At 40.1% G+C, this 144,179-nt stretch overlaps 6 protein-coding genes across 7 annotated transcripts; 5 read left to right on the plus strand and 1 right to left on the minus strand.

The window, feature by feature from the left end:
* The first annotated feature begins 7,169 nt into the window (after positions 1-7,169).
* LOC112971350 (serpin B10-like) lies at positions 7,170-13,583 on the plus strand. The gene is made up of 7 exons (XM_026076711.1): positions 7,170-7,337; positions 8,631-8,744; positions 10,391-10,525; positions 10,934-11,051; positions 11,436-11,578; positions 12,150-12,305; positions 13,179-13,583. The coding sequence occupies exons 1-7, from the start codon at positions 7,170-7,172 to the stop codon at positions 13,581-13,583; spliced, it is 1,239 nt and encodes a 412-aa protein (XP_025932496.1).
* Positions 13,584-15,445: 1,862 nt separating this feature from the next.
* On the plus strand, positions 15,446-25,049 carry LOC112971349 (heterochromatin-associated protein MENT-like). Its single transcript, XM_026076710.1, has 8 exons — positions 15,446-15,540; positions 16,936-17,112; positions 18,348-18,431; positions 18,821-18,958; positions 19,480-19,597; positions 20,335-20,477; positions 21,645-21,812; positions 23,446-25,049. Exons 2-8 carry the CDS (start codon positions 16,945-16,947, stop codon positions 23,854-23,856), a joined length of 1,230 nt encoding a protein of 409 aa, XP_025932495.1. The 5' UTR covers positions 15,446-15,540; positions 16,936-16,944; the 3' UTR covers positions 23,857-25,049.
* A 7,565-nt stretch (positions 25,050-32,614) lies between these two features.
* LOC112971348 (heterochromatin-associated protein MENT-like) lies at positions 32,615-39,578 on the plus strand. The gene is given in 8 exon segments (XM_026076709.1): positions 32,615-32,665; positions 33,151-33,253; positions 33,425-33,601; positions 34,098-34,184; positions 36,074-36,211; positions 38,214-38,331; positions 38,897-39,039; positions 39,457-39,578. Coding segments are annotated over 6 exon segments (666 nt in total). The 5' UTR covers positions 32,615-32,665; positions 33,151-33,253; positions 33,425-33,433; the 3' UTR covers positions 39,469-39,578.
* A 2,287-nt stretch (positions 39,579-41,865) lies between these two features.
* Positions 41,866-53,441, plus strand: LOC112971347 (serpin B6-like). Of its 2 annotated transcripts, none has more exons than XM_026076706.1 (8): positions 41,866-41,970; positions 44,456-44,568; positions 45,026-45,203; positions 48,271-48,408; positions 48,637-48,754; positions 48,949-49,091; positions 51,009-51,176; positions 52,093-53,441. In XM_026076706.1, the coding sequence occupies exons 3-8, from the start codon at positions 45,036-45,038 to the stop codon at positions 52,495-52,497; spliced, it is 1,140 nt and encodes a 379-aa protein (XP_025932491.1). In that variant the 5' UTR covers positions 41,866-41,970; positions 44,456-44,568; positions 45,026-45,035; the 3' UTR covers positions 52,498-53,441. The 2 variants fall into 2 exon arrangements, with proteins under 2 accessions (XP_025932491.1, XP_025932492.1); XM_026076707.1 differs by having other exon boundaries at positions 41,867-41,970; positions 44,459-44,568; positions 52,093-52,520.
* A 1,069-nt stretch (positions 53,442-54,510) lies between these two features.
* Positions 54,511-65,014, plus strand: LOC112971356 (leukocyte elastase inhibitor-like). The gene is made up of 7 exons (XM_026076716.1): positions 54,511-54,544; positions 57,080-57,255; positions 59,552-59,689; positions 60,624-60,741; positions 61,446-61,588; positions 62,416-62,583; positions 63,315-65,014. Exons 2-7 carry the CDS (start codon positions 57,088-57,090, stop codon positions 63,714-63,716), a joined length of 1,137 nt encoding a protein of 378 aa, XP_025932501.1. The 5' UTR covers positions 54,511-54,544; positions 57,080-57,087; the 3' UTR covers positions 63,717-65,014.
* Positions 65,015-73,981: 8,967 nt separating this feature from the next.
* WRNIP1 (Werner helicase interacting protein 1) lies at positions 73,982-101,817 on the minus strand. Its single transcript, XM_026076714.1, has 7 exons — positions 101,309-101,817; positions 91,115-91,306; positions 89,798-90,042; positions 82,611-82,822; positions 75,931-76,086; positions 75,243-75,322; positions 73,982-74,749 (listed from the first exon to the last, which is right to left on the minus strand). The coding sequence occupies exons 1-7, from the start codon at positions 101,813-101,815 to the stop codon at positions 74,474-74,476; spliced, it is 1,668 nt and encodes a 555-aa protein (XP_025932499.1). The 5' UTR covers positions 101,816-101,817; the 3' UTR covers positions 73,982-74,473.
* Between the last annotated feature and the right edge of the window lie 42,362 nt (positions 101,818-144,179).

Genomic DNA, 144,179 nt, shown 5'->3' on the forward strand with positions numbered 1-144,179 from the left:
TAACTCTTTCCCCAAGCCAATACCAATCTCCACCCTCACCATATCYTCCACTTTCCTCCCCTCCCTCCAGCAATCTCCATCTACTTCTTGGGACAGTGGGGAAAGAGGGCAGGACTGGGGCCAAGTCCTGCTTCAAGGAGGAGAAATGGTAGGGAAAGGAAGGTTTGGGACTAAGGAAGGAAGCAGGAGGAGAGTGCTGGGGAGGAAAAGCTTTCTGCTCCTCCTACTGCCTAAGGGAGTCAGTCACCCACCACACAACAAGGCTGTGTGTTGCTCAACTAAAGAGCTCAAGCTGTATCTCAGCTGCGTCATCAGGAGAAGGGGTGAGGGCAGATGAACACCAGTGCCCCAGTCACAGAGTGATTGCTCTGCCTTTCCTTACACTCGGTCTGCTAACTTTCCTTAGGCCTCATGCTGCCTCTGTACCACTGAGTTCAAGTTAAACAGGTTTGGTCTATGTTTCCAAACAAGGAATAAGCAGCCCCAGAAGCAAGGGATATTGAGAAAGCCTCTGAAGATAAAGCCAAAGCTCTAGAAAATGGAGATAGACCAAAAAGAAATAAGAGTCAAAAGCAGCTGAAGGGGACAATCATGCTAGTTTCAAACCACACAGAGTGTTATGCTTTTGACTTTGAAAAAGTTAAAAAAGCACATGATACCAGTCCAAAAGATAATGCAGCCATCAAAGTTTGTATGACGATGAATCTCAACTGGAAAGAGCAGCTGCAAAGAGGTTGAAAATGCTTTGGTAAAGATCTGCAATGTACAAATGTCTCTAATGAAACACCCTGCAAGTTCACACTGCTGCAGGACAAAGAGCAGGGAGATGCAACTTTTACTCACAAAGGCTTTGCAGGAACAAAATCAGAACTTTCCATCTCATTGTGCCTGAGAGCAGAAGGGAACATGAGATCATCYTATCTGGCTTGGTGTGTATCAGATGTCATTAATTTCCACTCGGTTTCTGCTACGCAGAGCATACTAACTTGAGCCATGTTAAAGCACCAAAGGTCTCAAGAGATTAAGCTGCTTTGTGCAACAGGCCTAGAGAACATGAGAGATGGAAAGAGAGAAGGATCTTGCAATGGCAAAGGCATAACTGGGAGGTGTTCAAAGGATGCTAACAAATTATATACCCTCCAGTTCGCCCAAGGTCCTTGTCAGTCTGAGGGGGAAACTGCCTTCCAAGCCCCCTTTGTGGGGTTACAGTATTCCAGCAAAAGGCTTACTGCATTTGTATATGCATTTAACCAGGTAGTTCAGATCAGTCCCAATAATAGCCTAAAGAATGTGAAAATACAAAAGGCCACCGGTTGCCAAGTAGATCAGTAAACAGCAAAGGTTTCCAATAAACTTTCACAGGTGAATGTCTGGGAAATTTTCCCTCTGAAACTTTTGCAGGAAAATGCCAGCTGTCTGATGAAAACCTTGTCATTCCGAAAGGCAAGAATATTCGCTGTTAAGCAGTATGAAGAAATAGCAAATGCTTAAATCAGTTTCTTAAAAAGAGCCCTTCTTCCATACCCTGTTCGCACACATCAGCACATGGCTCCTCTTTTGGATGCCCCCTTGTTTAGAAAAGTGTTTTGAAGATGCATTAACTTGATATGCACATTCTTCATCCCACAACACACTTCATCTTGCGCTACAGCACTGCAACTTGGGAAACTCTCCCATTACCATAAAATAGGTATCACCTTTCTGATTCAGCAGTTGGGCAGCTGACGTACAGCTACACCCTTTCAAAGATTTGGAAAAAATGATAAGTTTCTGCTTAAGTCGATACAATCCGTATACATGTCATTACTCATAGTGTAGTACTTTGTATTGTGATTGAGAAATTCAGGCTACTCTTCATATTTTTGACATTAACTGCTACCTGGAATACTTCAAAAATGCTCACCAGCTGATTCATTCATGGGAAAACTGCACCCTTGTATACGTGAAAAGTGTGCCTATTCATTAGCAGATAAACTAGCTCTTTGCAGATACTGARATCAGCCCTTCCTCAGAAGTGTTGCACTTGTTTACAAAGCTGAATTCCTCAGGACAAACAATACCTTTATTAATTACAGTGTCTAACCCAAAGCACATAGAAGTGATAGTGAAGTATGATGAATTGTGCCAATAATGTCAAATTGCACCACACCTTTGGTTTTTGCAGGTGTGGAGCAATATGCCTCAGTAATATTTATACAGGAACCTCACCACACCCTCTAGCAACTCAAAACGTTTTAAGTACTGTTAGATTATGTCAGCCAGAGTTGCTTGGCAAGGGAATGCTTGCAAATGTAGTGGTAGGATGTACATAATAGATAGCTATCTAATCTGTTTCAAAATAAAGACACGTGTGTTCTCAACCAAACCTTTAAAGAGAAAAGAAATCCAAAGGACTATTCTCTTATGAACTTAAAAACTAATTGATGGTGCAATATTTCAGGATAGTGCAAATTTACCCCACATAAAAATCTGTTATAACATAAACCAAAATCTATTATAAGCATTCTAGGTGAAGCACACAAAATACTATTTTCTGTTAGTTGCCAAGGAAGGTTAGAAAAAGCTCACAAGGTGCTCTCAATTACCGTATGACAGAAGCATCACCCAGAATAGAGTTCTCCATAACACAGAATATTTTCAGTAACTACTCACTCAGCACTCTCTGTTCCCTCTGTGTCCCTGCCCTCCATTCAGTTTTGGCCCCTCTCAATAACAGGACTGTTAAGAAACAACATTAAAATTTTAACCTTAAATCACACAGAGGTTAAAAAAGAAGGTATGTCAGACCTCCAAAGAGATTCCAGTATCCTCAGATTTCAAAACTCTTCCCTCCACCCCTTTTTTTTCTCCTGAAGTCTTTATAAAGGTTTGGGAATATTTAAAATCCTTGCATGTTTAAAATCTACTGGCCTGTTCTGACTGAGCCAAAAACATGAATAGAGTGCTCTGCTGGCTGAACTAGAAATCCTTCTCCCCCAAGTATTAACAGTGCTTATGCTGGTAAAAAAATATTTGAGATGTCAGGGAAACTGAACAGCTCTTTCTTTCAAACATCCTTTTTCTTTTGATCTACCTGAAATCTAGAATGTTTTTGAATTAAATCAGATTTCCAAGATGTAATAAATGTGTTTTGTTTTTATAAAGTCAAGAACTATACAGAGTTGATAGCTAAAATAAGTTACTGATTAACATGAAAACCAGTCATGGAAAGTTGTATGCTAAAATATTGTATGAAAGCAGAAGGTACTGTTTTTCTATGAGAAAAAACCTTTCTCTCAAGATCCTCAAAGAGTCTTTGAAGAACACTTTATAAATGTTCTGTATAGAAAGCAAGAATTTCACCTGCTCCTGAATCCCAGTTCTAATAAATAGATCAATCAACAGTGTAGAAAAGCCACAATGACTTATACTAAGTTACACTGAAAGTGGAGGGAAACAGAATGCATTTATATATAGCTGGGGTTTGGCCAAGACACTGATGTCCTTAATATTTATTCTGCCCAATGGAAACATGAATGACTACAGTGAACAAGACCACAAGTTTACCTCCCACAGGAAGGATACTAACACAAATACAAGTTTTTTGGTGTGCTGGTGTGTTAACTCAGTATAGAGTGGGAATGACAGTACCACTGCTACTGAGTCAGCAGTAGCACCTCCTATGGAACTGTGTCCCCTCTGAGGGTGATAACCCAACAGGATATTGAAAAATGTTATCACTCCATCTCACTGATTTAGCATATGTTGTCCTTGAGGCAAGTATAATTCTAGTTACTTTGTATGCTTTCTAGCTAATGCTATGCCATGCCAGAGAAGTTTAAAAAGGCAGCCTTAAAACCTTGTCCAAACACACAAGCCTCTCATTCAGTCTAATCCAGGACTTCTGTGTATGCAGAACACCCCAGCCATTTCTTATGTAGCAACAAGCAGTATTACAAGTTAGCAGATTAAATTTGTCCCTGCTTTAAAACCAGCAAATCCACAGTAATTGCTCAAAGGGATGAAGTCAACCTGGTCTATCTATCAGTTGTTCAGCTACAGGGCTAAACTTGCAAAGATGACTCAAATCATCATTTAGGCTTTGGAAATCATTTACAGGCCAATATAAACAGATTATAACTTTCCCAGGCTCAATGGAAGCAATTAGTTTCTGCAGTGAACACCTCTCCTACACTATGGTGCTCTGTGGAAAACTTAAGATTTGCATCTAATTACAGCTTTCACTGAAACATGCTTTTTTGTGTAGCTACAATTTCAAAAGACCTGGGAGGCAGGAAAACACCATCCTATTAAAGTTATGTGGTTCCTCACAAGTAGGAAAGCAACTTTAGGAAAGCTTTCWGTCCCTAAGCTATATTGCTGCAGAAGGTACACCATTGGTAAGGGGTCCCATGCAGCTTCCCCCACCACATGCTACATCGAATTTTGTGAGTACTCCCAGGGTTCCTTTCTCAGCATAGGAGCCTTTGTGCCAGACACTGCCCTACAACATCAGCCCATGTTAAAGGTGTGTTCATAAACAGCAGGGCAGAAGAAAGGTCTCAGGAGGCAGTTCATATGGAGGATACAGAGACCTTGGAAGTAGTCTTGCTCAGCATCCAGGAGGCAGTACAGGAGAAACAAGCAGCTGCTATCCTGGTGTTCAAGATTATATTATCAGCACAGCAGGGAGGTAAAGAATCAAATCAAGGACAAGGATAAGATTACACAGGCTTTGTAGTCAGAGGTGAGTGAAGATAGACAGCAAGAAGAGGGACAATAGAGAAAGGGAGATCATGGCTGTGAGGAGGATCTAGGAAGGGGATGTTTCCTTAGCCAAGGCAAGAGGAAAAAGAGGATTTGTGATAGTATCAATTTCTGGAATGGCAAATAAGGAATATATCTCTGAGGTGTTACATAGGTCAAATAGCATCTCTCAGATCAGGGAGGGAAAAGAGAGGCAAGAGAAAAAATAAGTCTAATCTAAGACCCCTACCAGGTTTTAGTGAGGTTGCCAGTGATGATAAAAGCAAAAGTCTGATGCCTGTTTCTCAACTTTCACCATCTAGTAGTGACAAAATTTTCCTGGTTGTACTTTTCTTAGAATCATCCAAGATTAATAAAATCCATTTTGCTGAAACAGAAACCTACCAGGAGTGAGAAATACTTTCTCAGTAGAAACCAAACAATAGAAAAGACACATATAAGAAGTCACTATCCTTTCTCTCATTGTCTGGTCCTCAGAAATCATTTCCATTAGAGGAATCATAAAAGAAGTAGATCAACCACTACATTTTTTTTTTAATCCTCCAAATACCAAGACAAATGTTATTTCAGGTAGTGTTGGCTCAAATTGTTGCTAGCCTGTTGCCACAGAAATGTTTATAGAAATATTTCTGCAGTCAGTTTTGTAAGGTTCTTGTGTGGTATCATTCTCACCATCACTTCACATCCTACTCCTATAAGATGATTCAGCTCTTCCATAGGGATGTTACCTTCAGGGTAAAATAAATTGCACAGTCATGAGTCATAAGAATCTATGCAGAACTGGTCASACACACTATAAATTCAGCCTACACTTCATGTAAACTGCAGAATCCTTGGAGACACACAGAGGAGCTGTTACTTCCCACACAAAACAAGGTACTGTAAYTATTTCTGGAGAATATTTATTTCATATACTCTTGGATTACGTTGCTTCATTGATAAATGATTAAAAAAAGGCAGCAGGGATCTGAATTGAAAACAACAAAGGAYTGGGAATGTATTTTACTAAGATGATCACAGAATGATCTAGAAGTGGGAGATCTTAAAAATATACAGGGAAAACAATTTATTGTACAGAGTTCTATAATTTCTAGAACTCACTGGCCTGCATGTATATCATAGCAGAGTAGGAACCACTGTGTTTGCTTAAGTTAGGTAATTTGTTCCTGTGTTCTTTAGTTCTTATATCAATCAGGTCGGTTCCTGCTTTCCAAGCTACTCAGGGCAAAAAAATCTCTTTATTCTGTGGCCATCCTATACTGACCATAAGAGCTCCTAAGCCATGCCTAGGGCTCTCAGCTACCCCTGCAATGCGAAGGAAAATGGCAGCACTTGTAGTCTACTGAATATGGAAAATTGTCCTGCAGACAAGCTGGGAAGCAGCCTGCAAACTGCAGACGATCTGGGCTAGCACCATAGGACAGGGTTTCAAGAAGTTTTTGAAAGCCAAAAAGGGAATCTAGGACACTTGGCATACAATAGTTGGAGCAATGTTTACCCAGTGCATCAGAAAGTGTGTTTTCTCCTGTCCTAAAGGAGTAGTTTGACTGTGTTTGTTCTCAGTGTATTTGCTCACTGCAATTATGAGCATTAAGAGGCTCCTGCACAAACTGGAGCATAAAAGTTGTCATAAAAGACTGTATCTGAGTATTCTCTAGTGCAGGCATCAGTGTCTAACATTATCAACTGTCACTCCAAGATGCTGTAAAGGATGGTGTCTGGTGAACAAATACAAGAAAGGTTGGAGGGAGCTTTTTCCCTAACCCAGATGATAGCTAGTGTCATCAGTGAACCAGGAGAGGCTACCTTTTAGGAGACTTTATAATACATGTCTATATGAAGAATGAGGAAGATTAGCTATGTTCTTTCCAGACTTAAGTTCTTTTTGACTCCATTACATTGTTTACATAGAATTTCACTGGACAGTTATGAATTACATGTTTTCTTTATTTAGTACAACAATGTCACCATCCTGTTTCAATGAATTTTCATTTGTTCCTCCTGGTTGTCCCTTGCGCAGGTATCTGTCTTCCTAGGTGAACTTCTGCTCAGCCTACAAATATTCACACACTATGAATAACAAACACAGCTGGCAGGAATGAACAGTCTGCAGGCACTGACAAGTCAGAACACTTTTACTTAGTTCCTTGAGATCAGACAAGAACCAAAGAAAATACTTGACACAGTCCAGATTTTGCCTTTGGACTACCTTGCATACATTATCAGCAAGTCTCAGTCATACAGAGGATTACTGTGCTCCACCGTCAACCTTCTGAAAGATGGAAGTTTTGAAAATACTTTTAGAAAGCCTCTAAATCATGAAAGAAACTTCAGAAACTGAGAGAAACTTGGACACACATAGCAATCACTATTAGTTGTTAGCTTACAGTATCTATTCTTCCTTTCTGTGCAGGTTTAGAACAATGGAAGCTGTGAATACAGCAAACACGAGCTTTGCTCTCGACTTTTTCAAACATGAGTGTCAGGAAAATGATGACAAGAATATTTTGTTCTCCCCATTGAGTATTTCATCTGCCCTGGCTACTGTGTATTTGGGAGCCAAAGGTAACACTGCAGATCAGATGGCAAAGGTGAGTCTGAGCTCCAAAATGTGGTTTTCTAAAAGGTCGATCTCTTGGATTAACATCCTCTATGCAATAAATTTGCTATGATGGATCAAAGAAAAACCGTAAGAAGGCAAATTAATCTAACCCAAACCCTACACTCACACAGGGGAGACTAATTCATCTTACCTATCGGAAGATATAGCCTATCACAGTCTACCATAGCTTCTGCAGAGGCTCCCAACAAAGAGGAGAGGTGGCAGTGGTGGCATTGCCTCCTTTTAAATTACACCAGAAGAAATAAGGGATATTTATACCAGAGCTCAGTAACTTGAGCATTCACCAGGGAATAGGAGACCAGGATTCTCCTTCTACCGTGTCACAGACAATTCTAATTTCCTTGGAGATGACCCAATGCAAAAACACTCCCCCCTGCAGCTCTTGCAGATGTTGCACTTGGCTAACATAAGTCAACATCCACAAGGTCAGAGTAGAAACACTGTTGGGGTGAAATTACAATTCCTTCTTTGGGGGTGTGTATTTTAAAGGAAAAATCACCTATTGAAATGCCTAAACTAAACCAAACCCTACTTGTGTAAATGTCATAGCTTCAATAGGTGGCAGAGAGAACAGCTCCAATGCATAATGACCTAGCTCCTGTCCTAGGAGGTGAGGCTTGTGAGCTGGCATCTGCTGTGACAGAAAAAGTTCCCCATGCTAAGGCAGTGATCTATCTACTGAGCTATAGGATTAAAGAGGGCCAGCAGAGTTGCAAAGGACGGAAAGATCTTCTGTTAAGAAGAAGGAAAAACAAAGAAAAATAAGGCATAGGTCTTTTGAAGAATTTTCCAAGTTTTGAAGTCTATACTGAAGGACATATCCCTTTGTAGCCTGGGTAAGGTGCACATGCCCAGAAGAAGGGATTTAGGGTACACAGCTGTCCCCAGTGTTTTCCTGCTGGCTGACGTATAGTAGCTCTCCATTTATACTGCTGTTTTGATGGCTTCCACCTGGAGATAACTGGCTCTTCTCACGTTTTACCTGGTCAGCCAAAGGGCTAACTCAAAGCAGACTAATTCCTCTAGAAAGGCCAGGCACCTAAGAGTTTTGCCCAGCAACCCTCAACTTAGCATGCTCAAGCCATGTTGTGCACATGGGCCTAAAAGCCTAACCTAAGATCCCATGTTCAATCAGGAAGGCACGCAAGAATAAAATTTGAGCCTGACTATCCTCTTCACCAGTCCCATGACACCATTGCAACATTTTACTGAAAGAGCACATTTTCTATCATCGTATTTATTATCACAATTTCCACTATAGGTACTTCACTTTAACAAAGCTGAAGGAGCCAGGAATGTCACTACAACCATAAAGGTGCAAGTCTATTCCAGAACAGAAGAGCGTCTATCAAATCAATGTGCCTGTTTCCAGAAGGTATTTCACCAAGTCTAGTGACCAAGCTAAGGGAACCATCACTTCCTCTCTTGCTTTTATTTTCCTTCCACATTTGCATTTGACCAGGTTTACCTTCCTCAAAAGTAGTGTACACAATTAATTGGTACAGCATCCCGAGAGACTTCCTGTAATATCTTCACCTAATGCAATACTTAAGACATGTTTCCCCTTTTTAGGCAGAATTGCAAAATTTAATCTCAAATTTGCAGAATTTAAAATTTAATGTGGCCACTCTCTGTCACTGAGTCTCTTGATCTTTTTCCTTTAGCTTTGAGGAGGGATCTCTTTTTTCATTATTACTGTTCAATAAAAAGCTATTTAACAACATATTCTTTGAACAGTCATCATCCCTATCTCAAAGAGCTAATCACAAGACCAGAGCTGCCTCCCACACATTTAGTTGCAGTATCAAGACTACAAAAACCAGAACATTAACTTGTGCAAGCTACTTATGCTTGATACATTTCAGAAATTAGTTTCCTTTTCAGTGAAAAAATTAACAAAATAAACTGACATATTGGAATTTCCTGAGGTAGACCAGTTTCTTGCAGTAACTGAGAAAAATGAAAATTATTATATTCACGAGGTATTTCTTTAACAGACTTTGACAGATATCTTTTATTAAAGTATACATAATTTAACATAGCAGAAAAGTCTGGAAAAGCAAACTGCATTCCTCTGAGTCAATAAAGGCATTTTTTTCTCGTTGACAGTCCAACTAAGATGGTGTGAAGCTCTTCTCCCTCCTCTTTACTGCCATTCTTATTTTTATGGGAGTGAGCCATTCCCCTGCAGTCTGCCCACAGAACCCCAGTGGCAGGGAGTTCTGACAAATGGGAATTTGGCTCTGCATCCCACCACCAAATACCACAATGGAAAAACTCATTTGGGAGGGGCTATGTCAACAAACCATTTACACTGCACAAATGTTCTTCATAAGTAATGCTTGTCTGAATCCTAAGAATTACAGAGCTCTGCCGGTTGAACAAAGGGACCATTCTAACTGTTTAGAAATTTCAAATCTCTGTCCATGCCTCTGATTCTGAAGTAATGATGAGATTAATACAGCACAGGTCTAAATTTTTAGTTTGCTAATTCACAGCTTGATTTCCTTGATTTGGTTTGAGAGTTCGAGTCTACATTCATTTAATCCTGTTACTTCCTCTGCAATATAAAGAATCTTCAAAATCAGAAAATAAAATTAAGAGTAAGATTTAGACATTTAGGGGCAAACTTTCAATGTAACATATTCAACTTTCATAAATGTTACGAGGAGTCACACAGCTAAGTCTTCATGTATTGTGCAACAATTACATTCTCTTGCTCTCTGGATATACTTAGTTTGGCAGTCGCCCTTTAGAAACCCTTAACTGTCTTACAAAGTTCAGGCTCTTACCACTTGTGTACTGAGGCTCATAGAGAGCCTATGCTATGTCTGCAAATTTTAATATTTTCAAATGATACTTTTAATAGCTCTCAGGTTTAGAACAGCTCTTGTGTTGCTATGTATGTAACAGATCACCTGAATATCAATACTTTACAAGGAGCTGAATGAGGGAAAAAATTAGAAATTCTGAACTATTTTACACAGCAGATGAATAACATTTTTTCCCCTTTTCTTCAAGACAGAAAATGACAAATCAAGTTATATCCATACTGGATTTAAAGCACTTAACTTTGAAATCAACCAACCAACTAAAAATTACCTGCTTAGAAGTGTCAACCAGTTATACGGAGAAAAAACACTGGCTTTCAGTACGGTAGGTAGGCCATTTACCCAGGTAACACAATGCCATTCAAATTTTATGATCTATGACAACATACCATAAAAGGTATGCATTTAAAAATTGTCATTACACATGCAAATTGTGTTGTTATTCTTAACATAAATATTTTCTGTGAGACTCTTCCTGAGTCTTCAGACACTAAAATTTTATTTTTATGGGGTRTGTATCTAATTTCAGTGTGATTTCTAAGTTTGCAGATATAGTTAACTGAAAACACTTAAGTATTTCCCACTGAAAAAATACTTTGTTCCTTTAACAAAATGCTGTGCTTGTAGTCTATATCATATTAATGATGGATTCTCTTTACTTGGCTATAGTTATTTATTGGCATTCATATTGGCAGGCAACAAACATAAGGCAGGTGTCTCTCTTGCCCTGCAGGAATACTTACAGTTAGCTAAGAAATACTACAATGCAGAGCCAGAATCAGTTGACTTTCTGGGAACAGCAAATGAAATCAGAAGAGAGATCAACTCCAAGGTTGAACACCAGACTGAAGGTAAGCTTTGGTCTGTCCTTTTCCAATTCAAAAAGATGCCATGTTAGCATTGAAAAAAAGTTTCTATATAGGTGCCCAAGGCAGGCAAATAATCCACTTCAGAAAGGTACATTAAAGCAATTTTCCTGAAGTATTCATCTACTGACAAGCCCTCATTAAAACTAGTGTCTTCAATTTAAACACGGGAAGAATATGGCTTATTCCTCTTTATCAGTCAAGGTTACTCCAGAATCCAGCCCATGTGTTTGTGGATAATTTCAAGCTAGAGGCATGCTATACCAACACTTACAATTTCCCTGGCTTATATCCGCAGAAACTAGGCCAACATTTACTCTAAAACAGTAAAGCTGCACAAATATGTAAATGTCATTCTGTTTTCTATAGGTAAAATCCGAAATCTGCTGCCTCCTGGATCCATTGACTCACTCACCAGGCTAGTCCTGGTAAACGCACTCTACTTCAAAGGAAATTGGGCAACAAAGTTTCAGGCTGAAGCTACCAGGCAAAGGCCTTTCAGAATAAATATGGTATGGGAATATACTGCCATATATCCTAGACTGGAGATGGCAAAAATAGTGAATAAGATGGGGGAGAGAAAGTCCTGTCAATCTTTAGACCTCCATAGCATGAAAGTTATTTCCTTTAAAGAATACGGTATATTTTCCTCACCATATCTTCAGTACAAAGACTGCATACACATACTAGCACTGCAGCCATAAGTAAAATTGTCAGAAACTGACTCAAACAAACGTCTAGTCTTCTCTCAAGGTGAGAAAAACAAAGATGTGAACAAAACTGTATGAAGTAGTTCTGTACATTTTCATTTTTAACCATAAGACAAATCAGAGTAGAACACAGCTTCCTATAAATAGGTATCAGTTTAGACAGCATAGATATACTAGCCTCCAACTGCCTTTCCAGAAGACTGGGGGTCCTCTATAGATCCTGTGTCCCACCTCTTAGAGCCATGAGGGTGTCTCAGACACACTGGACAACTTATGTAGTAAACAGAGTAAACCTCTACTGTGCTATTTTAACTCAGTTCTTTACTGTTCAGTCAGAGTACAAATGGCAAACATTTCATTTTATTTGTTGCAGAATACAACTAAACCAGTGCCAATGATGTTCCTGAGTGATAAATTTAATTGGTGCTATGTTGAATCAGTCCAGGCTAACATTCTCGAACTTCCATATGTCCATAATGATCTCAGCATGTTCATCCTGCTACCAAGTGACATCACCGGCCTACAAAAGGTAAAGCAACTGAAAACTCAGATCATGTGAAAAACAAGAATGTCGTTATTTACTTATTTTTTGCACATCCGAAGTAAAAGACCAGGCTGCAGTCTTGTTTCTAGGAAGGAGGGTACTGATCAAGCTCAAGGAAAAGGAAATCCCGAACTCAGTCCAACATTTTGTGAACTTGAACCTCTTGAAATTTCGACTAGACTTTTAACTCTAGCAGCTGGCACTTTTGCATTTCCTAATGTTGATCAGTCCTGGAAACAGGTACCCCAGGACCCACAAATAGCTCTTCTTCCAGCCAAACAAAAATAAGGATGTGGTGGCAAGTGTGAAAGAAAGCCAGCCCTGGTGAGATTCACTGTATCTATTGACAGACAATTTCATTCTAAAAGAAAAGCGCAAATTGGATAGCCTCCATGACTTTCCAGGATGTCCAGACCTAATGTATATGGACTCTGCCATCTTCTGTGGGACTGATCCTACAAACTTTAATAAATCATGTAACTCATCTACATTAATAGATGTTCTGTAGAAAAAAGCTCTGTTCAGTCAATGCTAAGATGTAGGGAAGACAGAAGTGTCAACAGCAAATCAGCCAGAGTACTGCTATATGACACTGCTGTTATTGTACTACAAATATTTAGCCCTGAAAATACAGCTATATTCCCTGAAAATTACTGGGAAGAGTTCAAATACTGTGTTTACCACTGTGGAGCAGTATACTCCTTTCTGGTAGAAATGATCTCCAAAGTTGTCTTTCACTGCTGTTTTTTGTATTTTTAGAGCAGCTGAAAAGTTCTCTATTTAGGAAAAGAAATAGCCCTTAGGGCACAGGTTTTTGTATACTCTATAATTTTCTGATTCTGTTTTTACTAACTGCAGCTGGAAGGAGAACTGACTTTTGAAAACTTGTCTGGATGGACCAGCCCAGAATTAATGGAGAAAACAAAAATGGAGGTTTATCTGCCCAGGTTCACGTTGGAAGAGAAATATGACCTCAAATCTACTTTGAGCAGGATGGGGATACAAGATGCCTTCATTGAAGGCCAAGCTGATTTCACACGGATGTCAGAGAACAGTGATCTCGTTTTGTCACAGGTTTTTCACAAGTGTTATGTGGAGGTCAACGAAGAAGGCACAGAAGCAGCAGCTGCCAGTTCAGGAGTTTTGGCATCACGAAGTCTTGGTGCTACTGTTATTTTTGCAGCAGATCACCCTTTCCTTTTCTTTATCAGGCACAACAAGACCAAGTGTATCCTCTTCTTGGGAAGGTTCTGCTCCCCCTAGAAACTCAGCTATTACTAAACAAGCCCTTGCAACAACAATAACAAACAAAATACACATCACAAAGAGTATCTAAATAGTTTGGACTGTTTTTCTTCATTTTTCTGCACCTTTGATACATTTCTGTATGTTAGAAGAGAGCACATATTAAAAATAGCCTAGAATTCAAGTCTCTGGCTTATTTTCCTGGCCAAAGAACCTGAAAATGGTAATACTACACTATAAACACCAAACTATGCACTGAAGGACATTGATGCCTCTTTGCAGAGCTTTCAGAACCAGAACTGCCACAATGAAGGAAGACTAGGCTTAGTTCCCAAACTTAAAACAACACACTTGCTTTGGCCCACAAGAAGTTATGAAACAGGAATAATTCCTTCCTACAGAACAYTGCTACATCTGCATTGGTTTCAACCCATCAACCTGGTCATCTGGCCATCTCACCCATACTCTTGTCAGATTTACACCAACTTCATAGACAGGCACAGCCAGTAATGAAATAACTTGTAAATTCCTGTGCGTTCCTGATTCTGTTGCTTCTTCCACCCTTGGAAGTTTTCAAGACTCAGCTAAACAAAGCTGCAACTGACCTTATCTACTGATGGTCCTGCTTCAAGCAGGAGGTTGGCCTCTGGAGGTCCCTTTTAACCAACAAGTCTACGATTCTCTTTCTTGTTCCTCTGTTGTCAAATACAACACCCATTCTGCCTTTCCACCTCCCCTTTTCACCCTCTGTAGCATCCTTGCATCTCAACTAGCAAATAAATTTAGCTCGCTTGCTCTCAACATACTTCTTTGGGACTTGGAGTCTCTCTGGTTTCTGTTTTACCACTGCCTAACCATCCAGCAGACCTTTCTCCTACCCTGCTTTCTTGATGACTCCACTCATCTTACTAAAACCACTGCTTGTTCAATTTCTGGCATTTCTTCATTGCCTTACACAACACTGATTTCTGCCACTTTTCAGAATACTTGACCCATTCTGTTCCTGTAATCAGGTTTGCAGCGAGGTCCTTAGCACATAGCACAGCATATACTTCCCTTCTTCCATCCCCCCTCCCCTGACCCCAGGTTCTTACAACTTTTGCTACTGCCTCCTCCTTCTCCTGTTACCCAACTGCAGCCCCCCTCTCTTCTCTTCTGGGATAGTACCAGTGACAAGCATTGGGCTATGTTTCTCCCTTGGTTGTATTATTTCACTCTATCTTTGCTTGAGCCCTCCCAGTGAGGTTGTTTTAGTCCTTGCCCTCCCTCACCACATGCAAGTACTGTGCACCAACTCAGTGTTTGGCATTATTTCTCTAAGTATTTCCCACCATGGTTGCAATGAGATTTCTTCACCAGCAGATTGGGTGTCCAGCCATTATCCTGAATGCTCCCTCCTGACCTTGCTTCTGCTCATGCTTCTAGCAGTCTTCAGTTTTAAGCTGGACTTGAATTCAGTCACTGGGCTCTTCCTGTTTCACACTCATGTGCCTCATTCAGAACTAAGGAGTCACAGCCATGCAAAGCTGGAGAATCAGGCCTACATTATTTGCTTATGTCTAGAAACCAAAATCATGTGTCCTAGTTCTGTGACTTTTTCATTAGATTCATGTATTTTTAACAACAGACTAGTTGTCTCCACAATACCAAAAGACCTTTGGAATGGATGAATCCTACCCAAGAAGTGGACTACTGTGGTGTTACAATAGAACTGAGATTATAATTCATATTGTCCTTTTGAAATGTCTAAGACTAAAAAGTGACCATCATGTCAACAGGGAGGGCAAACTTGCATAAGATCTTTTGGGGATTTAGTAGAGATGAGCTTCGGGTAGGCGGGAACAGCCTGGATATAGGGGAGAAGGAAAGGGAGGTGCAAGCTGTACTATATTTCTAAATTTATTCATTGCTTAACGCACAGACAGAGGACCTGACTAAGGACAAGAGTTAAGTCTTCTCTCTCACAGGATCAGAGGTAAATATTTAAATCAATTTAAGTAAGTTTTCTGATGCTTTTGTAAAAGTGATCTGTGGCTATATGACTGCATAGATACATTATAATATATCAATGTTATAGTGCAATTGCTGTTCTTGTCTCATGTTTTTCTGGATGTCAACCCTTAGAGAAAATGAACCTGTGAGACTACAGAAAACTGCTAGTTCAGGGCAGAATTAATCACAGGAAGAAACATTTTTTTTTAGGGCAGTAACTGCCACACTAATTAAAATCTTAATTTGATAAAGGAGTCCTATACTCCAGGTGAAGCAAGGCTCTTTTCATTCTGCAAAGGCATAGCACTGCACATTATCAAGTCTGGAACTCAGAGGGTTATTCATTGGGGGGAAAACAGAGAGATTTCCATCATGATGTTCTTTTAGTCATATTCTCCAAAGAAAGGAATCAAATATGTGGTACAGATTTGGGTACTCATTGACAGCACACTGTCAGAAAAACTGTAGTGATTTTGGCAACCAAACATGCCATAAATACACATAGACTTTCAGAGATCCCCCAGCAATTTCCACAACTCCATTACATAGATATCAATCTTTGTTTACATAATAATAATAATAATAATAATAATAAATATTTTCTGGTCTCCATAGCAGAGAAGACTGAGAATCAACATCAGGCAGATCCTACTGAGCAGATATCTTAAAGAAATCTGGAATACTCACAACCTCAAGGAATCTGCCAGTTTCTGAGAAAAATAAAATTGCCAGAACATAAAGAAGAGGTTGTAGCTAGACACCACTAATAAAACTCTAGCTCTCTAAAAGCAAATAGCATCTTTGCTATACACAGTATTAGATGGAATGGCCAGGGAAAATAAAAGAGCCTGAGAAATATGTTATATTTTGTTATGTTATATATATGTTATATTTTAAATAATTATATTTTTAGAATTGGTGCACAATTCTATACAGATCCAAAATGAGGTAGTAGGAAATTCAGATATTCTGCAGTGCCATGTWCTAAAATTGCAGAGATATTTAAATTCCCCTGGGAACATTATTTTGAGAAATCATTGGTTAAGGAAGAAATAGAAGAAAATATGCAGTTTAGGAATCTGCATGTTTTTGAAAACCAAAGGCAGAAAGAAACCCAAAGAAAACTGCAGCTGCACACAAGAGAATCCATCTAGAATTATAAGGACATATTAGGTAGACAACAAAAACTTAAAAGAAACTGCTGATCCTAACAGGTGGCAAACAGTATCTCTCTGGAAGAGAAAACATACAGCTAGGCTATTAGCTTTAGTGGATGCCCAGGCAGCATATTGTACATGCAACATTTTTCACTGGTATGCACTGCATCCACCATTTTTAACACTCAAGTTGTAGAATTTTGTTTGTTGCCTCTTTCCAGGCTGTAGCAATGGAGCTGCTCTCAGCATCAGTTGGCAACTTTACAGTTGATCTTTTCAACAAGTTGAATGAGACCAATAAAGGCAAAAACATTTTCTTTTCTCCTTGGAGCATCTCAACTGCTCTGGCCTTGATGTACCTGGGTGCAAAAGGTAACACAGCAACGGAGATGGCAGAGGTAGGTTGCTCTGTAAAGCATGTACCCTGATACAATGCCTGGTTCCTGTATTGGCTGCAAAATCTACYGTGTTAAATAGAAAAAAACTTGCCACCACAGTGACAGGGAAAAAAGGCAGACGAGAGAACATAACAAGTGAACAGCAAGTTTTATTTATTTCATAGCAGGTCCCACCTTCCTTCAGTAGGAGAAAGCATCCTGTGGTTATCACACACTCTGAGCACATTGAGCTTCTCTGAACCTGACTTTTTAAAAATTATTCTACATCTTCTAATTTATCCTATGATCCTGCCACAGATGGGATGTTTCCTTTGAGAAAGGGGCTCTCAGGTAGCAAACAGCTGGTGTCAGCAGCTCCTGACTCAATTAGCAAGAGGCTTGCAGATCCCAGCACTATCTCCTGCACCCTCCCTCGCTCCCCTGGCAAGAATGCATCTTTCTATCTTGACTTACACTTTCCTAAACATCTCCCTGACAAACCAGAAGGAAAACAAGAATGGCATACCTCCCAAGGGCTCTGGTGTCTCCACGTTTCTCGACCCAGTCCCTACTCTAATGCTGCACTGCCACAGACACATTGCAGGAAGATGCAAAGTGAAGGAACCAAGGCTTCAGCTGGGAGATCTCAAGATTAGAAGTGCACRTGACTACATAACCGACATCTAGACAGTTAACTACCAAGAAGCACTTTCCCCAGCTCGCTGGACTCTTGTGCTTCCCATCAGGAAAAAGCCGAGGTGGCACATTTCAACTGCCAGCAAGCAACCAGTGGCCCCTAATCAGCTGAGGAAGTACTTGTCAACCCAAACCTTCCCACCAGACAGCTTCAGGCAGTGTATCTGCCTCTAGCCTTGGAAAGAAAAGCACATTGCAGCAGGTGAAAGCATCCAGACAAAAGTAGCTGTGGTGCTCAGCACTGCCCAGCACTCCCCTCTGGGTCACCACACTCCTGTTCAGAAGCCTTTATACATTTGCCCTGGGGAGAACCATTTGGGTTTGCACACATGCATTGCTATTACTGAGAGCAACAGCTATGGAAGGGAGTTCGGCCTTGCAGCATGTAGACTGGAGTGCTGCGTTGAATTAGCCACTTAAGCAACAACTAGCACAATGAGTTATCACAAGGAGCAAAACAAGACAGGGACAACACTAAAGGCCCACTTGATCCCCATTTGGTTTTAAAGCATACAAGTTCTTTTATGCCTGTTTCTTACCTTTGGAAAATCTGCTTGCAGGTTCTTCATTTCACTCAAGCTGCAGGTGCTGAAGGCTCTTCTGTGGCCAGACCTTCTCGGGGAAGACCAAAGAGAAGAAAAATGGTATCTGTTAGAATTAAAATCCCAAGAGAAAGAATCTTTGGGAACAAAATGCTCAGACACAGCTTTAGGAGTCCAGTATTTCTTGTCTGCATCACTCTATATATTTGAAGTAAAAAATCCAAAATCACAGCAAGTTCAGGTTCAGTTCCCTTCACACACTCAAACCCAAAGGACATGTTAATGGGATAGTTTGGAAGGTTTGCTATATGGCRAATCAGTTAATCCAGTGATAAACAGAGCCCTGCAAACTGCAGTGATGGTAGACTTGGAAAATTGAAAAGTAAGGGAGAGGAATCCAACTCCCTCCTCATCTGCATCACTTAGCATGTTTTGAAAACTTCATGCAAAAATGCAATTGCTAAATATATGGAATGGTGTCTCTTTCCAAGGATCCTGAGTACAAGCAAGCTGAAGACATCCACTCTGGCTTCAAAGAGCTCCTGGCTGACATCAACAAACCCAGAAATACCTACTCACTGAAAAGCGCTAACCAAATCTTCGTGGAAAAAACCTACCCATTAGCGCCTGTAAGTTGAATAGTTTTATCACAGAGAGGAGCAAAAAAGTTTTAAAACATATTTCTCATTTTAATTGCTTGTCATTAATAGAAGCTCTCCTTGAATACAGTTTTCCCCTGCAAATGAAGAGCTCTGGATTCCAGTGATAAAGTTCACTGGAAAATACCAGTTGGTCTGCCCACAGTATTTAAGGATGTGTTCCCCTTTAACTGCAATGTAGGAATTCCTTTTAATGCAATTTAGCTTTACTATTGGAACCCTCAAGATACACAGTTGTAAATGAGACATGAAAATAAGCACATCCATTGGATGTGCACAGTCTTCTTCCCTTTTCCAAATAAATGTTGGAACAAGGGCAGGGAATTTTCTGTTATTGTGTTATTTCTTAACTATCAGCTCAGCCCAGTGCAGAGTGAAATGTTAAATCCTGCAGTTTTCCATGCTATGGGAGGCTCAGGAGCTAAGAACTTCCCTTTCGGACTGAAAAATACAGTATAGTACAGAACTTTCTTTTGTATGACATTTTTCAGAGGTACTTACAGTTCAGTAAGAACTACTACAATGCAGAGCCACAGAAGGTTAACTTTAGGACAGCATCAGAACAAGCCAAAAAGGAAATCAACACCTGGGTTGAAAAACAAACTGAGGGTAAGCTGAGCTCAACCCCAACATCTTTTCTCTCTTATTAACTCAGTCTGCTGTTTCTTTTGGGCAGGTGGCCTTGTTTCCACAAGTGTTAATGCAGCAGCCAGGTCCTGAAGGACCTGATGGTGGAAACTGGGGAGATGGGCAGCAGGAGGAGGGAGAAAGAGCAGCACTTGGACAGCTTCAAATACCTGATCCAGAACTCAGTGAGTTCCCTGGGAAAATTCCCATCAACTCTACTGAGCTCTGCATCAGCTGCCCCTCAAACAGGACTGCCACCCTGGTACTGCAYCCACATACCACAGGCATAGCAGAGAGAGGGGAGAAACACCTCAAGCTATCATCTTGGGTGCTCACACTCCAAGGCGGGTGGGAATGCCTACCTAACTGTACCATCCTACATAGGCCAGAGGTGCAGACCTCTTTTCACCTGGCATAACCAGCTGGCAGGGGAACTATCTAGCTTTCTTCTTCCAACTGGTTGCCATGAAGGTGTGACATTTTTTCACAAAGTAGTCAATTCCTGTCAGCCAGCCAGAAGAACTGGACAGGAAACAGCTTTAGAAACAGTAAACAGACCAATTCATTTGTGCCAGGGAAGCAATTCAGGGAGTTATGTACTGAAGCATGGATCTTTTTACTAGGGAGTTGAATTGAGGGAAAGCCCAGCTGAAACATGCCATGCACTGACATATATATACATATACTAAGATAAAACCTGACTCTTCTGATTCCAAAAGGCAAAATCAAGAATTTGGTGAATTCACGAGATGTGACAAGCTCCACCATGTTGGTCCTGATAAATGCTATTTACTTCAAGGCAGAGTGGGAAGAGAAATTTCAGGCAGAAAACACAGATCTGCAACCCTTCCGACTGAGCAAGGTAAGCTTCTCTGACATCCTTCTACAGTGAACAGCCTGGTGACAGCAGCCACTGCTGAAATCTTTCCATTTCATAAGTATTTTAGTTATCCCTGTGGTAACTAGACTCTCTGTGAAAAGCTAGTTACTATAAAGTGTGTCAGTGGTCAGCTCACCAATAACATTTATGCAACTATATGATAGCATGACTTGTGACTGCTGGTCACTAAACACTCATAAATTTTAGAAAAAAACATTAAGATGCTGCTCAGGTAAATGTTAACCAGCTCCAGCTAACAGCTACAGTTTCCAAAAGCACTAGAGTGACTTCAGACCTTTTTTGTAAAATGGTGCTAGAGGGATAGATTGTAAAAATATGATTTGGGGAGTCCATGCTCCATGGACAATCAAAAATACTTCAGGAACAACATGCCATGTCATAGTTGAGTACAGTACTCAGACTTCTGTACTGCCCAGTCTGACTAAGCATGAACGTACCATCTCAGAAGAGATGTAAATGTACCATCCAGAAGAGATGTAAATGAATTTACACCATAAGAGCTCTGTACAATTTCCACCCAACTGAAACTTCTGCCTTCTGAATAGCACTTATACATTGGCTGTTACCTGAATGAAGGGAAGGATATACTAAGAGATGTTACATACTCCTGCAGAGGTGACTACCTACCAGAAATTCCCCTCATTGTCCCTTTGCAGACATTAGTGTTATCTTCTGCCAAGAACTGTGAGGTACAGAGCCATCAGCCAGTTGCTTTTTATTGCCAGAGAGAGAGGATCACAGAAAAACTGTGCAAAATGCTCTCATGTTCTTAAACCATAGCTGGTTTTCTGCCATAGTGTTGAAAGTTCATATCCCATACCCACTCCATCCTCCAAATCCTTGCAGACTTTTCTAACTCTCTTCTTCCCTCCTCTGTGGGTTGCTATGCATGCTCTGGGAAGAAAAGAAAATCAGGCTGTTCAGGCCATAACAAATTGGTCTGGGACAAACACTCAGATAAGCAATATTTTCTGCTCAAGAAAAGCTCTGGAAAAAAAATGACAAACTACTATTATAAAAGCTGCTTCCAAAAGTTTCCTCTCTTTCTACTGCCCTGAGTCGTCTTCATCCTTCATTTCAAGGAATAATTTCTTACTGCTTCTAAGTCAATAAATAAATAATTCACAGAACAAGACCAAGCCTGTGAAGATGATGTTTATGAGACATACATTTCCAATTCTCATCATGGAAACAATGAGTTTCAAAATGATTGAGTTGCCATATTTGAAACGCGAACTCAGTATGTTCATCCTCCTTCCCGATGACATCAAAGACAGTACTACAGGTCTCGAACAGGTAAAAATATATATATAACTTTCTCTTTGCTACATCCAAGACAAATTCCATATTTCTTTAAATGATGTATTYCCACACACAACATTGTAAATACCTAAACTGAAAGGTGCATCTTCAGCATATATATACCTTCTGGTGAGTAGTATGAGGACTAGCAAAGTTGACTTATTTTCCCAGCCAAACCACAAATGGTACAGTGTTATAGGGTTAGCACCAGCACCACCTTTTGCTCACATATTAACAGTGTCCAAAACTGAAATTTATTCCCACAGCCAATAGGAGAACTGTGTTCAAAATTTCATGAAATTTTTTGTCCAATGCCAGCTGTGTCCTAAGAACAGAGAAACAGAATATAAGGGGGCGAGATGAGGGAGAAAAATCCTTGCAGGAGTAATATGGGTGGTTTGACTACAGATATATCCTCTTGGCTTGATGAAATTTTGACAATATTAAAAGAATGAGTCATCAGGAGGAGACTGAGAGAAAGGAATTTACTGTCACATGGAACTGTAGAGTTGGCTGTTTTTTGACAGTTCCCCTGGACAGATAATCTACTTGCAAATGAATGGTCTGAGGCAAATTTGTTCATTTTGTATTGCTACCTAGTCACTAAAAAAAAAAAGAAATAAAGAAATGAGAGACTGGAGATCATATCTCCTCCTCTTGGCTGTGGGTTTTAATCTCCTCCACTAGCTGAATTAATTCCCTTTAAAACCTACCTAATTTTGTTCCTGACATCCTAAGAAGGTTTGTCCATATTGCATACCCTTAGTTTGGTAAGAATGGAACACACTCAGCACTGTGCATAATCAGATGCTTAGCTCTGCAACAGCCCAATGCTTGTCACCCAATCCTACATGAACTGCAAGAGATAAATGTCCCTTCTCTGCACATTCAGGAGGGACAATACTGCACAAGTAGTCAAAGCCTCTTCCTGAGATAATGTGTGTGGAACGGATACCTCTTCTCTCTGACCTGGAATTTTGTTCACCCTCTCGTTCTGATACTGTTGGCTTCCAAACACATACATCTATCGTCTCAAAAACTAGAATTTGGTGAGACTGCAGTTGCTACAATAGTAGGATCTGCCATTGTAGTTACTAAAATTGCAAGGTTGCTAAATTCTTGGATCTGTCGTGTCAAGCATACCATTCATTGCTCTCCTCCATTTGATATGAGTTGAACCCTGGTGGCACAGTGCCCAGGAAGGAGAGTTGCAGTGACAGATCTTGCTGGAAGCAGCTTCTTTTAAAATTTCCAAGGAAATATGTGAAATAGCTGGTTCTATGGAACTGGACCAAACCATCTGCCAGACACCCAGGAATCTCCCAGCAATTTTGTTCACATTGAGAGAAAAGAAACATTCCCGCTCAAGACTGAATCAAAAGAGAGGAAAGAACTACTTCAGGGGCTGGCAGCTAAGGGCAGTTAAGTGCCCTGTCTTTCTTTTGCAATGAATGTAGCAGAGGTGCTACTCAAAACCTTGCAGCAGTAAGTCTCACGCTTGTTGCAAACCAAGCTTTTGATCATCAGTAATACCAATTTATATTTCATGCTTTCAGTTAAGTGTTAAATTCATCTTTTAACTTTTTTCTTTGTAATTATTAAATCCCTCCTCTTTCTTAAACTGTAGCTGGAAAGAGAACTGACATATGAGAAGCTGTCTGAATGGTCTGATTCCAAGAAGATGACAGAAACTGTTGTGGATCTGTACCTGCCTAAGTTCAAAGTGGAGGAGAAATATGACCTCAGAGATACTCTGAGCAACATGGGAATGAAAAGTGCCTTCAGCAGTAACGCTGATTTCAGTGGAATTGCTGAGAAGGGTGGTTTGGTGATCTCCAATGTTTTACACAAGTCTTTTGTTGCAGTTGATGAGAAAGGCACTGAGGCAGCAGCTGCTACGGCTATATTTGTAGAACTAAGTTCACCTCTCACGGAGGCTCTGAAATTTAAGGTTGACCACCCTTTCCACTTCTTCATCAGACACAACAAATCCAAGAGCATCCTCTTTTTTGGCAGAGTCTGCTCCCCCCTAGAATGAGTTATTCCTTACTCCCAGACAGCACCCAAAGTTCTTTGTTCTATGGGAGAATGTAAACTGCAGCCTTAAAAGCTCAGCCTTAAATCATGTAGCCATAGGTACTGAAAATATATATCCTTATGTCTTTGCCCCCCATGTATGGCATCACACAGAGATGACCCCATGTCTCAAAAGCCGTCACTGTACTGCCCCTTTCCACTGTTCTGATGAGATGGTCCGTCACAGAAGCAGAGAGCAGAATTTTGCTCTCCTGCATCAAATCTGCTCTTCTGGCTTGTTATTTGAGAGTGAGGTGGAGGCATAAAGACTCTCTGCACACAAGCCATCAGCTAGCCCCAGGTCTGCAACTGAATTAAGGGAAGTGCAGTCCATCCTCTTAAATCTCCCAGAGAGGAAAAAATCCCAGAAAGGAAAAAACTTATCAAAATCCATATGCTCTCTTCCTCAATGGGAAAACTATATTTGAACTGCAATTGTTTCCTTATGTTCCTTTCAAATTTAAAGTCTTTTGGAAATTACCAAACTTTAATATAAATTCAGAATCATCTCAAAATGCCACTTATCTCCCTCTGACTCCCCTATATACACAGACACATGGCATTCATTCTCTGCTGCCCTTGCAGCTTCATACAAAATTGAGGCAGCAAGGGGAAAATGATCCAGCCCATGATGTTCACTTGCTGACTTCTGATCACCTTGAAAGATTCAGTATACTGGTATGACCTCACAACTAATGGTTCATCTCTGTCTGATGCACAGCCACTTGTCATCATGAGCTGCTAAGAATTTTTTTTTTTGGAGAGGTGGTACAGACCCTTCACACCCATTTTGTCCTCATTTCCCTAATCTGTATAGGTTAAGACTGCTAAAAGTTAAGTGAGCAAAATTGCTAGGAAATCTACCAGCAAAATGCTTTCTTGCTGACCCTTATAGATATTCAATCCAAAATCTCAGTATACAAATCTGCTGCTTCTTTTTAATTTGACCTAATTATACCTGTTTCCTGGCTAGTATCTGCACATTTTCCTTGCTACCTGTATCACTGTTCACAGTAAGATTTGTAATTTAGGAGTGCATCTCAGCAAAGATAGTCATAGTGTTGACAGGAACACCCATGGGATTTGGACAGATGCTTTACTTCATAATTTTGCTGTGATCTGCATTCAATCCAATAAATGAAATTTGAAGTTGTGTTTGTGCTATTCAAGACACCTGGTTCTCTTAGGGCATCCTGTAAGCTGCATGGCTGATGCAGGTTTCCATTCCTGCCATTCCAAATCAAGAGCCACATCACACCAACTGACAAGGAGCCAAGGCACTCTAACACACCAGTGTCTTGTTTCCATCAGACTCCAAACAGCATATGCTGTCTTAGACATTTACTAAACATACCAATTAAATTATACTCTGTGATGAGCAAGTTTTTGCTCACTGAGTTGAGGCATTTGAACTTTTCTTTCCATTTAAGCATTCAATATGCCATTTTGAACCAGTGCTTACTGCACTGCTGGCCTCCCTAGGAGCTACTGAGAAGGCTTACTTTCCTGTCACAACACATTAGAAATACAAAGTCTGACTAGAGCCTGCAGTCCAGAAGAGTGGCTTCCAACAAAGCCTTTTCCCCCTGCACAATAATGAACAAGAAATGCTGTATTGGCAACATCAGTCCTTTGACTTTTCCACTGACTTAAGTTCCTGATACAGGTGACAGAGGAGCCAATGAGAAGAGGTGCTCTGCTGGATCTTGTACTTAGAAACAAGGAAGGGCTGGTTGGAGACATGAAGGTTGGGGGCAATCTTGGCTGCAGTGACCATGAGATGGTGGAGTTCAGGATCCTGAGAGGAGGGAGCAGGGCAAAGAGCAGGATCACAACCGAGGACTTCAGAAGAGCAGACTTTGGCCTCTTCAAGGACCTGCTTGGAAGAATCTCATGGGATAGGGTCCTAGAAGGAATAGGGGTCCAAGAGAGCTGGTTGATATTTAAGGATCACTTCCTTCAAGCTCAAGAACGATACATCCCAATGAGCAAGAAGTCAAGCAAAGGGGGCAGGAGACTGGCATGGGTGAACAAGGAGCTCCTGGCAAAACTCAAACAGAAGAAGAAAGTGTACAGAAAGTGGAAGCAGGGACAGGCCACTTGGAAGGAATATAGGGATGTTGTCTGAGTATGCAGGGACGGGACTAGGAAGGCCAAGGCCTATCTGGAGTTTAATCTAGTGAGGGATATCAAGGACAAAAAGAAGGGCTTCTCTAAATACATCAGTAACAAAAGGAAGACTAGGGGAAATATGGTCCGGCTGCTGAATGGGGCGCAGGGGCCCTGGTGACAAAAGATACAGAGAAGGCAGAGATACTGACTGCCTTCTTTGTTTCAGTCTTTACTGTTAAGACCAGCCCTCTGGAATCCCAGGCCCTGGAGACCAGGCAGAAAGTCTGGAGAAAGGAAGACTTTACCTTGCAGGAGGAAGATCAGGTTAGGGATCACTTAAGCAAACTGGACATACACTAGTCATGGGCCCTGATGGGATACACCCATGAGTGCTGAGGGAGCTGTCTGATGTCATTTCAAGGCCAATCTCAATCATCTTTGAGAGATCACGGTGATCACGAGAGGTGCCTGAGGAGGGGAAGAAGGTTAATGTCACTCCAATTTCAAAAAGGGCAAGAAGGAGGACCCAGGAAACTACAGGCCAGTCAGCCTCACCTCCATCCCTGGAAAGGYGATGGAGCAGTTCATCCTGGATGCCCATTCTAAGCATGTGAAGGATAAGAAGGTGATCAAGAGTAGTCAGCGTGGATTCACAAAGAGAAAATCATGCTTAACCAATCTGATAGCCTTCTCTGATGGAATGACTGGCTGGGTAGATGAGGGGAGAGCAGTGGATGTTGTCTACCTTGACTTCCGCAAGGCTTTTGACACTGTCTCCCATAACTCTCATAGGCTAGCTCAGGAAGCGCAGGCTAGATGAGTGGATGGTGAGGTGGATTGAGAACTGGCTGAACGGCAGAGCTCAGAAGGTTGTGATCAGTGGCAAAAAGCRTAGTTGGAGGCCTGTAGCTAGCGGTCCCCCAGGGGTCAACACTGGGTCCAGTATTGTTCAACTTATTCATCAGTGACATGGATGAAGGGACAGAGTGCACCCTCAGCAAGTTTGCTCATTGATATAAAACTGGGAGGAGTGGCGGATACACCAGAGGGCTGTGCTGCCATTCAGAGGGACATTGATAGGCTGGAGAGATGGGCAGAGGGGAACCTCATGAAGTTCAATTAAAGCAAGAGCAGAGTCCTTCACCTAGGGGGAAAGAACCCCATGCACCAGTACAGGCTGGGGGCTGACTTGCTGGAAAGCAGCTCTGCGGAGAAGGACCTGGGAGTCCTGGGAGACAAGCTGACCATCAGGCAGCAATGTGCCCTTGTGGCCAAGMAGGYCAATGGTATCCTGGGCTGCATTAGGAAGAACATTGCCAGCAGGTCGAGGGAAGTGATCCTCCCCCTTTACTCAGCCCTGGTGAGGTCACATCTGGAGTGCAGTGTCCACTTCTGGGCTCCCCAGTACAAGAGAGACATGAAGCTACTGGAGAGAGTCCAGCAAAGGGTCACCAAGATGATGAAGGGACTGGAGCATCTCTTATAGGAGGAAAGGCTGAGAGAGCTGGCTGGGACTGTTCAGCCTGGAGAAGAGAAGCCTGAGGGGGGGTTCTTATCGGTGTGTATAAATATCTGAAGGGAGGGTGTAAAAAGATGGGGCCAGACTCTTCTCAGTGGTGCCCAGAGATAGGACAAGAGGCAACAGGCATAAACTGAAACACAGSAAGTTCTGTCTGAACACAAAGAAAAACTTCTTTACTGTGATGGTGACTGAGCACTGGAACAGGTTTCCCAGAGAGGTTGTGGAGTCTCCATCCTTGGAGATATTCAAAAGCCACCTGGACAGGATCCTGGGCAACATGCTCTTGGTGACCCTGCTTGAGCAAGGGGGATTAGACTAGATGATCTCTAAAGGTCCCTTCCAATCTCAGCCATTCTGAGGTGCTCTTTTGYGCCCATAAGGAATGGCACAAAGTTTTGTAGCCACTGTGGTACTCAGCAACCACATGTGAGAGAACATTATCTTAGGCAACAAGATTTGAATGCAGGAGAAAAATAGTGTAAAAACATTTACTCTGCACAAAATTCCATCTAAAGTTATAGTTCACTGTCCACCTCAACCAAAGGTATCCCATYTGGAAATATAGCTCCACCCAACAAAGTATACCCGCCTCTTGCTCCCTATACAAAGTGCTGCTTCTAAAATCAGTGCCCTCTCTTGCGTGTAATTTTCAGCTCAGCATTCAGCCGTCTGTCATCCAGAACCCAGATGGCGCAGTGCAGCTGCATGCTATTGACTTAGCTTTATTAAGAAAATTGTTGTTAAGATGTGGGAAAGCACACAAGATAAGGCTATGCAAAATAAGAAAAGTAAAAACAAAACCAGAATTTTTTGTCAGGACGGAATAGTCAGAATAGCAAGGATTCAAGGGGAAAAATACTCAAGCAAGAAGATAGATATAAAACCCTAATTAAAAAAACAAAATCAAGACTTGGAAGGCAGCAACAAGCAACACTGAGGCTCGGCCTGTTCCAGGGAGCAACAAAGACTTCTCCACTTGAGTGGTCTGCCTGGCCAGCAAAGACTCATCAGGGTTGTGAGCATATTAATTCTCAGCCTTGTTACATGTTAGTCCTAGCTCTCTGCTGTATGTATTAGCCAGCAACTACAGAAAACTCTGTGTACAAGTGTGTATACCTTGTTTGCAGAGTCACTTTGTGTAACAGTTGCCCAATGGAATGCAAAGAGTTCCATGCAAAACCAAATGAAAGTTCTTCCTATGCTAATTTCACGCAACCCCTCAGTCATACCATGCTACTGCATGCTACAAAGTAATACCTCTCAGGCTATCTGAGGAACTACAGCACAGCACCAGCCAGTTGGTGAAGTGCAAGGGGTCAAACTGTCTGGCCCTGGTATTGAGCTGGTCCTGGTCTCAGTTGTGCTTGGGAGATGCCACAAAAGAACACACTTTCCAATAGTAAGACATATTAAGGATGTGGGGACAATGGGGTCAGGAGGAGGAAGTGAAAAGAGCCAGTTTAAGAGAACGCTCTCTAGAGCTCATCTACTGTCAACACCACTGGAAGCTGCTTCATTTCTGTCTCCCTGTACTATTTTCACGGAAATCAGGATCAGGGTCTCAACTCAGGCTAACCCTTACCTCCACTTCCCACACTTGTCAATGGCCTTTGAGATCTGAAGGGTGTATCTGCCAGTGCTGGAAGATAAGTTATAAGCCCTTCAGTTTCCATTATTTCAGAATGATTTAATCCTGCTGGTTTGGGATGCCACACTGGATACAGCAAGGGAGGCAGTCCTGGGAATGTGAATTCCCAGTTCAGCATGCTCACCATGCTTGCTATGGTTTTTGCAGGAGGTCTGTATGCTCCTGGAGGTGACAGGCTGGCCAACTACAGGCTTGGATGGGGGAAGGGAAGAGGAGACAAGTCTGGGGCAGGGCAGCTCCTACAACATGCACAGGTCCTGGTGTTCCAATGCTCTTCTCAGCAAGGCCTCTCCCAAGCACTGTAATTCCTCTAGTGTCTGTCACAAAGTGTGGCTTGATGCTCTTGAAAGACATCTCCATTTTACTCTTCCATATTGGGGATAATGCTATCTAATTACCTTTCTAAAATACTCCAAGGGAGCCAGCTGATAGGTTCTACATAACAACGTTTCCAAATAGCTTCTTCCAAGACGCCCTGGGTTTGTTCTGCATAATCAAAATTTATAACCCCAGGTGCACAGACCCCTTCCTGAAAGGTTCCAGGACTCAGAATACTAAAGAAAGATGCACCTACAGAAAAGTGCTAAGATAAGCCTCAATAGAAACACATTGTGTGCATGGACTGCTTATTACACAGTGATTTCCTGCCTGTCAAAACACAGCAGATAACATGCTTTCAGTTTATCCTGCGCTGAAAGATAGGCCTTTGTCTCCCAGTGCAAATCTCAGTTTCCTAAAATAGTCCCTGGCATCTCTGTGGTACACTGATTTCATGACGAGCAGAAATGGCAGACACAAAACACAATAATAAAGACAAGGAACTTTACAGTGCTGTTGTATAGTCAGTATCCAAGAGAAGGATGCAGAAAGAAAAAAAAAAGAAAAAAAACTGCTTCAGAAATAAAATGAAAATTCATCAATATTTTTAAGGTCTTATTTTGCCATCAGTAACAGACACAAGAAAATGACATTTAAAATCTTATTTATACTCTGATCCTGTCAGACTCTATTGCAATAGATGTGATATTTGCTCTCATTTTCTTCCTGAACCTGAACATGATTTCTTGTAAACAATGTAATGAAACCTAGTCTAGCACTGATCTAAACTAACGTTGAGGCAACTGATTTTTCACTGTGCTGCTTTTTAACCAGACATAACTGAAAGAGAACTGATCTTCAAGAAATGCTCAGATGATCCACCCAGACTACAGAGTAAACTGAGTATTGGTGCAGGARTAAAAGAATCAAACAGGCAGAGAGATACAGCCTCACATCGATGCTGAGAAGGATGGGGTGAGAGACGGCTTCAAATGAGGCCAAAATGACACCTGGACATCAGGACACCTGCATAAAAGGATATAGGCTTATCACAAGACTTTTTTGTCAAAGCTCTATGCACCTAGAGCCAACAGGTCAGGTGTTCTGATGCTGTGAAACCTTGTTTCTATCATTCTGTTTGCAGCAAGTTACCATTTTTCTCCTCCATCTGGCACAGCAAAACCAAGAGCACCTTTTCTTTGGCAGACTTGCTCCTCTTTGAAACTCTGCTCTCTCTTACTAAACAGGATCTTGCAGCAGCTGGAATATACCACAAAGAGTGTCTACACAGTTTGGGTACTCTTTCACCATTTTCCTGTATTTTTGGCCAATCTTTGCAGCTTGTGGTATAGTCATTTTCATCACTAACCATTATTTTCTTCTATTAATTTAGTTAAAGAACAGATAACAGTAGTTTCAGATATGTAGCAGAAACATTTCTTAAGCATATTTACCTGATGCTGTTACACATTTAGTGTAATACTGTCAAATACAATATTGAAGTAAGAAAATAAGATAGATATTCCAGGCACAGAAAATGCACCTACTTAGAAACAGAAAATGTGAAAAAAGAGGTACATATAGCATTCTTGAAACCTCGTGTGGCATACATAGCAGTTAGATTCAAAGTGAATATATGCACAAAAATATAATTCCAGGTCAAAATATGGGCTTGAACTCTTGACACTGGTGCTTTTTCCTTTTATGTTGACTGCATTCTAGTAAGTGTTTTACTCTGCATGTGTCAAGCGGCCACTCAAAAGTAACTGTAAGTATAGTAGAAAAGATACAAAATGATTGCAAAGGATATTTATCAATGCAGTTTAATCTAAGTCCCAAGGATAAAAGCAGAAGAAAACAATGCAATTGCTAGTTACTCTGGTTTAAAGTAAAACATGTGTACACATAACTGCCTTGTATTATGCTTTTGCTGATCTCTAATTTTACACATTCTGCTGTTACAGGTCTCTAGTCTGGTACAGCAGACAGTTCCAGTAGAATAAATCATTTCAAGAAAAACTTACAGGTAGTTTTGCAACTTTTGATGGATGATCCTAACTCCCTCAATTGAGAACAGAGAAACAATAAACTGGGTACAGTGTTGGGCCTACAGGTATCTAAAACACCTTCACCTTCAGAATTTCTGCTAGGACCAGTGTTTTCTTAAAACAACATCCACCAAGTCAAATGAGTCAAGTGTTCATTTACATTTCATCATTTATTTTAGGTGACTGTATAAGTACCTTCTGAGCTTCAAATAAGATCTGCTTTCTGAACAAAAGAGCACAAATGTAAAATATCACAAAATAAGGGCTTTATGTGACCTGTAGGTCACAAGGATTTAAATGAACACTTCCCTCTGAAATCCCACAACAGGATGAATGGGAGTAACAGCCTATTTCAGTATTCCTTTTCAGCCATATCTTGGAGATTAGTTTCTATCCATTTCCCTGTTTGAAAAGAAAAAAAGAAAGTTTTCAAATTACTTCAACACGTCCCTTGTCAGTGCAGTGTGGTTGAATTTTTTTCTACAACTTCTACATTTTTCCAGGCCAAACATCAAGGGTGTGGAGAAGGGCATATTGCCCTTTATATTTCAGAACACACCAGCTGACAGTGGCCTTGAACTGAGAGGCGTGCTCTCTCTCTCTCTCTCTCTTTATTCATCTTCTAGAGTTTCTGCCCTAAAAGCCATATAGCAGGTCAGCAACCTACTTATGCTCTGCAGTGTAAGTTCTGAAAACAGATGATGGAGAAGAAAAGTAGGAATAAGTGAGGGAGCATGCCCATTAATACGAGAAGAGGATATAGAGGAGAAAAGGGAGGTGCAAACAGTTCTGTATTTCCAAAAGTATTCACAGAATCATACAGAATCACAGAATCGCTGAGGTTGGAAGGGACCTCTGGAGATCATCTAGTCCAACCCCCCTGCTCAAGCAGGGTCACCTAGAGCACGTTGCACAGGATCGCGTCCAGGCGGCTTTTGAATATCTCCAGAGAAGGAGACTCCACAACCTCTCTGGGCAACCTGTTCCAGTGCTCTGTCACCCTCACAGTAAAGAAGTTCTTCCTCATATTCAAATGGAACTTCCTGTGTTTCAGTTGCCTCACAGATAGCCACAGACCCTGACCGAGGAAACATCTTAATTCTTCCTTCTCTCAGGATTTCAGGTAGGGTACCTATTCATATCAAAATAACTAGCTTTATTCTGAAAGTTTTAAAAATTCATATAAGTCCTTTGGAACTGAGCAGTTTAATGATGGCATAAATGTCAGGCAGGGGAAGGAAGCATTCATTATTTAGCATAAACTGAAGTCCCTGGGAAAACAGTGTGCCAAAGCACAGTGATCAGAATGCAAGCCTAGGTTAGGCGAGACTTGAACAGCCTGAGAGGGCTGAAAGTTTCAACTCCTACCTGTAGGAAGGGTGCTTTAAACACCAAGCTAATAGTTGACTTAGGATCAGAGGACTGAATACAGAATGTAGGAGAGAGTACTTTCCATCTCTTCCTACTGATGTTGAAACTGAATGCACAAGATGCATGACTCTATAGTACAGCGTTTTGGACCGTCAGCATGGAGTAAATTGGTTCTAGTCTCTGCTTTATCAATATCAAATAACTATTGGATAAGGCATCTAGACTTTTCTTTTCCAGGATGAGTGATGTGGCCAGTAGACTGGAGAACCTCACACACACACGCGCGCTCAAATTCTCAAGCCTGAAAAATGTTTGATTCCTCCATGCAGATTCGATTCAGGTATTGTCTGGGAATAACAGAGATGCTGGTTTGAAATTCTTCAGACAAAAACATTCAGYTCAGCTCTGTTCCCTCTTGGAGGGAGGCGGGACTGGGGTGGAGGTTTTCCGGGTTTTTTTAAGGCGTGAAGAGGAAAAGTCATCATCTCTCTCTGACATTCATTTTTCTCAGGCTGTAAGAATGGAGTCCCTCTCAGCATCAACTGGCAGCTTCACTCTGGACCTTTACAAAAAGCTGAACGAAACTTCCAAGGACAAAAACATTTTCTTTTTCCCTTGGAGTATTGCAACTCCTCTTGCCATGGTCTATCTAGGTACAAAAGGTGACACTGCAACCCAGATGGCTGAGGTAAGCTCTGAAATTAGCAGTATATGACCTTACAGCTAGTTGCCACATAAATTGCATTATTCTTCTGCCTATGTGAAACAGAAAGGAATAACACAGGAAAACAGTGACCTGCCATACTGTCAGGTACAGGAAATAACCCTGTTCATGCTGCCTGCAGTCCTGCAGGTCATTGTTCTTCCTCATTATTCCTAATGATATCCCTGCTCCACTACTACCCCTCCATTTAGCTTACACTTGTAATCCCCAGGGCAATGCAAGTGCCAGTGGGAAGTTACTGATCTGTTATTAAGCTGTAAATGTGACTAAAATCTGTATAATAACCATGCAGTGATAGAGTATAAATCAAGAGTAAGATCTTGTCTTCAGTAGCTGTAACAGACAGGTAACATGACTGGTAAATTATTCTAAGGAGGAAACCAATATAATTACATCACTGTGGGGCAAATTTATGTTCAAAAAAACAAACTGTCTTTATGAACATTTATCATCACTGCAGGTTCTTCATTTTCATCAGACTGCAAGAGAAGAAGGTTCTTCTGAGATGACAAGGCCTTCTTGCAGGAGACCAAAGAAAAGAAAGATGGTATTTATTGCAACAAAAGACTGAGAGAAGCAAATCTCTGAGAACAGAAAAGTTAAACAACTACTGCTTTACCCTTATAACATTTGCTTGCTTTCAGTCTACATGTATGTCTCACTTCAGTAAGAATTATATATAGAAAGAGTGAACAAGTAGATCCATTACTATAAAATTCATGAACTCAGACCTTCAAAAGCAGAACAGAGGCACTAACTGATCCTAACAATGCATTACTTGGTTTTAGCTGGTCTATGTCAAGAATGAACAAGTAACATGCTTAAGACAACTYGATCAGCTTATTTTTTTTTCTGCAGCAAAAAACAACCCTTGCATTCACACCTGCTCAACCTGACTCCAGTCCCAACCAAATACTCCCTTCCATCTTTCTCATGCATGAACACACCAGGCAAACCAAATTCCCCTTTAAAYTCACACATGCTGATTCACCACTGTTCAACAGCTCCCCAAAGACTTGTCACSTGGAGGAACTGCCCAGACCTTCTTCTTCAGATGAACTCCCTAAGCACCCAAAGGCAGGTAAACTCAAACAAGCCAGGTTTCTTTTGCACAGAAACTTTAAGCTCAAAGAAACTACATCAGACAGACTAGAAATAAAAAGGGGGGTTATATCGTTCTCCCTCTGGATGGAGGGGGATGAATCTTGACGAATGATTCAAGACGAATCATTACTTCCACATTAATTCAGCAATTCACTGGCTTTTAGGCAGAAAAGTCTGCCTAATCAGGTCCTTCAGACATTTCTCTCTGTTTACTTCTTCAAGGCAGTTTCTTGTTTCTCTCAGCTCACTCTTTCCAACCCCACAAGAACTATAGGCTCCCAGCTATGCTTCATGCCTTCTCCTTCCTGCCGTACCCTTCCATGGTTGGCACCCTTAACCCCTCCTGAGCACATTCTGTTGCTTCCCAGGAAAGACACAAATTCCYTCCTGCTTTGAAAGAGGTCTATCTGACCTGGCTATTCTCAGAGGAATATAACTTACAAATAGAATGAGCAAAATCAAGCATATCATCTACCACAACTACTTTATTCTAAATCCGGGTGCCCCCAGYCTCAGCTCTCCCAAATCAGGACCTCTCCCATTTCCTCGCAAAACCCAGCCTCTGCAATCCTGTGTCCTCTGACTACCAAATTCTTTTCCATGTGGCCTTACAAGCAGCCCGTGCCTTAGCATGAGTGAGAAAAGACTGGAACAAGGAAGGCTGCCTGACCAACCTTGGGACAAGTCACCATAATTCAGCAGCACATTTTCTCACTGTCTCACATGCACAGCACAGTATACGCCATGAAGTAGGAGACTGCACCCACGTAGCTAGCGGGGAACAGCTGACAGATAGCAGTGTATTCCTCTGTCAGCGAGGCAACAGTTGGCAACAGCTGGCAACCAAACTCCCTATAACCATCAGCATTTTCATCCAGGACAAGTTCCCTCCAAAATCCAAACAGCAACAGCAAAATTCATGTGAGACAGAGAAAATCTGAATAGTTGGAAAGTCTATGCCCTAACATTAATGATTTGTCAGAAATGGGCATCTCCTCAAAAGCTGCAAGACTGCCTCGCTGGATCCTTGTGAAACTGAAAATTAGGCCTGATCATGAATGAAATGACAAGTTCCAACTTTCTGGGTGTACCATCAGCTGATGTCCCCAAAGGCCTCCACAGCACTGCAGAAACAGACATCTCCTTACAGAGACAAAACTATTTTGTCCAGTTATACATGGTGCTGCAAATATGCAACATACTAAAAAAGAGCTCCATCCCTGTAACTCTTTTCTAATTACAATAACCTGAGGCATTTTAAATAACTACAAAAGGTTCAATACTTCAGACAGAAAAACTATTTTTCCATATTAATTGCTGTCTCTTTCAAAGGATCCTGAGCACAAACAAGCTGAAGGTATTCACTCCGGATTCAAAGAGCTCCTGGCTACCATCAGCAAACCCAGAAACAACTACTTGCTGAAAAGTGTCAACCAACTGTATGAGTAAAAGACTTACCTGTTACTGCCTGTGAGTTGAACATTTTTACTTAAGCATATTTTGACACAAAGAGGGATTATCTAAAGAGCTGGTCAAAATTTTCCAAATGATAGCACTGTGGTTTTAGTAAGAACATTAGGACAGCCATCCTGAGCTAGCCGTACACAGACAAAAGGTCCATCTGTCTCCAACAGCAGGCAATAGCAGACATTTATAAAACATATGGGAATAAAGCACGTTGTGTAGTGACACTTCTCCAGAATCCCCTCTGGTCACCAAGTGATTTGTAACTCAGTGACTTCCTGTGCCAGAGGGGATGCTGCTTTATTTAATAGCTCTTAATGAGATTTTCTTTCATGAATTTTGCTGGTTTGCCTTCTGAATTTACCGCAGCCTTTAGCACCCAAGCATTCCTGAGCTGAAGTAAATTGTAGGAAGCTCCTGTTTCTCTTGAACCTTCCCCCTGCTGGTATCGTTACTGGTTCATTTTTCCTCTAAAGCAAGCTTCTCCATTTTTCTGGTCATCCTCGTCCCCCTTCTCTGTATCTTTTCTACTCTGTCATTTCTGAGATGGGGAGACCAGAGCTGCACAAGAATCCAAACTATGGGAGCACAGAGCTTTGCAGAGTGGAATACTGATATTCTCTTTGTGTTCCCTGCTCCTTTACCTATAACATCTAAAATTATATTTGCCTTTTTTGACAATAACTGGGCATTTTTTTTCATGCAACTGTCTATTATAGTTTCAAGATCTCATTTCTAGACATTAGTATCACCCTATATATACTCACCCTTTTATTGGATCATTTATAAATGTTGTAATATTTGTATTTCATTATAAATATTTATATCTATTCTTTATATTCTAAATATTTTAGCACAGATTCCAGCACAGATCCCTGTGCAGCTCCAATGATAATGTCCCTTCACTGTGARCACTATTTCCTCCTACCCTTGGTTTCAAATCTTTTAAACAAATGAGCACTTTCTCTGTAGTCCCATGGATGCTTGTCTTCTTCAAAAACCTTTGGTGAGAGGTCTCACCAAATGCCTTTTGGTAATCCAAATAGACTGCACAGGCTGAACCATCTTACCCATATGCTTCCTGACACCTTCAAAAACATTCCGACATATTGGTGATGTAGGGCTTCCTATTACAAAAGTGCTGTTGATTCTCCTCCAATAAGCCATGTGATCCATAGGCCCACTAAACCTATTCTATTCATTTGCTCAGTAAACTTATGAGTTTGCAATTCCCTGTGTCTTTGAAATCTTTTTAAAAACTGTAAGCATATTAATCATCTGGAAGGTGGTTTTAAATGAGAGAATACCATTCTTTCATCTTTGAGTTCATTTAGATCTCCTGAGTGATTACTAATTAGTCCTGGCAAATGCTTATCTCATTTCCTCCATAATCTCTTGTATGTATGCTTTGAGACTGATCTAGAGGATTTCCCACCGAGAATCTCTATGAACTCTTTTACAGAAGACAGCAATGCAAAAGTTAATTCAGCTTTTCTGCTATAACTTTATCTTACCTAACATTCTCTTTATACCTGACCCTCTACTGTCCTCACAAACTCCTCACAGGTTCCTTKACTCTAATCTAATCTAAACACCTTGTTTCAACTTTATATTAGACTACTCTTTTCTCTTGTACAGGACTCTACCTCATAAACCAGAAAAAAGTACTTTGATGTTATCAAAAAGGTCGTTTTGAGAAATCCAAAACAAACTTTTGAAGAACGTTTGTTTCATGAGATATTTCAAAATTACAGTTTTCCATCTGGAATTTCAAACACAGAAAACTTTCAAGTATCAGTCTCCATAAGGCACAAATTTTGAGTTTTGTTCAGTCCTTACTTCATATTTAGGATGGAATGCCTCAAACCTTAAGTGCGATCTAATTTCAAATGAATTGTTTCTTCTTATGTATTAGTAGATTGAATAATCTGATGAAGTGATTATATCTACCATTTTTATAACTTAAATTTAAATAAATAAGCATACACTTTCCAATTCTATCTTTCAGGAATTCGTACAGCTCTTTAAAAGGTATTATAAAGCAAAGCCACCAGTTGTAAACTTTAAGACAGATGTAGAACAAGCCAGAAAGCAGATCAATTCCTGGGCTGAAAATGAAACTGAGAGTAAGTTAAGTACCACTCTGATGGCTTTTTTCTTCTCTCACTTCCGTATCAATTGCATTTCCACATGTATTGCTTTTGCAGCCTTGGATTCATAGAAGAGGGAAACTCGGGAATGTAATGAGCAAAATGCAGTTAAACAGCTTGAAGAATGCCACCTTCCAAACCTGACTTCTGCTCCTTACAAAGTCCTTCCCTTGATTCTTCACATCGTGGCTTCTTCTGCATTATTTCTGTTCAGAGGGAGGCAGAAGTAGACACAGAATGGCTCTACTCTGATTAGGGAGGGTTTTACTTCTGTGTCCACCAGCTACTTGCAATCAATTTCACAGAACTTGCAAGCAATTCCAGTGCACCCACTTTATCCACTTTCCAATGCATCCTCTAGTACCAAAACTGCAATAAATACAAAAATTTAAAAACAGGTATAGAAATACCTCAAAGGCCATTTTGAGAAAATTGCACAAGAAAAAAAATCTCCCAAGTACAAACACTTTTGCTGGATAATTAGGCACAAACAAAATTGGCCAGTCACATGTCACAAAATCCTATTTGTCTGATTTTGAAGGAAAAATTCAGGACCTGCTGCCTACAGGATCTCTTGATTCTCACACTGTATTGGTCTCGGTAAATGACATTTATTTCAAAGGAAACTGGGAAAAGAAAWTTTTGGAGGAAAATACTTCTGAAAGACCCTTCAGACTGAGCAAGGTAAATTCCTTCAATATATGTATTAAGGAAGAGCAAGAAGCTTCCAAATATTTCACCCACATTTCATATGCCATTGTAACACTAGTGGTAGCTAGGCACACAGTATAAACTCAGTTAGAACAGCAGTTGTGAAAATAAGACAGCATTCTCTTATCTATGCAAATACATGACAACAGGTTTTTACTTCATTAACTCTTTGATACTAAATACTTCAAATACTTGAAAACACCATGGTTAAGTAGCTTAAGGACAAAATTACTGCCAAAAACAAGGTCCCATTTTCAAAAGTGACTAAGTTGCTTTTGAGAGCAGTGCTTAGGCATACAGTCTGAGTTCAAGCAAACTGTTCTTTCCTAATGTAGTCTTGGTGTTGTGTAAAACCTCAGATGGAATTTTCATTAGGGTTTGTCATTATAGCCAAGTGTGTGAGGACAACACATGCAGCATACATTGAGGGCACATGACTGAGCTACCAGAATTTAAATCGGTTGTGCGTTAACAATATACAGTAGCTGACCGCATGCATTGGATTGTGTCAAAGGTAAGTAAAATGATTTCTCAGTAGAAACTTATATCTTGTTTGACATAGATTACAAGTGCAAACACCTTTTGTATGTCAGGTAATGTGAAACAAGTGTGCTGATACTGCAACTGTGCATCTGAAACCTACTACATTGTTTGTGCGGTTTTAGGATCTGTATGGTAAACAGTGCACAGATAGAGTTTAATTCCGTTTAATTAAACTACTGTCCTAGCCTAATTTGTGTCCTCTTTTCTATTGCCAGAGTAGCACAACAAGGAAAGCAGGGATCAAATCTGAATCCCCATGCCCTACAGTTAATCTTCTTCTAAGAGCTGTATTAATTCATTTCTATGTCATTAGCAATCTAGATTTGCACCTGACATTTTGAGGTGAGGTTTTTCAAACTAAGTGCTGACTACCCTGACCCAGAATGTGTCACAGGCCACTCATGACCATGCCAAGATCAGTTTCAGAATCTAAATGCATCAGGACAAACATCCTTTTATTTGTACCTGAGATCCCATGCATTCCACTTATTTACCATTTGTAAGAGAAGGTCTTCCATGTACAAACATATCAGGTTCCTGCTAACACTGTTGAGTCACATGTTTTAAAAAAAGCAATACTCTTCATATTAGAAAAAACAATGAACTGCTATGAGGGTTCAGGCCTATCCCTCAACACCACCTTTAAGGATGAAGCACTCAGAATTTTGCAGGATCATATCCTATGAATATAGAGCACATCCCAGCTGTACAACTGGAAGCTGGGCTTTGTTTTATGTTTTCTTAATGAACATTAGACACTGGTGTGTGCATGTCTTGTCTTTGTCCTTTTCATTCCGACTATTTTCTTTCTCACTGTAGCTGGAAAGAGAGTTGACCTACGAGAAACTGGCTGAATGGACCAGACCAGCCAATATGATAAAAGCTGCAGTGGAACTGTACCTGCCCAAGCTGAAGCCAGAAGAGAATTATGACCTTAAGTCCAGTTTGCGCAGCTTGGGAATATGAGATGCTTTTGACCCAGTTCAGGCTGCTTTCACAGGGATATCCGTGAAGAGGATCTTTTCATCTCATCAGCTATTCACAAAGCTTTTGTGGAGGTCAGTGAGGAAGGTACTGAGGCAGCAGCTGCCACAGGTGTCCTGGTGACAAGAACAAGTGCAATGACTGCAACATTAAAAGCTGACCACCCTTTCCTCTTCTCCATCAGACACAACAAATCCCAAACCATCTTCTTTGGCAGACTCTGCTCACCCTTGGCAGAGTTATTCCCTGCCCTGCAGAGCAGGAGATGCTTGCTTGCAGCTGAGACAAATACCAAAAGCTGAAGCTCCCCCTGCAGCTGAGAGGGACCCAGACCTGTTCCCCGTCATGCCGCACACCTCAGGGCGTGCAGCACGGCTTTGCCTGTGCTTCTCTCCTACCCTGAGGGGACAGTCCTCCACTGCAGCACATGGAGGCGTGCAAAATGCCTTGCATTGACAGAGCGGTCCTGGCCAGTATTTGGGTCAGGCCATCCAGGATAGTTCTGTCCCCTATCCACTATCAGCTATGGGCATTTCTAACCCTTTCTTTCACTGCAATATGCTAACATCGGCCCTGTTCTCACCCTCATGACTGGAGCCCATCATTCGAATGTGAGTCTTAACACCTACTACTGCCCCACCTCAGACCCTGCCTAAGCTCCCGTTTAGCACTTTCTTAGCTCCTTGCATTACACCTACTGGCACACCCTCTAAGGAAGGGTGACAACCCTGGGGCTACCACATGCCTTGCTTACAAAGCCATGGTGTAAGACTGAATCAGCTCTGAATTTTGCATCAGTTAGCGTCACGCTTATTTTTAGGGATTCCCTTTGTATGTATGTATTATGTATGCATGTATGTATATATATGCACTTCCACTCAGAGCCTCAGGTACATGAGGACAGGCCAGAACCGTGTGGCTCTGCCACTGCCCTCCAGCCACCAGAGAATCTCCGGGTGGCCCCGGCCTCCAGCTAGCAAACAGCTTGCCTGTGCTTGCAACAAAACCCCTTTTATAAATAAACAAATAAACCCCTCGCGCCCGGCTGCTATTTTCAGTCAGCTCTGCCCGGGAGGGGCGCTGAGGCGGCTGATTACGGCCCGCGGCCGCAGGACGCTGGCGGCTGCRGCGCTGCCCCGCCCCGCCGGGCGGCGCCCGCCGGCGGTTAACGGCCCTTTGCCCTCTGGCCGCCGGCGCGGCCCGGGGCGCGGCTGCGCGGAAGCCCGCCTCGGGGGGCGGCCTGGCTCCGGCACCCCTCCACGGCCGTGGGCGGCCCCGGGCGCGGCGAGGAGGCTTCCGGGGCGAGGCGGGCAGGGAGCGAGAGGGAGGGACGCAGGGCCCCGCCGCCGCGAGCCGGGGAGCGCGGCGCCTGGCAGGGTGAGTGCGGCAGCGGCTCCGCCGGCCTGAAATTTTCGTTTTCATCGGGAAGCTGGGTTTGTTTTGGAGAGAGCGGAGGCAGGGCGCGGTTTCTTTCCTTCCCTCCCCCCCCTCCCCCCCGCTTTCTTTACTGCAGTTGCTTCTTTTTGCCAGCTGGCGTTGCACCGATGTGTAGGAAATGCTTTTATGCGTTTCCGACGTCACTCCTTACTGCGTTACAAATAAATCTGAATAGTAACGGTGTTTATTGCGCTGTCCCCTGTCTAATTCCAGCACGGGGTCCGAGGGGGGTGTTGTTGCAGCTTCCTCATTCTCCAGCCTGCTCCCTGAGGGTCCTGATGACATGGCTGCCTGGGCTGGCCTTGCTGGGGCGGCGTCAGATCTTAGGCATGTTCGCTTCAAGCATCCTGCCTTCCCCCCATCCCTGAAAAACGCAGGGAGCAAGAGGCTGCTGTGGTGGGGAATAGCAGGGCTCCAGCCTCCCCGGCTTCGCACCAGCTRTTCCGGGAGAGATGCGACGTGGGACGCCGCTGCAGGAGCTGGTGCCTGGCAGGCCGGTGGCTGTCAGGTTGCCTTTTGAATGCTGGCTTTGAGGGCCGCAGGCACCCAAATCCGCAGCCTGATGCCGTTCAGCATAGGAAACGAGTTGTAGGTGCTCAGGTGGATGAGTGAAGCCGTGGTGGTTGTCAGTAATTTAATTCTGTGAATGTTTGGTTGCTATTGCGCCTAACTTCAAATTCTAAACGAAGCCCCTCTCCTTCGGGGAAGTTCATTTATTTCCAAGCAGTTTCAGTCCCGGGGAGGCATGTGCTGCAGACCCTTAGGACGCTGCTTCCCCCGTGGTGTCAGGTGCTACCAGAGGTTCATCAGTGTGCATCTCCCCTCTGGCTGTGTCGAAATGGGTGGACCTGTGGGCTCTTCTGAGGCAACGGAGCAATGGTGGGGAGGCTTCCACATGTGCCAGCCACTAATCCACCTCGCGGTTTCTGAGGGAAGCATATCTGGGAGTGCGGGTCAGAGGAGAGSTGCAGGTTGCTCTGGCCTGATCCCCTCATGGCAAAACCAATAACTGGAGAGATGCAACAGCATGCATCCTCTGTTTAATCTAGATAGAGCCTTTGGAAGGTCCTGTTTTTTCAGAACAGCCTTTCTCTCCATAAAGTCTGTTGTAAGAGTAAGTGTCTACTGTAAAGAATATATGAATCAAATTCATAATGATATGAGCATGCAGGGTCAGGTCATCCAGAAACCTTTGCTCAAGTGCCTTGTCAGTGACCTGCAGAGCCCACAGAGAAATGGGAGTGAGGAACAAGCTGCTGCAGGTCGAATAGTTAATCTAGCCTCTTGTTTGCAGCTTTACCTCTGATCTCTGAGGGTATTGTGGCAAACAATGTAAAATCAACTGACAAATATGTGCTTATATTATGGGGAAGGGGGTTGTTGTTCCATAAAAATGTGGTCATTCTGCATCTTCTCTGTAACCACTTTGAGGAGAAAGGTGTCAATAGTTATGTTACTATTACTAAGCCACAGAGAAAGTGGGGATTCCCACTCCTAACCTTGTGTTTCCGTTGCTGAGATGTTACATGCAATTTGGTTAAATTCACTGATTTTCAGGCAGGCAAAAAGTGAGTTGTGTCCTTTGTTCTATAAATTCTTACTTGTCATGGAAGCCCTACCAAAACTTCCTAAATAATACTGCTCAGTGCTATCACTAGTGCTGTGTTGTAGATCAAAAGACTATTGCTAGTGGTTTGGCAGGGATCAGGACAGTAGGAAAATTCTGCTCTTCAGGATAGCTAAGGTGAACTTAAAACGCTAACTGCCTCTGGTTATGCTGAGCAGTAAGTATAATTAAATTACTGTGTTGTTTCAGATGGAACTGGGGGATTGTTTCCATCTAAGTTTTCTTTTCTGGAGTTCTGGGAGAAGAGAAACATAAGAAAAGTTGCTACCTGTATAGTCTATAGCAAAGCTGTTAGCAAGAATTTTTCTTAGGTGAAAAATCAGGCATGCAAAAACTTGTTCTTTCCACCCATTTGTTTGATATAATGTGTCAGTAATATAAATTAGACATTAGGTTTGTATTTTGTAGCAACAGGCCAACACTAGGCACTGCCTTAAGGAAAAAAAAGCACAGAAACCTTCCCTGTTGGCTGGTATCTTAGAGTGTTTGGTTTGGCATTTAACTCAGCATTTTAACGTTTATTGTTCCAGTTATAGATGTGTGCTCTGTAACCTCAGGTTAGTTAGCTACCTACCCAGATGGTGTCTGTAGGGTTTGACAAGTCTTTGAGTTATACATATTGAAGCGTGCATGTACTATAATGTTCTGTCTTTTGTGGTGTGTGTTTCTGGGGTGTAGGCAATAAAATGAAGCTTGAAATGGACTTTGATTTTTTTTTTCTTTTTACTGCAACAGGAAATTACAATAATCTGTTGCCATGATGACTAAACAATAACTGTTGTGGTTTTTTTAATCTAGTAGGTCAATTCATTCTGCTGACTTCTGCCAGACACGCTGTTAGGTATAAAACACAGCCTGCACACTTACAAGTAAGCTGAAGATAATACTGAAGATAAACAGACTTAGAGAAGGTAAGAATTTATAATTCTGCCATTCTGACACTTAACTTCTGGCTCCTGTTTTTCTCTAAAGGCAAATCATTTTCCTAGAGAAGTCAGAGGGGACTTTTTTTATTTAAACAAATTCTAAACAAAATGCTCACTGCCATATATGATCAGCTCAAAAGATGTAATATATTTACTCACTGAAGAGCCTAATGAGACCAATGGGAACTGCTGTCTCTGCTAAAAATATGGTACTGTAATACAGAAATAAACAAGAAATCCWTAAAAAGAACCCTCAAGCGCCTAATAATGGGATTCAGGATGTTTGTTCCACCAAATCAGTTTTTCAGAGAGGTGATAATTTTCCAGCCTAATCATGACATAGACTGCAGAGTTTACACTGGGAAATATAAAGACAAAAACAATTTGTCAGTTTAGATTGAAGTAAATTTGAGGCATTCTTGTTTTGTATTTTATCTCTCAGGTTCTGAACCATGGACAGCCTCAGTGCAGCAAATACCACTTTTGCACTTGACCTCTTAAGAAAGCTATGTGAAAACAAAAGCACGCAGAACATATTCTTCTCTCCTTTTAGTATTTCTTCTGCTCTGTCTATGATTTTTCTGGGTTCAAAAGGTAACACTGAAGCCCAGATAGCAAAGGTATGTCTAAATAAAGTGTATCAAATTTGGCATGAACATGTGAACCACAAATCTGTCTTACAGAGTCTGTGACCTGCACTTAATGTTAAATTGTCATTGTCGTTCTGGCCTCAGTGAACAGAGGTCTTCCTTTAGTATGTACTTAAGCKGTACCTTTTATTTTTTAATTAGTATGTGTTTGTGTAGGTGGAGCTTTCTTCAGTATGCAATTAAGAGGTTCTTGGCTTTTTTTATTTTGTTTGTTTTGTTTGTTTTTGTGAGACAGTAGTGTTCCTTTTGAATGTTAGGAAAAGATACTGAGGTGAGGCGGTGGGGGTAGGTTTTGTGTTTATGTAGCTAGAGATGGATCTCCAGTTACAAAAAATATTTTCTTCCCCTTTCTTCCTTGGGAGTTATATCGGACTACATTTTGGAAATGTAGCCAGGCACATTTGAAAAAATAAAAAATCACCCTGTAACTGTGTCATGTCAGACACCCCAAAATTTGAAGAAATCAAGAAAAAATCACCAGTCACTTGTTTAGTATTTGCCTCTGTTTTCACAATCCCAAATTTTAATGTGTGAGCACTTGGAACATCTGGAAGAAAGAAGTGGTGCAGGGCTAAAAGCACAGCTCTGAAGTCCCGATGGATACCTGAGCCAAGATTCAGAACAGGGAAAAGCTGGATGGCCAATGAAAAGTAAAATTTATGATATTAGTATGTAAGCAAGTTACCAAAAGTAGAATTAGCAAGTGTAGTGAACAGTGTGCCAGTGGTATATCAGTAGGGTCTGCCCATGCGTGCACTCAACCCCCTCAGTAACTGCAGTACAGCTTATCCCACGTTCACTGAGAGGCTACCTACCTCCCCCTTCTTAGTGTGAAGAGCCTTCACCTAGATCATAATTTGGAGCAGATCATTTTTACATTTACATTTGTAGTGATGGTAGCAGTGATCAAGAATGAGATGAGAGCTGAGACATTGTTTTATTGGGAGTTTAACTCCTTGCCTGTGTTAACACTAGTTACAGCAGCCTGTTTTTCCCTTGTCATTTGAAGGGCTGGGTTAGGATTACGCCCATCCTTGTTTGCATCTAAGGTATCGGATAAAATCCTTTGATGCTACTACAAACAGTGTGAAATCATCTGAAATTCTGTTCTGTTTTTAAATTACAGTTTTCAGGTTTGGGGGTTTTAACACAGTTCTGCTAGGTTTTCTAGGGTGAGGATTGTAAATCCCCAGTTCTCCAGTAAAAACCGTATGCAGCATTAAGGAAAATGTAAGATGGGTCTAAACTCAGAATTCTCAAGAGGCTGGATGGATTTCTTAGGAAGTTATTGCTTAGATTTGACTCATCTTTTGTCCACAAAGCATCGTTCTCTGCATTGTGATTTTAAAGCATTATATATATTAGTGGGCAGGAACATTCRCTTGTTTTTTGATAGTGTCTTGTTCAAAATGTGCACTGTACAGTTCTCAAATGTTGTGGTATTCATATCGTGACATTCTTTTGCAACAATTATAATTTATTTTACTTTAACCAACCATTTGAGTGGTTTAAAATGTCACCTTATTCCATGTCACTTCATTTGAAACTTGCATGTGGATTTAAGGATTCTCATCAAATATTTAGCTGATATATTTTCACTGATATGCAGCTAAGAAAATGTGCTCTACTACCTTGGTGTCAGTCTAGAATAACTCCATGGACTTCTGTGAATCATTTCAGATTTAAATCTGTGTAGAGGAAGCAGCACTAGAGTTGTAAAAAGTTGATGCTGAAGTCTTATCGGGATAAGCCAAATACCCCAAATACTTATCTTGGTTGCTGCAGATTTCATTTCGTTGAGCTGAGTGAAATATATCCTGTGAGAATTTCAAACACTGGTCTATGCACACCCTTCTCATAAATCAGATCTTTAGAAAAATATGTCTAATGTTTTCTTTGACTACTAGGGCAGTCCAGTGTCATGGAAGCAATGAAACACTGCTAACTTGTAATTTGCATTCAGAGAAGCCTTCTCAAGTTGTCATCATACATTAAAGTATTTCTTTCTTTCCTTCAATTTTAATATAACTCAAGTGGAGGTTCTAATATTAATGAACAAGAATGCTGTATCAGTTTTAACATTCATTTATTTCRTAAATGTTTTCATGTAATGAAAATACTGTAAAGATTTCATGTAAAGATTTCAAGTCAAGCAATAGGCACCTGTACTCGTGAACGTTTTCCTAGTAGAACTTATGCCAAGTGTGGTATGATTAGGTACTGTAATTCATTTACTTCCTCAATAAAATACGGATAAGAGAGCACAATGATGAAGACAATACAAAAAAAGGTCACAGACAGACAGACAGAATTGAACATGCATCCCATTTAGGAACACAAATAGCAGCAGAGTTTTATTGTCATAGTTAATTTAAGGCATTACATAAAATGTTGCTTTCAACTCTGAGGAATGGGCTGTAAAAGGGCTATTGTTACCACAGAAGAAAACGATAACTGCGCGTTGGTTGACATTTTTTAAACTTACCCAAGTAGCAAATGCCACTTGCATACTTTTCTATTTATGCAATTGGCAGCATTAAATGCATGATCAGTCATTTTTCTTCTTATGTGTACCTCTTTTTGCAAAGTGAAAGAGGAGGATAAACATATGTTTTGTTTTCATTTAAATCTATGAAAGTGATTGGACTTTATCAAAAGCAAGTATGGTGAATGATATTATTAAATTTATTTTATAAATACAGTAGTTTTTTATGCTGATGGTTTCATTACAGGTTCTCCAAAATYTTGTTTTTAACTGTATATCCCTTAATGCTTGGATAGAGTGAGGGAAGCTGTATGCCACTGACCCTTCTGCACCCTGACTTATTACTCATACAACATCTGACTGTGCACACATCCTGTGTAACTTGCATGATAAGCTCCAGAAGGGCGGTGTGATGAAAAATCTCCTGTCTTCCATGGCTTGCGCTGGGTGTTCAAGTCAGTTTTTGATCTCAAAACTGGTAAAAAGAATTGTGCTCAACCAAGTGTTTCAGAGAAGACGTGGACTCTGCTGAGGATGTTTGTCTTTCTACAGGTGCTTTCTTTGAGCAAAGCTGAGGATGCTCACAATGGGTATCAGTTACTTCTTTCTGAAATTAACAATCCAAATACCAAGTACACGCTCAGAACAGCTAACCGGTTATATGGAGAAAAGACATTTAAGTTTCTTTCAGTAAGTAAAYGTTAAATTTGTGGGGTTTTGAAGTATAAAATACTCGCTACCCTTTCCCTCTGGAGGGCAGATAAAGGCATTGTATTTTACTTCACTAGTTCTTTCTAGACTGAGACCTACCAACCCGAAAGAGAGGGAGCAGATTTTCTCAGTGTGTTTTAAGAATAGTCTGTGACTGAACACGAGTAAAATACATTGCTGAAATTCTGTGCTTAATGTTCATTGTAGTCATTTACAGAATCAAGTCAGAAATTCTATCACGCTGGACTAGAGCAAACTGACTTTGTGAATTCTTCGGAGAATTCCAGAAAACAAATAAATGGTTGGGTAGAAGAAAAGACTGAGGGTAAGTGTTTTGCAAAACTCCATCTTGCATTTAAAGGCAGTCAAGGCTTGGATAAACTGCTATTTCAAGATAAAATATTTTGGATTTTTAAAAAATCCTGAGCTCTCACTATTACAGAGTAGATACTCTATTTGTTAATAATTAGATATATGCCTAGCTGTTAAAATTTGTTTTCCTTCAAATGTATCTCAAAGGTAAAATTCAGAACCTGTTGACTGAGGGAATTCTTAATTCAATGACCAGACTGGTGCTGGTGAATGCCATCTATTTCAAAGGCAACTGGGAGAGCCAGTTCAACAAAGAGGGGACAGAGGAAAGGCCATTTAAAATTAACAAGGTATGATATGCTGAAATGCTGACAGTGCAATGTTACATTTAACTCGTCAGGAAAAATATATTCACGCAGGGTTACCATAGGTAGGCTGCATGGAATTACTTCTATCCCTCTAATATGAACATCCTCTTTGTTTATTTTCTGTTAAATGTTCACATACTTTCTAAAAATTTTAATATCAAAATTAAATATTTCTTTTTTATTACCCTTATTTTCTGCGTTTGAGAGAGGCAGTCCTATATGTAGTTACAGAATTTGAAACAACTTCTGAAGAGAACATTGCTAAGTGAAACTGTCACACTATTTGTGAGAGTCCACAAGGTGCTGGCACAAGAAATTATAAATTATTTAGCCTTCATGGCCTGTAGTCCAGTGCTTCTGCATACAGAACCCCCTCAGACGTGAAAATATTTATAAAGTCTGCTCCTTTCTCTGCCTTTACACAGCTGAAAAGTGGGCACAGTGGTTACAGTGCACAACTTCATCAAGGCTTTAAGGGCTTACTTTCTTGTCAAGAATCTGGGATTACTAATTCTTTTCTCACATGAGTGGCAAGTCAAGAACGACTTCACAAAAGTTGTCAGTGAACAGTTGTCAAGTGAACTTGACTATTTCAGCATAAAACTGGTGTGCATAAGAAAAGGATTGTACCTTTAGGCTGCAGGCAGAAAGGAACGCTTGTACATGTTCAGAAACCTCTGAATGTAACAGCCTTCTTCAATGAAAATGCTTTTTCACTGCATTTCTACCATGGAATTGATGCAAAATAAATGGGGGAGTAACCTTTTCTTCAAAGACATCAGTACTAGACTTTCTCTCTTTTGGAAGTACATCCATGCTATTCTAAGAAACGCAGCCGCTATGATTAGCGGGCCAGGGCTGCTTCTTGGAGATTACTAGTTCTTGTTAATGACATTTGGCAACATACCCAGAGTTTGGGGTAATGTGACTCCCTCAAGAATTCACCTGCTTTAAACAAACACTCTGCAAAATTGAAACCGTTGTGGCCAATTTAAAACCATCCCTCCCTCAGTGGTGAAATACATCCAAGAATGCCTAAAGGTACTAATACCACTTTTCAAATAGGGAATTTTGTAGCTCACCCCATACTATATACTACAGTACTTCAGAAACCAGCAGATTGACTTGGTGCCTGGCATCTTGTCCTCTCACTATTGATATATACAGTGAAAAAGCTATCAGAGTTGCAAAAACATTTCTGGGATATTCTCTGTGGGCATTGTTTCAGTGGGCTTTACTTTACTTTTTTTTTTTTTTTTTAACTTGTTGCATGGTGATCTCATCAAGGTTACAGAGGAAAAAAGGCGATGGAACCCTTAACTGAAATGGAGGAAAACAGTAAAGTAAACAATAGTAACTGATGCTCCATGCAAAAAAGGAAGGAGACAGTGGAGAACAAAATTGAGAAGAAAAACCTCCCCTCTCCCTAATGTCTGTGTGATTTTTCAGGACTCAAGATAGTGCCCTCAATTTTTTGGCATTTTTAGTGGCACGTTAAAATATTTTAATTCCTTTATGCTATAGCACATAGAGCCGCATAAAAATGAAAATATCTAAATTGAAATTATTTTTTGTTCATATAAAACAAGGAAGACAGGCCATGCTTCCTACCAGCTCTGTTAAAAGGAATGCTAATTCTTAAGTATGTAAAAGCATGTTCTTGCCTCTTTACAGACACTTCACGCATACTTCCCCATTAACAATTAAAAATTAAATGCCAAGGATCCTTAGTTCTTATCCCTTGTTTTACTAAAAGCAGTGGCAGGGCTGTACCCCACAGCGTGTTCTAGTCCTCTGTACAGTCAAATTTAAAAAGCTCTGAGTAACTGGATGCCCGCCTCTTATTTTAAGACCAGCATACTAGCTTAGTATTAACTGTTGACATCACTTTATTTTTAGAATGAGAGCAAACCTGTGCAGATGATGTACAAGAAAGGTGAATTTAACATGACCTATAATGGGGACTTCCGGACCAAAATCCTTGAGCTCCCTTATGTTGATAATGAACTCAGCATGATCATCCTGCTCCCCGATGCAATCCAGGATGGATCCACTGGCTTGGAAAGTGTAAGTTGTTAAACTAAATGCAAAGACAGTTTGTATTGTGCCAGAGAAGAGTTTGATATTGCGTATAGACCTGCAAGTTCGGTTCCAAATCTGTTGTGTCACTGGTGCACAATACCAGCTGAAATGTCTCATACACCCCATGCCCAAAGTGATTGGCATAACTTGTGTCACTGCTGGTCAAGCTGCGTGCTGCCCCCTACCCAGAGAGAGACTSTGGAAGAAGGCCTAACCCTCAATGGGAGTAGGGGTTAGCTGTAGTTAAGGTGAAGATGTAGTATGGTGCCTGCCAAATGAGCGGGGGTTCTGGGAAGCTCTTAGGAAGTCCCTGTAGGAAGTCCTTGACCCATAGATGTTCCTTTCTGAACAGCTGGAAGGTTGTCTCTGGCCCAGCACCTGGAAACAGGCTCACAGGAAATGCTGGGGCCTCTTTTGTGCTGGAGATAGCTAACCAAGGAATTCATTAATCAGATTCTCCCACATTGGCTGCAAAGGATATGTGAGCAGGCCTTTTCATCAGGCCTGTCAACCTGAAGGAGGACCTTTTGTTTAAGACATAGAAGAGCTAGGTTCAGTTTCTTTGGGACTTTGAAAACAAGGATCAGTTCTTCTGTGCCTTAGTTTCCCATATGTAAAATAGGGTTGTTACAATCTAGCATGTTTTATAAAGTAAACTTTACAAAGAAGGGACTGATCCTTTCTGTATCTATCACAAAAAGCATATGGGCCTCCAAAACTGGGGACATAAGCTCTAGTACCAGATAAAACTTGCACTTTTGGCTTGAGAGCCTCTGAATTGTAGAAGATACATGCATGCACTGTTTAAACACATACAGTAATCACCACTTTTGTTTTTGTGAATCTGTGACTCTCCTCTCATTTGAATTATATGACTTCTGTGGGTTTGGGGTTTTTTTAGCTGGAAAGAGAACTTACATATGAAAAGCTGATGGAGTGGATTAATCCTGAAAGGATGGACTACACAGAGGTGAAGGTGTCTTTACCCAGATTTAAACTGGAAGAAAAATATGATCTGAAACCCATTCTGAGCAGCATGGGAATGCCTGATGCGTTTGACGTGATGAAGGCAGACTTCTCAGGAATCTCATCTGGCAACGAGTTGGTGCTCTCTGAAGTGGTTCACAAGTCCTTTGTAGAAGTCAACGAAGAAGGCACTGAAGCGGCAGCTGCCACAGCAGGAGTGATGATGCTGCGCTGTGCAATGATTGTTCCAGAATTTACTGCTGATCATCCCTTCCTCTTCTTCATCCGGCACAACAAAACTTCTAGCATTTTGTTCTGTGGCAGGTTTTGCTCTCCCTAAAAAGGAGATGTCCTGGCAGAAGAGCCACTATTACTCCAATAAGTTTATGTTCCTTTGGAATAGGATTGCTCTTTTGCACTAATTGCCTTTTTCAGCAGTGCCTGAATCCGCTTTTGTGGTCTTCATCTCAAGCTTGGATAGCATAACAGAGCCACTTAGAAATGTATAGCACCTGCCATTTAAAACAACCCTTTTATCCGGTGGGCTTAAATACAGAGTTCTCTAACTCCCTGAAGGCATAAAAACAACCCACTTGCTCAGTGAATACTTCTGTCTATGCTTGTGGTTGCTACTGCACTTCAGCTTTTCTGGCCACTGTACAGTGAGTCAGAGAGTGACGTCTCATAGAAAAGGAAGAAATTAATTTCATTTCTGACTAAGTTGGAGCTCATTTCCCAACCTCGTCCCTTTTTTCTTCCGATCCCAGTCTTTTTGTCTTTTTTCCCCGGACAGGTCCATTTAATGTTTATTACATTCCCTAGAGATGAAAGGAGGGTTTGGCAGCCTGTAGTACATGTTACTAAGCATCCTAACTAGACGGATTTTTTGGATAATAACCAAACAAGCACTTAGCCAAGAGTGGGAATAGAAGTCTGACTGTCATAACAAATGTCCTTACAGATTTTCCTGGGGCCAGGATCAGTGTTTTATCACCAGCTGACACCAAGGTTTATTAGCTACTGTACATTGGAGCCCTCYCATGGAGTAGGAGAGATTTCTGTCCTAATATAAAAAGCATGTCATTTAATAAAAGGTATATGGGGCCTATGCAATATTTAAATGCCAAACCTTTACTTTTTGTAGCTTTATCTTTTTTCCTATTCATATTTTGTTTAAACATGCTTAGTAAATAATACCAAAGATACGGCTGAAATTACTTTCCAAATACAATGATTTGTTTTAGCTGTTTCTGTTCCTGAAAATAATAAAAGAACTAACCATGAGTGTTATGGGACTTGCATTTCTTTTCCACCCATAAATTCTGCCATTTTTTTTCCAGCTGTAGTGTGAAGAAAACTATTCCGGATGGATGACAAAGCCTCCCTGTAGCTGGTTAAGAATTCATTGTTTAATGTCAGATTTCCTGAACAGAGTAAAATCCAGCTATTTACTTGGATTGCCATGAAGTTTGGGGTAGACTTTATCCCAAACAGCCTGTAGAGCCAGGGGGTCCTAAGATAAGCATTGGTTTCTGGGCAGGACCCTAAGGGTGCGTATGTTTTTGTGCACAACTTCAAAACAAGTCATGGCTCCCTGATCATGATCCAAATAGTGCTAAATTGCCCTACTCTTAACCCATGACTGTGCACAGTAATTCAGCTATCTCCCRGGGAAGACAACTGAAGCGTTATTTGGAGGAATAAAAAAAAATAGCCAGTGGGATGCATGTCACATGCTTAAGCTAAACAGCTGGTACTGTACACCCAAAGACAGAATGGGCCAGGTTACTTTTACCAAACAGTAGCCTTTAAAACAGTGACTTTATGGGTGGGATGTCCTGGCTGGCCAAATCAAGCTGTGGTGAAGGAAAAAAATCAAGTTAAACCAAAAGAAAAGGTTTCCCTCCTGTTTCTTTCTTTACATGTTATGTAAAAAGAAAGTAAACAGAAACAACAGCAACCTAAAATTTGAATTTAATAGGCCTGATGAGGAAGAGAGCAGTGGGCTATGCTAGGCACCCTCAGCGAGCTTCCCACTGGACCAAAAAATGTCTTTTGTCATTTGCGCGCTGGGATTTTTTTTATCTTATTTTTCGGTCAGTTGCACTCCCGAGGCCCGCTGCGCCCTTCGCGCCGGCAAGCGCGGTTACCCCAGCCTCCCCTTCCGCGGCGCCCCGCGGGCCGCGACGGGGCCAGCGGCGGCGAAGGGCCAACGCGCAGCGCCGCGCCGTTTCGCGCGCTCCGCCCGCCCCGGGCCATACCCCGGCGGCGCGGCGCGGCGCGGCGCGGCGCTGCCCTCCCCTCCCCTCTCCCCGCCCCGGGGCGGCCCCGGCGGCACAGGGGGCCCTTCCGCTCCGCACCGCGCCGCGCCGCGCCGCGTCGGGCAGGTAGGCTGCAGGCGGCTGCGCTGAGGCTCCGCGGGGCGGGAGGGCAGCGCGCAGGGGGTCCCTTCGGGGTGATTGCTACGGGAATGGGCCGATAACGGGGTGAAAAGGGGTCCGTGCCCCTCCACGCCCCACTGCCTCCCCGGCGCGGCGGGGTCTGCGCGGCCGCTGGTCGGGCAGCTATTCGGGCGGGGCGGGGTAGGGGGGATAAAACGCTGGGTTTCAGTGAAACGCTTAGGAATTGCCTGCGTGTGTGTGCACGTATGTGTTTAAGTGTAAAAGAACGCTTTGGGTTTTAAAGCGTGTCTCTTCTAGCAGGGAGCTAGATAGAAGTTGGTTGCAAAGATAGCGGCCTTTTTCCTGTCAGGTGGCTGACTCAGAAAATGTTTTAGATGATTGCCTGCAGAAAGCTTGTGCTGGCAATAACGAGGTTCCAGAACAAACTCCTTCCTGTGGCTGGGTGCAGACCACACAGTAACGATGCTACTGGGGTGCCCCCTGATTTCTAAAGGCAGATGCACAAGGTGTCAGAGTCTAAAATGAAAATTTGCAAGGAACAAAGCTAGAAACAGCCACATCTGAAAGTCACGCTGCAAGCAAGCAGAGAGAAGCAGGCATCTTAGTTGGGCAGGCAGGAAGATTTTGCAGTGCAGACCAGTACTGCCTGAATGGCTGAGCTCAGAGGGTTGTGATCAGTGGYGTAAAGTCTAGTCGGAGGCCTGTAGCTAGCGGTGTCCCCCAGGGGTCAGTCCTGGGTCCAATCCTGTTCAACTTATTCATCAGTGACATGGATGAAGGGACAGGGTGCATCCTCAGCAAGTTTGCTGATGATACAAAACTGGGAGGAGTGGCCGATACACCAGAGAGATACACTGATACATTCTGCCATTCAGAGAGACCTGGACAGCCTGGAGAGCTGGGTAAAGGGGAACCTCATGAAGTTCAATAAAGGGAAGTGCAGAGTCCTTCACCTAAGGAGGAACAACCCCATGCACCAGTACAGGCTGGGGGCTGACCTGCTGGAAAGCAGCTCTGCGGAGAAGGACCTGGGCGTGCTGGTGAGCAACAAGCTGACCATGAGGCAGCAATGTGCCCTTGTGGCCAAGAAGGCCAATGGTATCCTGGGSTGCATTAGGAAGAACATTGCCAGCAGGTCAAGGGAGGTGATCCTCCCCCTTTGCTCAGCCCTGGTGAGGCCACATTTGGAGTGCAGTGTCCAGTTCTGGGCTCCCCAATACAAGAGAGATATGGAGCTACCAGAGCGAGTCCAGCGAAGGGCCACCAAGATCATGAAGGGACTGGAGCATCTCTCATGTGGGGAAAGGCTGAGAGAGCTAGGACTCTTCAGCCTGGAGAGAAAAGATTGAAGGAAGATCTTATTAATGTGTATAAGTATCTGAAGGGAGGATGTAAAGAGGATAGGGCCAGACTCTTTTCAGTGGTGCCCAGCAACAGGACGCAAGGCAACAGGCACAAACTGAAACACAGCAAGTTCCGTCTGAACATAAGGAAAAACTTCTTTATTGTGACGGTGACTGAGCACTGGAACAGGTTTCCCAGAGAGGCTGTGGAATCTCCATCCTTGGAGATATTCAAAAGCCTCCTGGACAGGGTCCTGGGCAATGTGCTCTAGGTGACCTGGCATGAGCAGGGGGGGGTTGGCCTAGATGATCTCCAGAGGTCCCTTCCAGCCTCAACCATTCTGTGATACTGTCTCCAGCCTTTGCATATATTTCTGCAGCACAGACCCAGCCCTCACACATTCCACTCCACTTCCAAGTGCCTGGTGGTGAGGCTCTCACCAACATGAATCTGTGCTCTGGTTGTGCTATATCAACCCCGAAGCTTTGCCTCGCCTACGTTTCACTTCTGCTTTCACTAGCAGTTACATCACCTTCAGTTAGTCCAAAACCTAGGCTCTCTGTCCATACATTTAGGATTTACACACAATCTCATTAAGATTCACGTGCCTTTTCACCTTGATCCAGTGTGGAGGTAGCTTGGCTTGTTCTCAATAGACTGGTAGAGTGGAAATAGCAGTGCTTTACACACCGCTAAAAATAAGTGTATACTTAAGCCTTTGGCAGGATTGGCACCTTAATGTGGCATGGTTTGTTCATTAAAGGCAGGCAGCTTGCTGAAAGGTGTTTACATCTCCCTTATTACCTAGCAGTTACTATGGATAGCCTCCATATAGGATTTATGTAGAAGAATGGGAAGCAAGCTGCATGACTGAGCTGTCTTGAGTATGTTGGGTTTGTGGAATTGAAAGATTAATTTACGATCCTGCCAGTACACATGCTTCAAATTTCAAGGTAGAAGGCAAGGAACTTTTTGAAATAATGTCTTTAAAATTAGTGTGACTGTGACTGCACTGATTTTTTTTTGAAGAAGAAGATGACGCATTGACAGCAAAATTTGTGCTATTCCTGTACGCAGATGCACATTTTATTAATCCCATCTTTACTCTATGACTCACAAAGCATTGGATTTTGTTGAGTGTTTCCTGGAGTCCTTACTGAATGTTTTATTTTTCAGCTGTAACCATGGAGAACTTGAGTAATGCAAACAGCAGATTTGCACTCGACCTGTTTAGGAGGGTTAACGAGACCAACCCAACAGGAAATGTTTTCTTCTCTCCTGTCAGTATTTCTGCTGCTCTGGCCATGGTCCTTTTAGGGGCCAAAGGTAATACAGAGGCCCAGGTGCTGAAGGTTAGCAAAAAGTTTTCTCTTTTGTTTTATATTTTGTTGCATTAAAATCGTAAGTTTTAGAAGAGAGGAAATGAAAGAATGGCAAAAAATGATAATATTTTGTCATGCTCACTGAGTCTTCCTTGGCCTGTTTTCTGCCATTATCTTCTGCCTGCCCTGCTTCAAAGCCCTCTTTCCATCTTTGCCATGGCCCTTGTTTCTCATTTAATTTCACTAATTAAGTTAACTGATGAAGTATTTCACTAGTTAATCAGTCTCAATTTAAACTGACCGGAGTTTCTAGCAGCAAGGCCTTGTTAGTTTTCATGAGACATTTCCATAAAGAACTGTTGTTTTGTAATACAGGCTTAGTAATGGTACACTTATTAAGTATATTTTGTAAGAAATCCAAAAACAATAATAAAATCTTATATATAAAGTATGATAACTATGATAATACATGATGATGTTATCTTAGTTCCAGGCCCCAAGTTTTGGTAAATGATGGGATTGACCCTTGATACAGGAAAGCATTCATATTTACAATACATATAAACATGCTCTTAAGTTCTTGGAGAGTTAGCCATAATGATAACATTAGATATGTTTCAAATATGTGTCTTTAATATGCTCTTTATATTCTCTGTCATATGGGTCTGCTTTGATGAGGCAGTTGCTGTTGTCGAGACCTTTAAATATATAAGAATGCAATATGAGCTAGGCACCCAGGTATCTTTGAGGAGCTGAGCCTATTCTTACAATAGTCTTATGTTAGCCAGGCACAGTTTAAAAAAACAAATGATTTAATATGTTCACTTTGGATTTTGCTGTGAACTCAGTTCCACATTCAACAACCTGGCTGAAATCTGGAGCAAATAGCGTCTGTATTTTAAATTATTATTTTTTAAGAGTCGAGGATTTCACAGCACTGATTATAAAATGCAAAAATGGTGTACAGGGGAGTGTGCTAATTTCCCCTGAGGCCTCCTGCATGAGAGGAGCTCAGTCACTACTGCTTTTCATTTTGTTAGGCTGCTACCTACCAGTGTGAAGGAGCATATGAGAATTCTGGTTGCAGTGATCATGATGTATTTGTCTATGAATAATTTCACCTTTGTATTTTGGACTTTAGGAGGAACTGTTTTATACTATTACACAGTGCTGGGCTTACTGAATAGGTCAATAAAATTATTTTCTCATTATTTTACAAACAGACTTTGCACATATGTTCCATGTAATCAAACTGACAGCCCCACCCAGGATCAACCTATTGAGAGCAGAAATAATACAAAAAGCTTTAAAAAAATATGCATTTGAACACAATGATCTTCAGTAATGCATGTTCTCATACCATAATGCTTAGGAGAACAGCTATTGAGGAAGCAGTGGCTGATAACTGTCAAGGGCTGTTTGCAATCCTATAGAAATTTGTTTCTGTGGTTATGATCCTATTGCAGGGTGCCTCAGTGCTGTTCTTGCTCAACTGTTCATATGTACACAGCCTCAGTTAATGTGGGCAGTAAGACTAGACCAAAACCCAGTGAGATAAAATGAGGACTTTTCCTTTGCATTCAGTGTGTTCCACAGCAGTCTTCTGTATTGAGAAATATGATTTAAGTTTGAATGGCAGGTGTCCCTGCCTTGGTTTTATCTTCTCTGGCAATGAAGTCTGATAGCTTTTGCAGTCATGTCTGTAAACCTTGGCTAGCCAGCTTGCCTCTGGGAGAGAAGGTACCAATAAAGAGAAACTTCAGTAATGCATTTGATTTTAAGATTATACAGTTGTATATGAAAAGTTATATTTCCATTAAATCATAAAACATAATTGTATTAAGCTATTTCAGGAGCTCCTCTTCCTTGAGTGCTCACATAAGCCCTGTGTTAAGCTTCACTGTATGTTCTAAAAGCAAAAACAGAGGTTCTCTTGGGCCAAAGAGAGAAGCAAGAAGCTGAAGTGTCCTTATGACAGTTGTCTTTTCTGCTTCCCACCTGGGAATGAGTCCTAGTGCCCAACGGTCCATGGAGGGGAGGCATGCATGCACCTCTCAGGTAGGACTCTTAGGATTATAATCAACAGCTTCAGCTGTGACTAAATATAAACCAGTAGCTTAGTACAAGTGACTGACACAGGCAACCTAACACTAAAAAACAGTTTCATTCATTCTTAGACTTACTGAAATCTCTAATAGCTTCTGGCCTCTTTTTTTCTTTCCTTTTTTCAACCTAGCTACCTGACTGTTCAGACACATGCTAGAGATATACTGTACCTTCTTTAAAGACTGGATTAGCAGCAGTTGGTTCATTTCTTCTATTTCAGACGCTTCATTTTGACAAGGTCGAAGACATTCATTCAAGATTTCAGACTCTGACTGCGGATATTAACCACAGGGATGCTCCCTATCTCTTACGGTTTGCCAGTCGGCTCTTTGGAGAGAAGTCCTACAGCTTTTTGCCAGTATGTTTATGCAGAACATAATTGTGTGGTTGAACCCTGTGGGAAGTTTTGAAACTCAGTCATCAGTTTCTTTCCTATCTCCAGAACACACCATGGCAAAAAAACACTAGAACAGGTCTAAATGTAAAAATTGTCACTTTTGGCTCTCCTTTAGTAAGCTGTGCAGCTCACATGTTCCTGATCTATTAAAAATGCATTTGCAGCCACTTGAATATTTATAAAATAAAAATATTTCTAGGCATAGTTGTAAATGTTACTGGACAGTTGACAAAAGTGTTACATATGTGCATACGCGTGCCCGCATCTGTGGGCACCTCTACATCTCACCCAAAGGATGTTACTCAGCAAAATGCCTTTTCTTCACTTACTCAGTTCTGCTGATCTTGGGCTCAAGAGAATAAGCAGTTGCCTCAGTTCTTAGTGGAAAACAACTATCATAGCTTCCTACTCCTTCAACGTCTATTCAAAGTCTATTGCCAGCAGCTTTTAATGATTTTCTTTGGTGGGGTGCCACATTACTTAGATATTTTTGAAAACATCATATTTATTTGGGATGGAATATCCAACACGTCTACACAGCACGACGCTTTACGAGTGAATTGTACCTTTGTGTGAAGAGCACTCCCAAGGCAAGGCTGCTATTTATATCCCTCTTCAGCACCTTCTGGGAGTTTTGTGGTGTGTAGGCCATGCTGCAGCCTGTTTCAGCAGAATGACAGGCTGAAACGCCTGTAGCAAGCACCGCATCTCAGGTATGCGTGGCAGATGTACTAGGAGGCTTGCTCTGACACGAATGGAAAACAGACAGTCCAGTGGTAGGGCCCCACCTCTGGGCGGGTGATAAACTGTTTGACCTGGACATTATCTGCATCATAAAGAGATGTTTTCTTATCTACGTGCAATGAAAGCTATTCTTTATCATTCCAAAATCTAGGATTTCCTGACTAATACTCGGAAATTGTATGGAGCTGATTTGGCTACAGTTGATTTTCTTCAGGCGTATGATGAAGCCCGAAAGGAAGTTAACCAGTGGGTAGAGAAAAAAACTGAAGGTAAGCTATTTTGGTCAATGAAGTAAGTGACAGTGTTTCATGGCTTGGGAGTAGGAATAGGTTTTATTTTCTGCTGCCTTTAAAGCATTTTCAGTTTGCCCTGAGATATTCAGTTGTTTGACTGACACGCCAAGAGAGTACCTAAGCAAGACATTTAAAGAGTTACATAGGTTCAAAGATGTTTCCATTTTTGTTTATTAAGGCCAATAAACGCAGAATAGGTGTCTAAACATAGGTTTGTACTCATGAGTTGGGAAATTTGTTTCAGGTAGTCTGGTCAATATTATATATACTTCTAAATCCAATGATCCTAAATTTAGGTATTCTCTAGTTCTTGTGTAGTTGGTTGCAAGTACCACAAAAAATTTGACTGTCAAGTTATGTGCTTGTGCTCCTGCAGCTTGGACCCCACTGCCTTGTTTTCAGATTGATAGTGAGAACTAAATCACCAGAGATTGAGAGTCACATGTGACAGTTTAAGCTGAAAACATAACACTTTCATCAAATTACTGTACATCCAAAATTATAGTAGTGTGTACTGTTAAAAAGTGTGATGAAGTAAAAAGACTGGTCCTGGAATATACATTTTTTATCAGAGGGCTGGAGTTTTATATTTCTAGTATTTCTGTGGCATCGGGGATGTTTTATATGCAGCCAACATATAAGCTTTTGTTGTGACTTTTTTTTCCCCTTTCCCTCTGAAGGTAAAATCCCTAATCTGCTGTCTGAAGGCTCAGTTAATAGCATGACCAGACTTGTACTGGTGAATGCTATTTATTTCAAAGGGAACTGGGCAAAGAAATTTAAAGAAGCCAATACTGCTGACATGCCATTTTGGTTAAACAAGGTAAAATGGATACATCTTGGTAGTGTATATCTAATGGAAATGTCAAATAATATAGGTCCTAAATTGAAGCTTTATTTACAAATAAGATTTAAAAAACAAATATAAATGGAAATACTTTCATGAATGTTTTCAGTTCAGCTGGAAGGGTTTTTTATATGGATTTCAGTATTCTTCTGTATTCAGCAAGCTCTTTATTCTCGTAGTGTTTATTGGAATGGCATCAGGAATTCTTCTCAGACATAGACTAGGAACCTGACTATGTCGAGCAGAGATTATCTGTCCATGGGCTGCTATAAACTGTGCCTGTTTGCGATGCCAGTTTAGCAAGTGATTAGACATTTTGGTTCAGTCCCATTTTCTTGCTCTGTATTCCACTTATGCCAACAGCTTTACAAGGTATTGTATAAAGTCATCTGCTTTATGCTGAACGGAGTTGATCTTCATTGACTTTAACACACTCCCTGGTCATTTTTGTTGGTAAAGCAAAAGGCACAGCAAGTAAAATAAAGGCACAGAAAGTCAAAGAAGTTCTGTCCCAGCTTCTGCAGTGACTGTGCTAGAGAAGCCAAAGGAAAACCAAACATAATAAATCAGCATTTATATATCGTTTTGCCTTCAAAAAACCTATTAAACATGCAGTCAGAAGTCTGATGAAGAGGATCTTAGAACTGCGTGATATAATGGGGGAGGGGGTTTTGCAAGATTCATTTTAATCTTAGTTATAAGCAACAGACATAAAGACGTGATTTTTAACTTTGCTGTTTCCTATCACTTCTCAAAATTAGTATTTTCTTAACTGCTATTTTCTCTACCTTTTAACCACCCAGAATGAAAGAAAGACAGTGAAAATGATGTATCAGAAAGAGAAATTTCGTTTTGGGTACATCTCTGAAATGAAGACCCGTATTTTAGAGCTGACCTATGATGGACAAGAACTTAGTATGATCATCTTGTTACCTGATAACATTGAAGACAACTCTACTGGGCTGCAGAAGGTGACCTTTCTAAGCTAATGCAGTTATTTAATAGATGAGTTCTGCCATTCAAAATTAAAGCTTTAATGAACCTCTCAGAGCCCCATATCTAGCAAGCATATTTTTAGATAATGCTCTACAAACATTGCCGTAAAAAATACATGCATGCACTGCATCAGGAAGAGAGGTTGCGTTCTGGTTTTGTAGCTTGCATTAAAGCGGTGTTTGGCTTGCAGAACAGAACCATGAGGGAGATAACAAAAAGAAAGTTAACTATGAGACTTAACTTGCCTCCTTTTTTAATTATGGAACTTTTCTTTCATAAACTTTAAAAATCTTATTTTCTTAGCCTTAAGTTAGTGAGACTATTATTTACCATTTAATGACCAGGAACACATCAGCTTCTTTGAGATCTCTGATAATTACCTTCTTTTATTGGCTTTTAATTATATAGTTCCATTTAGTTAAATGAAACAGGAGGAGTGACTTTTTAGTTGCTATCAGTACATGTTATTCCCTTCTCTACACTGCAGCAAGAAGTAAACATCTGTGCTAGGTGAACACTGCACTGACTTCACTGATTTTAATAGTGTTCATTTGATCTACATGGTACTAGCAATGATATGGGTATGGTCATTTTTATATAGACACTTTGTAGTTGAATAGTGCTCTATAAAGCACTTTAAATGCTACTGGAATTGAAATATTTCTACACTAGTGATATTTGATGATCTCTGTGCTTGTAATTCTAGCTGGAAAAGCAGCTCACCTTTGAGAAGCTCCAGGAATGGACACATCCTCAGCATCTGTACTCCACTGATGTTAATGTGCATTTGCCTAAATTTAAGCTAGAAGAAAGCTATGACCTTAAATCGGATTTATCTGCTATGGGCTTGTTGGATGTATTTGACAGTGGCAAGGCTGACTTGTCAGGAATGTCAGGGGCACGTGACCTCTTTCTGTCTAAAATTGTCCACAAGGCTTTTGTAGAAGTGAATGAGGAAGGCACAGAAGCTGCAGCTGCCACTGCTGGCATTGCTATGCTCTGCATGGTTATGGAGGAGGATTTCAATGCTGATCATCCTTTCATTTTCTTCATCCGCCACAACCCAACACAAAGCATACTTTTCCTTGGCAGATATACTTCTCCATAAAAGAGAACCTATTATCTGCTGCCCAGTTCCTGCTGCAATCAATGAAAGCTTTGCTCCCGAATAAGCTGGATTTTGATGTAGAAATTTAATGCTCCTGTCCCTGAGTTCATGGTAACTTTCACTGAGATTCTGCAGTTCCTATTAAAACAATCCCAGAGAAAATGATGAGTAATTTTTTTTCTTGTGATTCTGTGCCCTGTTCTTACAGAGCATCTTTAATCACTAGGAAAATCTTAACTGTAGGCAGAAGAATCTTCTTTTAAAATTGGGCTAGAAATGGAAATACTTTTGGACATTTAAGACACAGTATCACCCTGTATGTCTTCTTGCACAGGTTTCTCTGTGTTTACTGTTCAGGCTGACAGCCCCTGTCAGTCACAGCTGACTGATCCAGTCAGTCATTGTGCATGTGTACTAGGATGTGCCTGCAAAGCCATTCCTTCCCTCAAGCCTTGCTCCTGGAAGATATTTTAATAAAATACTTCTCAGCACCAAAAGGCATGCTCCTGAACAGCTGAGTTTGCCTAGCTTGCTCTTGGAATAGAAGGTCAGATAGCATTTGTTTAGAGACATCTATTATTAGAGAAAGGATTAAGCTATTTAAACAGAAGTAACCCCTTCCAGTCATGAGCTAGAAAACTTATAACATTGCTTTTGAATGAGGAGGATAAGACATGAATAATATCTTTAGGGGATATCTTTAAAGAGAGTTTTAAAATTTCTAGTCTACTATTTTAGTTGCTGAAAACATGTGAAAACTTTGTCAAGACTCAGAAGGTGGCAGAGGTTTTAGGTGCCTTTAGGTACCTCTCTGCAAGTTCAGAAATTTTCAACATGGCCTGGATTCCTTGCCAGAACCAACGTGATCCTCCTAAAACCCTTACAGCTTCCCGGCGGATGACTGTGTGTAATCTTCACCAACTAGCTGATGTATCACTGCATGCATAGGTATGCCATGTTTACTGAGCTCTGACTTGTACTACCTCTGTGTGCACTAACGGTGCCTTATGCCTGGGAGCTGCTGTAACTGTACTGTTAATGTTCTGTGCTTATTTCTGGTCATTATTTGCCTGGGTCACGTGTATCCTGGCTTTCGTTCCTAATGTTTACCTGTACAGCCTCACTTCTGAGTTGGGCACAATCATTTATTTAATTGTGAACTGTATAATAATTTTGTCTTTAAGCTACAAATAAAGACTTTTTCTTAAACCTGTGTTTTAAAAAAGGGAATGTCTGCACACAATTTAGTATTTCAGAGTACAAAAATAACTGTTTACCTTAAAGGCTAGCTCCAAAGAAAGCCACTGGCTCAGTAAGCATGATCAACTGTACGAAGTTCAGAATAAGTGGGAATACAGAAAAACAGCCTGGTCATAGGGGAACAGATTATGGGATCTGAACAGCTTTCTGCTGTGAACCATTAGCTTCCCCTGTAAACGTAACAACGCCTTCTGCTAGCAGTTAAAGGGGAAGGGAGAGAGTAACAGCTTATATTAAATGTCTTAAGTGTTTGGTCCTCACATTAGTAAATGTGTTTCAGTGTGTTATTGTTACCTAAATTTCAAAGGCTCTGGTCTCTGTTGTGTAGGAGTGTATTTCAGGGTGAGATGTGAGTATAACCTTTTCTCTGCTGAATGATTTGAAAAGCCAACACATTGTGAATAAGTCTCTGGAGAAATGGATAACTATACAGCCTTCTGTCAAAAATTGGAACTACTTGTTTTAGGTTTCTGAGCCTTCGCCTTCAGCCTTCTGGCAAAAATGTCTGTTGACATTGACTTTTTTTGACTAAATAAGGGTTAAGAACTCTGTGGTATACATCCTTACCTTTATATACTTAAATTGGTCAACACTTGAAAGATGTGTCATGTCTGAGGTTTGTTAGGGGTGTAACTACTCAACCAGGAGATCAGAAGAAATCTAAAGCTATACTGCTGTGTACCTTTACATAAACATAATTTCCCCCCCTCACTGCAAACAAAAAGTAGAGTTGCACTTTTTTAGCTATACTAATATAAGTGAAGTAATATATCTTTCCCAGGTTTTAAGATGCAAAATACAATCAGATTACTGAGGTAATTTGACTCTGATAAATACCACAACTTTGAACTGTTATGTAAGGTTTTATGAGGGGACTCATGTCTTTATTACTTTGGTTTCAGTTATTTGTAATTGAAAAATAAATTGAATAATTTGGCTTTCTACAGACAGAATAAGAGATAAGAATTTCAATAAAGTCACTACTATTTTCTTCAAATTCAACCATTTTTTTAAAAGCCAGAAAACCTATTGGTGATTAATCGTCTCCTATATTTCAGGTCCCACAATAATGTGGTATTGAGTATTTTTCCATAATAGTTTTTTGCTGTGTTCCTGTCAAAAYGAGTTATGAGGACTGACTGTAAAAGGGAAACTGGAATGCCAACTATATTCACAGGCAATGTTTAAAAAACAAAATACTGCTTAAAATAGCTTTTACAAAGGATATTATTTTCAGAACTACTAAATGACCACAGGTCTCACCAAGGACAAAGCTTGGTAATTTTCAGTATGAGATGTTTTAATCGAGAACCAAGGATGAAATTATAACTTTAATGAGTTAAAGATAAAATATGCAAGATGAGAGGATGTCACCTCAGAAGTTTGAATATAAAATCAGGAACCTAACTTTACTCTCAGTTAAGTAGCAGTCACTTATCTGCACACACAATATACAAAAATACTTTCCCTATATAAAGTATTTTATTTATATTAATCTAGAGGATTGTAACATTAAAGAGAAAAATAGTCAGACTACCTGCAGCTAATTTCCTAGTAGGGAACTGATAAGTACATGAAATTGAACTTCCCTATCCCAAGCCAAACTGTAGTGAGCTTCTAGATTGGAAGGGCACAACATGAATTTCTTTCGCTGAAAGAGACAATTACTGAAGGTGGAATTCAGTCTCTGTTTTGGCCTCTCTTAAGCAGACCTTATTTTATAACAATCCAAAATTCAGAGCAATATAGGTTCACCTTATAATGCTGAGTAAGCCAGACTTTGTACTGCTGCTTGCACATTATAACCTTCTGATGTCATTAATATAATTAAAAAAAAGAAAAAAAAACTCTCTGCCATTTGAATGCTATCTGAATCATATAATTTAAGTTGCCCTTCCTACAAAGTAAACATCACATCCTGGATAAGGAGGACAGTTACTTAAAGTCATCCTAGAGAGAAATTTACATGGATAGGTTGACTCACAGCACCTTTAATAATAGGATACTTTCACTATTAAATGTTTCTATGTATTTATATATGACCCAAAATATATAATAATATAGTATATTCTAGGCATTAAGTGAGCTTCAAAAGGTAAACCCCAGGCATTTAAATGCACAAGAAAAGACATATACGTCATTGTTTTTTTAATTTCATTTGTTCATCTTGCAATTTTGGTGCAATCTCACCAGGAGCTTGGCTTCTGCTTTTTGAAAGCAGCATTACCAACGCTAAGCAGGGACTTTATACATCAGCCCGAGAGGGAATGGATATTTTTGCCTGCGGTCTGTTACAGAGGGACAGGAAATGGTGCAAAGTGAAATGACAATTTGTGATTGCATCTGCTCCTGAAGAACTTGTTAATAGAGCACAGAGTTCTCCAAACTGCCAAGTGACCCTCTTTAGAGAGAGTATAAGAGGTATCGGGGGAGGGAGAGAGCTGGGAGAAGTTTACAGTGTAGGATCTTGCTAATTACCATAGGGAGGAAGGGAAAAGATAAATAATAGTTTGCTTGGAAAGAGGCCACAAGGCATAGTGACTTTGCTACATTAACTTGCTGTTGCCAGCATTTTAGTAGCTCCCTAGACTGCACTGCTGGTTTTCCGGGCCTGAGGAGCACAAGCTCTTTCCATGCAGGACTGACGGAGAAGCCCGTTGGAAGGAAGAATGAAAAAGTGCCACCGTACATTTTGGCAAGCTGTGCTGCCCTCTAAAGGCGAGCACAGGCTGCTTAGACCTACTTCAGCTCTGGAAAAAATATTGCGACTAACCCTGCTCCGAAATAGGGGCATGAGAGGAGATATAGAAAATTTCTAAGGAAAAGGAGGAGTAAGGGAAGGAGATTGAATACAAGGCATCCTACCTAGCGTACACAGTAAACTCAGCCACAAGGTAGAAAATAAGTGTGCATCCACCTCATGTAATAGATGAGCTATTGGCTTGGCTGTTGGCAATATCCTCTGGTCTAGACCATGTGTGTTCAGTGCATTAGCCACCCCCCATGAGCACTTTGTACAGAAAACTGAACAGGAAGAAATGGAGCAGCCCCATATATTTTCCTGATTGTTTATTGTGATAGGTGTTTTCTGTCCTTTTGGTCCTTCCACTGCTACTCTAAACAAGGCTGCAGTTTTCTTCCTCTTCATTACAGCCATTTGAGACAACAGATGCGCTGCCAGGAAACCCTTGGAGCCCAGCCATCCTGCACGACCTTCTGGTAGTGGGAAGGAGAATGACCAGGGTCCACTGAAGAGTTCATCTGCACAATGAATGAACCTGACTTAGGTTCCTCCCACTGCCCCACTGACAGCCAGACTATTTTTGCCACTGGGAAATTATTATGAAGTCTCCATAGTCAGGTCACCAGATGTTGGTTTTTGTTTGTGGGGAAAAAAGGGAAACTACCATACAAAGAACCATGGGAAACTCACTATATACATAGAAAAAAGTAATTCTGACCAATACAGGAAGAGTTTGATCAAATCTCCTTCCTCTGTTCCATACGAAATAAACAATATATAGCTTATGGAAATCCAGAACTCGGTCTCACCTCATGCTACACCTACTCAGCCCCACTCTTGCACGCTGAGCTACTCTCAGAGGTGTGCTAGGAGATCGAGGGAGGGGAAACTCACCACAGCTATTCTGCTCCAGTCCTGAAAGAGCTGCTCTGCAGTGACCTGCATCAAAGCAACCATCCTAATTCTCTGATTTCAGCCTTGTGGTGCTGCTGATCACAGTGGTCCTAGTTGTTTGGATTATTCTGATTCAATGTTTCAGGAGGGCCTCCTCACCCCATTGCTCCTCAGTGTGGATTCAGCTATATTCTGCAAACGGGAGTTTTGTTCCTCTAACTCCATCCTTTCCCTGTGTTCCTCCACACAGCACTCAAAAACACCCAAGTGAGCACRAAACAAGACCTCTTGCTCAAATCTACATGTTATGAAAACTTACCCTAACCTGGACTTGTACAGAATCAAAGTCCATTAAACTTCCAGGGTGACCTTCCCATGACCACCTCTTGCCTAATTTCTCCATATGTCTTTCAGAGGACTTGCAAAATAAAAATATTAATATAATTAATTACCACAATTAAGTTCCAAAGAAACAACAAAAATAAGTGAATTACAGATTAAAAAGAAAACTATGCAGATTTCTGTAAATGAAGATGGTCAAAGGACCTGATTGATTGTCTTTAGGAAGATGCTCAGTTCAAAGAGTTCACAAACAGCTATATTATCAGCTTCTTGGCCTCATCAGATGCCATGGAGGGATACCAAGACTTCTGTCAGTTGTGTAACCCTTTGTTTAGATAAGACATGGCTGCTGGTGGGCAAAACCTCTGGTGACGTGTCCAACCCCAGAAGAAAATCGTTGTGACATATTTTACAGCTGAATTATCTTGGTAGTTCCAAGCTCTCACGATATATAAAAGCTAACATTAGCAAGAGTAAAATTTTGAAATGTCTCACTAGTAACTCTAAACATATATTCACACTTTGCTGGTATTCTTCATCCTCAAATCCCCTGCCTAGCATCCACCATAAGCATGCACCAGGAATGCCCTCTAATATCTGTCTTGAATAGCAGCACCTATTGTCCTCCAAAGATTAGCACATCAAAGCAAAATAAATGTATGTTTTTGTTACTGTCTTCAATGTCTATTAGTAAGTATATCTTGAGTTAGACTGGTCTTGAAAAAATAATTATAACCCACTAATGAAGCCAATATATCCTCTTAGGCAGTGACTTCCCATATGCACTCAACATGTGAATAGTAATAGCTAAGCCCTCACAGATACAGTAAGCCTTACTTCTTGTGCTAGTAAGTGTACACCATTCACCCCAGTCAGTCACCTTGCATGTCATTCCAGAGCATCATGAATAGTGATTTTCTGACTATCATGCACTGTATCATGAAAGGTCCTGGAAAAGTTTTACAAAGTGTTGGAAATTCTTCCCCTTCAAATACGATCTTTAGTTTCATACATTTTATGATTCCCTGAAGGTCCTCATCTGCTTTTTTTTCCCCAAAAGTTCAGTTAATCTTTATTACGGGACAGACATCATAATTATAAATTCAAAAAAAAAAAAAAAAAAAGGATGCAGGCATGTTAAGGCTTCACCCATCTCAGCTACTTTTTACAAGGTAACACACAACTCTCCTGCTACACAGCTGAGACGTTTAACATACACTATTTACAGTTATGGTACTATCTCTCTAATACCAGGAATGAGGATTTATCCTTCGCGTGCATTTAATGGAACTGACTCCTGCAACCTCTATTATTGCATAGCTCTATATATAGTTACAGGAAAGAGAATCTCTACTCTACATCTCCAACCCCACACTCCATTTAAGTCATACCTTATTTATTAGTAAAATTCACTTCAGTTACTACCTTCACTGTATGCCTGACTTGAACATTTTCTTATGCCATTCTTAGAGTTTGCACTTTGGTCCATGAATAGGCCTAGCCCCACCATCAGTAGGGAAGTACAGAGAGCAGAGCCCTCACCCTCTTTTCTTCATCATCACATCATAACAAAACAGTACTTACGTATCATCTCACATGTTGCAGTTGGACATGTGAGGCTGCAGATGGGGAAAAGACCCAGGCTCTGCACAGGGCTATGGGTTGACTTTGTCTCCTTTCAAACAACACACAGGGAGACTGCCAGGTTAGAGAAAACTAGCAGCGTAACCCTGTATGGAGAATGCACAAGTGCTTAGAGGCAAGATATGGGAGAAAGGAGAGTGGACTGAGTATTTAAGAAGGGAGAGCCAAAGCCTACACAGACCAGGGCAGAAAAGTCAGTGTTTGCTTGAACCACAATTCACATCGTGTACCAAGAATGCCTAAGTATCAACCCCAGATTGTCTTTGACTTGAAAACCAATATATTTGTTGCACAGATTATACAGCACTGTTGCAGTTCCTGGACACCTCCAGTTCTTGTTCTTAGCCCACAATTCTTAGCCCACATTCAAGGGGCCAAGCAGCTGCAGTCAATAACTGCTTTTAAATTACTTTGCTTTACCTGCAGGCTTTTTTAGTGCATCATTTCCACTTTCTCCATACAGCAGCATAAATTAATTTTCATTTCACCCACATGCCCAGAAATGCCAACTTCCTTCCTCTGCACCCTCCCAGTAGGAAAGAAACAGGACCATCACAGGAGTGCTGAGAACACAGCAGAGACTGTCACCACTATCAATTTTGCTACTGCCTGCAGCAACTCAGAGAAGATATTGCAGAGAAAGTAATCTCTGCAGAGCCGGACTGGCTATAGCCTGTACAGCCACAGACTTTCTTGGCTGACAGATACCCTATCAGCCAAATTCCAGCAAGTCTTGCCAAGTGCAGAAAAATACAGAGGATTCTCATCAAGTCTGCTTCAAAATGTCAAAAAGCTGCTTCAGAGCACAGAGTACTACAGTTTCTGATAGAGAAGGTTCAGAGCAATGTATGGGACAAAGCACACCAGTGAGTATTGCTCTGCAAAACTTCTATGCAACTTTTGCTACACCATTGGAACACAACTGGTCATAAGAAGGGGAGTTTGATCAAGTTTTAAACAACTGAATGAAGACCTTTAAGTAGATTTCTGTCAGCCACAGGCAAGAAACTTCAGTCTGGCATTTCAGTAGGGTAAAACTTGATAATGAATTCATTTTGAGCTTTACTAGGTACTAGCAAAGTTAAGAAAATCCAGTGATGTTTTCTCTTTCTTAACAGAAGAAGCCAAGAATGGGAAAATACCTCAGAATGCATTAGCCAAACACTTCTAACTGCCAGTTGCATCAAAGTGAAGTACACCAACCTCTCATATACCTGTAAGACAAAAATTGTCTTTAAGCTTACCAGGCAATGATTCTGATCAGTTTTGCAAGCTGGGGTAAGCACCTATGGGCCATTTAAAGAATTATTTACATCAATTCCCTGTGTCTAAAGAATTAAAATGAATGTTGGTTGAATGATTAATTTTGCCAAGAGTATTTTACATTAATATAAACCATGTTTTCTCCATTTCAATCTTTCTACATAGCTTTAAAGGCACAAAGAAGTACCACAGAGGTAGCTCTTGCTCTGCTTAACAATCCCACTGTAATCAGTAGTGATGCTCATCAGAGATAGGAGAACACATAGAAAGCTTTAAATAATCTGACTCAAAACCTCTAACAGTACAGAGTCATGCAATGGGTTTCATTTCTGAAATGTTTAAAAGTTACACTGGGATCCTTGGCTTAAATCCTACATTTTTTCATGGAAGGGAACTTATTAAGCCTATCAAGCTGGGAAGACACACAAACAACACACACAACCAAAATAATTTGTAATATAGATACCATTTGGACAAGAGAAGACAATAATAAAAAAGTCTCTTTATGGACTGGTAGCAAAGATTTAGGTTGTATATTGAAAACTTTTGATCTAGGCCAAGGTCAAGCAAAGTATCTTGAAACATGAGAATAGTCAACCAAATTTCCTGCTTCAAGAAAGTTACAATTAGCTTCCTGACTCAGATCCACACCCTTGTATCTCCTTTGGTCTGTAAAAGTTACACTGAACATACTCCAGACATGGAGGTGTACAGCCTTTCTGAACTAAGCTCCACACAGCACCAAACACCTCAACCATCAAGAAATACCTTTTTGCAATTTGTGTATACCAGGTAGCTAACCAGCAGGTGGCTGGGTTGGATCACACCTACAGCATTAAAAGGTGCAAATAGCTCAGTATGTCTCCAATACAAAACAAGTTTTCTTCCCTTGCCAAAAAAAAGATACTTATTTACAAATTGAACTAGGTATGGCACTATAAGTTTTTTTAAAATGAATGAAATACTAGAAATGCGAAATAAATCACCATTGTTCAGCAAATGTAATACATTAGAAAAGTCAGATGTTTCAATATTATAAGCAAAATGTGCAGTAAGTGGTCCTTACAGAAGAGGTTTAGCAACCCGATTTCTGACTTTCTGACACATTTATGGAACTTAGCAGAGCCACCTCCACCTTTTTGTGTGGACATGGTGTTCTCAGTTGAACAGCAAAAGAGGATCAGAAGTAACATACATAAAACACTTCAACATTTGATCTCATCACATTTCATAAACTAAGCGAGATCAGGATAGGAAACCTTGACATCTGTCAGGTAGCTAGTATAGGCCTGATACTGCAGGTATATTGGGTATTTAGCAAGTAACTCCTAAGTAACTACTGAGCAAATCTGGCTGTAACTGCACTGTGCTACTGTGTAGGTGGTAATTCTCAGCCAAGGCAAGACACATATCCTAATCAGTTGTAGCCAGATTATTCCATAGCACTTTGACAAATGCGGACAGTTGTCCCAGTGGCTACATAGCATTTCAGTACTGACATTTGTTTTAGCTAATTATCTGCTATAAGTCTAACTGAACATGGTCTTCTGCTACCCAACTACTGGATAGCACAGTCATATGCTGTTTTAGCAGTCACTAGCTTTTTAACACACTAAAACATTGCACACTTAAGAAAGATTAAGGGGTGGGTGGTGGGAGGAATTAGCATTTAAACAAAGGAATGTCGTCAGCATCAAGGCCACTGCCATGACCATATGTTCCACCTACTGGAATGTTTAAACAACAGCAATCTTGGATGTGGATATGTTTTCAGTAGGAAGAGGAAGCCAAATTCTCTAACAGCAGGAAGTCAATTTGTGCCTCTCAGCTTTCCAACTCAAAGCTAATGGAATGGCGGTTGCACAACTGGAAATATTTGGAGGGTATTTTGCTACCAGGAGTCTCCTTTCCAAAAGCACTTCCCAAAATGTCATCATATGATAAAAATTTTAAGCGACAGAAATTCAAAAACTAACATAATTCAGCTATTTTCATGACCTCTCTACTTCCAAAATCATTTAAACTTGTTGTGGAAAGTAGGGATGATAAAATTAAAGGAACCTCAAACTTCCAAAACCATACTGCTGTCATAAGAATACTTAAACAAATGCATAGACACTGCTTTCAACAACTTTATTGGTTTAATAAATGTTGTTGTACAAAATTAGTTTCTGGAACATCATATAAACAAGTATTACATTGTAATTACATTTTGTTTACCATATTTTAGCTGGGGGGGGCAACTTACTCTTTTTCTGGAAAATTAACATTCTCAAAATCTGAAATAGATACTGATTTTAAAAAGGAGCATGACAATATTCCTTGTCTCATAGAAAGAGCCAGAAATACAAGTCATGTATATATTTTCTCTGGTTAATTTGAACCAGAAGGTGACACTACTATGCTGATAAAGCTTACTTCTGCATTTCTATATTGCATAGCTATAATTATTTACAAAACACTTCACAACAGCAGTAGTACAACCAGAAGGGTAAGACAGTGTCTCAAAGGCTCAGTGGTTTAATACTTTCAACCCCAGAGATACACGGTCGATACTAGGTTCCAGTACAAACATATGCGTCAAAATCAAAAAACATTCAGAGCAAGGCTATCACGTTTCTCGTTCCTTGAAGAAGTTTGTTCCTTTCAGGTCTTCTGGCAGATAGTCCTGCTCTACAGGTTCCTTGTACATGGGGTTATATTTATAGCCTTTACCATAGCCCAAGTTCTTCATGAGCCTTGTTGGGGCATTTCTCAGGTGCAGTGGAACAGGCGGGAGGGGTCCCACGTGCATTCTCAGGCATTCTTTGACATTGCTGTATGCCTTGTATACCTCTATGGACTTTGGTGCTCTGGCAAAATAGACTACACATTGTGCGAGAATGACCTGGAAACAAGAAAAATAAAAATGTTAAATGACTTCTTTCAAGCTCTTTGGGAAGAGTGCTGCTGTCCAGGTTGTTTGTATAGGACAGCATGACTGGGCTGATGTTTTTAACTGACTTCCATCTGCTGCTACAATATGAATATTATGATTTAACAACAACACAGTTTGTGATTTTGGCTCCCAAAGAACAATGGCTAATTTAGAACATCAGAATATATTATTTTAATTATAACAGAAGGAAAACAAGACCGACAGAACAAAATGAAGTTAGTTAAAATATCAAATTTAACAGCAAATATGCAGTGAATTATATTTTAAACTACAACATCTATTTCAAGAGCTATGATGTTCTGCTTACTAGTCAGAGAAATGGTGCACTGAATGAATAAATAATTGAATTTGCCTTCTTTGCAATCTCTGTTTCTTTTTATAATTACAACTAAATTTTGCAATTAACAATGCTCTCAAACCAGTGAATGAATGAAGCCTTTACCTCACATTCTGGCATTCCAATAAAGTGGCAACCTTGATAAGCAGCAACCGCTTGAGTTAAAGCCAAAGGATCTGCCAGACCTGCACAAAGGGATTAGATGAAAGCAGATTAAAATCAGTTTGCTTTAGTCACCATCTAACTTTTGTTTTTTCCTTCCTGTAAGAGATAAGGTTATCCATACACATTTTAAAGTAGCTTTTTCAGATGGTGGAACTTCAGGTATGATATTTTGCAGTGCATAAGATGTACTCCCTCCATCTGCAACCTTCTCCGTTCTGTCCCCCCAAAAAAGAAAAGTGAAAGTCAGGTGTGATTTACAGACTGAATCTGTTGCCGCACAGTGGCAGCCTGAGTAATAGCAGGTGGTATGATATTCATTCACTTTTTTGGAAGGGGAAATACTGTTATATAGACATAGCTTCCCCAGATCTAACAACTCTTCAGCCATCATATCCCCATTAAAAATGTGCATCTATTAGTTTAGATAAGTCAACCAAGATGCCTTACAATTAGGTAGCTATCAAGTCTGAAAATTGCAAGGCAGGGTAGGTGGTGCATTTCAGTATTATGTTTCTCTTGTACCCAGAGCAGATTTTTTGTTTTTAAACACCAGCCTCTGAAAAGCAGAAACCTGAGGCAGATCTTAATTCACCATAATATTCCAGCACAAATGACTGTAAATACCTACCAATATCTTCACTTGCAAACCTCACCAGCCTCCTTGCCACATAGAGTGGATCCTCACCACCTTCAAGCATTCGAGCAAGCCAGTAAAGGGAAGCGTTTTCATCTGAACCTCTCATAGACTTATGCAGGGCAGAGATGCAATTGTAATGTTCTTCTCCTGTTTAGGAAGGGGAGGGAGGGGTAGAGATACACAGTAAATACATTTAAAGGAACAGAATGTACTTCACTAGATCATAGTAAACAAACATAACAAGCTTTTTCAAGTTCTTTTCAAGCAAACATGATCACAGCGTTCATGAATATCTTCAATACCTTCATATGTTACCATGTGGATCATTTCACTAAATACATAAGCATAACAGAGCAACCGCAGATGAAAAGGAGGGTGTTTTCTAAATGTTACAAGGCAAAGAACTTGTGGTTTTCTGATACCCTAATGACCTATCCTTCAAAAAAAAAAATACTGGCATTTTAAGCAATTAGGAAGGAAACCTTATACAAAATTTTTTAATTGACAAACAGTAAGTTATGAATACATAAAAACTAGTCAGGAAGCACTGTTGCATAAGGAATTAGTGAACAGATCTACCACACTGATGACCATTGCTTTCGGACACACAAACGCAATAYTGAAAAGAGAACGGAAGAACCAGAGAAATCCAATTCTATACTAGTGATATTTTAGAAAAAGATTTTGCATCAATTAAAACCTGCAAATAAAGTGTGAAGTAAATCAAACATGAGTTTGCTGTGTTGTATGGGGAAAAAGAGAAACAACTTTGCTGTGGATTTACAATGATGGCAAATTATTCATTCTGGAGGAAACAGAATCACATCATACAACCCTTGCAATCTCCTATGAAATGGTGGGTTCTGTTCTGGGCACCAGCACTGCTGGAAGGGTACTGAAAACTTTAAGAAGCTTAAACAAAAGCACAAACAAAACAAAATAAAAAAACCCCAACCACCTGAAATGCAAGACTGCTAAATACAGGGATCAGAGGAATGAATAATTTACAAGGGAATTTTTCTAACACTGAAGTTTAATATAAGATTAAATACGGACTCCAAGGAAAAACAATGCCACTCCACAGATCTTTTAGGTCTAGCTAAAAATAGAGGGGCAAAATTAAGAACACTGAATGAGACCCTTCCTGCTTGCAAATTTTCTCCATGCTGGTGGCTGTGTTTCTTTTAATCAAACTTGTAAGCGTACTTTGCTGGCATATTGTTTTTAAACTTTTCACATAATCTCCTTTTTTATTTTTATAAAGTGCTTGGCATTCCTTGGCGCACAGCTAACTGTATATTATAAAGGCAACTGGCTGCATACACAACCATCTGTTATATTTCTCTTCCTCCTACAGCCAAAAGGATTTATAGCCCCAGGGCTACATCAGAACACGCTATTGTCATTCATAGGCTCTGCATAATAAAAAGCCATGCACATGAGTTTGAAAACCAAAGCCCCAAAACTGCTGCAACTGCTCCTTTTAAAGTCAATATGACTTTCACCCTTCAGGTCAGAAACTGGCCCCATCTTCCTCTGTTACGGTTAACATTGCAGTACGATCCTGCGGGGAATTCCGAGTGTGGTCTTCTGGAATACGCAGGCTTGCAGACAGCTATTTTTAATTGACTCCACACACAAAGAGCTCTGCGGTATGCAGTAATTATCACGCCAACATAAACAGCATGTCTGTGCTCTGTCATAATGCTTGAGTTCATAGCAATAAACCCAAGCAGCTGAACTCGCATCATCCTCTTGGAAGAGGCGTCTCTTGGTCTCTTAAAAGTAAAGAAGATGGCCTTTAAATACCTTGACAGGTTGTACTTGTCCATCACTTTTTGCTGAGGTGCTTTTATACACTTTTGGGGCTACTGGAACATGTCATACTTGGAACCAGCTGGACAGGCAGAAGGAAGCCAGCAGATAGGTTAGGTCTAGAGATACATATCTTTAGAGTATTTCAGAGTACATGGCTTAGAAAGAGAACAGATTTCTCCCTTTATCTCCCTTCTCACAAAGTTAGTGTGGGTGACTGAGTCATCTATATAATAACAGTACTTACACACCAGACTTGGTCTTCAAAAAAACTGTGGAACTGTACTTAAAATGCAGTTTCAATTAAAGGAAAAGAATACAGCTACATGCATCAGACAAAGGGCTTTTATGTTTCTTTTTTAAATATTCAGTTTTGATATTTTCTCAGTCAGATGCCTGAAACTGCTAAAAAAAGATTTAGACAACTCTTCTTTTTAGACCTTTGTTTCTTAACTCTGTCTCTCAGGCTGGTTAACACAAGTATAGATTTTGGCCTTAAGAATTTAGTTTAGAGACAGACAYATGCAAACTGATCTATCACTGCTGTTCTGCATCCTGGATGCCTCCTGAAATCAAGACTTTGAAGAGTTTCTGGAATCAAAATACATTTGYTCTAAGAGGTTCCCACATAGGCTCCCACAAATACCCTTCCTAAGAGAAACAAGACACTTCACAAGAGGCTTGGTGGTGGATAGGATTTCTAAAGTGTCTAATGGACACTGACGCATAAATCTTGCTGACACTCAGTTTTGTGCCCCTAAATCTCTTAACGAAGAGCTTCCCTGCTGATTTATCTAAGGAGATGGTAGATTTATCTAAAGCCTTATTTGTAATAGACAAGGAAAAGGCCTCATTCACTGACCATATTTAATGTCTGGACTTCTTAAGCAGTAGGCAAAAGCAAAAAATAGTTCCTATCTCCCATTATTTCCTGTCCTAGCCAAAGGTAAACATCAACTGCTCTTCGATAAAGACTAGAAGAAAGCCTTGGAAGAAAGACTAGAGCAACAACAGCATGGGTAAAAAAAGTATCTCTTTCAGGCCCAGCAGAAAACAATGAAGCTGACCTACAAACACTATGAAATGAGACATGTTTTCTTTCCTCCTTTGTGTAAGAGGAAGGAACAACCATCTGAAGATGTTTCCAGTTTACAGAAGTAATAACTCTCTATTCAGCTTAATATATTCACAGCCTTTACCATAGCCGAAGCTACACTACCACATAAATAATGAGACAAAACCCTGCAATTATTCTGGTATTTATCTTTGCTATTTGCTACTAAAACACCATTAACACTAAGCCACAATACATAAGAAGAAAAGGAGACAATACAACTCTATCTTAAAAATCCATTGTCTGTCTGTTGGATGCCCAAAGGATTGGACAATCCTTTGTCCTTCTGTTGTTAACATTAATTGAATTCAGTCACGGCATCATTTTCTCTGAAAATCACAACAAAAAACAACTGCAATTGAAAGCTAAAACATAACTAAAGAACTTATTTTCACTCACACTGAGGGTTGCAGGCTGCTGCCGGCAGTAAAGTCTCATTAGAGCTGTGTCTCTGTCCTACCAGTTAAAACACACAAATTGTCTGTGCAAAGATCTTGTCTTTATACATGTGCACACAGATCAGCACAACAGCCTGATGACTGGATTACAAATAATTTCCCTCCTAGACTACTTGGTAAAAGTTCACAAAAGAATGCTCAACTACATACCTTTGGCAAATTCTGCCTCAGATGAGTAAAAATAAATAACAAAGTAAAGTCAGAATTCTGTATTTACACAGCTCTGACTGAACACCACTTCCATGGTGCTTGCTAGGTGAACACACTACATTCAAAAGTATGGTGCTGCTATCATGATTAGACAGCATCATATCCCTTCATTTTGTGAGGCTGAACCACTTTATTGGAGGATTGTAGATTCCATCACAAGGAACTCTTATTCAAAAAGCCTTGGATAAAACACACTACAAAATATTTTTATTTACACAGCAGCCTCTATCCAGAAGCACTTAATACATGAAGCACCACTAGCTATCTCTAGTGTGGACAGAAGCGGTCAACTAGGACACAGGCTACTCTGCAGAAGAAAAACATTTTGTAAAGCAATGTAGGCAGGCAACCTACTACTGTGACAATATTTACCACAGGCTCTTTGGCATTCATACATTCAAGAAAAACAGAATTCTCCCCTCTAACACCCACCTCTGGAAAAGTTTGACAAAAAAACCCTATCCAAAGCTCGAAGGATTTCTGCCACAGAGAAGGGGCAGAACAAGTGCTACTTAGACTGGGTGCAAGCCTCAGGAAAAGGCACTCTGTGACACCTCTAACTGAGGGAACAGGCAGATGAGACCTGGGAGCAACGGCCACAAAAGAGAGTCCTGCATGTCAGCCACCACAAGGCGACAGCAAACACACAAGGGAGCTGACAAAAACCTACAAGGCACAAGCAAGTCACGCCCAGTAAACTGGTCAGGTTTTCCCCTTCCTCCTCCCTAATCATGATTCTTTCCTGCCACAAACCCCATATAATTTTTCTCCTCCTTCCCCCCCACTTATCCTCTGCTTCCCCTATCAGCCACCATATCAGTATGTGCCTAGCTGACCTTTTCCAAACAACGAGCCATCATTTTCTTTCTGTAATAGGAAGGCTGAAAAGAAGCATACATGTATGTTACGAATATTCCCTAGAAATCTCTCATCACAGGTTTTGAGTAGTGACAGTTAATCAAGCATATCAAATACAGCGAAAAATAAAAATGAATCAGTCCTGCAAACATTGCTTGGCATAATCACTGGATACTAAAACGCACAGTGATTCAAGTTTTGCTGAAAAACTAGCATACGCATTCAAGGGGACACTCCTAATCCCTAATATTCAATTCCTAATTTTTAACCCTATCACTTAAAAAGCTATAATGGCCAACTTCTGTAATGCCTAAATTGCCAAGTCACAAATTCAGTAAGAGTTGGTATCCTGTGTGTGACCTGCACTAAGCAAGCTACAAAATTCTTTGCCTTAAAAAATAACTCTAAAAATAAAACAAACTGCTCAGGTTTTCAAATAAGATATTATTGTGAATGTGAGCGCTTCCAAGACTTTCAAAGGAATAGCAGTGCAATGGAAGATTTCCCACCCTCCAAAAATAAACCTCCTGCTCTCCAAAATACCTCTTCTTCTTTACCATGCAATCCCTCAGATCTTAACACTCTAATGACCTTAAAGAACAAATAAGTTCACCATGCAACCTTCTGCAGATGAACCTGCACCTCCTAAGTGGTGAGCGGGAAGCCTGCTTGGAAGGAAGTTTTGGGTCAGACTCTTTGGTATCTACCCTGTTTGTTCTGCCATGGAACCAACAGCCTGGAAGCTACCAGGCGGACGGAGTGGGGGTGGGAACCTTAGAACAGAGCTACAAACTAATACAGTTTGAGAACCACTGCTGTACTGTGAAGGCAAAGTAATTTTTAGGCCAACATTTCAGTACAACCACTGCTTCATCACAGCAACTGGTATGAAAAAGAGAGAAGAAATATAAATTATAAAGTACTTCAAAATGCTGCATCTCAGAAAGTGTTTTTATCTGGCAGCACTATATATATATATATATATATTTAACATCTACAGTCCTCAGAAGGAGCTGACATCTATTTTATTATCCTCTAAACTTCAGTTTTTAATGCCTGATAAGTGCAGAGAGAGACTTTCTCTCCTACTCTTCTGTCAGTCACAGGATTCCCATTTTACTCCAGGGATCCTTCCGATGGGGGAAGCAGATTCCTTAAGCTGCAGAAGAGCAGTTCAGGCAAACAAAGGACCAGGTCTGGAAAGACGCAAGGAGAAGGCGTGATAGTGGTTATGTAGGGTCTGCTTCTATCTCTGTCCTCATGTCTACCTGTCTGCTCTAGACCTTACCCTGCCTTTTACCGCCATGACCCAGTGTTTCCCTAGGGCTCTGAAGTGAGTGGGAAAGAGGGGGGAGCAGTCCCTTGGTGTACAAACGTTTCCTAACTCTTCCTGAGCACCTGCAGCAGGGCTTCAAGTATCAGCATTTCTTAGGAGAGAAATCCCGGCAGATGTGCAGATGTTCACTCTCTGAAGAGACCTACTGCCTGCTGCTTTAGAACCCCATATGGATTTCAGACATCTGAGAAAGACAAACAAATCAGCTTCAGCACACACACAGAAAACAGGAAGCACGCTCTGCAGCATGGAACTGAGCATGCAAAAGTCACACCTTGATTTGCCCAACAAAATTTAAAAAACTCATACAATTCTGATTAATTGGAACTATTTGGCAAATTAGAGTATTTTTGCATGACTACTGCAAATCGGCCAACTGACTGCCACTACCAACCAAGCTTCTAAATCTCATCTTCCATTTTGAGTTTACATGGCTTTTGCTGGGTGACACGGGCAGGAAGGGCTTCTTGTAGCTCATTTGGTCCTTCTTTGACAAGTTTTCCTCCTCAGAGGTCCAGAATTTATGCAAAGTAAGTCTTTGGTAAACCAAGCCTAAGTCTGATAACACTGTGCAGGGAAGAAAGGTTAAACTGAGGGAAACCATCTTGACTCTCAGTTCAAGACAAATTTGCAGGCTTGACACTGGGGAAGAAAAGCAACAGTTCATATTTGATTAGACACACAAATAGGAAATTCCACACGGACTTTTACACATATACATAAACTGGTACAATGACATACCTTCTTCCCAGTTAAAAAATCATTTTTCAAGACCATTATTTAAACAGCAACTGGAAAAGAAAAGAAAAATACCTGCGCAGAATTAAATTATTTCCCCAGTTCCTATTCTGTGGCACAGTATGTGCCGTCAGGTACTCACCTGCTCGGTCATAGAGTATATGAGACCGTTGTAATCCTTCCTTTACATGCTCTTCTGTTATCAGAACTCCATCTGAAGAACAACCTTTGGTAATCCCTGCTGCTAATCTGGCCTGAACTGCTAACTGAAGTCCATTCAATCCAGTCCTTGCATCACCATCACAAAGATAGGCTAGGGTACTTAGAGCTTTCTCCTCTATGTACACAGGGAATCTGCAATAGAATAATCCCACAGATTTATCCCACATCACATTCCTTTCATTGTGGCATATTATCTGGAAGTTACATTTCTTTACAAAGTTTGGTGAGAGGCAGCTTGGTTYAAGTTTTGTTCTTAACTCATTCTCTCATTTTTTAGTATTGCAGAGCCTTGGAGAACACTATGTGACTCGACCCCTCCTCCTCCTGCCCTGATGCATGTTAAATACCACGGCGTATGTAAAAGGTGGAGCAAGAGCTCTCCTCTATTTCCGCACTTCCTTGTTTTTCCTTGAGATTGCCCAGTATCATTAAGTTCAATGGAAAGCAGGGTTAGGGTTCCGCCAAAAGCCCAATTCTGGCACAGTTAGTCAAACGTTAAAAGGTTTTACTTTGCCAGCACTTCATAGCTAGCACTTAAAATTCCTTGGCGAAAGGACAATGAAAAGGTAGGAAGCTATCCAAATACATGCAAAAATACAGTGAGGTACAAAGTAATTAACATCAGTTCTTAAACTAACAGCTACCACCAGAGAGAGCCTTCAGATGTCCTTTTAAAAGCAACAATTAAAGGTATTGTTTACATTGTAAAGCATATACCCATCCTACACCCTTTTTTGAAATGGTAACAGCTGTTAAGACTTAGTCATTGGAATACAAAAAAAAAATACTGGAGTACAAAGAAAAGGTATCCCAGTGCATGGAAGTCACTATTCTTGCCACCTACTGCTTTAAGTGTGCCAATACTACACAAACTCGTAACATAAAGGCCAAACTCCTGTGAACCCACACGATAAATAAACAAGACGGGAAGAATTGAGAGGTGCAGCAAAAGGTGAAGGACTTGCTGAGATCTCATAGCAGGTTTACGGCAAAGCTGGGAAAATAACTCAAGTCCTYCATCTTTCTCTCCAGGTTTTCATTCACTGGGCTGCAGTCTTCACTGACACAGTGTACAGGCAAACCGATTCTGCTCTACACACTTCATACACATACTGTTGAGGATTTGACCCTCAAACTTTAATTATATGGACAAGCTAATGGGTAAGGTGTTTCCCATCAGAGGATACAACTAATTTATTTTGAAAACAGAAGCTAGTGGAGCTAAAGCATGATAAAAATAATGGCCCTAACTACACCATTTCCAGTAACAGGACTTAAAATCAACAGTGGCATGTATCAGCTGGGGATTAATGCACAGAGCTTGGAGAGAGAGGTAGTTTCTTACAGAGCACCAAATAATTGGGAATTCACCCACATTGCTGCACTTCATTCACTGGAAAGATTTACTGCTGTTATTACCAGTGATACACACAGAAGCAATGCCAAGGTTCCCAGACACATAAATCCACTAATCTTCAGCATTTGGCCTGCCTCTTTATGAGGTTATGAAAAATGTCTTTGTTAAGTGTACAACAGCTGCAAGCAGCTTTGCAACTATAGGTACACGAGAAGTCCTGAACTTCCCCTCTTATTCCATACTAGTCAGAATTAGTCAGAATGGCAACTTTAGCTGCTGGTAACTTTTCTCTCTCTATTCCTGTCATACTAAATGCTCACTGTGCAAGCCTAAACAGAAAGAGCCTTCTGCAAAGAAGTAAACCTAATCTACTTGCCTCCTCTATGAACATCTTCCTCCCTGCAAACAGACTTTGCATTCATCACACAAAAGAAAAAGACATTAGGTGCTGTAAAAACTTCGGCAGACAGTATTTGAGCCCTCTCATGTCCATCTGGGACAGAGGAAAAGCTTGTAGAGTTGCAATCTCATTCTAGATCGCTGCAAGTGAAAGTTGACAAATGCCTTCTAAGGCCATAAACCATGTTGGAGAGAGTAGGCAGCAGGAATCACATATCCTGTGGGAAAACTAAATATCTTTATCTATCTATCTACACACACTCACACCCACACACCACTTTGTATTTTTTATTTTCATCTCTACTTCTCATGTATTCAATAAAGCTACTGAAAAAAAAAAAAGATCACACACACGCTCAGTTACTCCAAGATAACCTCACTTTCTCCAAGACATTTCAAACACCTTCTTGGTGTTTGAATGRGGAAGCAGCAGAATACAATAACACAGTGCCTTTATTCAGTCAAGTATCTCATACATCAAATTCCCTTAAAATCAAGGAGCAACATTCACCCCCCTCAGTGCTACAGATGGACACGAGGTTTTGCTACATGCATTGAAACAAGCCAGCATCTTATTACCTGCAAAGAAAGAAAGGGCTATTTTTAAAAATCCAGCAGGCACTACACAGACATCCTGCTGCTAATACCTCAGTCAACAAGGAACAAAACCAGACATGCTGTACACTGAGCAAACAAACACTTTGGATATACCAGCAGAGTAGATTAGAGAGAAGGTTTCACATGAGAGTCCCACAAGGACTAAGTTCTTTGCCTGCAATTTGCAAACAAGAATCCCAAGCACTTGAAAATTCCCCATGCTGATACTGGAAGGCTACATCTGCACTCAGTGCCTGAAGATGGAGGGGAAGCACCGAGAGCACTCAAGGGCAGCAAGAGAATTTACTGTTTTTGTAAGAAGCTAAAAACAGTCTATCCCAAACCTAGCCGAGGTTAGGCAGAGTCCTATTGTCATTTAATTGCATCATAAAAATCAACATAAGAAAGCTGAGTTATATTTCTGTCTCTTCAAATTCCCTGCAAGTGCTCTATTGACCCAACACAAGCAACTTGTATTACATGAATTAAAACAAAAGCTCACAAGGAAGTACTGAAAATCTTCCACGATGAAATAGAAGTTACAACATATTGATAATGGAAATCCCACTCCAAATAATGTATTTTATATTAGGCTGATCTAGCCCACATCTAGCATCACATACAGGACAAGAATAAATGAGAAAATTGCCACATAGGAGCCACTTGCTTGCCCTATATATTGAAGACAGTCAAGGATTTGAAATAATCTAGTGCATCTCTGTTCTGGAATCTCAGTTCCCTTAACACTCAGTATTTCAAAATAAGAACATTTTACACTCAGAATAACCAAATTCAGTTAATTTTTCTGACGAATTAAAATCTTAAAGTCAAATTTTTGATGATTTAAATTCACTAGGCAAGAGCCTGATTTCAATCACTATGACAATTATTTTAATATCTTGGCTTCCAAAAGATACTTACTATACTTTACATTTTTAACCCAATCCCATCCTCAGAAGCTCAGATCACCTACACTCCTTCACTTTATCCCAACTTCCACACCGTGGAACTGCAAGACAGAATAACTCCCACATTTTCTGACCTCTTTACAAGCTCCTGATCATCTCGCAGATGGGCAATCTCATATTTTTTCCACTCTCCAAATTTAACACACAACACACACTGGATGCCAACACTCAATGTTGGTACCTTGTAACCGATGATACTTAGAGACAAAAATATAAACAAGCCAATAGGGATGCCCCAGAATCTATCATGCACTGAGCTAAAGATGACATACTAGCTTAAGTAGTGGAAAACTACCAGTACAGAATAATAAATCCTCTTCCCCATTCCCCCTTACCTCTATATCCTCAAGAGAGTTTGTGCCAAGAACCAATGTTCATAGCATGAACTACCCATAAAACCTGTACATCACCACCGTGTTTGATCCAACAACAAGACAGTGTAAGCAGTATCACACAACAGATATAACAAAGTCCAAGCAAGCAGAACCTTTATGATGAAAAGTTTAAAAATAATTGGGCAGAAGACAAGATAAAGTAGTCCATTGCTTCTTTCGCATATAAATCAGTAATTTCTTACATTCTCGGGGCAATTTTTCTCACTATATTCACTCCTTGACAGAGTGCAACAGCTTACAGGCAAATGTAAGTCTTCATTTGAAATACTGCAGGATGAGATGTGTTGTCCCCTGCTTTATAGCACTGCTATTGAATATGTCCTCTCAACCCAGCAACCCTATAACCAGCAAAGAAATTGGATGGATGTTGCAATAAGAAGGGAAGCATTTTCTAAAATGGCATCCAACTCTCAAGACCAACAGGCCAGTGTTAAACACTGTGATTTCCAAACCAGTGAATTCAAAATCCCGTAGTACTTGTAACACGGACAGTAACAAGTTGACTTGCGTGATGCATAGTCCTTCTAACAGGAAACTGGGGAGCGTTCATTTCACTCAGCTGCATGCCTCCTTTCCTATCTAACTCCAAATACATTAATCAAACATCCAGCCTACTGTCTGACTTCAATTAGAGATACTATTCTGAGGGCAGCATTTACATGATAAAAAGCAAAAGCCAAGAACAAAAAAAAGAATTTGGTTTCCTCCATGAATGACACAGTACAAGTGTAGCATATAAGTGCATGGCAGGAACAAACTGATGTTAGTGAGGTAGCATTTGTCTAAACAGAAGAAAGCACCAGCAAAACTTGAGCAATATAAAATGTCTTCACTATTTACTTCTCTTTATTCCTCCTCCTCTTCATGAGTGTACGTATGTTTCTTTCGTATTCCATCCTCTTTTAGCATATTTTACTTTTAGCCTATCTTAGCCTAAAGAAATGCAGTAACTATAATACAAAATGATAAAGTAGCTTTATGAATGTGATAACATGACAAAGAAGAAGATATCGAAATAGGTAATACCTCCTGCTAGCTCTATTACAGCTTTATAGCAAGAAAAGGCTCTACAGCAGCCATAGTGGGATAAGGAGGAGCCAAATGATGTAATACTATTAGAAACCTGCATCTATGGTGGAAGCAGAACAGGAAAGAGCCACCAAGAAAACATAAGGAAACAGATTCTGGTAGAGCCCACTTTCCTTTTGATTACCGCTGCATGAGCATGCAGAGTAGAAACGACAAAAATCAGTGTGCCATTCAGCAATAGCTATGGTCTTGCTCAGCACAGAATATTCCTGTAGAAACTAAGGGAGATTTGCCCTCCCAGCAGGCTTATTCCTCAGGTTAAGAGGAAACACCACCAAGAATCATTCCCATCTTCAAATTCTCATCTAGGTCAGACATCATGTCAGACATAATGTGATACCAAGCCTGTCTGAGGCCAAGCAGTACATGCAGAACTTCATACTGCACTCCTGTGGTTTGAAAAGGGAGACTCATTCCTTAAGGAAATGAAATCTTAATTCAACATACACATCTCTTGTGCCTTCTGGCTAGCTCTCTGCATCACTTCCCACATGGTCATGTCCCACACCCACAAGCATACTGTGTTAGAGCTCCATTTCCACCTCTGTAACAAAGGTGACCAATTACCAACAGTAATTGCTGACATACTTTTATTTACTCCTTAGGACTGTCACCTGCCTGCAGCTAATGCTAGCTTTTTTTGACAGAGGCAGGATGATAAAGAGGGAGAAAAGAGACACAGCTGCTCCTGCAGAGCAGTAGGCAGAGAAGAAACAAATGAGCAGAAACGGTATGGACAGTCAAGCAAGAACAAGCAATTAACAAGGAGACCAAAAATTAAACCACAGGTAAGGGGCAGGATGGCTAAAAAAAGGAAACCCAGCATCAAGAGCAACAGTACGTATCAACTACAGGCCAGAACCAGATAGTGGCAGGAAACACAAGAAAGGCCAAACAACTGCAGTAAACAGTCTTAAATCCTTAATTCTGTTTTTGTTTTAAAATGTTTGGCTCCTGTGTTAGTCACTGGTGTGTGGCACTCTCTCTTCATGGACAGATTTCTGAAACTGTGCTAGTCTGACAGTCTGCCTGCCAGACTTCTCTCAGTTTGATTAAGCACCGCGCTGTGCTGTTTAAATCATCCATAGCTAACGGAAAGTTACAGATACAGAGAAACCCAAACCCAGACAACTGCAGCTGAAACTATGCCTTGTACTTTAATCCCATACAGAAAGGAAAGTCTCAAAACCCCAGGCAGGGGTAGCTGCAACCACAGCTGTGCCATTACATTAATGTTGACATGCAGTACTGCCCTCTCTTCTACAATTCACATCACTGCAATATGTAAAAGCTACAAGTGGTTAAGCAATATGAGGCATGATACCCTAAAAAAAAAAAGGGGGGGAGAGGGAGGCAATAGCTTCCATTCCCTGCCCTGACCTCCATATCCTGGCTCGTAATTCTGAGTACTCACATTCTGTGATAAAGCTGAAGTGCACTGCCTAGGGCTACCTTTTATTTATTTCATAAACAGTGCCAGCCTAATTCTCATCATGGCAATGAACCAAATTACTAGTAGTATGCATAAGCACCAACATGAAGGAACTGTAATTACAACTTGCATCACAGTAGCACAGTACTATGCATTATCCTTATTAGCTAGCTAGCCATTTCATAACTGAGATAACATTCCTTAAGGACAAATCAGGACTTCAATTTTTTCAAAATCTCTATTTGGTTTGGACAACAAGAAATGGAGAAAAACAAAATCTACCTTAAACTGAACTATTAACTTCTCGCAAAAAAACACTTCCCACCATCCCAAGCATACCATAAAACATACCATAGCACTTACTTCTGCAGCTAAGGAAAAGTAGTATCCTTCTGCTCTTATTAAAAAAAAAAAAAGATACAGTAAATAGTAACCTTTTGTCAGGTGCTTCCAAAATAATTTATAGGGGATGCCCCATCTACCACATAATTGTAATGTGATGCTTTTTACAATGAGTAAGAAAAAGTAATGCACATTAGAACATGACAAGGACCCAGTTACAGGCTTCCACAGCAAATCCTCAGCAGCAGAATGGATTTAAATATCCTGGGGGTGAGTCAGGAGCTGCAGATCCAAGTATAAAACTTGCCACTAATCCAGATGGTAAGATTATTTTTTGGATGGAGAGCCAGGGCTTTGGATTCTCTCTCTCCCCGCCACCTGCTCCCCACCATATGCTGCTACTTCTTTTCTTTACTATCAGAAGTGGCTAGGGTTTCTCTTCCCACCCCCAGCTTCATTCTCTCCCTGGCAGGCACTCAACTCCTCGGGTTGTGTGCATTAACACACTGCAGCCCATAAAGTACTCACTCTGAGCTCTTGCTGTTGCTGCCAGACGCAGAGCTGTTGTGCTGTTCACCTTGGCCCAAAACCTGGATCCCTAAGGACCTGACCGCTCGCATGAGAATCGCTTCCATCGCCTCAACCGAGAGCTTCTCCAGAACGATAACCCGGCATCGGCTCAGAAGAGCAGAATTGACTTGGAAGGAAGGGTTTTCTGTGGTTGCTCCAATCAGCGTCACAGTTCCACATTCAACGTGAGGAAGGAAAGTGTCCTGAATATGGGAGGGAAGCAGAAAAAGCTGATTTCAATCGATGACAACCTGAAACATCCTATGTGAGTAGGCTATCTGGCATTTTCATAATACATTTTTCATGTTTTGTACATCTTTGGGTTTCCTGTTGATATGGCAAATAACCTCACTGACAAGGCAGCTAATCTGCTCAGCTAAATGTTTTAATTTCATGCACGCAGCACATTACAGCTGTTCACCTTAATAACCCATGCTTGCACCTACCTGTCAAAAAGAAACAGTGCTAAGAAACTGAAAATTTTTAGCTTATTTATGTGACTGTTTTATTGTTTGGCAAGCAACACATACCATGAAAAACACCTTATCAAATCTACAAATAATGAAGCTACTTTCTAACTGCTCTTTGAACCAAGCATTAGGGCTACAATTCTCTATATAGTTCTATAGGATGGCTCAGATAACTATGGGAAGATTGGAATACAGTTCCATAGAATTTAATAAAAACTGTCACCTGTAGTACAGAATTGAAGCTTTCCAGGCTATGACTAAAGAAAATAATACCCAGGAAAGAAAAAGAGAAAAGAAAAAAAAACCCACCCAAGTGATGGCTGCAGCAATATATTATCCCAAAGCACCATGCCATGCCTTATTTTTCTCTTTGCCAGCAGAGACAAGGGGGTAACATTAAAACAAACAAAAACCCTAAGTCCCTCTACATTCCAGACTTTTGATTAATGGAAATGAAGAATGCTAACCCCAGGGCAGAGAGTGAAATAAAGATATCTATGGGAAACATTACTAAGGCGACTTTGGAGAAGCAAAATTTCAGCAAAATGTCATATAAAGCCCTGCATGTAAGTCTTCTTAAGTATAGCTCAGCCTTTTATTTAAATACTTGAATCACAGTAATTACACACTGATGCCTGAAAGTTAGTTATGGAATTTAATTTCTAAGTTTCTCCTGAATTCAGTTACCAAAAACATTTAAATTAAAAACAGAAGTCCAAGGCAAGCTATCTTGTCAAAGAGAAGAGGTGAATTTTACAGGAAGTGCTGAAAAACGATTTTTCCAAAAAGTGACGTAGTACAACACCTGCTGAGATTTATTGAAACGATGGATCTCGTCAATAAAGAGGATGGTTTTTCTCTTGAACAGTCTTTTTTCATTCTGGGCTTGGCTGATGACATCTCGAACATCATTTGTCTTGGCACTTGTGGCTGATAGGGTCACAAACCTCGTGCCGTTCTTTTTGCTGCTGTTGGCTATGATGTGTGCCAGGGTAGTCTGAAACAGTGGAAAGAGCTGGCTTTGTAAGAATCATTTTGGACAGACAATGTGCTGATGTGAAGGAAATACGTAAAGAACAAAGCTATATTCTGGACATAAATTGAGTGTTGACAGTTTAGAGAATAGGGTGTTAGGGAATTCATTCATGCTATTCACGTGCCATTCATGCTATTCTAGCACACAGAAGACTTAGAAACTTTCTGCTAGGGGCACCTGCCAAACCCAGTGCTGCATTTCTAAGTACTGCACTTGAAGCACCAGACCTACTCAGTCTTAATATTGAAAAGGCAAGCAATAATGACAGCTGCTTCCTTTACTGCTGAAGGAAAACTCTTTCCCAGATATGTTGTTGCCACAGAAGGCAGGCAGACAGCAATTCACTGAGCAATTATTTTGTACAGTATCTTAGAGGATAAAGAGCTGGACTATTCCGAAATACTTGCAGAGGAGTTTATAGTGCAATTACATTTAAGAAATGAAAAGCTACATAAATGCTGTTCATCAAACCTTTGGTATTTCCACAGCACATAAAAATGGAATTAATCAAAAAGCAGTGCTCTACAAAAGCATGAGAATTTTAGTGCTGAAAAAAAAAATAAMTCCTTACATTTGTTGTCTAAATAGTCAACAGTAATCAAAACCTGGCCAAGAGAAGTAGAAGGCAGCTGACTGAACAAACTGTTGGCTGGTTTTAGTGAGCAGTTATCTTGTTTTTCCTTCCTTGTACACAACTCTTTCATATCACAACTTATTTATAGGGAATTTCACTGCACCCACTAAAGCACAGGAGCAAGCTCCACTATCTCGCACACAGATTCACTAAACCTGAATACACATTACAGGCATAATTTTCGCACCTTTACCAAGGGGACTGAAGGAAGGCAGGAGTATCTGCACGTTCCAAGCACAGTATATCTCTATTTGAAAGTACTGCAAGGGAAAAATGGGTGATTGTTTCCTCAGCCTCACTTCTTCCATTAAAGAAGGAGCCCAAGGAATCTGAAGACAGAAATGCCTTAGCAGCTGAGAGGGAGGACAGGTGCTGACAAGCTCCAAAATCACTTCAAAAGATATTCCAAGTATTGAGGTTAATGCAGCAGATGCTCCAACCCTGATCCTCTTGCAAGGAGACAGTGGAAACAACCACCTACCAGACCCCTACCAGTGGTGTTGGTAAGACCTTGACCAGTTCCCTAACAGCCTGCTCTGTCTCTTGATGAATCTCCTTGTCCCTGAGATGGCAACCAGCCCRAGACAGGAGAGGGGAGGCAAAAGGGAAGATATATTCCTATTTATTCTCTCTTCGGTTTCTGTAATAGCTTCCCGATTGTCTTTAGAAGAGGTCTCATTCCATGTCCTGACATGAGACTTGCATCTCACGTCAGACCCGTCTCACCCCCAGGAGCTCAAAATACCGACCCTTTCCCTCCTTGGAACACTGCAGAAGACAAGACTGGAAAGACACGCAGGAAAGTGCTCACAACGACACCTACAGAAAACAGGAAAATCTGGGGACAAACAAAGTGACACGTTTATCTTTGAAACTAAGCTAACAAAATGAAACCAAAGTTGGTCTTTTTCTACAAAAGTGACTTGGTACAGAATGTACCTTTGGAGGAGGTACCCACCATGTCTTAAAACTACTGAAAGCGTGGAAACCCCCAACATACCAAGCCTGAAGGTGAAAAAAGAAAAATGCACCTTTCCTTGCTTTAAAAGTAGCGAAGGGGGAAGGAAAAAAAAAAAAAAAAAAAAGAAGTGGCTCTTCCTCTAGGAGCTCCACTTAGCTCATACTGCATCCTGGCCCTCACTTCCCAGGTTACACAGATGAACAGACTTGTTATATTTAGCGTAAGTTTAAGAACACAGCTAAATCAGGGCATTAGGAAGACTGCAGGGCTGTTTTTCTGCCTTCAGGCTGAATTTTTTTTTAATCAACAAGCACACCCTATAGTGAAAACTGAGATTCAGAAGTGTCACATTTTTGCAAGACATAAAAATATTAGTCATGAAAATTATCTTTGTCTGCCAAAAAGAGCTAGAATCCTTGTATTTTTCTGTCAGTCAACTCTGATATACAATCTTCAGATAGGCAGCTTTGTTGTTTAAAAAAAATCAGAGAGGAATTATTTTTAAACACATAGATGGGAGGCTGTGGTTTGTCTACTTAATTTAGGAAAAAATTACAGAGAAATCTGTTTGAAAGTTACTTTTAGAACAAGAATCTACTGGAAACCTGCTACACAGTTCCCAGCCAATATACGTGGCCATCTCTCCCACCCTGTCAACCTCTGGGTCAACAAAGGTTATCATAAGAATAACATACATTGCATTTCAAAACCAATGCTCAAGGCACACAGGCATGTTCTTGGCTTCTTCCTTTTATCCTCCACAATCAATCTTTCAGCCATGCAAACTGCCCATCATATACTGGTCGAGCTTCCCCCGTTCCTCTGTAAGGTTGTTATTTCCCACAAGCTCAAATTTTCATTTCTGCTTTTTCATATAATGTCTCTAGCAAAAGTCTACAACATGTTATACTTTTTCTCCCTCTTTACAATTATCAAGTTACAATGAATCTAGAAAACATGCATCTCAGTGGAGACACAGCATAAGCATAGTAGTCTAAGAAGGAAAGCATTAGCACAGACAAACTGGGAGAAGTATGCTCTACAGTTTCTGTCACTAAATTAAATGACAATGTATTTGGGGGATAAGAATAAATTTTTAAATCCGATATGGAATAAGGTAAAAGAAATCACACTGAATATCCTTCATCATCTAAAATGAATTTAAGTTTGATCTTTATAGTAGAAAAAAACTCTTAAAAATTAGTTACACTGAAGTTGTTATTTAATATGAACCAATATGCCCATATCAGAAAAAGCATAATATGCAGCAAGAGGAAATCTAAACAAGACTACATTCTGCTCCTTTTACTATACATGTGTTTCTTCTTTAGATCAAGTTTTTTCCTAATAGAGAGCAGGGAAAGTATTCTTCTCCATAAATTAAATGACATTTATTTCAGTGAGAACAGAAGTGATCCTGAAATCTATCCTTTTGCTAAATTCAGTGAAAATTACACCTTACAAAGCTCAAAGTGTAATGCCCATGCCCATTCCAGAAATCATTTTGAGTTCTCTTCCATTATCCCAGCAAACTGTCCAAACTCACATCTGTCATCTCAAGTTTTATGTGGAAAATTGCAGTACCCTATCAAACCTATCTGTTTAGCCAGGCTACAGAAGTGCCACATCCACCAAGAAACCTATGAAGAATGCATTCACCATTCCTCAGAAATGAATAATACTTTCAGCTTGAGCCTATGGCCACTTATTTACAGCTCTATTACACATACAACAAGCACTTAAATACTGAAGCTCTCCTTCACTGTCCTGGAATTTTCTTCATGTCAATTCAAATGAGAATTTTCTTTTCCAAACGCTGCAGCAAACCAAGATTTAAGAAACCAACCAACCAACCAAAAAACAACCAAACAAGCTACTCCCAGCAAGTATGTGACTGGTTCTTCCAAGCTTTGGTACCAGTTATGGATGAAATAAAAGTAACCCAGAGCTGAGCACAACTCTCATTATCAGAACAGATGTGTCAACCAGATCTGCTGGTTCAGTTAGTAGGATACCTGTTATAGGAGTTAAGGATTTTCTGTATATCTACAAATTTTCTTGATTTAGCTTCTCTCTGAATGTATTCTGTTTCCCCATTCTCCGTGTTGTCACTAATCAACGCAATCTCACATCCAGGGCAAGAAAATAGTTAAAAGCAAGTACAAATTAAGCCTGCTCTATTGATGCCAATTCTTAGTGACATAACACTACCACTTAGAAAAAAGCTGTTGGTTTCACTTTTTCCGCCCTTTTGTAGGTTATTAAACAATGCCCACTACATTAATCCACCAAAACACTTTTCAGGAAGAGTGGTATTGCCTAGCTCTCTTCAGAAAGCAGAAATGAAATAGTTGGTCAGAGAATTGCATACATGGTCACATCATAGTAAAGGAAACCCCAGCTGAGAAGTTGTCTGTGAAACCTAAGGTCATTCTAACTTCATTTTAGTGGAAGATCAGGTAGACGTTGTTTAGGGATACACCTCTGGTTGGTTGTTCACAGAATCTTTTCATATTCATCCCTGAATTGCTTAATTTTAGCAAAACAACTGTTGTAGGTGTCAGTCAAAGAAAATAACTGTGTCATCTTCGTAATCTCTCAGGTTACATCTATACTGTCTTCAGCAGTCCTGCGGGAGACCTCCTGCAAGGTGTGCAGAATAACTCATGTTCATTCCTTTCAGGCTCACAGCACTTTTCATGAAGAGCTCACATTCATACCATGCATTAATAGGAGCACACGGTGGTGCAAGAGGTCTCCCTCACACCTTGACAAGTCCTTCCAACATGCATGCTAATCCCAGTGAGTTTGGATGGGTATAAGGCCTGCTAGGACATCTCTGGATGACCAGAGAACATCTGGCACAGATTATATCTGCACTATGATATAGACCGCAGCATTGATTATTCCCCAGCAGGAATAATCCAGTTGGCATCCAGGCTTCCCCAACAGGGGACTTTCCTGGTTTGTTCCAGAGCAAACCCCAGCATCAATTAACACATATGCAGCAGGGATGACAGAAAGTCTGAGAGTCTGGTGCAAAACACAGAAAACAAGCTCAACAGGTTAGCCATACCCACAGACTTGTAGGGGGTTTAATCATATCATCAAAATTGCATCCTGCTTTTTTCTGCTGACCTCTGACCATGATTTCCCATGTATTTTTGCCTCGTCCTTTGTTCTGGTCAGGATTTCCGTATCTTTGCTTACATGTCATCAGCAGCCTCTTCTCACCCTCAGCCCTCCTTTTGAGTGCAGTCAGTAGGAGGCAGGCTAAACTGTGGTTGAGGGGAAGCCAGGAAAGGCCATGCTTTATTTCACAGCTGTGACTGAGACACTGTGAGTGCCAGCATCCTGGGATGCCAGCCAGGGGAGCAGTTCCCCGGGGTTGTAGTTAAAAAAGCTGCGGCCTGTCCTAGCCAACCCATAAGTGCTAGTAGCTATTGCTGAGCTGACCCCATGGCACCACACTGTGTCACAGGAGACACAGGCAAGGAGTCAGGTTGTACCTAAAGGAAATTGGCAGGATAGCAGATGAACAGGGCTCAGGGGCACTGACTATAAAGATAATGCAATCAAAAGTGGCAACAGTTGGCACTTATGTAAGGGCACATGCTATTCTTACTTGTCTCGTTTGGTTCCTCACACCCCAAATTGCCCACTGCAAGACTACTGGAGGAGTAAGGTGTCATTCAGTGTGAACAACAGCAACAGCATGAGTTTTATAGTACTTCCAGAATCCAAGTCAGACAAAGCATAAACAGAGGCAAGGTCATTGCATAATATTTACTGAAATGGAGCTGTGCCTATTTTTGCTGGATCCAAAATTTTCCTTATATTCCAAACACTTTACAAATATAATGGACAACTCCAGTTTTGCTTTCCCAGAGAACCCTCTAAGTTATTCCTGACTGAGGATGTCGTAAGCAAAATCAAGCACAATGTATTTGAAGATTTCTCTGAGGTGATTGCAACGATGACCCCATTTTTCAGAATTATTCTCAAACTTCACTCTACACTACTGTAAAAGATACTATGCGTTTTCAGTTAAAAACCTCAGGGGAATCAACTGAGACAACTCATTATTTCAACTGGCTTCAAATAAGGCCCCAAGGAGTATGAACAAGAGAAGATAAAATATACCCAAGTAATCAAATAGGCATGTAGGCAATCACTTGAATTAGCAAAAGAGAAAAGGCTGGAAAGAAGGGATGATATATACATAAAGAGAAAAATATGCATATAACTTAGGCAATCAGAATACACTTGCCAGCTTTGTTTCAATGTCTTGTGGCAAAGTTCTGAATAAAAACAAAGAAAAGAGATATAATGGACTCCTAAAATTAAATATAAACTCAGTGGAGGGTAATGGAAACTCCAAGGACAACTTGTGGGTTGATGTTTTGCATTTGTATCAACTTTGCCTACTTTAACTTAGTACTAGATTGCATACATAGACCTAAGAAAAATATGGGTAAATGTTCTTTGTCCCACCTTTTACAAGGAGTGGGCTACAGATACTTTCTGCCTACTTTTTTTCTTGTTCAGTGGCATATGCAAGACAGAATGTTTACCATACTTAAATACAGAGTGTTCAAGTTTATAAAGCTTAAACCGTATCTGTGGCAGCAAAATTATTTTGTGCTCAAGTTACCCTGTGTTCCGCTGCTAACTCTTTGCTAAAATTGGTGCCCCATGGCAGACAAGCAAAAATCTAAATTCCTGTATTAAGGGGTCATAAATCACAGTACGGCTTACTCAGATTACAGTGGGATTCATACAGGCCTTTTAAAAGTTGCGTAGTCTGGATGAACAAGCTAACTGTTCATAAATTGATAACCATGGCATCTCTTCGAGGCAGTGTTTCATCTTATGCCCTGTGTCTGGTCAGCTTCTTAAAAGCAGAATACATGTCCTTGTGCTCAACACTTCGTGGTGCCATAAGTAAAGGCAGAAACAAACAGCCAAAGCAAGATCCTCTGAAGCTTTTTTTTGCCTTCATAAAAAATTAGGATGACCAGTTAATGTACAAAAAACTTTCTCTCTTAAAATAAGAAGGCTAAGTACACAAGAAAACTTTAAAAAAACCCTCACAACAGAAGTATCCTGATTTTGTCTTTTTAGTTTGGATTATGCTTCCCTGACAATTCAAGTGCAGCTGGCGCTGCATTCAGCTTGATCAGAATAGTACAACACATATACTTTTCTAGTCAGGTACCTGGCTTTGTTACTTTCATAGCAAAGATACTCCAAAAGTATTCTTGACCTACAATATAAAATATTGCCTTTATAGCACCTTAGTAGAAAAGATTATTTTCTTCCTGTTCAGAAAAACTGCCTGTGGAACTACCACTTCTGGTAAAAGCCCAGATTGAAAAGAAATCCGTAAATTCATTTTAAACCAGGCCCAAAAGACTTATTCAATCTCCATTTATTTTTCACTTACTCCAGCTCTACCCCTTAAAAAAGAAATATCAGTTAGTGTGTTATTTGGCTGTGGAAATCGAAGAAAACATAAGTGGGTTGCAGTAACTACATTCCTCCAGACATAGGTAGTTAGAGCATAAAGAAGTTTAAGGAGTCTACATGACCACCTTACACAGCATTTCTGAATTTAGACCAGCATATCTAATCATATTCCTATTTCAGCACCCACCCTCCAATTTAGGGCTATTTTCTTTGACAGGTGGAGCTTAGCATGCGGCCTTGTTATATTTGAAGCTAGACAACGTGAAGTTGTCTGTTAATATTTTTCCCTCTAAAAAAGACTGTGCTTAACAGAAAAAGGGTTTGCTTTAGTCTAACCAATTCCTGAAGTAGTGAGAATTTTTTTTTTCTCCTTCACAAGATCTTTTTGGCTTCAAATGTTAATTTAGGTGGTTCTTCACATAAAAAAAAGAGATCTCCTTCCTACCCATTCCCCAACTGTTTCATGTTAGTTCTCCATGAAATATTTTCTTAGATGTGTTATGCAAGTACATCCCAAATAATAAGTGAAAAAGTCTGGCAGGCAACCACAGACTTCTTTTTCCATCTGCAGGTGGACTATTTTGCCTTGCATTTTAAATCTGAAAGGACAGGAATTTAATAAAAATACACAAGTAAAGGAGAGAACTTTCAGCCACTCAACTGAGACACATAGTACCTTTTATAGGCAAGAAGGCTTGAGATGAAACTATATTCTAGCACTGCTCTAGAAATATTAATACGCATGGACAAAGGGAAAAGCTCAACTTTTTGAAGTAGGAGTTTCTGTTTCAGCAGTTTCTGTTTCAGCCAGGAATGGATGGTTCTGATACTTAGAACATGTCAAGAGTTAGCTAAAAAAGCGTAGTCTGAACATTATTTGTTAAAAAGAAATAACCTAGCAAGAAGATGAGCTATCCAACAGTCTAAAGTATGTGGGGAGAGAAAACATAATCCATGGAGTTTTGAACTGTTCCCTGATGGAAAGTGTGATGGGGGTGAAATGCATAGTGTTTAGGAAAGTCAGATGATCGATCAGCAAACAATCTTAAATCCAGTGAGAAGCAGGCTTACTAAATAAAATTCCACTTAAAGTATGGGTGAGGGTGAGGAAGACAGGTCATGACAAAGCAGAGTGGAAGGTGCATCTATATGGACATGAAATCAATCACCCAACATTCAAAGACCCTGTTAGCACCACAGAAGTTTCCAAAAGACCTGAAACATAATAGTAAGCTGCCATAAGCTCACAAAAAAGCTTTTCCATAGCCTTGTTCAAAAAAGGAGGGTTCATCAGAACACAACTGAAAGCCCACTAAATTCAGTCCTCATTTCCAGAGACTTTAGACTGCAGGCAGCCTTCACTTTGTTATTACTTTGTAATAGCATTTCTTCTTGAAGACTAAAGGCCTTCAAGAGAAAGCTGACACTGCTGACACAGATGATAACTAACCAAAGACAGAATAACATTAAGAAATCCCTAAACATGTTATTTATTAAATAAATGGTCTGCTCAGCTACTTAATAAGTTGTTATTTATTACAGAAATTAGTTTCTCCTCTCTCCCTGGCCACCTTATATCCACCAATCCACCCACTCATTGATGAATTTTCAGAAATAGACCTTTGCATCATCTCCTCCATTTTTCTGACATTACCTTATTATTTTATAGAAAGTAGAAATTTTCTAAATTTACCAGCTGGTTCTTTTCAGGTGCAGGTTATCCAGACAAAACAATTTGTCACATCGTTGCTAACAGCATTCATCTATCAATCACTCCACTAGATGTTCCTTATTAATGGTGGTTAACTGTTATTATTATTCAAATAACCATCCATATGCAGTCCCTTTTCCTCTTGAAATAAATATGCTAAGAGAAAGGTACCTCTCTGCCCTCAACTTCTCTGCTAGAATTAATACAGTAGCCATTATTTTCCCTATTCCAGATTTCCCACATATACCCTAATGCACATACCTCATGCATACACCTACATATAAGCAAAAYTTAGCGCTGTGCACCTCTTTGGGTTAAACTGACAGAGATAATTATGTATTTTGTTTGCTTAGCTTTTCATTTAAAAAGCAAAAACAAAAAAATGAACTTCAGGGAAAAATGACAAAATTCAGCTGAAATCTTTGAGTTGTCCCTTTTGAACATTCTTGAGGCATTCACCTGGTGCTCAACTCTCTAGAGTTGCGCTGTAACTACAGTGCCTTTCAGGATTCACCAGATTCTGCCTCTGGGATCTTAAAAGCAGCAGAACAAGAGTTTTTGAGACAGAACAGCCGTGAGAACCCATAACTGGAAGGGCTGCTCAGTGTGGTTTTGCTGTGCGTTTGTTCCTGTGTTAAGGTGGATGGGTATTTAAATATACCCGGGTGCAACCTTACCTCCCTTTCACACCAAGGCCTCATGTGTCAGCAGCTAGAATTAGCGGGCTACAGCAAACCCAGTACCCTCAAGTTATGTTTTAGTAAGCTCCCAATATCACTCTGTTTTCTAGACATTTTTAAGCTTCTCGATTTTTGTGTTTATTAATGACTTTGGGGTTTAGTAGAGCAGGCCTATTACCAGAAATCAAAAGGGGGCTATGTAACCAAAGTACAGGCTGGGGGGGGGGGTTTGTTAGTAACTTATATTTTACTCCAGAGAGGTTACGTTCTCATTTTTATAAATGAAGTGGACAGCCATCAACATAAAGGGATTACGGGAGAAGCCAAAAAGACAGAAAAAAAAAACCAAACAGCAAATCCCGAAAACTAAAAAGCTCATGAACCTCAGAACACGTGTTTCGGCACGGAGCGAGGAAGGCACAAGCTCGCTCGCAGCCTGGGCCTGCTCCCGGCCGAGCCCCGGCCGCGGCTCGCAGCAAGGCGGCGGCGGGCCGCGCGCGCCACTCACCTTGCCGCAGCCCGGTGGCCCCCAGAGGATGAGCGAGGGGATCTCGTGGGCCTCCAGCAGCGACCGCAGCAGGGTCTGCGCGCCCAGCACCCGCTCCTGCCCCACGTAGTCCCCCAGCGAGTCCGGCCGCAGCTTGTCGGCCAGCGGCTTCCCCTCCAGCTTCTGCCCGATGCTCCCGCCGCCGCCCGCCGCCGCCCGCTCGCCTCCTTCCTCCGGCTCCTCGGCGGCCTCCCGCCTCGCCCCGCGCCCCCCGCCGGCGCCCTTGTGGAAGAGGGAGAAGACGGGGGCAGCGGCCGGGCAGGCCTCCCCCGGCCCCCCCGCCGCCTGCTCGCTGTCCTGCGGGCCGGCGGCGAGGCGCGTCCTCTTGCAGGGGGGCGGCCACCCCCGCGCCGCCTCGCCCTCCCCGGCCTGTAAGCAGCGGTCCAGGTGCGCGTTGATGTGCGCGCCCGGCAGCTCCCGCAGGCACACGGGGCACTGCACCAGCGGCTCCCCCGCGGCGCCCTCCATCGCCTCCCGCCGCCGCTCCGCCGGCCACGGCGCGGCCGCGGCGGGAAGCGAGACCGCCGGCGCCCGCAGCCCTTCGGGAGCTGTAGTCCGCSCCGGCCGCCCGCCCCCGCGGCGCAGCGGCCTTCGCCGCTGCAGGACAGCGAGCGGCACTGGCCTCCCCGGCGGAAAGGGGGGGGGATTTTGCCTCTTTTTGGTCCAAACTGCCACCAACTCCTCCCGCCTTGGCGCCTTCCTGCCCTCAGCGCCCCTGCGGAGCGAGGCGGGAAGGCCGCAGTGAGCGGGGGCAAACATGGCGCCGGCAGCGCCGCGCCCTCGCCTTGTGCCTCTGTCCCCTGTCGGCCTCTGCCCCGCGGCGGCTCGGGCAGGCGCCTCGGAGCGGGAGGCCCCGGAGGCGGGGGAGGCCCCGGCCTGCTTCGCCGAAGCAGGGGAGAGCGGTCCGTAGAGGGGTGTCAGCCGGCAGCTCCTTGTTAAGGGCCGGCAGACGCCATGCAGGAAACCTGTCCTGTTAGTCGAGCAGGTGGGAATTGACCATAACATGGGAGCAAAAAATACCCTTTGGTTATTCTTCTGATGCCTCGCTCAACATACTGGAYGCTCTTCTGAAGTGGAAGAATCCTTGAAAGTGTTCTGGCGATTCCTTTTTAAAAAGATTGCTCTTTTGAAGGAATTAATTCTTGGCGGGCACCCTGGGAAAGTTGCTCCAGGTGTAAGAGTGGCATCTTGGTGCATAGGGCATGCTTTGCACGTGGGACTGGCTCYGCTGGAACCCTTGGGACTGTTTGCATATATATATCTTTATAACACCCCACATCCCAAGTCTTTCTCTTGTCTTTTAATCTCAATTCTTTTCCTGTCTCATATTGTGCATTTCTGATCCATAGAAGATAACCATTGTCCTTTTGTCTTTCCATTTTGTCTTTAGTCCATATTACTCTTTTTATATCCTACTATAAGATACTGAAAATCTTTAGCTTCTGTCTTTGAGATAGGCAGTATCTCCATGGTCTTCTATGCTGTGATTATACAGCAACATAAGCTTTCACAGCTGCTTTTTTCTTTTGAACATTTTCAGCCAGTGTACTGCCTGATCAAAGCAGAGGCAGGGCTGGCTCAGTCAGGTTGTACAGCCAGGCATGGGAAATGGGTGTGAAAAGAGTCAGGCCACAGCAGCCCCCTTTAGATTGGCTTCAAGTGTTGTGAAGTTGCTTCAGCTTCGCAATGATTTCTGTTAAACCAGAATCTGTGTATTTGGGATTCATCTGGTCATTGTTGAAATATGTGAAAACCTCTTTTTGAGTTGAAAAGATGCAAAACATTACTTTTTTTAAAAGAAAATATGTCTCTTGTATTACACAGAATGCAGCGCATGTTGTATTTTATAGAAAAGCATAGTAAGCAGTACAATTAGCATCCTAATTTACCAGCTGAATCTGACCCACTGGTAATTCTTTCCACGTTACRTCTTGTTTTATTTCTTAAATTATATATTTAGATTTAATTATATACTATTACATAATAGTTCCCAGCTTGTAAATTTCAGGTCAGTCTAATGTCAAGATATACTATGCCTGGATCTATGAGGTCAGCAAGTGTGGCCACAGTGTAATAGTACCTGTCCTCATGCTTAAATTTTGAAAATGACTGGTTTGCAAATGACCAATTGTTCAGAAATAAAGTTTTTGTTTGAACTCAGGATGGAGGTTGATGGACTGAGTTTTGAGCAACGTACTTTACGGACTGAAGGGATTATGGTCTAAAAACAGACTGTGAAAGAAAATGGTTGTTTTTGGATTTTTCTGTTTGTCTGATGCCTGTTTGCCTGCCCAGTTCTATTTCTGACCAGTTCTAAATACATTTACCTTACTGTTTACTTTTTTATTGTGCACGTGTAACTATTGTGCAGACATAGTGGTAGGATTATATATATATCCCTTCTGCATACAGCTAAGCAAGTTTCTGTGTTTCTATGACATCACCTGTGGTTTCTGAGTAGGTAACTGAAAATGTGATCCATGAAGCATGCTATTTTCATTGAAGTGAAAGATTGGCTTGCTGAGGAAGACCCAAGATAAAGCATTTCCCAGGCTGAAGTTCAAGAATGTAAATTATACAAGGAAGTTTCACCCTCCTTTGGGGGAAACAGCGCTCACAAGACAATTGAACACATTTTTGTCTTTTTAATGAATTGGAGGACCACAGCCTCACATTGCTCAGTGGCACATAACCAGGATGGGATTGCTTGCCTGGGACTGTGGAGGAGGCAACTGCAAACAAATTTCAGTGTGTGCACCTCAAAAACTTTCCATTGTTTAGCTTATTGTTTCAGGGAAATATTAATGTAATAAAAGGGGAGAGGGCAATAACATTTGAACTAAATCCTCGTCTCTGCTTGGTAACTGAGCACAGTAATGCCTTCAGGCTTGCCATCCCATTTATATTTTCCCAGCTAACTGTCCCATCGGTCAGCTTGACAGACATGCCCTTTCAGTAGGACATGTCATTCTCATTAGATGGATGGTCACATTTGGTGATCATACCCTAGAGAACGATGTGCTCTTTGAAGAATCAGCCTGAATCAACTTTTCCTTGTTGCAGTCACGTCAGGCCGGACGTGGTCTTCACAGCCAGGTAGCTCTAAAAGACTTTACGCGCTTTGAGTAATTGGAGACATGGAGGCAGGGGAAGGGAATCTGGAAACCTCAACTAGTTTTCCTAACAACTTTGAAATGTGTTCCATCATCCTTTGATATGGACTAGGTCAAAGGATATATAAAATAGCTTGAGGATTAGATTGCATCCTTATATTATGTCACCTGCAATTGTTAGTTTGTTTAACAAAACTGAACCCCCCTGCTGTGAAAAGCTGGAGAGGAAAAAACTCTTAAAATGTCTTTTCTCTTGAAGGGCAGAGAAAGGGATGTCAGAGCCATAAGAGCTGGTGATGGAGGCTGGAAGGAGAAGACCTGGCATTTTTACATTCTAGGTGTGAGACTGGTGCAGCTGATGAATGTCTCACAGTCCCATGCTGGTGTCCCTGGATCACACATTTAAACAGTGTAGCTCTAGGATGTCTCTCACACTCTGGGCCTTTCCATGCCAGTGGATCTGTGAGGGGCTGACATACAGTAGCAGAAAGAAGAAAGGCTGTGAATGTGTGCTGTAGTAGGCAGCGTTTGTACAGCTTCRTGGGACCCTGATGCTCCAGGAGTCTAGAAGGCTCATTTGTAAGTTGCAGCCTTGCACTATAGGTCCTTTGCTGTCCTGTGATTTATAAATATGACCATTAGCATGCGACCTCCTGTGTCACATGTGATAGCATGTGGCATCTTTAATGTCTGGGAAGAGTTTTGAGGTCTAAGTATGGGCAGTGCAAAATTAGTTGAGATAGGTGTAAGTCTAATCTGTTGCATGGACACAGATGTGGGATCAAAATACAATGAACATTTTCTATTGGAAGGTATTTAGGTGAAAATAGCTGTATTAATTGGGTCTCTGGTTGTATATTGAAAGCTGTTTCTCTGTGCAGCTAATGACTGTAACGTTGTGTATACATTCCTAATTATGCCATATAGTTTATAGTATTTATGCAAGTTAAAACAAAAAACCACGAGCTGTATAATGAGATTGACCAGATTCAGSTTTCTTGAGCTAAAGCCATAGCACAGTGCTTTTGTAGCTCAGTTTCCAGTATGGTGAGGGAAGGGTTGCAATAGTAACAGTGAAAACATTTTCTCCTTGTATTTCCTGGGTCTACACAGAGTGTCCTCCCTTTGCTTGCTAAGTGAACTTTTAGAATAGTTTCTCCTACTCTTTCAAAATTAGTTGTGCAAAAGGACATATTTTCCATATGTAGCCAAGTAATACTTAGGGGAAAAAAACCACTTTGCTCTTGAATAGAAGCTCTTCTACAGAGAATTACTTAAAACCAGTAACCAGAGATCAGCTTGACTGCAATAGCTTTCTAGACAATATTACCTTTAGACAAGCCTTGGGGATCTTACAGTATGTAAGTACTGAAAACAGTGAGGACCTACAGCAGGAAAGAGCCTAGCTGAAAAATGTGCTGTTATACAGCACTCAACAGAGGGGCTGAGATCACGGTCATTTGGCAATCATGTATTTCCATGGTATAGGATAGTGGAAAGAGAAGGACTGTATTTAGGCCTAAACCGCTTTAATTCCTAAGATTTCAATTGGCTTAATAACAAGGTACGCATGTGTTGCTTGCTGAAACGGCAACAGAGAACACATCTGAGCAATGTGGAACCACTGAAGTGGTTAAAAAATGGGTAATGATCCATAAGCAAGGAAGGTCTACCAGCAACAGCAATATATTGATTTGTTAGAGCTAAATAGTCGCTATGAACAACTTAAATTACAGTCTTGTAGACCACTTGAATTATCTAGAGTTGAACACAGACAAATGAGTTGAATATCATCTGTTAACAACTAGTGCTGTTAACTCTGTATTTGCATATTTAATCAGAATATATAAGGAGAGATACTTGAAAACTGCAACAATGACAGTTTTCTAAGCTAAAATGCATGAATGACATTGATGCTTCTTATTTATCTGTCTTTTGTACAGACAAGAAAAAGGAGAAGTCAGAAGTTATGAGTGTTCGCTGGTTTATGAATCTAAGATGGAGAGGAAAAAAGATAGTAACATAACTGAGCACAGTATGAAGCTACTTAAGATTAACAGGCTGGAAGAAATCAATGCACGATACAACAGTAACAGGCTGGAAAAAACATCCTTTTTTCAGAGCATGGAAAAAATGGAGAGGACTAGAAGCTTTCAGGAAGAAAAATTCAGTGAATCAAATGCGGGAACAGAAGATGAAGAGGTAACTAACTAACTGTATAACTAACATTGTGTTCCCACAAGCACTCCCCTTTTCTTCCTTCAGCACGTTAAAGAGTTTACTATGTATATCTCCCAATACAGATGAACTTTGCATTATTATCTGTGAAAACRTACTGTAGCTGTGAAAGAAGTGAACATATTTTAATCTTTTGGATTCACAGAAGCAAGCATGTCTTTATTCTGGAGTTTATTTACAGCTGGCCTTATATTCAGAAGTTCTAAAGAAGTTGTGTGGTTCTGTATCTCTCAAAAATCAGCAGTTAAATATGGATTTTGTTGGACCTATATTTTGAAAGCATTGGTGCTCTCTAACAGCACTGAAGTTAGTGGGGACTGACTGAATCCAATGGAAAGAGCAGATTTCCCTGAGGAGCTAAGACAGCTTTATGCTTTGCTCCCCATTAACACTGCCTGGTGCAGGGCACGTTTCCATGCTGCGTGCCGTGCTTGTGTGGCTGAGCAGTTGTCCTGTGTAGCTCTGTGCTACATCTGTCCCCAGTGAGAATGGCACTGGGCACCATATTATGTGGTCTCTGGCAGGAAAATGACTCTGTGTTCAACCAAAATGTCTTGAGAAATAGCAAAACATTTCCTAATATGCTTTTTTTATGGGAAAGTCTAGAGGAACCACTATTTGTACTGACCTGTCATTTAGACAAGAACTAAAGAAATGTGCTTGCAGCAGTGCAATCAGAAATTAATTTTACACACCGGTTTGTAAAAAGGCTTGACGAAAAGCTTGTGCTGTGGCTATTGTCTGTGCTGATACAGTAGAGCAGATTTTCAAGTATTCTGATTATTTTCATATTCAGATGATACCCTGAAGCACTGGTGTAAAGCAATTTCATGATGTTTTGATCTGTATTCAAAACTCAAGGAGTTGAATTTTTCATTATGTATTTCTTAATTTGCTGGGTCATTTTTGTACAAAATTCTTCAAGTCTTTGTAAGCTGCCACTTTTCTTTTACAGAAAGAAAGTGAGCTGTATATTAAAACAAACCAAAGCAAACAAGATATAGTTTCATTTATTGTTACAGTGAAAATGAGAGTTAAAAAATATTTGGGGTGTTTGGGGTTGTTRCTGGCTCTTTTAAGGCAGGTTTTTTTCAGTGTAAAAATCACAACTTGCACATGTAAGAAAGTAAAAACTAATATTGCTGCTATATAACTCTTCATATTCCTTTGAATTTTGTGCCTTTAGGGTCAGGAAAAAGGAATTAAGCCTGAATCTTCATCCATAGCTTCCAGAGCTGCTTTGCCTATCTTAACTTTCTTAGTCTGATGACAAATTTCAGGTAGTAGCTGGGATAGTGCAAGATTTCTTCTCATTTTTTGAGGCAAAAATCTCTAACCCATTGCCTTGATGTTTGCTTCTTCATTCTGGTGGTTGGAATTGGCTCTTTGTTAGGAGTGCTGTAAGAGGAGGCAGGAAGAGTTTGGAGGTACGCTAGGAGAGGGGTAAGCAGATACAGGCTTAGAAGAGGAACAGCCAGTTGGTAAGCTAGAGAAATACATTTCTGTATTCCCATTTTAGCTGATTGGTCTCCTGGAGACAAACCTTGAAAGGTGAAAGGCACTCTAACTGAACTCTGGTAATATGCCAGAAGATCACTGGAGTGAAGTTTCCAGATACATAAGCATTAGCTATGTTTCTTCTACGCTTACAAGCTTAGAAGTTAATTGCAAAGCTTAACTTTCATACAAAATTTTTAGGCATATCTCAGTGAGATAGAGTATTGGGACCTAGCTGCGCTGTCTGTGTTGGTTAAAGGAAAACCGAGACCTTACTTTGATAGTTCTTAGCTTGGTCTGCTTGCCTGACCAATAGTTTTATTATACTGATCGGAGAAGGAGGGAAGGAAAATTGTGCTGGCAGGAAATACAGTAAACTTTGCTCAGGTGTATGTATTTACATGTGTAGCTTGTGGGCGTTTGTACATAATTTCTGTGGATGAAGTCCTGCTAACTTTGAAAGCAATGACAAAGCATCTATTCACTTCAATGGGAGTGGGTTACAACTCAGAGAGACCATCCAACAGAAGGTGGTCAAAGTGTGTGCTTGAGTGAAGAAATTAATGCTGTCTGAGACTAATTAATTATAGTTGCAGAAGAAAATGATCGCCCACTCCAAAACAACTATTTTTCTAGATTTTTTTCCTAAATTAAGGAAACACAATTTTCATCTTTCAGTGCAGTACATTCTTGCAAAACCAAAAACCTAATCTAAAAAAAGACTCTCTGGAGCCATTAAAACACAGCTATGGAAAGCAAACCCACCAACTGTTGACCATCAATCATATATAATGACTTTAAGGTATAATGTATGTCTAGGTATTGTCAAGAAGCTGTCGTGTTGCAGTCCTCTAGATTGCACTCTTTGCTACATTAGCTCTCCACCAGGACCATTTGCTCTTGGAGAAGATGAATCAAAATAACTCATCGCAAAACTGCTCTTTATCCTGATGTACATGTTTTTTATTTAGAATGTCCTGTTGCCTCCCATTGCACAGTCAGTGGCATATGTGTCTTTATCTCAGCTAGGTTCTGTCCTCAGAAACGAACACGAAGTTTCACTTCAGGTGATACATTCATAAGTGAAAGGCATTTTGTTTTATAGAAACAGTTTCTATGTCTGAGGATAGATGAAGAAAAATCCAGGTCTATTGTTGATCCATTGCACTGCATAGCCACACCAAGTGGTTGTGCAGGTTGAAGGGAGGGGAAGGCACAGGGTAAGGAACAAGCAGCTGCGAGAAGGTGAGACCACCTCTTTTGGCAGCAACACCAGCTTATGTGAATGAAAATTGATTGTGAAACCACTGCACAGTTTACCCAGCTGCATTAACTCCCCAGCTAGATGGCTCAGCCAAAGCTACGTTCTCTTAGTGGACAAACTTGCAGTTTCTTCCTTCTGGCTCTTACCTGGTTAACAATGGGTGTGGGAATGGAGTTCAAATTGTTCAATTTTGAATCACCATCCAAAATGAGGGCACCAGTTCCCCCTCCCTAATGACTGGACAGTTTTAAATGCTGTAGAATTGTTTTCTTTAGTTTTAATAAAAAAATTATTAACCTTGATTCCCTGATTCTAATACATGCAGCTTGAGTCTTTTCTATCAATTATGTTCTGTTGAAGCTGCTAGACTTGTATTTAGAAAGTTAATAACAGAATAAAACCACCCATAGTGGATAATAATTAAATGATCACTTTTTTGGAAAGCAGTATTAAATAAACATTTGATAAAAGCTAAACCTAGTCTTCAGCCATGCTTCAAAGCATTCTAAACTCTGGCAGACCACCCAGGGGAACAGATTTGAAAGTCAGAGTCTCTCCGCAAAGGTAATACTGTTGTTCTTAAAGCTCTTGCAGCCTAGAGAGCTACAGCTACAACTGCAGTTCTTGTGGTTGAAGCTGTTACTATTCCACAGTCTAACTGTAGGTTTTCTTGTCGTTTGCATATACAAGGCTTGACCATTGCCTTGACTTACCATCTATCTCCTTTACTTATTTGCTATGCAGTGCCAGTGCAGCGTTCATTTGGGCAATATGCTATGACAGGAAAGGTACCACCTATGCAGCTGCATGATCAAGCTTTCCCTTGGAGGTGTAAGCATTGTGAAGGACCTTTAGCAGGAGCTCAGATACAGTTGAATTACTCTTGGTAACGAGTTACTAGCTGTCCACTGAGCCATGGCAACTGATTGTTTGCACACTCATAGTCTGCAGCAGAACAGAAAGAAAAGGCATTGGTAGAGGGCACTGATTTAAATGTGTTTTTTTTTACTAAGATTTTACCTATTACCTTACATGTGCGGATTTGTACAGTAAGGTACTGCAGTTCAATTTATAAGTTGGAATGTATTAAATTTGCTAAACCACAGTCTTCTGTAACAGAAGAGAGTTTCTACCATTATAAGTAAACATGAATGTGAATCCTAACACTTGCTAAAAATGTGACTGTATCATTTATAAATTATTAGTGTATAAACAATAACTCTACTGTCCTTGCTGCCCGCCTTGCAAGAATGAAAGTGGCAGGTACCAGAGCTGCTATTTCCTCATTGCCATACTTCAGGGCTTCTTAGCCCCACGCTTSTAAGGAAATAGGACAACAAAGATCAAAGGAGATTAAAACTCCCATTACCCAGGTTTATCTGAATATGTAGTTGCTGTGTCAGATTATTATGAAGAAGCTCTAGAGGCATTTGGAGTATTTTCAAGACAGGTATTTTGTTCCTTGATAATTTTTTTTTGAAGTGGAAAAAATACTTCTTAGTATTTTTGCAAAGAAAATGTTAGTATTTCATCAAAAATAAGAATTGATTTTTTTTTATAAATCCTTTATTTTTCAAGATGAGCTTAAAGTTTCTTTAGTTGGCAATGTAATTTTCCATGGAAAAATATCTCCTTGATGATATTTTGAAAACAATTTAAGGCCTGTTAATTATTTAGCCCAGCTGGCACTGTTGGATATACTCAGTATTTGGTCTTCAGTGGTCTGTTAAGCTAGGTCTGGGGGTGGCGGATTGTCCTCGTATTCCTTGTCTCCAGTCAGAATATTATCATTCTTGTCTCCTTTCAGCCTTCTTTCTCCCTGTTGACCACCATCACAAATTCTCTAAGTTATTTTCTCTGCAGTCTCTGCATACTAAGGAGAAAATGGCCTTGGTGGTAATGATATCTTTGTACATTCCTGTTTCCAGGGGAAGCCATATTCATGGCAATATTTCAAACAAGGAGCAAAATGATCATTGTTGATCATTTAACCAAGAGTAACTTTCTTCACCCCCAAATGCTGTTCAAGTCTGAATATTTTGACAGAAAACTATTTCTTATTTAACCATAATAATGACACTCTAACAAAATCCTGCAAAAGATTCTGTATATTTGCAGTGAGGCTTCTTAACTAGTGAATAAGAGATCAAAAATTGCAAGGCTTCCTTCAGCCTCGAAATCAAAGCACATGTCAAAAGTTTGGCTTGGAGTAGATCAGAAAAAGGTAAGTGGTCTTTAGCCAAGTTTGAGCCTAGTTCTTTTCCCAGGTTCCTTTTCAGCTTGCTTGAAATGCTGTCATCAGGCATCACATTACCAAGCTCAGGTAAAGGCTTGGTACAGCCTTACAAAATACCATTTCTGCAATACACTCTTCACATCCCAAATTCATGGCAGTCTGTTGTCATGTGTCTGTGTGTGATTCCATGACTTTAGGCAGTTTTGTTTTACTTAGTGCCCCCAGTTCCCATACTTGCAGGATTATATGGGGATCTCAGAAAGAGAGAGAGGACTATGAAGCTTTCCCAATTATAAATAAACAACCCTCACCACATGACAACTACATAACAACTCAAAATGTGACCTGAGGGTGCTCTAAGTCTCAGACGCTGGGAGATGACTAAGGAAAGGATTGCAATGATTAAAGTTTTTAGTCTCTTGACTTTTCAAATAATGTCATAATTTTCGTAGGTTGATTTGTGAATTTGTAGTACTTGAGATTTCTAGTATTCAAGTTATTTCCCCATAGCGAGTGTGTTAAATTCCTTGCTTGCTCACCTCTGATCATATAAATACTCAATCAGAGGAGGTATACACTGCTTCATCTTCCACCATGACATTTGTGCTCCATAATTATGGGTGCCTGCTACACAGAACTGGTATAATCCTTATAGACAGTCAACCATGACAACACCCTTTGTTTCTCAGATTTTTAGTTTTCTGTCTCTAGAAGTAAAACCGATTTCCTTGGCTTATTGCGGAGCTGGTAGCAGGATCTTTTATTAAAGTTGCTTACTGTTTCCAGTTTTAAGATCCTGTTTTCAGTTGTTTATAGATTTGCCAGGTTTTGACTGCTTGAACCAAAATTTTCTATGCTGAGTTTGCTTCACACAGAATTGTTTGGGAAAATTCAGCAAAAGCTGTCTGTTTCTGGAAATTTTAGGGAAAGTATATTGTCTTGTCGATATTGAAAATCTCACACCCATTTGGTTGAAATGATCCAGCACCTCCATCCTTTGGATCAAGGACTTCGTAGTTGATAGCGAGGTGATACCGGATAAGAGTTGAGGAGGCAGCTAAGAACTTCTCTGTGCATGGTGGTGTTTTGGGTCTGAGAGCAATAGAGATAGACTGTAAGCACAGGAAGAGAAGGGACCACAGACAATAATATTACATCATTTCAAATTTACCTTCCTGTGCATGTGCATGCTATGATGCATTTTAAATGACTGCCTTGAATTTTGCTTTTTGGGTAATTTTTTTCTTTTCTTGCCTATTAAAAGGAAGAAAAAAAAAAAAAGATATCCAGTAGATCACCTGTTGACCAGTGGCCTGAACTACTAACTGTAACGGGATTGTGCTAATAGTTTGCTTTCATTTCATAAGTTCTGGGATGGTAGAATAATTACCTTTCAAGCCAGTGCTATACACATCTCATGTAGATCCCTGCACCTGTTTCACACTTGTCAGTAGGCCATCACTTCTTTTCCTTATAGGTTCAGGGAATGCATTGAAGTGTGAGATAGGATCCTGCTGTGTGTCCATGCCTTTTCTAGCTAGGTGGTACTTATAGAGCTGGGGAGGGTTTTGAGGGTGCCTGCCAAATTGCATCCACTAGACCGGGAGACCCAAGTTAATCAGTTGATAAAGAGATGGATCTAGCCCTGCAAAGAAATGTTGCTCAGATTGCAGGTAGTTTCTGCTTTTTTGCTTCGTATCTCTGGCACACGTTATGGACTGTGTTAAGCTGTGGAAGAAAGACAATGATCCCTGCATCTGTAAATACACAGGTAGTAGACATACTTTTAATAAGTTAGATATATTTCACTGATCAGTATTGATATTGTTTAACTGGGCGAATGCTGCTTGTGAGCACAGTTAGAATGTGCATTTAGATTTAGCTATTTAAATCTGTGTGTTCTTTCAGACAGTGGGGAAAAAAAGACATTTTGCCCTTGGATCATATTTGTCTCTTTTATGAGAGTAAGCCCTGCAGTAAATTCTAGACAGTTGTTGATGCTCTTCTCAGAAAGGTGCATCTCTTTCCCATCAGAGTGCTTTGTCTTGCCATTAAAACATTATCTATCCTCTAGTGACCTCTACTGGGTGCAGTACAAAGGATTGCTTAAAGTCTACCCTCTTTGGCCACGGTGGGAATGAGCTAGCCAACCCCTCTTGCTATGTGACTCTGAGATCCCCAGTAAGGATAATATCCATTATTTTCTTGTTGTTGTCAAGTGAACATTATCTTCCCAAAGAACCAGCAGTTAATTGTTTTGAGTGGTTTATTATTGCATCATTAGGTGTTGCAGTCAAAGATAACATGTACGTTTGCTGTGTTTGTATTGTACTACAGTGCAGTGATGACTGGTCTTGTTTTAACTCAGGAACTTCTAGGAGAATTCTTAACAGGAAACACTGCTTCAACAAAAAGAAATATTTGACTGTAGAAAGACAAAAAGGAAGACAATTGTTCTGAAGTAGCTTCAAGGATGTAGATTGCCAGGATGGTTAGGTTTTTAATTAGACTGCTGCAAATGTTGATATTCCTTTTGTGAAAAAATTCATCCAGAGAATCTCAGAAATGATTTCATGTAAAGAGTTTGAGTTCTGGAAGGTCTGCAACCTCACTTTTGCATATTCTTCCAGTACTATAAGCCAAAAGAGCCATGACTGTGTGTGAATACAGCAGGATTTTTTACATTTTGCTCAAAAGACAGTGCTAAGGAGGATAATTTAAATATTAGTATGTATATCAGGAATCAAGATTAATGCATTTCATAAAGAAATAGAAGAAAGCCAAAAGATAACTTAGGAGTCTTTATAAGCATTTTTGTGATAACCTGAGAAGCTCTTTATGTGAATGTCTTCTAAGTCGTCAGAAAAATTGTTCTGTCGAACTAAGTACTAATGTTTTTTCTCAGTAAAAGTTAGTAAAAACAATAAGGCAGACTTTACTAAGGTTTTTGATGATGTTTCCATTTATACCGATTCTGCTTCTATGACATAGCTATGGATAGATAGAAGAAAGAAAGAAAAATTAAGGAGATGCTGAAAAAGTAAAAATATATGTTAAAATGTCTTTATGTTGTTAATTTGGTAAAGCATCAGTTACCGAAGGATGATTTTTTGAAACATTCACTTTGAGTAATGAACTTTCAGTGTGTGCATTCTTCGACCAACTTGATAAAAGAGGAAGAACTAGCTTTTCAATATCATACTGTCGGAGAATGTTATCCATGATATAGAGCTCTGCTGAATCTAAGGTTCAGTCACATTCAGTTACTGAAGTCATTAACAGTGTAGAATTGTACATTTCAGGCAAGACAGTCAAACAACAGTAGTAAAGAGAAGACAAGCTATTAATATGCCTGTCAATAACATCATAGCACTTTGATCTTTATAGAATGTGGCTTCTGTAGTTTCACTGGCAAATAAACCAAGTCTGTGGTTGGTGATGTGCAGTTTGTCTCTGATGCAGTCTGAAGCTTTTATTTCACTTGGAGCTGAGGCTGAAAAAAGATCCACTTTTTTCTTTACACCTAACTTTCATTAAAATTGTACATTCATTCTTAGTTAAATTGTAGTATTTAAGCAAAACAGCTTCATTTCATTCCACTGTCCTGTTTTTTGCACTTCTATTGCTTTGCTGATGTAAATTTATTTTCCAGTTGCTAAGACCTTTCTAAGGCTAGTGTATTAATTGGTATTTGTCAGCAAGAGCACTGTATCCATTGTGTTGCAAAGGAAATGATTTAAAAATATCTTATGTTAAGACTGTTTAGTCCTTACCTGAGCTATGTTTTGATTGCTTTGAATCTTACCTTGCCTTTGTATCTTACCTTGCCTTTGTTCTTTTGAGTTAAAAAGATCTCATATGAAGTGCAAGGTTGACAGGCTATCTCCTAAGTCCTTGTACATAAAACGTAGCATGGGCTCAGAAGTATTTCAAAAGCAGGGCAAGCTCCCTTGCCAGGAACTGGCAGTAGGACTGTGCACATTCAGGGACTCGTGGATAATAGGAATCCCAAAGCCAAGGATTTGGGAGAAAATGAGCCAACAGCAGGCTGACACCAAGACTGCTGTGTCATCTCAGGACCCCATGGCATGTCCATTCCAGTCTCATCCTTCCTCCTCTCCTAGAAAAGTATTGTTGTCATCTGCAAGCAAACCATTCCTAGAGCTCCCTTGTTCCTCTGCATGCTGGTATGTGTCTTGTGGCTCTCAGACCTGTGAAGGTTTTGAGCAATTTGCTGGTGTGATCAGAAAGGCTGGTGATCTCTAGCAGAGTTTGTATTTGAGAATAATACTTCTGTAAACTCTTAAAGTGTGGAGATAATGGAGATGGGATCTAAAGAGCTGTGCATGTCTTGCTCACTTTTTTGTGATTCTGGAGGAAAAGGAAGTTTGGCTTCCTGAGGGAGCACAAAGGAACATTGCTACCCTTTGGTCAGGTTGCATCTTCCTCAAAGCGGTGATAACCAGGGAAGACAATTTAGAGCTATAAGACCCATTTTCTTTCTGTATGTGATGTTGCAGCAGAGGAATGGCACCAGCCGGCAGGTAACTCTCCTTTTGGGAAGACTTCAACCAGCAAAGAGATGAGCTTTGCATTACTCTTTTAATCCTATGAATATTATGGATCTCATGAAGGCTGTAAGATCTTACTGTACCTGTGCGTGTTGCTCTTAGATATTTCTCTTTTTCATGTGCCAGATTACACGTAGTTTAAACACAGAGTTTGTCTTTGAAAGACTTGCCTCTAAACAAGTTAAATATGCAGGCAGGAGAGTGTCACAGCCCTGACATGTCATGTTGTTGAATGGATAACAGCTATGACTGAATGCAAACATGCACCTTGTTTCCAGCCCTGTGTCTGGTCTCTGAGAGCCCCATTCCTCAGTTATCAAGCACTCAGTTTCAGCGAAGATTATAATGAATGTGCAGCATTGGAAGACATGAAATGCAACAGGATAAATGAACCTCCAAATAGTTATCATTTCCCTCATTAGCTTTGCTTTTTCATATCTTTTCAGCAGGTTGTAAAGAGGCTTTGATACTATTTCTGTTATTATGAGCAAGCAGAAATCCTAAGAGACTGTGCAAGGCACTGGACAGATAGGATCCTCTCCAAAGAATTCATTGTCTGAACAGCTGGATAAGGGAGCAGTGAAATGAGAAACAGATACAGAGATGGATGAAGAGTCTCCTCAGGTCACACTGCCCGTCAATGACAGAGACATCTGTAATATGGAAATGAAATTGCTGACTCTCTGTCTGCTATCCTCTTCACATAGTTATATGCCAAGATTTGGGAGGAGGCATGTCTCAGAACCCTCAGCCTACTGGCTTCCAGCCATTTCGTGAAAGCTAATTACTTTGTATAGGTCCCTCACACCATTTGATCAGAAATATAAAATTTCAAAAATCTGTAGCAGCTTCCTACATGTTTTCTTTATTTTTCTGATGTTCATTTACATGCAGTTTCCCTCTTCTTCCCCCAGCTCTTTCTCCTTAGTTTTTATTTAGATCCTAAGAGTCCTTGGTAAGAGGTTTATTATAACCTTTGGAATTAGTGGCTGTTAAAGCATAAGAGAGTAAGATCACTTTTTGATACAGCAAATACATAGATACTTATCTCTGTACAAAATATCGAATCTTGGCTGTTTAGAAAAATACCTTCTTCCCTTAAAAACTCCACTTTGATCATAAGAGAAGTAAAATACAGTGTTGTCCTTAGATGCATGGCTTAGCAAAGAATTTTTTTGGCCATGATCATTTGAAGGTGTCTTGTTACAGCTTACCTAACCAGCCAATTTGTAATATATACTGAGATGCAGGGAGATGTACCCAGATTGCCCCTGTGACCTTTCTCTTCTGGCACCCATTCTAGCTGTGCAGTGTCTAGTGGACATGTTTAGTAATAGTCACAGTGCAATAAATATGACTTTCCAGTGCTGAGCACAGTGTAAGGATTCCAAACAAGGGCCTTTGCAATGGGGAGATTGCATTTCTGTTACCTTCAACAGAAACCTTACGTGTAATGAGCATCTTGAAAAAGCTGATCTTCATTTTTCTCCTTACGTGGATAATCCAGTGTAATTCTTGTTTTTTTGTTCTTCTATGTTTACTGAAAATCCTAACTTTTATTTTTCACTCCCAAGTTAATCAAATCCCTTAATTATTTATACTGAAAATGTAACTGTTAGGTACACATTGTATAGTAGATAAGGGAAGCTGGTCTTTTTTTTTTTTTAAGTACTTTCTAGTACTTTTAAGTGTTTGATTGGCATTTACAAATGAAATTCTTGAGGGAAATGAAAATGTGGTTCCATAATATGTAGTTATGGTAAAGAAAGCACACAGAATGTTATTATAATTCACAGAAAGGAATTTGTCACTGGTACTCAGAAGAGAGAATATTTTTCCATCGCTCTCTATCTTCCAGGCTAAGCAGAAATACTGGTACATGAGATCTCCCTAGCTCCAAGCCTGCACTAAACAGTGATTGAGCTGATATGTGGGCAGACAGATTTAATTTCAGCTAATGACCCAATCCAGTTATAAGCCTGTTTAGTTGACCTCATATGTTAAATAGTGACTATAGTTGAAGATGATGGAGGAAAATTGTGGCCTTTTATCTTAATTAGCTATTGGCAGTGAGACAACAAGGTGCAAGATGATTTTCTGTTGACCTTTGATGCCACAGCCCTTAACATCATCATTATATTTTAAAGGAGGTATTTGTTCACCAGGAGAAGTGCTGCTTTTGCCAAACCAAACACCTTCTCTTCTCTTTCTGAAATTCATCCAAGACCCATGTTTGGTGGGTCTGAGCCTGGAGAAATTGCCTAAAGCATCTGGGTCCTGCCTGTTTTAGACCATCCCAAAGGAATCATAAGTCTCCTGTTCACACTGTGTATTCCCTCCAACTCATACATTAACAGGGCTTTATTAGGTTCCATAACTTGCTGGTGAAAGCATCTTAAGAGTTGGAAGGTCTGAACATGAAGCCATATAGCCCCACTAATACATAAGAGTGACCAAAATCCAGACAATTAGGACAAACTAATCAGGCAGACAAATTGACTATAAACTATTAACTTATGTTCTCATAAAGGGGTATTTTTTCTTTAGTTACTCCAAGTCCTGCAAGCTGTCCTTCTTTCAGGACAATATTCTATCCATTAAAAGGCAGAAGATGTGTCTCCTAGTTGCAGCTTTCCAGCACTACATCCAAAATCTGTATCTTTAAACTTTCCTGTCTACAAGATTAATTTTTAGTCATAGAGTAACTTGCTGTCTTTTAAAATAGAGATGCATGCAAAAGTGTTTAAGTATTTATTGAAATACTAAAACTACCCAGATTTTGAAGGCATTTTACCTTTGTTGTCTTGCTTCAACGTGGTGAAAGTGAGGTATATACAACTACTACCTCTCCTGTCATGTTATGTTAGTTAAAGACAGTATTTACGGTGCTTTCCCTGCTGTAAGGAGAATACCTTGTACACATAATAATGCATAATAAAATCTTTATTACAGATTTTGTAAAGTTGTACAACAAACATAAGTCATAAATTCACCTACAAGTCGCTTATTAGAAATTGTTTCCTTCTTTCAGGAAGCTACACCAGAGAACAAGCATGAAAATCTTTAGCCAGGAATAATTCACAGTTGGAATTCCTAACAAGTCAAACAAATTTTATTTAGAGATCTTCTTATCAGAATCCCTATGAAATATTTTTTGACTGCCAAAAGTTGCCAGCAGATTGATTCAAAGTGTATGTGAAGGTTAGTGTGCGACTTGTAGAGAAAGCTTGTGTGATGCCTTTTTGCACCATTCCTGGCTCAAGCCTGYGCAGTACTTGGTCCCTCTGCTTCATTAGCAGTAGTTTCTTGCCTGGTTGGATAGTTCAGGGGGCCAGCTCAGGATGCACTTGTTCCTTATGTCCTCAGGCAATACAGAGTTTCACTGCATTAGAAATTATTTATTGTAAATAAATAATTTTTATTTACACACTGTAAATGAGTGGCAGCCCTCACATCAGAGGCCTGACAGTCTAAGCAGGCAGACCAGAACAGCAGAGAGAAGCAGGGGCTCAAGAAAAGTGCAATGAAACATCCAAGGTCACCCAACAGATCTGTGGCACAAGGCAGGCTGGAAGCCAGACTCTCTGACTTCCAGGCCAGGGTCTGAGGCATACCGCTGCCACAGCATGACACTCTTGCAATGAAGGAAATGTCTTCYTCATCACACCCGTTTGTTATATCTGGAAATGAATTCTTTAACACACATTGTATGAAAGCCTTTATGTTATTAGCTAGCATTTGCCAAATATGTGGGAGATCTTTTTTTTTACAAAGTCTTCGGTCATCTCCATTTCAGCATCACGTGACTGTGGTAGAGAAAATTGGCTTCTTAGCTACCTCTAGGTTCCAAAACCAGTAGAAAGCTTAATTGAAATAATATGAGTTGGCAATAATGATCTAAGCTGTATTTCCAGGTTGCCAAGTCTCCTGTAGTTCCCAGGATCTCCTGCATCTGGAATAGTATCTTAACATATGCAGTGCCTGGAATTACTAATGGTTTCCCAAAATCCTCAGCAGACACCAAAGAAAAAATTAGACTCTTAAAAATAGAAAAACATTGTTTTTCACTTAGATTTGACTTCAGAAACTGCGATTTACAGTTCAGTTGGAAATCATACACATGGTAATTTATAGGGATACATCAGTACATGGAAGTTCAAGAAGTGAAGTGCATGTCTCTAGTGTTTTATACAAGTTTTATCAGCATGGATTTGGAATGAGACTTTATATTTGAGTGTCAAATGAATGCAGGTTTATGCCATATGTTTTACAGAAATTTTTAAATTGCTTTGGAGTATTTGTTCACTCTCTGTTAAATATCTGTCCTGTTTTTTTCTTGTTGACCTATAAAGGCAGGCATGCTTCCTTAGGTCTTCATGGTTCTCCACTATAGTTCAAAGGAGTCATTCATTCAGTACTAGTGGGAATTAGATGAAACTAAAGGGTAGCTTTCTGAACTACATAAAACATTTAAGGTACTGCTATCTATTTGTCAATTATAAGTGCAGACAAGCAAGTACTGTTTATTCTAGTGGAAAGCTGAGATTTTCTACCTTCCGGTGGGCTAAATCCTCATAGTAGAGGATATGGCCAAAGACGCTTCAGTTTGTGTGTGGTCCTGGATTACACATTATTTACAGTGATTCTAATCATGTGCTTGTAGTTAAGTGTGTTCTGAAATGCTTTGTTAAATCAGGGTCGTTAGGTATTATTAATAACATATGTATTTTTTTACATTGAGGTGGTGAGTAGGACCCTCAGTCCAGCATATATCCAATACAAAGACAATTACTCTTTCAAGGAGCTCATATTCTAAGTGAAGATAAAATACTACAAGTGGTTAAATCAAAAGGAGAATGACATGATGAAGCAATCAAGCTATTGTTCAATGAACTTCTCTTTGCAGCTAGCCTTTGCTTAACCAGTACAATCTTTACAGGCATAACATCAGAGGATTTTTTTAAGCTTCATCCTGACGGGTTTAGTTTTTGTTAGCATTTTGCTATATCATTGATTGAGAGATCAGTATTCTGTTGCTAATTCCTTGAAATAGGTTAAAATGGATAAGAATAAAGAGAAAGCTAGAGGATAAATCAGAGAATTGAAGAAAGACTGGCCCCTTTCTAATTTCTTCTTACTTTGCCAGGGACCCAGATTGCCTCTCTTTTACAGAAGTTCTCCAAGTAGATCAAACCAGGCCAAACTCTTTTGGAATTATTCCAGTTGACACAAGCCAAGAACTGGTTTGCTGTGTTACAGTGAGTGGAAAATAAAGAAACCTCCATTAGGATGATTCCATCTGCCCCCCAAAAAAGTGGAATTTCAGGAAATAAAATGTATATTTCAAATAAAACTGGCCCAGCTGCCACTGATGCTAGTAAAATGAGAGTTTCAGTTGTTTCCTTGAAATGTAAATTCTTTGGTTTATGAAGCTGAATTTATTGAAAGCCATTCAGAACTACTTGTGGTCTTTTTCCTTTATTCTTTTCCAATGCTTTCATGCTGATTTTCTCTGAAAATGACCCAGCATCTCTCTTTTCTGAAAATCATGTGTTTTTTCTGATATGCATAATTGTAGGGCTCATACAATGCAAGAGATAAGAGCTTGGACTAAAAGCTCTTAGCTGCCTAAGCATCAGTTTAAAATCCCTGATGTACATTTGATTGAGTAGAGCCGGCTAGGAATTGTTTGAAAGACTATTCCCAATAATAGTCATCCTAATGCAATGAAAAGAGAAAAGAAAATTGCTTGAATTATGGATTACACAGGATCTTGAAATCTAACATGCTTATGTTTTTATTAGGAACTGTCACCGACATTTGCCTTTTTAAAATTATCCTAATCCAATTAACCCTTACATTCATTTTCTAAAACATTGGATTTTTATGAGCTGCAATAGAAGATCTCCTGTTTTGTTGCCCTCACCTATGTGTTAGCTTTCTGGTTTTCAGGAGGAGTGTCTCTAAGACCAGTAGTAAGAGAGGCAGACTGACAAATGCAGCACTGAGCACTGGGTATATGCAGGCACATGTCTAATCTCTCAGCAGTCTGCCCATTGCTTTGCTTGGAATAAGATGGAACAGGAATAAGTTTGCCTCCAACAAAGAGAAGTCCTCACCAATTAACTAAGGGTATTTTTCAAATATCCTGCAAATGATACTTAAGTTATATCTCACCTCAGAATATGAGTCCCACAAACTTTATGTACAGCTTATTTGCTATCAGGGAACTGATGCAGAGCAACTGAAGTTTACAGTGACCTCCAGTGGTGAAAAACCTTTTTGGAAGAATGACACGACTGATGTCCCAATTCTGCCCGAAAATTATTTATCTGAGGGTTTAGGTAAATGCAGGGTCCAATCTCATAAAGCATGTTACATTCAGATTTATTTATTTATCATTTTTTCTGTCTTGTATTTGTTGTCCTTTTTTTATCTTGGATTTTTCTTCTTTTTTGTTCTTTCCCCACTCAGCATCCTCCTGCTTTCTGAATTCTCAGTAAATACAACTCAAGTGACAGTAGTCATATTGGAGTCCTGTTATATATAAGCTGTGTGAGGCTTTGCTGATTGTGTGTTGCCTAGTGTAACAGTATAAATGAGTTCTGGTTGTTCTCCCCTCRAAATCTTCCATTTCTTGTTTTCTGTAGTCTCCTCAATGCTCACAATTTTTTTCAGCTCCTTCTACGTTTGTCTTTTCCATGTTTTTCAAGATTTCCCCTATGCTTAGAAAGTCTCCTGTATGTTGTTTATTGAGGACTTTCTCTGTTTCACTTAAATTGGCTTTTTCCAGGAAGCCTTCATAAACTGGTCTCTGATTTGCTCCTCAGTCTTCTATGTTGAGGGTTGATTCTGCAGTGTCTTAGCGATTTGGCTAGCCCAGACCCCCACAAATGCTACGTAAGAACAAATTTTTGGAGTTGTTGATGTTAGAGTATAGATTTTGAGAAGGGGGAGAAAGATATTTCTGTGTTCTACAAAGCAGCATATACCTTTATGCTTTAGAGTACTTTATAGCAATTTTTATTAATTAAATACTTGTCTTTGCCAACTCTGTGGCTACTGTGGGCAGTATAGATTAGCCTGATTGCAGTCAAATTATTGCTATTGTTTATTTCCCTTTTGTAGTATTACTGATCTTTCCYTACTCAAAATATAGAGCTATCTTCACAAATGAAAGTGAAGCTGGATTCTGCAAAGAGCTGTCAAGATGACAGGTCTTTTGTGGTTTTGAAGGGAAGGGAAGGGAAGGAAAATGTTKTCTGGCTATGTGATATAGGAATCACTTGCTTTTCCCAGATGATTGTCATTCTCTTACACTGTATATACCAAGTAAATGTTCTCTGTGGTAGGCATGCAAGGGATCAGAATTCATCAGACTTCAGCCAGCTGTTGTGAATGTGAATTCATGTGTGCATGACTCAAAGTGGACATATGCTAAGTTGCAGATGAGCTAGTAATAAGAGCTGTCTTTTCATAGGAAAATGTAGGTGGAGAAACCAACAAAACTTGTGAAGATCAGGTCTCAGAATTTGCAAAAGAGATCCTGTTTGCTGTCTTTCTGAACCAGGTTTTGCTGGGTATAATGGGTCTTTAATTCTCAAGGCCTTTCTTTGAGATGATATTTGAAAGATTATCAAAATGGAGTAACTTGTCTTGCTTGAGAAAAGCTAAAGTTTGGCAACCAAACTAAGTAATTAAATGACGCAAGAGAGCAGCCCACTGAAAGATAAAGCATGAGACATTCTCCTGCAAACTCTGCGTGGGCTGACTCTGTTATAAGTCTTTCCTAAAGAAACCAGTGCAGTGCTGTTGTATTGCCTTTAGAGAGCCTTACAAACATTTAAAGAGATCAGTGGGGTGCTGTTGTATTTSCTTTACAAACATCTGCCATGACCACACTGCATAGGTGTGAAAGATTCTATCATCCTTGTAAAAGAAAAGGGTGTTTCCCTTCTCAATCAGACTTGTGCCTTCCTCAGTCTGGTCTTCAAAGGGACAACTATGCTTGTAAAAGGTAAAATTCAAGTTCTAACAGATACAAAGCTTTGGTACCTCACTGGCAAGGAGCCTGCTTAACTTTCTGGGAATTTCTCCTTTGCTTACTCCTTGTGAACATTGCAAATTCCTGGAAATTGAGTGCATGCATCTTATATGCTGTGGAACAAACATGTATAAGAATAGCCTGTTCATTTGATTTTCATGACTGACAAAAAAACAGGGCTCACATTGGAGTTAGGATGATGACCTGATAATAGACCTGGCCATGGCTGGTTCTGCAGTGTCAGATGTGCTGCTCACCCTGAAAGGTTTTGCCAGTAATCTCTGGGCAGAGGAACACAGACATCATGTTTCACACCCCTGTAAGAGCTCATGGACCTCTGAAGAGATGCTGACAGTGTCGGAGCAGCTTTAAAAGTTAGAAGACTATAGTTGTCAGCAGCACAGCAGGTGTTGGTGTGACGAAGGTTCAGACCTGTGACACTGAGTGTAATGGTGCAATGGCTGTAACTGGCTCCCCTGTTCTGGCTTATAAACCCTTTACATCAAAGCCAGCTGGGAACCAAAGTACCTGCAGACAGCGATGACTTTTCTGGGCTTAGAAGACTTTCTAAACATGATGTACAGTGAAATGAATGTTAACTATAACAAGTCCACCTCTCTCCAATTGTTTCAGCTCCTTATATGGCTCCAGGCATGTTCTTTTATCCCTGCTAATAATAGATGGGATTTACAGATGGCTCATATACCAGGGACTTAATACCAAGCACTATCAAAATGTGTCATTGCCTCAAACCATAGTTTTGAATGTACTTTATGAACATAATTGTGTCAGTGCTTCCCAGGAGCACTGAAGACTATATTGTTTCCTTTTTTGGTTCAGCAATAGTAGAATATCTTGACAATGAGCTGTTTTCTGAGGGGTTTTGTGAATCACAAGATAATTTTCAGGAATTAATGCAAACTAATTAGAATATATGATCATAAATGGCTCCTCCCAGCCTAAAATCTATGTATCTGTGACTCTGTGTATTAACATTAAAAAGAAAATAAAGCAGCTTGCATCTACCAGCCTTATTCCCCAGCTCAAAATGGAGCAGGGCAGAAACAAGATTTGGCTCTCCAGGTGATCAGTGTCTAGGTAAGGAATGAACAGTGTCACTTTGCTAAGCCTTTCTGATGCCTTCCTAAGAGACTTTCATCCAGCCCACTTTGGATGAAGGAAAGACAGGATGCAAACCACTGAGACACTCTCCAGTTTAAAGACATTTGCTGGCTTTCATGTTGCAAATGATTATTGTATCCATCTACAGATTGGTGAGGCAAGGTGGAAAAGGAAGGTGGAAAAGCCTGACATCTGTTTTTTTTATTTTTCTCTCAATCTAGCTGTCTCTTTCACCTCCTTAATATTTTCTTGGCTCAAATTCTTCTATTGAGTGTTTTAAAAACAAACGGCATTTTAGAACAAATATACTCCAATAGTGTATCCTAAACTAGAACAGAATAACAGTAGTGCTGCGGGGGGAACTGTAACAGTCTGTAGCACCAGTGGAGCAGACTGAAACTGAAATATTTTACTTTGCAGTCAGAGTTGAGTTAACTCTCTATCTGCAATCTCCAAGGATCTCTGAAAGCCTAAGAAACAGAAAAGTGAATTGCACTGTTTACTCGGATCAAAACATACCTCTAAGTCTCTATTTGGGACATGTAAATCATTTTCCCCAATAGAGAAAGGTTTTTCCCATCACTCCATAGTGGAGGAAGAAAGATAAAGACAATCTTATCTCTTTGAGAGGCTTTGTTTTAGCCTATATGATTTCCATTTTAGGCCATTCTCCTTCAGGAGATGTTAACAGTCATCGAGGTTCATATAAATTGCTTGCTATGTGTTATATTTTCTCACTGTCCCTGTCTAGTGAAATTTTTCCTTCATCAGGATTGGTCTATTCAGGCAGGTGAATGCATGCTAATGCACTGAAACAGTGTGAATTTAGAGCCCACCACCAACTCCCCACTCCACGTACACACTGTTAGTGCATGGATAAAGTCAATAATTCTTCTTTAAAAGTTCTTTCGTACTTACAGGGCATAAGGAATGCTGGGCATGGAGTTAGTGTGATGCAGTAAGTGTGCTGTGAATAGGCACTCTGTATTGCTGTGTCTGACTGCCCGGGTTATAGGATTCAACAGCTTTGCACAAAATGCTTCCCAACAGGGATCTGAGCATAGTTATATGTGTTCAAGAGGAGGGGAAGGCACTGACAGGTCCTTGAGATTCAAATTGAACCATTTCAAGAAGTCATGGTCCTTCAGCTATTACTTGTGTATTTATGTCTATGGGTTATTTTTCCTATAGTGGTAACCAATCATGTGAGCATTCCCTAGGAAAGTGGAACTGGTTAACATAAATTACTGACTTTAATTATCATTACTCAGAAGAGGCATAATTGTTCTTTCTGTTAGTCTGGAACATATCACCCACTCCAACTCTAATTAGGTCTGTGACAGTTTAAAAATTGAAGATGATCCTGTGAATAGCTTTTATTATAACAGGTTTTTGTACTTTTATGGCCTGATGCCTTTGTCCAATTTCAAAGCTCTCCAAACATCTTATGACTCCTCTGGTTGATACTGCAGTATTATTATCCCTATTTGAAAAATGGAAAAACTGAATCAGAAAAGTATTATGCAAATTGCTCAAGGTGACACATAGCAAACAGGTACTGAGCATAGACCTGACCTTAGTTTCCCGAAATCATATTGTCCCCTTGATCTCAAAAAAATTAAACTTGAAACAAATGAGAAGAAATCTGTTTCTTTTCTTGGATTATTTTAAAAAGTTCCTAGTAGTATTTTCCAGTTCTCTTTTCTTCATGTTCCATTACAGTTCCCAGTTTCAACTAAGCTTGGGAGTAAAGGTGCACTGTAAGTTTGGGACTTTTCCATGGCACTGTGTGCATTCAGTGCATGTTCTGTAAAAGTATATATATATATTTTGAGCAGCAAGTAGAATGCACTACTAGCAGTTTCTGAAAAGATTAACTGCACAAGCTGTACTGCTTGCCCAGAGACATGCCTGTACAAAGATACTATAAGACTAAATCAGTGTTTGGCAAAGAATCTGTGTGCTCACCTAAGAGAACAGTCATTTAACCACTTTGTCTTTGCATGCTATGCTAATCTTCAATGCCAGTGGTGAAGCTCCCAAGATGCAGCAACTCTGAGTTTGAGTGTGGCATCTGCTCCTGCTCTGCAGCCCGTGACACTGGCTTCCTTGCAGTTACAGTCCTGATCCATGACACCTGATTCCAGACTGTGGCAATCCTGACACCTGATCCTTCACACTTGATCTCTGACACTGGATCTCCATTAGGAAAATTACTGATACCTGATCTGCCTTGATCACAGCTACTTGATATATAGTGATGTTTACCACTGAAAGTAAATTTGAAACAGCCAGTACAGCAAAACCAAAGAACTGAAGGATTTGCCTGCACTCTGCAGATACTGTGGCCAAAACATGACATTAAGAAACCATATCTTTTAAGGAAAATGGCAAGGAGAAAAAGGGAAGCAGTAACAGGAGGGGAGGAAAGAATAAAAGGAGAAATACATCATAAAGAAAAAAAATCTGTGCAGAGCCCAACAGATACCTCTGTTGTCAGAGCTTCATGCTAGTATTTTGCTTGAAGCTATTCTCTGCCTTAACTCTGTATGTTGTGTTCAACGTGTCCTAGTATTTAAAACAAAATTGAAAGCAAAAACAGATTCCCCCAGCTTCACGTAAGATCATCTTTTTATGACAAGTTTAGTTGATCCTGCTTCATAATTATAAGTATACTTAGGTTCAGTCAGTAGATTTCCAGAAGCTAACAAAGCCTTTGACTGAGCAAGCTGGCTAAAATTAGAGTTTCCAAAGAAATTTATAATCTGGCACATTTCATGAGATTTTCAGTTTCCTTGCAGTCATTTTGTGCTCCTGTAGAGAGGGGACTGCAATAAGCAAAGCTAAACTGAACTGAAAAATAGACATGCTTTATTCCAGTAGGGTTACAAACCTTGCTTGGATTACCTTCTTCCTTAATTAATTTTATCTGAAACTAGCACATTCTCATGTGTCCATCAAAGTCTTCTGTTTTCATGTGTTTTTCAACACATCCCAGTGTTTTGTTTTAAAACTCTTTGACTATCACTAGTGAGTTAGTCAAAGTTGTATTGAGTCGTATGTTTTAGTCAGGCAATAGAGACTTGCACTCCTGTTAATCACTATTAATTTTACACAGTGTCAGATGAAAAATTTAGGTAAAACAATGCATCAGTCACACAACAGAATCCCTCAGGCAGAAAGATGAATGAAGTCACTGCAAGGCTTCCAAATGGTTCCAGGTGCATGTAGGACTGCAGAGAAACCAAAGGGCCTGAAATCTTCCATTCTGTTGGTTAAGACAGACTTAGAAGTAATGAATATTTCCAGTATATTCTAGTGGCAGCAGGAAAGCATTACAAGCAATTAAATAGGGGCTTTCATTAGAGTATTCTGGATTTAGAGCAAAATTTTATCTAGGCCAGTATCCCAGCTACAAATGGCTAGTATCAGGATCTAAAATAAAGGAACATGAAGTGAGATTCTTCCCCTGTAAAACCCTCTCAGCTTCAGGCAAATCGGTCAGCAGCATAGGGCCTGAAGTTACATCTTAACCATTGCCACTATTGAAACTGTCTAATTTGTCTACTGCTTTTTTTGTCTCATTTACCCTGATGCCTCCACAACATCCTATGGCAGTAAGTTCCACAACAAATAATTAGTGTGAGAATCTATTATTTCTCATTTGAAACTTGTTTGCAATAATTTTGTTGAGCATCTCCTGCTTCTTGCACTGGGAGAAATGGCAGTAATTCCCCATTCATCTTGTCACAGCAATCGTGATTTCCTAGAGCCATTACACTATTTACAGGCATACATAGAATTTTTCAGTGAATACTGAGATTAATGCAAAAACACTAGTTAGAAAGGACATATTTTTTAAAAAACACATGCGAAGAAAAAAGAGAGCAAGAAAGAGAAAAAGAAATGAACTGTTTTATGAGACCATAAAGCCGTCTGAGCAGACTAACAAGAAACCAAACAGTGTGGCGTAATTGCAAAGTGAGATTGTTGTGGAAAATTACCGTACCTTTCCAAAGAGCGTAGTCTTTTGCCAGATCATGAAAACTGACGTTCTAAAGAGCAAAAGGTTGATGTTTTGAGTGGAATAATCCCTTTCATAATGCCGGTCTCTGTTTTGTGGGCAGGGTGAGGAAATAATTTGTGTTTTCTGATCATTCCTCATATATTTCACACCCTTAGGATAATGTCTAGTCCAACATGATTCCCGCTAACACCATTTCTCCAAGAAGGATTCGTGAAAGATACATTAAAAGTAGTCATGATAAAAAATACCATCATCCAGATCTCACAAAATCAAAGCCCAACAACTTAGTATTTTGTGCCAAGAACAGACTGTTTTATTGTTCACTCTCATTAGAGCATAACACAATAGCATAGAAGACTCAAGTGGGGTTGAAGAACTGGCTGTTACCGAAGACTGAGGCTAGAATCTCATTTCAGAATGCATTAGACAACTACATAGTTCCACTCAGACTGCCCTTAACAGAATTTAAACTATGCTGAAAGCCACAATTCAAGTTTCTGCAGTGATGACGGTCTATTTTCTGAGTGTAGTTGAGTTTAGAAGTGGGGACAAAAKGTGAAATTAATCATCTCTATCCATAGCCTTTGAAAAGTCAAGTGTTCTTCTTTAGTCAGAAGGGAGAGAAGTACAACCAGAGACAGTTCTTCCCATTTGTCCTGCACTCTGATGTGGGACAAATTGCCCTTTAGAGATGTCTTTCTCTCTCTCTTTGCTGTAGGGGATGCTTAGGTTAGATGATCACCATAGGCAAGACATCTTTTTGGTGACTAGAGTTAGATTTATAGTTTTTACAGATTCTGTAGCTTCATTTTCCTTATGTTTATGTCTGGCTTTAATCAGTGTAACAGTACAAATTCGTGGTTACACTGCTGAGGTGGAGATGAAAGCCAGATAATAATGTCAGTAGGGTTTTATCTACTTATGACTTCTCTTCAAATAGAAAAGAGAAAAATTGTGTGACTTATATCTGTGATCCCAAAGATCTGTTGCAGTGTTTAAAAGAAAAAAAGCCTTTAACATTATCTTCCACCAGCTGCATAAAGTGAGAAGGGACCATTTTGGTCCTCCATTCTGCCCTTCCACAGGGCAGAGGCTGTGGAATGCAGCCAGGCAGTTTCTGTATGAAGCCCAAGAACTTGTGATCAGATTAGAGTGAGTAACATTACTTGAGTTCTACAAATAGAAGAAGTGAGCAGATGAGGATAGGTCAGGGGAAGAGACAGAGGGCTTCTGAGGTAAGTGGAGAGTTGTTTCATAACAAGACTGCTCTTCTCATGTTTCCCTGTCCCAGAAGCAGAGTCACTAGACACTCAGGAATCTAGAATTGATCTTCCATTAATGTAAATACAACAAACTTATTCAAAGTAATGTTAAGTTTACTTATTTTCTTTATAACAAAAAAGTTAATAATTTAGGCTGAAAACATCTGGAAATGCAAAAGATCTGACTTCTAGAGAATCTTAGTTTTGTTACATTGCATAGGTATAATGTTTCTCAGTCCTGCTGCTTTTTCAAATCAGTTTCCTATTTATGAGTGTTTTTGAGATGTTATGCCACTGCATAACACAGGATGTTCACTGTGACCAGCTGTACAATGCAGYAAGAGTCCTAACCTTTCTGTTCTCTGTTTATTTTCGTTTTAACCATGCAAAGTTTGCCTGTGGTCCCTCCCTATGTAGAAGCACAGGGAGGTTACAGGTGCAAGCAGACTGCACTGGTTAAACATCATCACCACCTTTCCAGTTCTCAAATAAGAAAACCAATTAATGATTGGGCCAACTACATGGGGGAAAAGTGGGAAAGGCAAGGGTAGAGGCTTTTACCCTGTCTCTCTTTTTGCTGGACAAGCTTCTGAAGAGCCCTGAGGCTCTCTTAAGGGCAACGCTTGCTTTAACCACCTGCTTCGCCAAGAGACTAGGCCTGCTAACTAGTGTATGTGGCTTTAGTCCTGCAAGAGTTGTTCAGAGAATGGCCAGTTTCCCTGCAGCTTTAAAAAAGTTCCTGCTCCGATAACATAACAGCACAGTTTTTTTCACCTGCAAGTTCAAGCAGGCACATCAGAATTTCACAAGTAAGAGTAAGCAGGATGCAAAACTTTTCCCGAAAGACCTTTAAAGAGCAGCCAGAAATGCTTCTGTATGCACATAATCTCAGATGGTAAAGCACACTGAGACATGACTACTCTTAGCAAGGGCTGCCTTGCACCTGTTCTGGCTGTCTGTATGGAAGTTCCTTCCTAAATGTATCATACTTCAATTCTTGTGCCTTTAACATAAAATCCTCTTCATAAAACTCACTCTGAATCCCACAGCATGGACTTAGCAAAGGCTTAAAACTTCCACTACAGTAGTCTACAGGTGTGCACTGCAATTAAATTTTAATTCAATTTAATTTTAATTCAGAGCAGGTGACAATAAACAGGAAGCACAATGTATGCATTTTGGCAAAGAAGTGATAAAACTGCTGAGCTCTGGAACAGGCAGGTTGAATGTATTGGTTTTGTCCTCTTGTATTCAGCTGGGAAAAAATATACCTTCCTTTAGACATTTGTGACCTACTTTAAGCTATGCTTAAACCATTTTTTTAACATGAAGCTTTTATTCTGGACCTTGGTTTAAAAATGCTGACTAGTAGAGTTTTTGAACATCTAATGAAAGACTGCCTCACGTTTTCTCGCAGAAGAATAGAAGAAAACTCATGGTGTAGTCACATGAGATCAGGGGTTTGAGAGGGAGGACTGCAACTGCATAAGTGATACAGTGTTGTAGAGAGGCAAGGCTTCTCCTACAGACAGCATAGCTCTAGTAAAATATTTATTCCTAAAAAAAAAAAAAAAGTATTTCCTCAACTTTTTCAGGCTGTGCCGAAACACACTATTTCGGCAGTGGAATATTAATGAATCAATAAGGCCAGACTCCATTTTATTTAGTCAGCTTCTGTAACACTCATTTACTTTATTGTTTATTCAAACCAGACACTTAATCAGTATTACATGTTGATAAAATTTCTGTGAAAAGAAACTTCTGTCTGGGACAAGCTATGCTGGCCAAAGGAAGCACTGTTTTTCCTCAGCCAGTTGGGCTTCTCYCAAAGACCAAGCAACTTAAATCTTACATGATTTTACATATCCTTCACATTAAGGTAGGGAAATAGTGTTTTGGTTCTGGGGGTTGTAATCCAGCTGTGTGTCTTGCAGGTCTTTGTGCTCATGAGATGCCCAAACTGACCTCTGACAGCAATTTCCTCACAGCATTTCTGTGAAGTAAAACCTCAGCTCATCTTCTTTACTGAATGATCAAGCTGCTATTTTATTCCTGACCTGCCTTAAGGAACACTCCTTGCCAAGAAAAGTGCTCAAAAATTGAAAAATGGCAAATCTACAACCTCAGAATTTCTCCCCTAGTTTTTATGGGCTGTCCCATAATCTGGTCTCATACTATTTTTTAGTGGCCCTCCTGGCTAATAAATGTAGCACACAGTGAGGAGGACGTTCAACAGAATCTTAATTCTCAGGATTTTGTTTCTTCCCATTCAGTGTATCCTTCTTTGCATGATTCACTTTATTCCATTTAAACTGATTCTTTACCCATTCTAGACTGCCTGAATAATGTCATAGACAGAAGTGAAAGCACAGGAGAAAAAATGTCTGTGTGCAGGTGCATCTGTCAGTGCCGCAGCGGGCTCTTGAAGCTAAGAGGMGCAACTGCGAGGAAAATCTTGCCTCTGTGCCATCCTGGAAAGCATGCTCCATGCAAATAGAATATTAAGAGAATGTAGCTACCAACAGAATCTGTAAAATCTTTTGCATAAGAGTCTTAGAAGTTGGTGAGGTCTGAGTGATTTTTTATTCAAATAGCAAGAGCAGGTAATTGTCACCAAGACCCCTCTCCCCAGTTTTTATGTAAATGACAATAAAAATATATTTAACACACACAAAACATTTTTTTTAGTTTTTTTTTTTTCCTGGAAATGAGCGAATCATTTAATTTGGAAGTTCTAACAACATTAAACCCAAGACTGATGTTCATTTTTGGGAGTTTCAAGTTGAACAGGTAAAGCTTGGCAAATTAAAAAATAAAAGGCTTTATCATAAAAGATATTTGGATATTTGTTTATTTGATATATTAGTCTCCTGCCAGCTACTATGTCTCTTTCTAGATCTCATCAGTTAATTGAAAATTGAAGAAGTACCACAAAGAATCTTTCTAATGGTTGTTGATATTGTTTATTTCCTGAGTGTTTTTGGTTGGGTATTGAGTGTGGCTAATCTTTGCAGCCATGTGGGCAGGCATCTGGAATGATCATTTAGTTGGAATATGTGGGGGTTAAAGGAGACAAAAATAGGTGGTGATTGTGATGACTTTCAAAGTTCAACTATAAGGTTAAAAACTTGCCATGTTTCATCTTGTTGTGATGAAGTACTCCACGGGAAAGAAAATAGTGACAAAAGAAGACATGTAGCTGAAAGTCATTTCTGCCCCTGAGAATATCCACCAACGCAAAAAGCTATTTGCACATGTACCCTGAGCTGGGCCAGGACACAGGGAAGAAGATTTCTGTGACCTTTATCTCATGTCCATTCATGCTGTCATATAGAATTGAGCAGAGTATGCTATTTATATTGGTTTAAAACAAGCAGATCAAAGGGGAGAAAAAGTGAAATACTTAGTGTAATTTCCTGGATTTTAGGGCATTTTAATATAGTTCAGAAGTTAAATTTTATGTAACACCCTTTCTTTAAATTCTCCTCCCCTAAACCATAAACATAAGGTATGGTAAGTTGCCAGGCACAAGTTACGATCTATTAAAATATCAACAAATACACACCAAAATCAGTAGACCCTGCATATAAAGTCAGCTCCAATTACCCCTTCCCTGAAAACACTGGTCTCCAGTATACACATCTCAGGCTTCTTTTCCTTCTACTTAATCAAAGATTTTGACATTTATGTTAAGTATGAATGTACCGTTTATTTCACTTTTTTGATACTAGATTTTCTAGAAGAAGAAATGGATCAAGGTATTTTCTGCACCCAGCTTTTCATGCTGATTTATTTAGTTAAACCTGTTCAATCCCAACTCTGGTTGCAGTCATGCTGGCAAAAAATTGTTTGCTTTATTAGAGCCTGTCTGGGTAAATAAACTACCAATCCCCTGGCTCACCTGCAGAATGAGTGAATTCCTGCTTCTGGTGCAGTGCCTAGCACTGGAACAGGAAAAAGTAATTTGTTTGTGAGTATATTATGCAGCTATAGGCAAGTAGTAGTTTTAGAAGAATTTACTGGTATTTTAAAAAACAAACAAGCAAAAAAAACCCCAAAGCCTCCTTCTCACTTCTGCACTTCCATAACCAGTCTTCCAGTAGAAGGCAGCAGGGAACAAACCACCACAGGTGAAAATGAATCAGTAGTAATTTATTAGAAGAACACTACATTCCCCTACTTGTCATACTGGGACCCTCACTAGCCTGAGCACTGAATCTTTGCAGTGTTCTCACAGTAAAGAAAACAGGAGGTCAACTCATAATGAATTGAAGGTTTACCTTTGGTTACAAAAGGTTAGTTTCTCAGAGCTAGCTGGTCATGGAGTAGCCTGAGATGCACAGGCATCCTGACTGTTTTATTGATATTTCCCCTGTTGGGTGGGCAGCCACCACAGAGGATGTCCACAGAGTCTGACCTAGGCTCTGCTGGCACGGATTGGGCTGTAGATGAGTTTCACAGATATAAGGAAGGCCTGAATCTGAGCAATCAATATGTTTCTTCTGGGGAAGATAATACATCCTTTGTAAAACTTCTACGTCCCAATAGGCCAGGCAGTTTGGGGCTCTTCTCCACATCTCGTTTAAAGAACTTTTAATCAATACAGTTTCCCTTTCTCACTAAAATTACATTTGCTGTATTTTTAGTATGTTCTGGTGGAGTAAAAGGTGTTACTTACATCCAATTTTCCATATAACCACTTCTGATGACTGTCCCTTTCAAGTCTTTTCAGGCTATCCATCCTGAATTAACTTTTTTGTAAGAAAAGGCCTTTCGTGGTTTATAAATTTTAATACAGGATGCTAGCTGCCAGAAAGTTTTGGAATGCTACCAAAGACTTTAACCAGTCTACCCAGCAGATGAAATGAGGTACAGCTCCTGCTGCACCTGGAGACAGTACTTCTTTCATTGCTGTTTCAGAGTTATGACACTTTGCTTTAGCCTCAGAAAGTCAGGAATTTTCCTTTAAACAGGCTTCCTGGAAATAGAGTTTTAAACTATTAATGGGTTATTTATCRCATAGTATTTTTCAGCCTTAAGAAATTCTGAGTTTTGAGGTTTGTTTTGTTTTTAGTATAGTAAAATAGGGACAGCTAGTCAGAAGTGATACCTTGACAGCAGAAGGTGATAATAGTAGAGACTAACCCTTAATGTAAGAACATTGTGCACTTTGATGGTGAAGTGCTTTAAAATTTAACTTCAGCTGTTAAGCTTATGGACACCGATTATGGTGGTTTCTGTGTGCACTGTGCAGTTCTTATTCACCCAAAGCAACCCATTAACAGTAGGATGCCCTGTGTGCGTTATTTGTGCTTGACCTGGATAAATGTTGCACCATGCAACTTGCAGTAGAATGCCTCTGCTGAGCAAATGCTTTTCCATATGAAAGAAGTTTGCAGCACCCCAGAGTACAAGGAGTATCACTCCCAGAATATGGGTAGTGTCTTCCATTATCATTTCCATCTTCAAGGAGCTAGATGTTTCATACAGTGAGATATACAGATCAATTAAGTTTTTTCTGCAAAAAGTGATCATATGAACATTTTCAGAGAACTTCAGAAATTGAAGGTGAATTTCTCTGCATTTTGTCATAAAGTTGTGTTATATTTCCCATTCCAAGATAATCCAAGTCTATAAAGACTCTGTAAAGGTTTGGGGGAATGAAATGAGCTTGGAAGAAAACAACTGTTAGACACTACACCCTATTTGTTAGTGTAATGCAAAATGCAGTGATTTTTCATTCAAAAAGCACTTCCAGCCAGTACATGTTACCTACAGACTGATCACTGAAGTGCAATGAGGATCATCACTCTGTAGTGTGCTTTAGGGACTTGCTCTCAAGATTTATCACTAGGGTATCTTTAGGATACTTAGTTACCAGGGAGATTATACTGAAGGAAGTCAGCATTCATAATTAATTAACAGGCCATAGAGTAGTTGTATGCAGAGAGCCCTGTGGAGCTGTAAATTCCCTAGTTCTACCTCATGAAGTTCAGTGCCAGAATGTTCTTGCTGTATGCTCCTACCYTGTATAAAGCCGTTTCCTTTTCCAATCTTAAGCAGAGTTCCAGACTAATGTTCTGGGCAGACCCCAGGGGAACCATAAATGTATATCACTTATGACACAGTATGTCACTTAATCTTAGGCATACAGTTGTTTCAGCCCCCATGGTGAAAGAGCCCAACATGACTGCCGATTGTAGAAATGACTCAGTTTGGATAAATTCCCTGATCCGTGTTGATCTATCATTTTTTGGTTGGGAGGGTGGGGAGGAAAGAAGGTAGGAAAACAGAATGGGTTTCTTGTTTCTACCATCACTGACATTTGTGGACTTTCAGTAAACAGCATGACTTTCTGAATCTGTTTTATACCTTTCATGCTTGCTCTTTAATCTCTTTCAGAGCTGAGCAGCTGTAAGCTTCTGTTGTTGTTGTGTACTAGAGAAAGAGCAGACATGCTTTAACTGTCACATGTGCACTACTGTATGCAGTGCTTTTTCTGCTCCATGACTAGCATATGCAAACCTTGGATATTTTAGATAGTGGCTCTCCTGTGCCCCAAAGCCTAAATTTGTTTCTTATTTGAGGCTGTGGAAATTTCTACAAAAATATTCTGTAAATGATATGAAGGTTTTCTTCAAAATACCTCATTTGCAAATGATTAAAGGAGGCAGCCTTCTTCATTAGGGACATCTACAGTTTATAACCAAAGTCACAAAGGGGAAAAAATCCAAAGATGTGATTTATATGTAAAAAGCAAGTGATGTTTTAAAGATAAAAGATATTATTAGAACTTCTCTGCTAAGTCCTATGGCCACTCCAACAAAAAAAGTGCATCTCTTATGATCAGAGGTTCCAAAAAAGATGATTTTTTTTAACTTATTTGTAAAAGATACAGCATTAGAATGATGAATTTGTACTAGAACTTTATAAAAGTAGGATAACATATATTCCCTGCACTATCTTAGTTTATTACTGAGTTTTCTTTAAATGAATGAATACAGATCAACCATGGGATAAAAGCTAGAGATAAGGAGGTGATTACTGGAAAGAGTTAAGTTTTAAGGAAGGAAGAGGAACATGACAGTTCCAGCTATATAGGGCAGTGCACTTCGAAGGCCTTATAAGGCACAAAACAGAGACTAAAAAGAATAAAAGCAAATAAAAAAAAGTGAAAAGTCAGCAGAAAATAAGAAGAGAGTTGTAGATGAGGATAATCTAATAAAGGTCTTAATTTAAGTCATTAAAATGTAAATCAGTAGATAATCTTATTATCTGAGTTTCTGAAAAGTTCACAGCTGCTGTATGTTTCTAAATTGCTTTTTTTTTCTTATATCCATCCTGAGATCTAATTTTTGGAGTGGAGCAATTTTTTATAGAAGAGGAAGTCAATATGTTCAAAGGAAAGACAAATCTTACCTTGTTACATAGGAGATACAGCATAACGTGTTGAACTGTACCATTTTCACAGAGGAATTTATTATACATTTTCCCCACACTTTGAGTACTTTCACCTGCTTTTCTTATAGGAAGGCATTTTTTTCAGAAAAATATTCATAAAAAATGTTCCCCTTTTTCTGACCACTTCTAGAAAATAGTAATATATTTATGTGTGCAATATAAATATATAACAGAGAGAGGACTGAGACGGAGATGCAATAATAAACTTCACATATATAAAAGGCATCTGCAAAGGAGGCAAGAATAAACAATTCTTTTTGTCATCCATAGATAGGACAAGAAGAAATCAATTTCAATTGTACCAAGGGAAATTTAAATTAGGCTTTAGGTAAACTTTCTAACAGAGAAAATTGTCAGTATTATAACAGATTGCTTAGGGAGTCTATGGAAATTCCAGCAATGGAAGTTTTTAAGAATAGTCTCAGTGTATGAGTCAAGTTTGCATACATGTTCAAGAACTTTATTTGCTACACATTGACTTTTAGCAGCATAAAAGGCAGTGAACTTTTCTCCAGAGCTTCCCACTATTTTAGTAATAAATGTGTGGGATAGATCAATATGGATATAACTCAAAATACATCATGCCTTATCCCCCCTTACCTGGATTGTATAAAATTGCATAAAATTCATCTCTGGGTGATCGAGGGAGGTTGTTTTCTGATGTCTTTTTTCTGAAGGCGGAGGTCACAGTGGCATGGTGTAACTTAATACTTGTAAGTCAGAGCTAATTGTACACCTTTTTTTTTTTTTTCTTAGTATATACCCTATCCAAACCTGATCCTTGCCAGGATGTAGGTACAGAAATGTCAGAAGGACCATATGCTGCTTACACATATGACTAAGCAATGACTGGAATGTGGAGTGTGTGCCATACACGTGCTGCGAACTCATGTGTAGCAGGTGTTCCCATTTTGTTTCTGGGAAAAGAAAGGTGGAAAAGCACCCAAAGTCTCCATAATAGTAAAATATCAAACCAGACATGGGAATTTTGGAGATATCTTCTCTAGAATGGTTTGAGATTGCTTAACATGTCAYTGCATTCTCTTCCAGATGAAGTTCAGTGATAGCAGTTCTCCATGAAGTGCAGTATATCCCAGTACATGGCTTACAGCCCAAGAAAACTGGAATTAGACTCTACGACTCAAACATTTCCACTTGTGCTCTTGTTTATAATGTTTGATGCCAGCAACTACAAATTTATGAGGTGCTCTGTCTGGGCCTTTAGTGGGTAGGAAATATAAAGAACTGATCTGAACTGAATTAAACTGAACTGAAAAGGCTCAGGCAAAAAAAAGTGGGGGGGAGAAGAAGGGGAGAAGAAAGGGAAGCCTGCTTTTAGTATGGGTCCAGCTGAAGGAAAAAACAAAAGACAGGGCAGTTAACATCTCAGCATTATGGGCAAAGGACCAAGAGTGCTGAAAACTAAGTGAACAACTTTTTTAAACAGGCAGCTCTTTTCAGGCTTTCCGTGTACTTATCACTTGTCACATGAAGAATAGAAAAAGCAAATATTAGGTCTTTTTACTGATTTTAGACTATTTGGATATTTTGGTCTTGTCAGGATTTTTTAATGATGTGTGGCCGTAATAAATATGAGACTGACATCCAAATGTCATGGAACACAAGGTTCTTTTGTCTTTCATAGGCTTTGGATCAGAGCTTGTTAAAGCATGGTCTGAGCATCTCTGAACCTGAGACCGGTCATTCAGAAGCAGACAGCTACCAGAGCTGGGCTAGCAAACTGACTTATCTGTGATAATTCCCTAATGATAGCCAGCTGCTCATATTCATGTGTGCAAAGAAAATAACACTGATGGCAGTTTGCGTTCAAGAGAGAAAGCAAAAAGAAGACTTTTTACTTTTCTAACCTGTCCATTGTCCTTTAATCCCTTTTTCTATATCTGTACATCTAATGGCAGAATTTGAATCTAAATATGCATCTGTTCACAAATGTAACATTAATTCTAAATATGGAGTTTTATCACATCCTTTACAAACTCATTGTATCATGTCCAGAGATTGCATAGTTAAAAATGTGAAAGCCATAATAGTAGCAATTTATCCGTTGCTACTGAAATTTATTCATTGCTGTTTCTTCCAACTACAGATAATGCCTGTATACTCTGAAAATTACAAATGCTGCTTTAAGACCTGTTTCAACTGAATTTGAAAAAAAAAAAGGAAGAAATGCAGTGGTGTCCTGAAGTAATTTTCTTATATAAGAGCCATTTAAAAGAATTCAACATCAATTGACCAGCAATTATATGTAAGAAATGAAACTCTTTTAGCAGTTTATTAAATACCATATTTTTTCACAGTTGATTAGCACTATATTATATTAGTCTTTGGGCTGATATCGTCACCTCCATGATGTGTTGGCCTAGTGTTAATATTCTGAAGTGTAATATTAAGCATATGGGAAATTGTGTTATGTTCAAAACCTGTTGATTGGGGTTTTTTTACAATATTTCAGTTGAGCGTGTTTCTTTCCTTTCATAAAGCACAACCATTACTGCAGCTCGTATCCTTAATCTCTTTTTAGCAATTTTGGTGCTGAGCTAATCTAATAATTGACTAGGCCACAGCAATACTGAGAGTTGAGGAGAGAAGGTGAAGATGAGGAAAATATCACCCGGTCCAGTTGGTGACATTTTTTTCCTCAAAAGACAGAATTCAGCAATTTCAAAACTCAGAATCATTCAAGGTGCTTTGATACCATCAAATCAGTGTTCCTGAAATCTGACAGATGAGGTAGTAAGGAAGTAACAGTTCTCCTCTGCAGGTACCAAGTAACAGCTATTGCAATTCTGCATCCATTCTTGCTGTCAGAAACATGGTGTCACTCCATGCTGTGGATTGGAGGGCAGATTTATGTTGGTTTATAAGGGATGATTATAACAACAGGATTAAAATTTGATAGGAGCATTTTTAAAGGGACTAAGTGAAAGCTTAACTGATTAATGAAACAGCCTATGGATACTTGAAGAATGTAAGAATAAAGGAAGCTGTTGTAATAGACTCAGACATCACTAAAAGTTATAAGATGAAAATACAAAAGCTGTTATACAGGCTTACTTTGCGAGTTAGTGATATGTATAGTTGCTAAGAGATTGTTTCAATTAGGAAAAGTGCATCCACATTTTTGGCTACTAAAAATATCTCTACTTATTAACATATAATATTATTCAATTTCATCAAGTAGCTGTAATAATAATCCCACAAAGAAAAAAAAAACAGAAAACTTTATAAGTAATAATAATTTTTTACAGAAGACTTCACCTTAAGTAATTAACTCTCACTGAACTCCTGAAAGGTATTGGAATATGTATAATTATTTCCAGTTTACAGGGCAAGAGGCAGGGACCATAAATTCCCAGACCTGAAGAAGTTACTGGCAAGAGTTTTCCAAGACCAGAAAAAAATCTGAGATTAGATTTCTTTCATTTGTTCCTCTTTTCTAGCTACTAGAAAGCAGTTCTCTCTTCCATTTCACTTCAGACTCCAACAGAACTACTAACACATACTGATGAGTTTTTAATAAAGCACTCATATAGTTTGCTTTCTACATTTTAAAAGCATCTGGCATTTATTTATGTGATGGCATAATATTAAATCAGTAGGACTGTACAGAAGATGCTTGATAATAGGATCTTACCTCAGAGAGCTTAACATTTTTGTTAGTGTTTATAGTATTGGTTTGAGGTATTTCGCCTAACGTTTCCCTGGGCAACTGTTAGGAGAGCTTTAAATGTTTAACATGTGTGGCCATTCACACTAATATAACACATGATTTTACCATTACTGTCTGTATGTCCTTTTTTATCATTTCCTTGCTTTTACAAAATAATGTTCATTTTGCATAAGAATCTGGTGGCTGACAGGCTTTCACTAAGAAATCCACCAGACCAGAAGTCCTACCTGGATGGGTGTCAATGTACAATAAATGTTTAATCTTTTTTTGTGCAGGGGGTAGAGTGTACTGGGGGAAAGCTCCCAGTGAACTTCTGCATGGATGTTTCATCCAAGATAAATAGTTCTTCAGATCTGGCCATTTCGCAGACAGAGCAAACACCTCTTCTGGAATTTTGTGTGTAACAGGGGCTTCTGCAGATGTCAGGAGCCCCTGTTATACACAAACTGTCAGGAGGGTTTAGTTTATGTTTCTAACAGAGATGAACAGAAGACCGCTAAGGGCTTTAAACATAACTGTTCTCTGTTGGAACCTCCATGATGTTCTTTCCTTCAGTATAGTTTTCTTTTTTTAGCTGCTGTCCTGTATATTATTCTTTCCATGAAAGACAGATCCCTAAAGTCTGTCTATTCTTTTCTGTCCCATTTCCAATTTTAAAATCATTTTGCCTTCTCAGTCAGTTCAGAGAATATGCTATCTACAATGACACGTTTTTCACCTCTTGGTAATGTCTGTTATGTAAAGAAGAGATTTCCATCCACGTTTTAGGACCATGAATGGACACAGTTCACCTTTCACTCAGTGACAGGCTGACAGGCTGTTCTCAGAAGGTGACAAATGTACCTAGAAACATTTTGCCTTTATTAACCTATGGTAACCTGAGAGCAAGTGGCAGCTCCTGAATTAGCTTATCAACACTGACTACATGTTGATTCATAAATGACTGTGTGAGAATGTCTTTAGAAACTTTTTAAAACTTCAGCTGTGATTGATTGTAAAAGAGATCTTTGGCCCCTAAAAATAAAGAGAAGCCCTTTCAGATTTTTCAGTCAGCTAACAGAAGTAATTTTAAAAGGATATTTAGTGCATTACATACTCAAAACTTGCTACATGCTTTACCTAAATATCCCTCATGTTCCCCATTTAAAGGATGAAGAATCTGAGGTGTGGAGAAGAAATTATTCCCTGGTTTCACAAAAGAAGCTCTTGATCCTTTGAATAGGGCAACTGTCTGGCTGGTTTCCAACTAGTTGGCTGACTTTATGTGTTGGTTTCTGTAAGAGATAGAGCATAAGTGCAGACTAACCTACATGTGGTCAATCTATAACAGACATTTGTCCAAGGTGGCCTTTTCTTTGTATTTCAAAGGCAGTTTTCTTTCAACAAGGTGATCCATGCTGGCATGCTTCTTGCTTATATGGAATATGGTTGACTTGAGATGAGAAGGAGTTCAAGTTTGTTTGTTTTTTAATTCTGTTTTTCTTCTAACCAACATGCAAAATGAACAGCAGTTCTGACCTACACCTAAGGGGAGTCATGTTCCCGGTCATGACAATTCTTGTTTGTCCAATGTTGTATTTCTGAAAAAATGAAAGCCTTTTGCAAAGCAGAGAAAAAGCAAACAAACTGTTAGACTTATGACTACTAGCTATTGGTTTTCAGGGAGAAGTTTACTGGCAGGCGAAACAAAGCACAGTACTGAGTCTCTCTATCAAACTTAATATATTGGAATTTGTATGAACAGATCGTAGTAAAACATATAACCATCTTAATCTGTGAAAAGTTAGTCCACTCTTGATAACTGCAGAAGTAAACTAAGATATTGGCTATGAAGGAAATTTCTGTGCATCTGAATTGCTTGTGTATATAAAGAGCTAGAAATGTCATAGTCAAAATACAGGGTAGAGGAAGTGACTCTGAATTTTTTCAATATCTGTATTCCAGTGTCTCCTTCTTTCACTTTCTTTAATGTTTTTCTTGTTTATCAACTCTATCAACTTCCTTCCTGGTAGAAGAGGCTTTTCAAGCAATAGAGATTTTGATCTGAAAAGTTTACCTTAAAATGTACCAATTTCAAGCAGCCACAGTCAGGGTCCCTTTAAGAGCCCTTATTCTCTTCAGAACAGTAATCACATTACATAGTAGGCTTTTGAAAAGCAACAACCACTGCCAAAGTGTCTCTGCCCTTAGATACTTCTCACATCCTGAGTAGCCTTTTTGCTGTCAAATTCCATTGGAGTGCAAATAGTTCTGCCCCTGCTAGGCTGATGTCATTGAACCGAGTGCATTTAGGATGCTCATCTCTG

The sequence above is a fragment of the Apteryx rowi genome, unplaced genomic scaffold (genome assembly GCF_003343035.1).
Source record: "Apteryx rowi isolate R43461 unplaced genomic scaffold, aptRow1 scaffold_437, whole genome shotgun sequence".
NCBI classification, from domain to species: Eukaryota; Metazoa; Chordata; class Aves; order Apterygiformes; family Apterygidae; genus Apteryx; species Apteryx rowi.

Bases quoted from the DNA above. Each gene is read 5' to 3' on its own strand.
- LOC112971350 (XM_026076711.1), top strand. From the start codon at position 7,170: ATGGAAGCTGTGAATACAGCAAACACGAGCTTTGCTCTCGACTTTTTC. The intron at 10,526-10,933 runs GTAGGTAGGCCA...CTTGCCCTGCAG, and splicing joins AAACACTGGCTTTCAGTACG to GAATACTTACAGTTAGCTAA. The intron at 11,052-11,435 runs GTAAGCTTTGGT...TGTTTTCTATAG, and splicing joins GGTTGAACACCAGACTGAAG to GTAAAATCCGAAATCTGCTG.
- LOC112971349 (XM_026076710.1), top strand. From the start codon at position 16,945: ATGGAGCTGCTCTCAGCATCAGTTGGCAACTTTACAGTTGATCTTTTC. The intron at 20,478-21,644 runs GTAAGCTTCTCT...AATAATTCACAG, and splicing joins AACCCTTCCGACTGAGCAAG to AACAAGACCAAGCCTGTGAA. The intron at 21,813-23,445 runs GTAAAAATATAT...CTTAAACTGTAG, and splicing joins GTACTACAGGTCTCGAACAG to CTGGAAAGAGAACTGACATA.
- LOC112971347 (XM_026076706.1), top strand. From the start codon at position 45,036: ATGGACAGCCTCAGTGCAGCAAATACCACTTTTGCACTTGACCTCTTA. The intron at 49,092-51,008 runs GTATGATATGCT...CTTTATTTTTAG, and splicing joins GGCCATTTAAAATTAACAAG to AATGAGAGCAAACCTGTGCA. The intron at 51,177-52,092 runs GTAAGTTGTTAA...GGGTTTTTTTAG, and splicing joins GATCCACTGGCTTGGAAAGT to CTGGAAAGAGAACTTACATA.
- LOC112971356 (XM_026076716.1), top strand. From the start codon at position 57,088: ATGGAGAACTTGAGTAATGCAAACAGCAGATTTGCACTCGACCTGTTT. The intron at 60,742-61,445 runs GTAAGCTATTTT...TTCCCTCTGAAG, and splicing joins GGTAGAGAAAAAAACTGAAG to GTAAAATCCCTAATCTGCTG. The intron at 61,589-62,415 runs GTAAAATGGATA...TTAACCACCCAG, and splicing joins TGCCATTTTGGTTAAACAAG to AATGAAAGAAAGACAGTGAA.
- WRNIP1 (XM_026076714.1), bottom strand. From the start codon at position 101,815: ATGGAGGGCGCCGCGGGGGAGCCGCTGGTGCAGTGCCCCGTGTGCCTG. The intron at 82,823-89,797 runs GTGAGTACTTTA...ATTCTATTGCAG, and splicing joins AGCAACAGCAAGAGCTCAGA to ATTCCCTGTGTACATAGAGG. The intron at 76,087-82,610 runs GTGAGTACCTGA...CTTCCTAAACAG, and splicing joins TATACTCTATGACCGAGCAG to GAGAAGAACATTACAATTGC.